The following is a 140,952-nucleotide window of genomic DNA, read 5'->3' on the forward strand; positions in this document are numbered from 1 at the left end:
CTTTGTTAAACACACATGAATATAATAAAAACACAAAAACAAGCGTGATGTTGTGAACTTGCGCTCAACCAGAGCACACCGGATTCTAACCGTTTAAAGAAAACTCATACATGACAAAACCTGCAACATGGAATAATTCAAATGCATAATGGTGTCCATAGCAACTGTGTAATCATATCTGAACAACACAGGAGCTGTCAGAGTTACAAGTTGTCAGCATAGTTGTCAACAAAGTGAAAACAGTATACTTACATCCTCCGTGTCCTTTACTCGTAGAATCTGTTCTCTCAGGTCTTGGAGGTCGTTGAAGGTGGACTGTGCTGTGATGGAGTATACCAGGGCAAAGCCTTGGCCATTCTTCATGTACAAGTCCCTCATTGCTGTGAACTGTTCCTAAATTGGGGGAGGGAACCAGAGCACAGGCCATGAGCTCCGGCATACACTTCTGCCACCTTAGATATGGTCTGCACTCAAATAATTCACATTTGTGAAACTCACTCCACATAAATAAGCTGAACGAATCGATCAATAGGCAAAAGTGAAATATTTGATGACTCCATGTTTGCAGCTTCTGATCGTCTTTCTGTACAAAAAAGGTTATGGACTTTATGTAGAGTTTGTCACATTAAAAAAAACCCACAATGGGTCAGACGAGGCTCTCTGAAACTAAGTTTTAACCAGTGAGGGATATTTTACAAACTGCACCGATTACTCAAGGAAAAGTTACTGGTTGACTTCGATCATTAAGTCAATGGTTTTTTTTCCCTTTAATAAATAAAAACATGTGTGATCAACAAACACGTACATATTAATAATAACAGTTCTAAACAGGAGCCCTTTATTCGGATCCCTGTAGGATAAAACATATACAGTGGAGGTATGAGTTGGGCATTTATTGCCACATGAATGCATCATGGTGTCAGGTCATGAAATTCAGATGGTTAAAAAAAAAAAATGAATGCAACTTCAGCTCATCTTTGTATGATAAAAATGGTTTTATCGCTCACATTTTATATCTAATGTAAGTTCAGTAAATGAATATAGGAGCACTTAAAGCAAAGCAGGATATTGCTACAGCTTTTAATGACAAAGTTCACTTACTGTGCCGGCTGTGTCGAGAATTTCAAGCATACATTGCTGCCCATCTACTTCCACTTGCTGTAAAAAGCACACGAAAACAGGGTGAAGCTTAATTTCATTCAGCCCCTTCATTGTTTATGCACTCATGTGCTTCATCCACTCTAAAAAATATTTCAGAGGCAGAGCTGAGGAGGGGTTAAACTGGAAAGTTCACAAGGACATTATCATGATGCGAACCTGCAGCTGCAAACAATCAGCTAGTTTCAAAGCCGGCCATCTGCCTCCTCCCTTCTCATGAGACACTCACCTTTCTGTATGAGTCTTCTATTGTAGGGTCATATTTTTCCACAAAGATTCCCTGTACAAACTGAACTGTCTGAAAGAGAAATCCCACACACAAAAATCACATTTCAAATCAATGTGCAAGGATGTTCATGAAGGTGAAAGGCATTCAAGCCGAGATGGTGGCCGAAAACTAAATTCCAGTACTTTCATTTTACAGATGAGCGACTGCATGACTAAGTGAACTGTGCTATATAAAGCTCTGTGCTTAGTGGAAGGTTTACATCTGGGGTTGAACAGGTTAACCTGATAACATCTTAATCCTTCCAGTTCAAGGTATTAACCCGACTGACACCTGGTCCATGTTGGCCAGCAACATTTCATCAACATGCATGATCCCTGAGAACCTTGTAATGACAAGAAGATACAGTAACATTCGAATTCAGTCTCTGTTCTACACCACAAAAGCGATAATCAGTGCAAATCTTGCATTTTTGAGTGTTTACTTAAGGATTTAAAAAGGATTTCTTTAGCTGGAACCGCAGACTGAGGCCAAGAGCTTAAAATTGGCACAGCTGTCCAATATTACCCAATAGTAGACACAATCACGCATCTTCTCTATATAAAACCAGCAAAGAGGAAGAACAGTATGTGCACATGTCAGTAAACACAAGCGAAAATAAATTTACAAAAATCTTTGCTCTTGCAGGTTCTTATAATAAACAGAATTTCCCCTGAATTTTACCACTTAGTTCCTTCAAATGTTGCCAAAGTGTCTTGCTGTTTCATTGGTAATTATCTACAAAGTCCTCAGGAGACGCTCTGCGGGGGTGTTAAAGGCAGGGCGGACAGGAAGGGGATCAGGAGGGTATACTCACCAGAGCTGACTTGCCCACACCTCCAGAGCCTAACACCACTAGCTTGTATTCACGCATGGCGGGATTGCTTCAACTGGACAGCCCAACAGTCTGCTCTGGATGAAAAGAGAGTAGCAAAAATAGGACAAAGAGAAAGAGAATAAGTACTAAAAAAAGTGAAAAGAAACTAATTCTGCACAGAGAAACTTTTTCAAAGGCAAAATAAAGGTCTGGTCTCTGAGTTTCTCCACTCCAGAAAGGAGGGATTCTAGTCATTCCTGGAGGTTTTGGACAAAAAGGAGCACAACAATGGAGGGAACACCCATAAGTGGAGCTGCTTCAGGGTGGAGGAGGTGAAGAGTATGTGACCCTTCTCTAACACAAACCAGCTGTGGTGAAATTGAGTGAAGGAGGATCCAAAGGGGAGATGATACATGAATCTGGCAGATATTCCTCCAAAATGACACAATCTTCTGGCGTTCACACACCAAAACACACCCTGCTGTCAGAAATGCTAGCCGCTCACTCATTTTTGGAGTTCGTAATGGAACAATATGGTGCCTGTCTCCATGTCGATTGACAGAAAACAGCTGAGGGAAGTGGAAACGGAGGTGAGAGGAAACTGAGAAATTACTGGAATACCCCTTTAAGGGATGTGGAGGATTCAACTCACTGGCACACTGCAGTGTAGAGTCAGTTGGACTCGCCAACTGGGTCACTACTAGCTAGAGTCAGAGAAAGGCTGGGATCAAATGGATGCTTCAAGCATAGAAACCTTTTTCCAACTGTTTTAGCTCCATGTGCATCATCATGCAACACCACACTTTTCCTTGCTACCAACACTTACTTGAGCCACCATCGTGCTGAGATCTCAGGACTGCTAGCTTATGTTTTAATGAACCGCAGCGCTGAAAATAGAGATTAACACTTTTGGATGATGAGTTGAAAAGGGTAGTTCACTTGGATCTTATGATGAAATCAGGTTCCAATGACGACAGTGTAGCCTCACCTGATAATCAACCCTTTTTGTGAACAATCAGAAGCTAGTTATCAGCTATTCTGGGAAGAAGATGATCCCGTCCTTTTTACAGATCACTCCATTGAAATTCTCAGGGGGCGTGCAAACAGCTAAGGACCTCCATCTTCAATCACAAGCAGCGACCATGAAGCCCGGACTGTGAATAATTCATTTCCCCAAATCTGCACACACAAAGAGAAGTTCTCTTTGCACAATTAAGGAGGAGTCAGTGAACAAAGACGAAAAAGAACAGGACTCCACGAGTGCTGCCGTTCTCTCATGTAAACTTTCGAGCTCCGAGTCAAGTGTGTGCACAGCGTCACATAAACAAATGTCACACAGACAATGTCACTCTTAGACTTAGGCTAGGATTCACTTGTCAGCTAGCAGCACATCACGTTTATTGTATGAAGGCTGTGGCCTGACCCTTGTTAAGGCAGATGATGTCAGATGGCTGTTCTGTGACAGAGAAAGTTAGATTATAACGTGACTGCCTCAGAGGTTGTCACAGAGGACGTCTTCTGCTCCAAAAAGTACACTGTCAAACTCCAGCTGTTCACCTCCTTCATTAAACATCCTTGAAGAAGGAGCAACTGTGAGATACATCTAAGTAAATGCAAACATAAGAACCACGGTTTGTGACCCCTGCATATCGTCCACTTGTGACTCACATATACATACTTTTCTCTGCCAAATACTTGTGGATTTTAAATTTGTAGTCCAATATTTGCTAATTGGACATTACCTTTTAAAAAGAGAAAATTTCTATTTGTTCTTTTCAATGCAAAAAAATATATAAGCCCGTACATTTCTCCTGGTTTCAGGATTTATGTGCAATGCAACAACTACAACTGAGCAGTCATTTTCATTTCCAGTTCTGACTTATAAAGTATGTAAACAAGAGGACTGAGTGATGGTCTCAGCTTTGCACTGATTCTGAAGTTTTGTCTTATATTAAAGATCCAGAGGATAAAAATTCCTTTTCCGTAGTGCACTTTCCTCTCTAAAAAGCACAAAGTTGCACAAAAGTAGTCGGAAGTGCATTCTCGTTTATGTCTGGCTTTGCTCTGTCTCACGCCCCGTCAAATGTTTCATAAATAAAAATATTTTTTTTCCATAATTGCACTGTCCAAACTAAAGAGAGAACTGATATTTATATGGTGTTCTCTTATGCAACTGTTAGTGCTTATCCCAGCAAAAATAACTGCTATTAAAAAAAAAAAAAAAAAAGAAACACATGGCACATGACTGTGGCCCAACTAGCAGAAACCACCTCTTCCTCTCTTATTTTTCTGCGTTTGCTTTCTCATGACAGTCCCCGCATTTCTCACACTGCATGAAGATTGTCGGGTGGTTTGGGAGTAAACTGATGAAGATGAACTTTTGCTTATGGATGAAACTCCATCAGTGAGCATAAAACCACTGAAAAAGGGAACAATTGTGGATAAAAGTGTCACGCTAAGCTCAAGCAAAGGAGAGGGTTGACACTGCTTATCCTTAGTGTGTTAATTCATGTTCAAGAATGTTAAAGTGGTTGAGCTTGTTGCCTGCCAAGACACAAATGCCACCTTCCAACTAAAATGGCCTTATTGATTACGGCTAAAATAAACTCTACTTGATATTCAATTAACCAGGAATGCTTCATCTCCTTTCTTATTGAGTTTCCATGCATAACGTAAGCCTGTTTTACAGATGAGTAAAACAAAATGAGTGAACAGGATGCCCTTGTTTTGACATCTCATATGCATATAGACGTTTACAGCAGAAATACCACACACACAACTCTGTGCTTTCTCATTCCCTGCCAACACACCGCACGCAAACACACACAAGGCCATTTAAGGACATCAGCCTTTAAAATTAAAACCTCTCTCTGCACTGCCCTCAACTACACGCTGTCATTTCCAACTAAACAAATACACTGCTGCCGTTCCTCTCGTAGTAACGGCAGCAAATAAGGAGCGAGGGAAAGCCACATGCCACAGAAAACATGCTCCACCATGACATCACTGCATCACTCACCCACTAAAGCCGAAGGTATGTATCCATCTAAGGATGGAAATTGGATAAGGTGGCGCTGGAGGCAAATACATGCAGCAAATGTGAGTCTGAATAAAGTGCAGATCTGATTTAAGGGGAAAGGAGGTTTCGCAAATAAACTCCAACAACCAGGATCCACTATTTCCTGGTCTACTGAGGCTAATCTGACAGCAGCAACGCTGTCACAGCAACTGACTCAGCAGGATGGGATGATCGACAGCCGTCCTCTGTATCTTCCACCAAGTGCGGATGGTGAAAATGCACACATCCGCTGGTTACACTAGCAGCAATGATACCAGCTCTGATGGGTATCTGCTTACTTGCTCAGCCACATGTGACTAACAGCAGTGTTGCTGTGAAGAAATACCTCCATTTGTGGTTAAGTGGTAAAAAAGAAAAAACAGGGCGAGATAGTTGTAGCGACAGAGTTGTTGTTCAAGTTGCGCTGATGCAAAAAAAAAAAAAAAGCACCTAACTTAAAAGGGAATAACTTGGAGGCTACTGAGAGCAGAAAACCTGTCACGGACAAAGTTGTAATAAAGATGAGAGAGCAGTAACAAAATTGTACAGCAATAATATTTCCTACTAATATCCTAGTAAATAATTCAAAATGCCAGGAGAGAACCGTGTTATTGGACACCAACTGTACAGAAATGTATCTCCCCAAAACTGTCCCACTTTAAGACAAACAACATGTCTTTCTTCATGTGTCAAATCTTAATCTAAACACGTTGAATTACAAAATGTGGTTTATAAAGATCTGCTGTCTAAAAGTCTGACCAGCCGAGTCGTTAACTAGATTAATTAGTTTGTAGTCTGTTAACTGAACCCTGTCTCTGATTTACTGTAATTACTTTCATGGTTTTCCCTTATAAACTTTCAGAGGAAATTAGGAATTTACTAGCCTATAAAATAAGCCATTACCACCACAGCAAGCTCAGAAAAGAAGTGTTATGCATTCATGGTGTTAACTACTGATGGGAGAGGATATTTACGTGTGATAGCTACAGCTGCATTGACGTCATTCCAGAAATCAAGGCTTCTGAGAAAAAGTGTTACTGATATCAACCTCAGGTGGAGAAGAAAAGTTAACTGACATTTGTTAGATTATCTGAAGCCAGTGTACTTATGTCATCATCAAAATTACTCATACATGTGATATAAAACTTTAAAGAACCAAATGACCCCTTTCACTATCTGTCAAATCTTTTTCAGATACTCCACCATCCTGAATGCCCCCCCATGAGTCAGAGCAAAACTGCAAATAAGCACCAAAGCTTTGCTGTGACTGAATTGTGACAAAATAACGGTAACTGTCAAATGCTGTCAGCTGAATGCATCTGTGTGACAGAAGCCTTGACCTGTAACCACATCCTCTTTCCAAAGAGCAAGACGGCTTCATGCTGATAGGATGGAAAAGGAGTAGCTACCAACTAAAATAACCCCTTCCAGCCTCTGTTCCTGTTCAGAACTCCAGACAGCAGGCTGGCTAGCTAAAAGGAGGGGGTATGGGGATTTAACAGCATATTTTTTAACCTTTCAAATCTGGCTGCAGTAAAATATAAGGCAGAGAATGAGGAAAATGTGCAACATCAGTTAACACTGAATCAAATCCTGCATCTTACATACAACTAGCCTCTTTCCAAAAAGGTCTACTTTACAAGGAAGTTTTGATGTCCGTCGCTAATACACCTGACCTGCTGTGTGTTTATAAAATTGAGGATAAAGTACACACTTTTGCTGTTTCACATCACTGTTCTTGTAGCAGAAATGATCTACAATAGGCTGACATAAAGCTAGGACCCAGACAAGAGAAAGTTTCGGGTTATCTCACTATGATTCTACCTAATTTGCTTACGGCAGTGGCATATGCTGATCACTTCAGGTCATGCTAAATCCCTGCAATCTGTGGCTCCGACTACACCACAGAGCACAGCGTCGATGTGTAATCATCACAACATTTTTCCGCAACATTAATCAAGTTCTGTTTAAATCTTAAGCCTACTTACAGATAAATCCTTACGATAACAGCCTATAATCCAGGCAATCGAGGACAACATCTGTCCACAAACAATCTAAATTCAACCCGGCAACTACCCCCAAGTCCCGTTATCAAGCTAGTTAGCAAATTGCCGCTAACTAGCTAGCTTAACTGCCTGCTACGGGCCGCCGACACTTCTCACACCGTTAGCTGCGGCTCGTTAGCAGGCAAGCTAACTAGCCAACACATTCCTTTCCCCTGCGCCTTATCCAAACACAGCTAGCCTGTCAGAAACGTACTGCAACCAAGCTCGTTTCATTATTCAAACACCGACCAAACGTGGCAGGCTTTAAATCAAGCCGCCTTACGATGTATTTTCTCGGGAAAGGCAAAGCTGAAAGCTAACGTTACCTGCCCTTCCGCCTGGCCTTGACTAAAATGGGAGTGCACACTCCGGTTTTTTACTTGAAGACAAATCTTCTCATTTGCCCGACAAATAAAGCACACACCGCGCACTCCGTCGTGCGTGCTCACTGCCTCGCGAGTGTCGACGCCACGCTCTCCCACGCAAATGACTTATTTGACCGCGTTTAGCATGTAGTAAAGTTTGGCATTGCACTCACCGTCTCTGGCTTGCTGTCTTTCGCCGCTCCGCAAGTGTCAGTTCGTCAGTTCGCCTCCGGCAGCGTCTGTGCGCAGCGGACGTCACTCCGACTGTTTCTCGTTTTTCTTAAAAGGGCATGACACATGGACCGCTCGTCCCGCATCATTTGCATGATAACGGACTGCACAGTAATGATGAGTGTCATCGGCACCACACTCACACACGTACACATACACGGAGGGGATTTATTCATCGTTGCATATTGCAAAGCAGCTTCGCGTTTCCTCCAGTACTAAATTGAACATTACTGATATTTCGGAGAGGAGTTCTTTTCTGGGTGTAAAATCTGCAAGAAGCAAAGAGTGCAGGCAAAAGCGAGAAGTATGTAAAACAGTCGTGGAGAGTAATTAATACATTTTCTCAAATACTTTACATTTCCACTCTATTACAGTATAAAAGGATATACCGTTAACATAACAGGTTTAGTAATTCGTTCATAGATTTTGGACAGCGGTGTTAAAATGAAATATTGAAGCACTGGTTTCCAACTTTTTGGGGGATTCTGAAGCAGTGTGTTTGCTGGGTCATATTTAAGATGGGAATGTTCAATTTCATTCAAATAAATGTTCAAATCATATCAAATTTCACCAAAAATCAAAGTTTGGACCAATAAATAAGCGCCAAAACTGAAAACAGACTTGACCATCAGAATATTCTTCTCCTTTTGATCATGTAAGGACTCTAAAGACTTATCTTTAAGTCATGAGCACATAGAGTAGTTCAGACTGGCTGCATCTCCAGCTGCTAAAGCAGAAACATGATGCTTGTACACTGAAGCCTTAGCACCAACAATCTAACGTCCTTTTCAATAACATGGAAGGATCAAACATGCCCTCATAATGAATTATTTTTACACTGCTATTTTAAGACTTTTGCTTGTAAGTACATGATCAAAACACTTCTTCCACCTCGAGTAGAAGATCTCTTGTCATCCAGTTGAGAAACTATTTAAGTTGCAGCTGCACTGTCTTTTGGGAAAAGTATAAAGTCCTCGGAGGGGGCACACATCAGCTGAATGTTTTTTTACTTGAAATACTCTCATTTGTTCTAAGAATGAACACTGATGGTATCTATAAATAGCCAAGTCTTTAGTCCACAGTCAACTAAATTTGTATCAATCTAAACTTATCAACTGATGCATTTTGGATAAATCCTGAAACATTACAGCCCTAAAGTTATTTAACTACTGCTGTTTTCACAAGATATAACAGTCTGAATATTGACACATTATAGCTACTAAACACCCAACGGTTTCAGCTTCTCAATTCTGAATTTTTCCTCATTTTTTTGTTTTTTCACATATTTATATTTGCATAAACCTTTTACTGTCACTAGTCTTCATTTCATTCATTTGACTTAATGGCAGATGAAACCATTTCCACTCTGATAAACATTGTTCTCATTTAAAGAAATCTCAAAAGCATGTTCCAGCTTCTAAAATGCAAATGTGTATCTTTTATGAAAGCATGCTGAATATCTCGAGGGTAGGACTGTATGTTTAAAGAGCATGTGATGGTGTTTTACAGTATTTTCTGATGATTCTTAGACCAAAGGAGCGATAAAACACGAGCAACTATTTATTGTTAACTGTTTCTGACACTTTATCAGGTAAAGAAAAAAGAGCAGGCCTGGCTAACTTGAGTGGTTCGAGTCTTCATCACGGAGCTTTACCAGGAACACACGGATGCTGCTCCCTACCACGTAAACAGCCGACATGCCACAGCAGTTGCCTCACAGTCCTTGTACGTGCACCTTTCATCCGGTGTCCTCCACGTGTAAAATGCTCGTTTTAAAGCGAAAACAGGTGTGTGACACAAGCAACCAAGAATGTGAGAGGAAAGTACTCCTCCATGTGTATTTTGTACATATTAAAAGGGGAAGATGCACAGTTTCGGGCACTCGTCTGGATGTTTTTGCAAGGAGTTCCCTCTAGTGGGGAAAACACAATCCTGCTCAGGCAGCACAAATTAACTGCCTTACTGGATAAATATTACACTTAATATGAAAGTTATTTTCACTCAGTGTCCATTATTTTAACAATTTTGACTGGTGGTACAACTGTATCAAACAGCTCCAGCAGACACACTTTAAAACTTATGTCTTTATTGTACCATAGTACAATCTGTTATACAGATTTTATACAATATGCATCGATCCCTTGCTTAAATGTTTTTACATTAGTTTGAACTGCCTGTGCCATCCTTTGTCATTAGCAGTCTCTTCCACAGCCGTGTGCTGAATGTAAAAGTCAACGTCACATAAAATAGCACAATCTGATAAGTCTTTACAATCTAAAATAAATAATTCACCTTAAAACAAACTAATATTCCAGGAATGGCATTGTGTCCGACAGAGGTTTGCCTTCATAACTGCTAATAAAATAGAATAAAAAGGGAGAGCCAGATGTTGCCGGCCAACTCAAGCATGTGACATATCAATGGCAAATGAAGACTAACATAAGTGTATACAAGCGGAAAGCCTTTACTGTGTATTCACATAATAATTCACTATGTTCCATATGTGACGTGTTCTCTGAGATTCACACACTGTATGTGAACAAAACAAAAGCACATCTCGTCCCCACAAGCCCACAACTGACAAACAACTCTCACCACGTCTGAACTGAACCCGTGTTGGGTGAAAGAGATGCACATGAAAAGGCTGAGAATGGCAAAAGGCAGATCTGTACATGGCTCTTGAAAGGAGGAAAATGAAGTTGAATTCTGTCCTTCACTTCTCTGACACAGTCCATAAAGTTGAGCAGAGTTTCTACTGTGTGATGTGATGGTATTCTGCACCTCCATTTCTTCTTCCTAACTTCAGCAAGGAATTCAAAAAGGCCTAGTGGATAAAGAAGTAGGGGAGTCCTCTCACTGATACTGTCTGTAGTCTCCGAAGGGAGGGCTGGGCATGGAAGCTGGGGCAGGTTCCTCAGCAAACTGAGGCCCTGGAGGAAGAAAGGAAAAGAAAAACAACATCAGAATGAGATAAAAGCCAAACAGCAAATCAGCCAGTATACTGAACTGGAAGTTCGATTCTAAGCAGAGTATGTGGTGCAGGTCTGCACCAAACTCAAACGTAACACTGCCTGTTGACTTACTTTCACTGTTTAGAAAAATCACAAAACGGTCAACAACTCAGTGAACATTTCAGAAGAGGTTAAACATGTGACTGCATCTCAAACCTGGAACGTCATCAGGGTTGTTAGTGTTCTGAAGCAGGAAAAAGGTTGTTTCTCTTATTGTTTAAAATCAGGACAAAGCCAAATAACCTCCAAAACTCATCACAGTTTCAACAAAGGAGGAGAAATAAGGGTCTATGGGACCCTTTCTTTTACTTACAGTCAGATTATTGCACCATAGACTTTTGATTTCTTTTCAGATACAACGTTCAACAGTCTTGCCACTCACTTCAATGATACAAACTACTGGTACTTAAAGTATCACTCACCAGTTGGGAACTGTGAAGAGGCAAACCTAGTAAGCAGGATTCCAGCACCTTCTATCAATGCTAGCAGAATACCTCCCATGGCTGCAGAGCCAAACATGGCGACTGGTCCATCTACAGAGGAACACACAAATAAAGAGCATCAGTGCCCATATTTTTCATCATCGGATTTAGAGCGAAGAGATGTTACTATTGGTTAAACATCTGCAACTGTTCTTCATAAACATTCTGCACATAGGGGGGGTATAATCAAGCCTTAGTCGCAGACATTCAGGAATATTCTCAGTTGATTCACAAATGTCGAAAGACTTTGTCTGTGTGAACTGATAAAGTAATGATGTAATGCAAAAGCCGACAGTCTATAAGCGTCCACATGATGCCTCAGTAAAAAAAAAAAGCTAACTTATGGAAGCACTTTGGCTTTAACTAAGATATTTTGGATACACAAAAAACAACATTACATGTTTCTATTTGTTAAAGAGAGCAGGTGGGATAGCTCAGACATGAAGGCTACGTCACCATAACTGCACGTTTCATCACAGATGATTGCCAAATAGTGTGTCATGTGCCTCAAACAAGAGCAATGAATGAGTGATTACGTTGCTGATTGCACATAAAAGGAGGATGTTGGTTAGAATTCTCTTTTTTTTTTTTGCAAGTGACTCAGAATATACTGACATCTGTATTAATATATCACAAGTATGCAGCTGCAGGGCTGCTTTTCTGTTCCTGTTGTCTTTCAATGTTTTCTTAATAAAAGATATTCTAAGTAAATTAATTATGGATTGTTACAAACGCTTTGTGATCAATCTAACAGGTAGTCACACAGTAGAGAAAAAAAGATACACTGAGATGCATCAATAATCATTTTCTAATTGCATTGCAGCCCTGTGAATTGTAACTGAATCGAAAGGTGGTCAGAGATTCCCACCGTGACATTCCAGTGAATTTGGCAACTACAGATAGAAGGATGCAGGCACTGGATCAACTAATCAAGTGAGGGGACAGATCCACACAGACAGGTTTGGCACCCTCTGTTTACAACATTCACATCATACGTACACAACAGTTGGCAAGAATGACATCAGTCCCTGAAGTCTGCATGCTAATAATCTGAGATTTCTCAGCGTTATACGAGAACAAAATGAAACGGAAGAAGAAAAAAAATGTGGCCAGACAACTTGCTTCTCACTCATCGCTTCACTTTTAAAAAGAACAAGACAAACTGATGCTGACCATGAGGTTTCAGGACGTGACTTTGCACGCCAGCTGTGGGCCACATTAGTGTTTAACAATTAGAAATATGGAACAGAATAGAAGTTTCAATTAAACTGACGTTAAATGGAATTCTGTAACACACATCTGCTGTTTGTGCATGAGGCATGCATGGGATTTCCAACAGAAAGCACATGCACAGCTGGTTCTACCACGAGTACTCACTTCTTGCAGCGAGGATAGCTCCTGTCATGGCCCCACTTGTTATTGAATTCCAAGGATCTTCCTTCCCTCGCACTTTTACTAAACCACAGTCAATCATGGAGAAGAGGCCTCCCCACACAGCGAAGCTACCTTCAATACACACACAAATTCAGATTCAGGTTGTAGCAAAAAAGTGTACACAGTCACCATGTTCTCCAAAATAAAAAAATGTCAGGTAGGATTCATGTCTATATCTTCCAGTTCAAATGATGTTTTAACAGAAGAAAGAAAAATATAAAAAGACCTTCATAGATAATGCCTGTACTACAAGAAGGGCTTCAGAACTGGTATTTTTTCACAATGGTGATTGATTGTAATGAGAAAAAAGGAAGGTAGTTGACAATAACATCCCACTGCAAGCTGATCAGAGCCAGTATTCTTTAAAATGCAGCAAAACAGTGGAAGTCAAGGTTTTCTGCATTTGCTCTTACCTCCGAGTTGTGGGGCTCTGGTCTTAATGGCAGTCAGACTACCCCTCATTCTGTGGCTCATTCCCTAAAAATGAGAGCAATAAAAGCACAACTCAGTGGAAATTCATCATCAGTTCAGAGTGTCCTTGAGCAAGATGTTGACCTACAAGGTCAGACCTTGCATGGCAGCTCTGCCATGTGTGTGTATGTGTGTGTGTGTGTGTGAACAACATTTAAAACACATGTAAAAACCCTGTGCCTGTTAAATACATTAATAACACTACATCAGTACAGCCTATTTAATACTCAATGATCCCACACTAATTAAAAAAAAAAAAAACATGATACAACTTATTTTCTCTGCTGATGTGAAATAAGTTTTGTGTTGTTTATAGTACAATTTGTATCAAGATGTCATAACCTTCTGATACTGTTGCATAAGTATTCACCCACGTGACTGAACTTACTGAGGGTGCATTTCTGAAGCCCTTCACTGCCTGAAATATTCCTCCTCCGATCGCCCCCATGGTGAAAGCTCCACCACAGTCGTCCACGATCCTCCAGGGGCTAAAAGTAGAATAAATCGTTCAATAAAGCGTAATCTCACATTATATTCATAAGCTGCATTAGCTGTCATGAAGCTGCATTACACGACCCAATAGGATAACTGAGATCTCAGGTTGCGATTATCAATGGCCAAGATACCAAGGATGATTTACAAGGAACAAGCACCTTCTCATTACTGATAATGTGGCAATAACATTAAGCTAATCTCAACATTAATGTTATTAAATTTCACATTTAAAGAATAGACACAATGTTGTAGAACACTGAAAAATTAATCGAACTTTGGACTAAAACTTCTCTGCCATATGCAACCTCTAACTCTTGAATTAATATCAGTAGCAGAAAGCCTGGACAAAGAGCACAGGTACAATGATGATGTAGGTTTTATAACAACTATTATTAAATCTATGTGCTCCTGGAAGTTCTAATAAAAGGTCTCTAAGCCTTTGAAAGTCTTGTGATTCAAGTACACCATCATTTAAACGTTGGACCTATTTGAATCGCACTTACATTTAACTTTAATCAACATGAAATATTTTTAAACCTATGTCTGCACAACTACTAAATTTTTGCTGCACACAAAGCACACTTACTAGTCGGTTACGTCATTTCCTAGCACTGTTGATATAAGGCAAATAAACCATTTTACCTAGTTAAAAGGTTAGTTAAACCAAGAATAGGCCTGGGAAGAATATCCAATTTGTTTATTACACTGTGTTCGGCAATAACAAATACACGTGATTCAACTGTTAAACTACATGACAACGTACCATAAATGGCAAACATATGTCAACTACTGACGGACAATGTTTTTTTTTTGTTTGTTTTGTTTTCTTTGTCAAACATATTTGGGGGATATTTGTCTCCGGGTACACATGTCGATATGTTGTGAAACCTACATGCTGCTGAAACAGATGGAGGTTGCTAATAGAGCTAGCGGCTAAATTATCATAATTCTGTATAACGAGACGCTTCTCCCTGAGAGTAACAACGTTCATGTTAGCAATTAGTCTTAAATGTAGCTCATCTTCCATTATGAACAGAATCGGATACTGTATTCAGAAAACTCAACGTAATGACATGTGGGCGAGAAAGCCGACAAGGTCACCAAAAACGTGATTAGCCAGGACGGTCTGCTGTTAGCACACACCGCCTATACATTTGCAATGTAACGTTAGCATTTTGGCTAACATCAGCTAACTAGCCGGTGTTAATTGAGGTGTTTCGAGGTGTGCCACATACTGTAACATAAAATTAATCACACAAGATAGTTGTCTTAAATTAAATCAAACGCATAACTTATTGAAACAATTCGTACAAGTAACACTTTTCCCCAGTTTTAAGACTCACCACGGCTCTCTGGCATATTCCTCCATTTTGTTCTTTCACTGTTCCCCCTGACGTAACGCCTATCTACCATGTGACGTAAATTGCTCCTTCTTCTTCGTGTCTTTTGGCGGATCACAAACCAATATCAAAACGGAATATTGCCTCCAAACAAGCCAAGGTGGAATTACACCCTTGCTGAAGATGATTCACCAACAAACCCTGACTTTTAAAACGATGCTCTGTGATTGTCGGCAGTTATGTCATTGTCCCTATCATTTGAAACAGTATGTGATGTTTTCTACATTTTCGGGCCTTTTAAAACCCTTTACACAACTTTGACGGCCTGTTTCTATTATACAGTTGTGATATTACTTTAGCTGATCTCATCACTCATTTGTGTAAGCTTTCTTTGACATTTTGCTTTCCTACAGTATGACCCAACAAAACATTTCTATATGGCCATCCTTTGAAATCCAAGAATATGAATTCTTTGTGTCCGATCTAAATTTTGTTCTATGTTTATCAATGTTAATTCATCCATTAACAAACTTCATTGCAGTTGGATGTTCACAAGTGGAATAAATGATGTTTCACTTCCAATAAGTGGATCTAGAAAGCCACGACAGTGACCCTGCATGCACATCATAAATACATCAGTTTTCTCTGGTTTGAGAAATCCCAGCGAGGAAGGTCTGTTGCAGGAGGATGGGACTTTACAGTTAACTAGTGATATAATTAATGCTATAGTCACCATGCTAGTAAGCAGTTTTATGAAGCAGAAAGAGAAGAAGTTGTAAAGGCAAAAAAAGAGAGAGCAACTTAGGAGAAACGTTACCAAACTCACAATAATACCATAGTAGCATTAACAATAATACTCTGAAGAAAATTCAACAAAGTCTACGGTGGAGCAGAGAGTGAGATTCATGTAACATTTTGGTTTACAGAGGTAAATGGGTGTGTGATGGGTGATTTTTCTGCTCTCGCATTTAGCTGTTTCCCCACCTCATCACCTGTGTTAATTTAGAAAGAAGTTTGTTTGCATCATATGAGATTCAAAAAGACTATGAGTACTTTTCTGCATTTAAAATATGACTGTGGTCTCTTGGAAGCCGTTTTTTTCTTCCACCAGAGAACTTCTCTGCTGGCTGGGGAGCAACTACAACCCAGAGACAGACAGCTGGCACGCAGCCCATTATTAGAAAGGGGAAAGGAATGAATTGCAGAGCAAGCCCTCATTGAGAAATGACCAAATATGGGCATTTCATGGATGCAAAGACTGAGGCATAGTTTGGAGAGATAAACTGTTCTGCAGCTTCTTTCTTCTTCTTCTCTGAGCACAAAAGATGACGGTTACCATTTCAGCAGGTGTGTAGACAATAAGCAGCTCCAACAGTTTTTATCCAGCTAAAGCTATGATAAAGTACCTTTCAGACGAGTTCTGACATTTGAAAAGGGTCCAGTGACATCATTCTCATTAGACCTGCTCCTTCATAAGAAATCGAGAGCCAAAATTTATGCAATCATTGTTCATTTTACAAATCAAACCACGAGATCTCCTGCTTTACAGGAAAGTCGGCATGCCATTGGAGGTTCAAGTTTCCACATCACATTTATGAAGTTAGGGTGTCCTGCTTCAGAGGATGAAGGTGAAAACCAGGTTCATCTCTGCAAGACGCCACTTTCCACACTGGAGTTTCAAGAAAAGCACATTTTAGAGTTTAAAATAAGTCAGGATTCACATGCAGAATTGCAAGTCCTTCAGATATTATCCATGCTGCATATCAGTTGTTTGCTGTGAGTGCAAGTCTAAATATGGCTGTGTAACTATTATGCTTTCCTAGCAACAGCTCGATCTAAAGTGGAAAGTACAAAGTGAAAACTGTTATTCGTTGTGTGATTTCATGGAGACCATAAATCAGCTCACCACATACTGAGAGGTACATAAGTTGATTTATCAAACTTCATTCATGTGTAATTGTACAATCACCTAAATGCTATCAGCCACGCATTGCACTATACTTGCAAACACACCAGGATCTTTTATTAAAGACGTACAGGCTCTGTCAGAGAGTGTGTATAACAAGACTTGTGAGTCCTTTTTTATATCGCTGTGGTTTTTGTTCATCACACCAAAGCTCCCCTCAGCATAGCGTTCACTTAAAAGAACAGCAATAATACACAGGAGATAAACAGGAGGACTGAACTAATCCCGTAATAGTTGTCCAAATCCCCCCGGTAAAGTTAAGACATGTAGCTGTATTACATAAAAGTTATGTAAGATAATCAAACACCCAGGCTAGAATGACTCTGTATAAAATACAACTTCAGATACTGAATGACAGACGTTTAATCTTCCTGATAAACTGCATTATGTAATTATTTCTAAACTAAAAATCCTTCATTGTGTGCTGAGATTCCACTGGGCCGCTTTCCAAAACTGCCTGAGATGTCTTGAGAGTTGATATTGTGACACAATCGAAGGTTACCTTTCTTTTTTTTTTAAATACCCAGGTTTTCTTCCATCAGATCACCATGTTTGTTGAATCCCTGATATTTTCACCCAGTCTGAACAGACTTACAGCCGACTGGTTTGATGTGGATTCCCTCTCCACTAATAAATAAATGGTCAAATTAACGTTCACTTCACGAATGACAGACTTTTGTAAAAGAGACTTTTATAGAGTTATTTCAATCTAAGCATGTCACAAGCTCTCACCATGCTCACAGTCAGACGCATATACAAGCAAACAAGTTATATGACCGGCTTCATATTATTTAGTGCAAAACAAAAAGCGTCAATATGAACTGAAGACAGACGGCCACCAACTCAGCGCTCTCTGCACTCGGTTTATAAAGAGCACTGCATCACTCTTTCTCCATGGAGTCCTTTTGGTCCAGTGTTTGAGGGGCGAACTCATACTGAGGGCGAGTCGTTCAACCATCTCGTGTTTCTCCATCCGTCCCACTGCACAGCTTTTCAACCAGCCATGGGAATGTTGAGATTGTCTCCTAAAAACCCTGTGGTGGGATGTCCCTTCTCCTGCGCATCTTGTCCACTTCGCTCTTTTTCCCACCAGGAAGCGTTACTGCAGCCACTTTGGCACCGGCACCTGTGGGGAATAAAGGATGGGAGCAAATCTGAAAGCATTCTGGGAGCATATCTGAAAGCATTCTGGGAGCATATCTGAAAGCATTCTGACTGAGCTAACATTTCCAAAACTCTGCTGCACCTACCTTCTTCAGTTGTTTCTTATTACTTCCTCGGATTGAGGCGAGCAGTTGGTCCCTTGAGTTCCTGCTGCCGCCTGAGCGGTCACCATCCGGCATAGGGGGTGGAGGGGGTGGAGGAGGTCCACCCCCAGGAGGAGGTGGAGGGGGTGGTGGAGCCGGACCCGCTGCTCCTTTTCTAGGAGTAAGCTTAGGTGAAGGCATAGGAGAAGGAATGGGAGACGGTTTGGGGGAGGACTTGGGCGAGTTCCTCAGAGACCCTCCACCTCCGGGCTTGGGCACCGCCAGCGTCCCCTTCTTCTCCCCGTTGGCCTGCGCTTGCTTCTGTTCCTGCAGGCGCCTCTGTCTCTGTCTGTCCATGTTGCGGCTCAGTATGTTTGTCGTGGTCATCCTGGGCCCTGCCAACTCAAAGTGGTAGCCCAGCTTGAGCAGGGTGGTGTTTTCTTTCAGGATCTTGACCATCTCCATCTCGGTCTTCCCTCCACAGATGTGGCGCTGGTTCTGAAAGCGAAGCTCGGTCAGCGTGGAGTTGTGCTGCAAAGACTGGATAAGCGACAAGATGCCCTTGCCAGTGAGATGGTTGGAGTCTAGGTTGATGCTGGTGATGGCCTTGTTGCTGCGGAGCGTGCCAGCGATGGCATAAGCCACGTGGTCGTCCGCACGGCAGTTAGCCAGAGCAAATGCCTTAATATGGGTGTTGTTGTGCAAAGCCTCGGCGAACTCCATGAGTGTTTTGGTCTTGATGACCTCCGAGTTGTTGACATTGAGCTCGGCGAGGGAGGGGTCATTGCTTCGAACCTGCTGCATCAGATCGTCAAACATGCTCGAGTCTTCATCCTCCTCCTCCTCCTGCTTCGCCTTGCTGCTTGGGCTGTTTTTGGCCACACAGTTGCCAAGTTTCTGAGTTTTCTCAGCTTTTACGAGTTTTCCTTTGCAATCCTCCCTTTCCTTCTTCTCCTCCGTGCTGATCTGTGCATCTTTCTCTCTCGCGTGGTCACTGTGGTTAAACAGCTCGTCCCTGTCGGTTCTGTTTTCGGCCTTGTCCCATTTCACCTGCACCCCTCCCTTCTCAGATGGTTGACGCTGGAGTTTGGTGTCGGCTCTGTTTTTGTCCTCTGCTTTTGGCTTCTTCTGTTCTGTTTTACTCTCTGGAGTCTGACCTTCAGGGGCTTTGCTCTGCTTCTCAACCATTTTAGAGACGAGCCCTTGTGTCCTGACGCTCTCGGCTTTTCTCTCCCTTTCCTTTCCTGCGTCCCTATCGCTCTTCTCCCGCAGCTTTGAGATAATGTCTTTAGTTTTGCTGTCATCTCTTTTCTTGTAGTCGTCTTTCCTTTCCTTCTCTTTGCTGTCATCCTTTTTTTCCTGTAACTTGGAGATCATATCTTTTGTTTTATTACCTGTGCTCTCTCTGTTTTCTCTTCTTAACCTGTTGTCCTCATGTTTCTCTTTCCCATTGCTCTCCTCCTTCAGATCACTTTCTCTGACCTCCTGTTTCTTGTTTCTACTTGACAGCCAACTTCGCTCCTCTTTTAAATCTCCAGGGCCTTTGCTGTTTCTAGCTTCCGCCTTGATATCGCTTTCTCTGGAGACACTCGGCTGTCTCTTCACTCCCACATTCATGTCGTCATTGCCCTCCTGGCTGAGTCCCATCTTCCTCAGGTATTCTTGCTTCCGGCTCTCTTTCTTCGGCTCATCCTGCAGGAGGATGAACACATGTGTAACACGGAAATTAATACGTGAAAGGGACAAGACCAAAAAGGAAATTAAATCACGGCAGATACAGACCAGAGCCGTCATTTGGCATTTTTTAACTCTCATTACTGACAAGATTTATTGGCTCAACACTGCAAAGGCTGATCTTATGTTTATGCTACTTGATGTGCGCTGTGTGAATGATGCCTGATATACTATAAACACACTCTTTTAGACACAATATGGCATTTGTGTGTTTACAGTCCGCCAAAGGACAACAAACCGTTTTTTTTTTTTTAACCAGGATACATTTGCAGTGAGTAGCTTGCTAAGTGTTTGATTTGTGAGCCTTCATCTGTTTTGCTGCGCGAGGCCGTGGGCCTGGCAGATGTATCCTTAAAAGGCAGTGAGTGTGGAGGCAATCAAGCAAGGAATTCCATCAGGCCAGGATTAAGAAGCTCCGCAGGGCCGCCACTCTATCAACTGGAGTGCCTGTCTTTTAAGCACACAAACTGCCAGAAATCTGACTCTCAAACTAAAAAACATTACAGCTCGTCGTGGAATCATGAAAAACCCCTTTGTGTGCTTCTGAGAGGATGCGCCTCGATTAAGGAGTGGATGTAAGTCAGCCTCAGTGGGGAAACAATGTTTTTCCTGGCACAGAAGTCAACTCTGGGGACTGCTATTTTTGAACTGATGGACTCTGGGTTGAGGAGGTCGAGTCGCTTCGAGCTACGTGAAAAGCAGCAACACTTAGATCAGATGGAAGAATATCATGTGCTCTGTCAGTCGTGCATTTTGAATTCATCCATTGGTGAATTTCACCAAACTTCAGGTTATTTATTAAAGACTAATGGAAGGAGCTCAAAAATCAACATAGGAGTGCCATGCGTCTTGGAAACACACTTTAAGCACACCACAAAACCTTCATGGGCGTTTCCTCACTCACCTCAAGCGACGGCTGCCTCTGACTGAGCCTCGCTTTGGTGTCACTTCGGGTTGTCGTGTCCCCTTGGGCGATAATCTTTCCATCCTCTGGGTTGATGTCTGGCACACTCATCAAATCCTTATCCAGCTCCTCCATCTCCTCTGGGGAGAGGGTGGACAGCAGGTTGTCCAGGTCAGGGTCCTCGCTGACCTGACGACCCGTGCGGGTCAGGCCCCTTACCTTTCGTCTGGACATGACTGGGTTGGATTCTTCTGTGGAGGTAAGGATGTCAGAAGGCACATTAATTCATCTTGAATAAAAAAAAATACCTCATATGGAGATAAGCTTTGTATTCCTAAGTGCCAAAGCTTGTGTCTTGCTGTCCTGTTTTGTCCTCCTCACCAAAAAGCCACCAGAGGCATCGATCCCGGTGCAGACGGGCTCCACTCACAGTCTTGCAGTGAGGGGTACCAGAGATGAACAGCAAGAGGCTCGCATCATCGGAGCGGGCTGTGAGGCTGGGACATTCTTTGAAATCCTGGTAAAGTGCATGTCCATATTTAGTTCAGGGTACACACTCCTTTAAAGGTAATGGGAAGGGCTGAAGTTTACAGAGCAGACTCACCCAGACCTCCTATTACATGGTTTGTGTTTATAGAGGAGTAGTTCACTAACGTTTCTGCCAAAGTTTAATTCAAGACTTTTTCCGAATAGATTTTCTTAGTGTTTCAGGGGCACGAACACTTACAAGTTGAAACGACTGCTTCATCTTAAAAAGAGTTCAGTTTATAACCAGCGGGACAGATCAACGATGAAGTGACTCTTAAAAGAGTCCAAACTGCTGTGCAGTTAATCTCAAGTACTGCCGTCCATCACTGCTGATCTAAAACAGCCCACATCTATCACAACACAGCTTGGACAATTCTAAACATGTTTGGGATGCTGTGCAACGCCTAAACACAAGGCAACGATTCATTCAAATGAAAGTGGTGCAGAGACGACGTGTAAAATGATCAAATCAATTAATTTTACCTAAATTATAGATTTTCAGTTTTACAGCATTACAGCTTTCAACAATGGCCAAACATTATCCAAATGTCTTGCTCGCATCACCTTTAAAGTGGGCTTTGAAAGCCAAATTTGTGTTGTTTTAGCATTTCATGTAATCTTTGTTGAATTATCTAATAAATTCAGAGTTTAAGAGACTTTCATTTATTAATCATCTAAATGTTAAAGTGTCCCCACCTTCCTGTGAACGGGGCTAAAAACAACTGGCAGAAATCATCTAGAAGATGTTTAAAAATGTCCATTTGACGTGGGAAGAAAATAGATTAAGCGCAGTTTTTGGTTTGTGAGGCGAAACAGAAGAACAGAAACAAAAATGTCGGCTCATTTTTCTGCTGAGTAAGTTCGGTGAGACGTTCTGCTCCAGCCAACATGCGTAGAGAAGTCTTTTTACGTTACAGTGTTTTCTGCTGCAGTTTGGTTGCAAATGTTACGATTTACCATGGAAAAAAAACACAAATCGTTATTTATCATCAGACTGAGGAACATACAAAACACAATAAACATTTAATGGAGGAATAATAATAGAAGAACATACTGATTTAGTGCATTTTTACAGAATGACGTAACGCTGAGTGTAATATTAGGCATCCTGAGATGCTGCTGGACGCTGGTTGTGATGAAATAACTTCAAACATCTGAACTGTGATGGGAGGTTAATATGGACATCTAGTGGTCAAACTGAAATAAACACAAACCGGTTTCACACAGAGCCTTGAAGAAAGAAAGACGCAACAGGCAATAAAATGTTACATTCCAAAGTTAAATTTTATGTTATTAGAAATATTTTCTTTCCACTTACTTTATATTACAACGTCATACCATCCATATGACAACAGACAAAAGCCATATCTCTTTCCCACCTGATGTCAGTTTCATTAAAACACACTCATGGAGTTGGTTTAGAAACACGAATGAGCAGAAACATCATTGAGCAAACGTTATATTAATTACATATGAAAGCATCGTACCAAGAAAATCCCAGCGTTCTCCTTGTGCTGTAAAAAGTCTCAACAGATCTGTACAAATGGACGTCGCCGTGGGAGGGAGATAAATCAGTGGTTTCCGTCTGATGCACTGCAGTGAGGTTAGATGGTGGAGGTGAGATGGAGCAGTCGGTCTCAGGCCAAGGTTTTTAAACACTGTGACAATCTGGGAGCTCAAATTTCATAGAATAGTTTGACATTTTGAGAAATCCACCCACATGCTTTCTTGTTGACTCGAGTGTCGATGAGAGGACTGCGCCGTCAAGCAGCCAGCCGACGGCTGGGTTAATACAGATGTTAAACAACTGGTTTGGGTGAAGGAAAGCATCAGCGAGACTAATCAGATCGGGGTGGTGACATGTTGTAATGAGTCGGAATCTAAGCTGGGGCTACTGCGATGCTCCGGGCCCTTCTGCTGGTGCATCGTCTCCATCTCTCTTTATGCATCAAACTTTCAGTTGTTGTCTGTTTGTTGGAGTGAAAGCAACAAACTGACTGGTTAGGTTGAGGAAAAGATCAGGGTTCATAAGGATAGCCACGACACAGCTCACATACGGTATCTGGTGTCTTCACACACTGTTTTGCCTTTCAGTTTGAGAACAAATTAAACATTATTTAAGCTTCTGATCAGAGTTTCTTTACCTTCAAACAGAGCCAGGCTTGGTGTTTTCACTGTTTCACTCTTTACGATAAACTTGACATTTGTCCCTGTTTATCATACAAGTGGTAGCAGGTGGTCAAGTGCTCAGATCTCGAGTACAAATACCATCTGCATTTAGTCCCACGTTCTACAAACCTAACTTTTTTTTTTACTTTTAAAGCTACTTTAGACTTCTGGATCTCTATCCTGCACACATTAGTTTACCAGCTTAAGATACAGATTCTCACGCACTGTATTTTAAGCTATTCAGCTGTAAAAAGTACTTAGAATTAGCAACGTGTAGATGTATAGCTCTTTTACAGCACGAGTAAAAGAGTTCAGTGCTTCTTCCGCTGTAGCACACAGATATGAGAGCAGCATCAATCCTCTCATCCAACTTTCAGCTCGAGGGCGAGTGAATTTCCAAGAATGTCAAACAGAATGTCAGCAGGAGGCTTCGTAGCTTAGTCCACACGGTGAGAAGCCGTTCACAGTAAGAGGTAACCGCAGTGACAATAAATATTAAATGGAAGGATGTCAAAGCATCATATTACATCTCAGGTTACGATAACAGTACACGGTTTTAAAACAACATGTTACAATATCATAAAACATTAAACTGAAAAACAGATTTACAAAATATGCATTTAAATAGTTAATCTCTTCTTTTTCACGGTTAGTTATTGTAAGGCGGGGCGTTTTGTTTTAATCAAGTCCCTGCAACTCCCCAGACTTGATATGTTTCAAGACATGATCACTTAACATGAGTTTCCATGTGGGCCTCCAACCTGGCAGTGTGGCTCTAATCTGAAGACAGCAGCAGCAGAGGAGGAGGACGGGCGGACGACTCCCACTGGGTAACGTGCTGAGATGCGTAAAATAAATACCTAAATACCAAAAAGTAACCGAGTCTACTACCAAAAAAAGTGGAGACCAAGGTAAACCTAAAGGGTACAATAAGAGGATTCTTACACAAAACTGGGAGTTCCATAAAATAAGTCGATCCAAACAATGAAAGCCGCAGCTCTTATTTCCAATTTGTTCTCCACCTGAGCGTCGACCACAATGTGAGAGAAACATCAACACAAATATAAAGACGTCGCACGATCATAGCTACAGAATTAGTTTCAGCGTCAGAGATTAGCCCGGAAAAAAAGCCACAAGCAGTCGTCAGTTTCTTTAATTTTAACAAACTTGAAGAAGTAAAGCATTCTTTCCTTCAGCAAATAAGAGTTCATTATTGTTTTTGTACGTCCCTTCAGATCCCTAATGAGCCCCCGTGTTTAGAGAACACCCTGTCATTGAGGCGAGTGTAGCCGTGGGAGTGGAAGCGTCTACACGTAGAAGGATGACGTGACGCCTGCTGTGAAACCCGCCCGGAGTCAGGTTGCAGGACAGAGTTTGATTTACGTTAGTGCTGCAGGAAAGTAGGACAAAGCTGTAAATAAACAACAACCAAAAAAAAACTTAAAGTGCCTTCTGTTCTCCTTCCCAGGACAACCACTGTTAGTCGAGGTGTAGTTTTTATCTGTGTGTGTGTGTGTGTGTGTGTGTGTGTGTGTGGGACTGCGTGGGTGGTAGAGAGTGTTGCTGCCTTCTCCTTTTGAAACAGTCCTCTCTCCTCTCTCTTGGTCTCGGTTGTTTCCCCACGGACTGAGCATGAAGGTGAGCACCTCAGTGACCAGGATACTGAGGTGGAGAGTAAGGTGGTGGGGCTGGAAAATGAGAGGACAAAAACAAAAATTACATCGCCTTAAAAAAAAAAAGAAAGAAAATCATTCATTTGTGCTGCAGTGGTTTTCTGGTCAAAACACACGGACATTTTTAAAGGGGAATCCCTTGTAGAACAGACCAGGAGCACCACATTGATCAGCCACAGCATTAAAGCGAACCATTGATCATCATCATTGATCTAATCATTGATCATCTAACCAAACCTCAAGGTTATTGCAGACCAAGCCCACAGCAACAGAGGGTGCCAGCAGCACAAGGAACTGGGCTGTGTTCATGGTTTCCATCTCCATGTAAGCCAACTCTCTGGGCCTTTGCAGTCGTGCACAGGATGCTGCACAAACTACCAGCAGGGTCAGCTGTAGAATTTACTTCTCACAAGTTCACCCGAGAAGTATCTCCACAAAAGGGTGAAAGGGTCGGCAGCCACTGAGTCAGCTATCTTTCTGCCACTCTGGGTATCAGTGCATGTAACTTAAGTACGGTCACATGTCTGATGACATCACGTGTATTCCCTCTTATTTGATCATTTTTGCTTTTGTTTGTTCTGATATACATGTACAAGTCAAAATGTGTAAATAGTATCATGGCCGGGAAACTCCACAGCCCAGATTCTACCTTCATTCGGAGAAATGTTCTGCTGCTCTTACCCTGGCTGTATGCAGGATCCATCGGGTGTGGTGGGTAAGGTCCTGGCTGCATCAGGTACTGCGGGGGCATGCCAGGATACTGAGGTGCCATAGGATATCCTGCATGTGCATACTCTGTGGGTCCAAGTGGTTTTCCATAAGCATCATACATGGGCTCCACCGGGTAGCTGGCCATGGGAATCTGCTGGGCTATGGGTCAAAAAAGTACCGGGCTGTAACTGGAAACATAAACTCTGTAGTAGCATGAACAAACTTGGACTTAAAGTGTGGAGGTCTCACCATCATAAAGTGTCCTGCCCCTCTGCTGCCTTCTCTGATAGAGGTAACAGCAGGAGCACATGAAGCAGCAGACCATCGTCGCAATAATGGCTACAAACAGGAGGATGGAGGATGCAATGCCAGCCAAAGTGGTCGGGCTGCGAAGAGAAGCAATGGGAGTGCAGATGGGTTAACTTACAAAAGAATTCTCCTTCTCACTTTGATCATCTCGCCTCATGCTGTTCCTGCTCCTTCATCCGGCTAATTACAACTCACTTCGCAGAGAATTAACATGGAGACTGCTGAGATGAGAAGCTTTTGATTCAGACAAATGCTTCACCAACAAATGTGCCTATATCACATTCCACTAAATGAAGTGCACCCTCATTTTCTCTGTCTCAACCAGATTCCATCGCCTCTTGATCTCAGTGGAGCAAAAGAAAGCCTCCATTTCATCTCAGCCTCTGACGCCCGCTGATCTGATCTCCCACTGGGCTTAATGAGCTGCAGGATGTCTGCTCTCTGCTGGATAGTGATGGATGAGTTCCAGCGTTGTGGAGGAAAGCTGCCATGTTGCAGCCCCTCAGGTACGAGCTTGCTTATTCTAGCATTATTACAGTCTCTCTTATGGGACTCTGGCATGAGACACCAGTGGATGTACAGTTAGCTGATGTGACAGAGCCATTAATGGGAACTTATTAGACTAATTCAATCATCTGCAACCACTGTTCTATGGGCACTGGAGTGTGGATGAGCATCTTGATGTAATTTCATATTTTTACACAGTATGTTTCAATACAGTGCTACTTTTTAAATGGTTTTTATTTAATACAAAAGAAAAATGACCACGTCTCTTGCTCTGAAGTACTGATTTCACTTTATTTCTGAGCATAACATGCATCTTTTACGCAGGAGCTCTGACAGACATTTTTTATCTTTCTGAGAAGAGATTTTCACAAAAAATGTTCTCCTCAAGGACAACAGAGATGAGTCTGCTTGAAGAATATGCAACTGGATCACAAAAGGTTGAGTGAATTGATAAATAAGTTGCTTCTTTTTTTTTTTATTTGTCCCTACCTGAACTGGAAGAGCATGCAGCGTTTCTGCTCCCTCTCTGTGATCATCTTGAAGGCGTCCAGACAGCAGTAACGCCGGTGGCAGTTCCCGCAGCAAAAAGTGATGAGAGGGCAGTCGAAGCCGTTGTGCCAGGTGCCGTTTTTATCCACATACCACAGACAGTCCTCGTTCCCACTGACTGCAAAACAACAGCCATGCAAAGTAATGAGGCATTAAGAAACAAAGAAACAAATACAAGTTGGAAAAATAAAACCTGTTGTTTTTATCACAGTCGGAGAAGTCTTGACATGTCACTTACAGATTCAGTTTTGTTCTGCCTTCAGGAAAATAAATGTCTTTCAAATATACGCCGACGCTTGTTTCTTACATCTTTCATATTCCAGACCAGCCAGAGCTGCGATGCATTATTCAACAACTCCCCGTGGCAGAGGGTTAAAAAGCTGAAGCACCAGAAGTTCCCGAGGAGATTTAGAGGACTTCTGCAACCACGACTTATGATTGTGTGTCACAATCTGATTTATTTTATATGCATGTGTATGAAGAACTGAAATAATCAGCCCCCCAAAAAAGTGAAATAATGTCTCTTACAATTTCCAGTGACCCAAAAAATGTTGACAGCTTTGTATTTTGTGTTACACGCTGTCTAAAAACGGAATTAAAGTACATCATAACATGTTACGATCATTTATTCTATTTGAGGACCAAAAATGATAACATAATCTGCACTTTTGCTTAGTTTTTGACAATGTAGAAGAAAATCTGTACACAGTATCTGCATCTGTATTAAAAAAAAAAACTTTCTGTGGGCTTGATTTTCTAAATACTGACGAAAAAAAATCTCTTAAACCCTTAACTGATGTTAAAAGACCTCACGTCATTACAAGATGACATGAAATTACAGCCCCAAGACTGCTAAAAAAACCACACTGCTTTGTATGTCGGCTGCACATTTTCCTCTGAAGTGTGACACAAACCAACACACAACCTGAAGTATCTTCAACCTGGGTATATGCTGTAAGCAACAACATATTTATCCTCAGGGAGCTGTTGATGTTTTAGGACCTGCGCAGCTTTGGTTCCTTGCTTTGCGGAGTCTAAATTTGGATGATGACCTTTAAGTGCTGGCATGTACAATGAAACATTCTGCACTTTGATAAAAGCTTCAATTTTAACAAGCTACATTAGCCTGTTGGATACAGCCTGGACTTTATGCAATGCTTCACAGGGTGTGCTCTTTGCCAAACCCCCTTTACTTCTTCATTGACAGAAACTACAACAAATCTTACCAAAATGAAGATTAGATCCAGTTTAATGCACCAAACTGGCATTTATTATGTTGTCAACACCACCTCTAATATAAATCAGGGAAGTTTGGATGACCAAAACAACACTCAGTTAAGTTGATGCAACAGAACAAAAGTGAACCTATTGGTTTTCATGAAGCAGGGATTTAATACAGGGCTGTGTGGTTAGTGCACAAACTAAAACATTGTTGCATACAACACACGCCTCCTATGAACTGGATGTTGGTTATAGTTTTGGTAAAAACTATTACAAGAAACTAATTGTACAGCGAGTAGCTGCCATATTATATATGGAGCGTGAAAATTATGGGTAAGCTTCAGTGAATAAACCACAGCTAGTAAAAGAAAATACACAAACCCAAGTAGGACTAGCTCAGACAAGACTCCACTCAGAGATACAAACTGTAAACTAGACCGAGCAGTGTGGGTTTTAATCACCCAGGCCTAAAATTAACATCGAGTTCAAGCGCCTGAAGGCAACATAAGATCATGTCGACTGCTGCGGGGGACTAGGGGAGTACACGTTAACGGTTTGATGTGAACGGCTGGGATAAATGACGGTCACGAGGAGCAAAACTGTAGCGGAGTTCTTCCGTTGAACCGTTAGCTAGCGGCGCGGCCTGGATCTTAAGCCGTAATCTTACCGGGAGAAGTGCAGAGGACGACGGCGAGCAGCGCCAAACTCAGCGACAGAGGGGGCATGTTGCCCGTCGGAAAAATTACTTCCATCCTGAATTTGGATCGAGCTTGAGGGTTTTGGGAAGCAGGTGTTTTCATTTATGTAAACCCACAAAAGCAGTAGGCTAGCGGTCGCTCTCAGGCATTATCCTGGCTTCGGAACGGCATGGGAGACGGGACAGGCTTGAGCGGTGATAATTTATCCGTTGAAATGACACATCGCGACTGTGACGCCGTTCAGCCAGGATGAGGAGGATGCTGCCTTCACGTAGTGCACATAAGATCGGAATTCTCAAGCATTTACTATAGCCAATTAGAGTAAGATATATTTAAGTTATTAATAAGCGCCATATTGCAACAAGCAAATGCGCTCATTTAGCACAATTGAAAATTCTGCATTTTATTTGATATTAATACCTGATGTATTTTGTGTACGTCGATTCATTCACTTAATGAGTGGAAATGTTCGAGTAGCCTTGAATGCATCTCCCCCTTCAGCCCCGCCCGCATAGAGAAAGAAGGATTTATGAGTCTGGATGTTACCACAAGCTACAACAACAAAACACTAACTATTAATGTCAATCTATGAATAGAATACTGCAAACCAAGACCTAATCATAAACTAAACAATATTTAGGATTTACTCACGTTAAACCGTATAATAAAACCACAAATAACAAAAAGCCATTCTGATTTGGTATATACTGAATTCAGTCAAGTCTAACACAGAGCTGATGTGCACAAGTCAGTTCATCTTTGCATTGGCTTGTTGCAAATCGCTCCCTCTTGTGGAAAATCTGAAACTTCTCAAATCTAAGAACGAAACGCACTAATCAGCCATAAGATTATAACCACTGGCTGGTAATGTACAGTAAACACTGCTTATTTTGTTACAATGCAATGTTCTGCTGGGAAATCCTGTGTCCTGGCATTCACGTGGATGTTCCTTTGAGCCACCTACCTAACCAACTTTGCAGACCAGTCACAAACTATCCAGATGGCAACAGCGGTCCTCTACAAAAGTAGCCTCCCCCAACTGGATACAGTGGGCCCTGTAAAAGAAAAATACTTACGGCAGGCCTAAAGAAGTTTAAGGTGTTCACCCAGCCTCCAGATTGTTTTGGAGACTAATAAATATTCTTTTTAAAAGACAATAACTTCATCTGTTCCACAATGAACACAAAAATATATATCTGAAAGATATGACAAATATAAAACAATTTTACATGTCAAATTGTATTGTTTTCAATGTATTAATTGAATATATTAAAAAAAAGTACAAATATCTCTTTAAGTGTTAAGACTTTGCAGTTTAGCCTCAATATTTCAAAACCAGCAGGGAAATTCAGCACCAGTCATTTGCATTTTTGCAGTTTTCATTTTTCCAAAATGGATATAAAATGCATTTAGTTGTTAAGAAGCCAGTCTGAACCAGAACGAGCAATAATCATATCGAAAACACACATTGTTACATATAGCACCTTCTGAATTGATTGAAAACAACTGCATATATATAGTTCAGCATCTCATCCCAAACTGATGCTGAAAAACCTGTCCATGCATTTGTCGCACGTAGGTTTGAATACTGCAGTATTATTTTAGTCGGCTGTCCAAGTAATTCCCTGGAGATCTTTCAGTTGATCCAAAAAGCTGTGGCCGGAGCACTGACTGGGACTGCCAAGAGAGATCACATCTCTCTGACTTTCTGTTTGTCTTTTACATACCTTCAACCATCTATTATGATCTTTTTCTACCTTTGGCTTTCATTACCGCTTTAACTGCTTTCTTAAATCGTCTTAATTTCTTTTTCTCATCTTATTGCCTTTGCTATTTGTCTAAATTTTGCTTTTGCTCGTTAAAGCACTTTGTGTTTGAAAGACACTATGTGAATAGAGTTGAGTTCAAGGACAAACACACAAAAGAAATCTGGAAATAACGTCCTTTTTAGGACTTTTATTTAGAAATTTTCATTCTAAATTTTAATGAGTACAAGGAAATGACAAGGCTGTGAATCACCATGGCAACAGTGAATTCCCAAAAACCCACCGTATCCCGAGATATGACAGCTGGTCTCAAGAGCTTTTCATTTCCTTTCAGAGACAGTCATTGTTTTCTGGACTATAAGGCCGCCGATGACTCTCTCCACCTCAAACATCATGTTGGTTTCTTTTTTTTTTTTCCTTCAATCAACATTTAAAGTCTCTTGGAATCATTTTCCATGTTGCATTTTACTGTTTATACAGAAACACAAAAATGACGAGCTAAATTACAAACAGGGCGTGGCGAAACAGACCGTTCATTTGTCACGATTCACCCGTCCCCCTTCAGTGAAGAGATTTTAATCCTCCCGTCCGATCTGAAGCTACTCCAGAACGGAAAGATGTCCGACCTCCCTCGGGAAGAGACCTGCGCGGTCTCTTACTTTTTCATCCTCTTCACTTCAACATCTGCCAAGCACTTTATCCCGTCTCACATCTGACGAAACATGGGAATCATGGGTAAGTGCGTGAGTCTCTTCCCACTCTGTTCCCCTCCTGTCACTTTTCTTCCTCTGTCCTTTAAAGTATTTTGTAAATTCATCATGAGAGTAAAGTGACAGGGCGATAAGAGGAACGTTTCAGGGTGTTGTCGATGGAAGATGACGGCGTGTTGGAGTGGCGGGGCTAGAGTCCTATAGACTGCAGGGTTTGTCTCTCAGTGTTGTTGAGGTGACCTGAGAACACGCTGTAACATGGCTGCTGGGCAAACTGCGTCAGGAAGTCCGTCAGGTAAGCCTGAGGAGCAAAGACGAGATAAATTAGTTTATCATTTCAGTTGTACGACGTGAGAAATCCTCAACAATCAGAGTTCAGATTCTATAACCGACGCAAACTGTGTCGATCACATCCAGCAAACACCATGTACATGAAACTGGATCATATGTGTGAACATGTACATGAAATTGATATGTGCAGAACATAAGCAGGATCCTAACCAGGATGTTACTGAGCATTTTGTTCAAGGAGGTTTGGAGCAATGTTTTAGAACAGCACATATACATTAAATAAAAATAAAATGGTTTTAATTTAACACTATTACAGATCATTAGCACTCCTCTCATCAGCAGTGCTCATCTGTGCTAAGCCTGATCTGTCAGAACAGTGGAGGTGAGGATGTGGTCGCCCCCCAATCATCTTTTACAAAAAGATGTAAAAAAGTGGAACTTTGGAGCACGTTCAGCGCGTTTACATGCAGGGTGCAGAGTGAGCCCATCCACGAATGCGTGTGTTAGTCCATTCTGACATGTTTACATGCATTTTAAGTCCGGTAAGTGTCATGTGAACGTGCCTAATGTCAGAACAACTGATCAAAAATAATGTTTCTATGTTAAGCTTTTATCAAAACCAGCATTAAAACAAAACATTGTGTGGCAGAGCTGCTGTATTGAATTCAATTAACTGTACAGTTATCCCCAATAATGTGTTACTAAATGCATGTTTTCATAATTAACACCTCAGTAATTAGTGAGTGACTGCAAGGAGTCCAATTATCCTTTGATTAAAATTTGTGTTTGTACCGTTTACCCGTCTGTGTGTGTGTGTCCTGTGCGATAATGAGAAGGACAGACCAGCTGCATAACAGGGCTTTTATAATTAGCATAGACATTAAACATCTCAGCATCATCGTCGTGGACTCGCCAAGCTTTAAATGGCACATGGCAGATAATCCACTCAGTACAGGATCACAGTACTGACTGCAAACACGGGACTTCTCCATTTCACTGTGGAGTTGCCAGTTTCAGGCAACCTGGGTGTGTTTGACACCAAACTGTCACCAACCTGGCAACACTGCTGTATGATGGAGTTGCGAGTTAAAACCAGCGTGTAGTTAAGGTGACACGAATGGACTGATTTCTAATCAGAGTCATCGACAAGACATAGTGAAACAAGAACAAAACCCGTCAGCACACTGCTGATGGTGAGTAAATAAGATAAAACGTATAAGCCTGGGAAGCTGATGGATGAATCACACAATTCAACCTGCTCTGGATTTACACACACTGTTTGGGAAAAACGTCTTCTGTAGGCAGAGATCCCAGGTAAAAAACACACAAGAACAATCCTACAGATGAAGAATTGTTGACCCTCCTGGACATAAGAAGTGTTTACCTGCAGATCGATCAGATATATGGGGTCTTTCAAGGCATCTGGATCATCCTCATCATCATCCTCGTAATAATCATCATCTATAGAGAGAAAAGAAAAAAAAAATTGGGTGAGGCTCATTGTTCTACAGTAAATACTAAAACAAGTACTGAGGAGGTACTGGTACCGTATTTGTTCGAGGCAATGAGATCAGAGAGTAGCTGTCCCGCCAGCCCTTCATCCTCATCGTCATCCTCCCCCTCGTCCTCCTCTTGGTCATCCCACATGCCGCTGGAATCTGAGCCGAACACGGACAGCAACTGGTTACAACAGACATCTGCTGTCCAATTCTCTGTTTTACAGGTCATCCCCTGAGCAGCTTCAAGACAAAATACAACAAGTCTACCATCTTTCAGCAAATCAGAGGGCTTCTCCTGCCCAGTCAATGCACCCCGAAGAAAGAGCAGTGTCCCCGTATGTTGACTCAACCCTCAAACTACACATTTCTGCATGAATGGTTCTTTGTGGTTCGTGGAATTAAAACACAACAGAGGAGAATCCACCTTATTGGGCATCGAGTTGTGTTTGAGGGTAAGGTTAGTTGTTTTGGACTCAACAGCATCCTGAACAGGCCTCTATGGCAAATTCCAGATGTCAAAACAGGCAACAATGGCTGCTCCTGCCAGTTAAGATGGATGCTGCTGTGGCATCAGTTACAGTATAAGAGGAGAGCATTAACAGATAACAGAGCTAAGAACACGGGTTTCCTCTGTATAAAAGATGGTTTTGCCACCTCACTTTGGCGACAGTTTGATCTGACTTCATGTAGCGTGTGACAGGTTCATCTAATTAGCCCTTTTCAACCAACTTGAGGCAGGTGCTCGAGCCAGTCTGGATGCGGTTCATTAGGAAAACCTTCTGAGAACCAGTTTGCTTTATCACACACACGAGAGCCACATCATTAAACCAGTGAATACATTTGTTCCAGTGCCAGCTTATTCTAATTTGAGCCTCCCTCCAGTTTATCCCCAATCTGTGTAGCATCACACCACAGAGGGTTGGAGGATATGGTTCCCTCCACAAACCATTTGTACCTTATATCCTTACTATCTACCGTGACTGGTGTTTGCAACTTCGACTATTCATATGCAGCTGCAGAAATCCAGCTTATAAACAATTATTCCAAACCGGTTTTAAAAACAGCAGCTGAGGATATCAAAACAACGATCAGCTGTCATAAACACAGTTGAAACCCTCCGAACAGCTGCTGCAGCTTTTCTAAATGACAAGTGGTGGTATTAAAACAAATCAGCAGGGAAAACGAGGATGAAAACTAAACCCATGTGGTGGAAAGCAGTAAAAAGTTTGAACTGTTCACATGAGTCAGCGTGAACACTTTTTTCCAGTTTTTTTTACTCACCCTGGCTCCAGTCGGCTGCGCTCGCCCTGCTGGCGTTTGCCTCCACCACAGTCGACAGTTCGTTGATGATTAGTTTGAAGATCTTAACGAGCAGGGGAATGTTGGTCCAGCGCTCTGGGTCTGGTGAAATGAAACAGTCATGAGCTTAAAAACAGACCACATGGTTCCACAAACACATTTCACACCGTCGCTCATCTCAAAAGTCTAAATCTATTCATTTACAATATGAAATTAGAAATGAGGAGGCTCTCGTGTCTTACTCTTGGCAGATTTGGAGCGAGTGCGGATGCCGTCGTCGGGGTTGTAGAGTTCCTCTCCTTTCACCATGATGTCTTGGAGACGTTTGTCATCAGTGTTGAGACCATGTTGCAGCAGCTTACACAGAGCCACAGTGCTGCAGGTGGAAAAAGACAAAAAACAAAGATGAATAATGTTTGAGATGTGAGCCAGGATCAAATAATACAAACAATAACACAATATCTATGATGCTCATGTAAACAATACTCAAATTCAACTACTAGAGCCGCAGTTTCAGATAAAGAGCTAGGCTACGCTAGGTAGAATAGAATAGACTTTATTGTCATTGCACAACAGGGTACAACCAAATTGTGGAAGCGCTTGGGTTTAATTGACTTCTGAGGGACGGGAGGGGGGCTGGGGGGCCGGTGTGAGGAGCAGAGAGAGATGGACTGATTATCCAAAGTGGGGGAGGGGTGTCTCTCTGTCCTATGACGTGTCTTATTCCCCCTGGTAGGACACCTGACATGCTGGTGTAATTACAGCCGGAATGTCTAATGCAAATTGTTCATTCGGGCTCTTATTCACAAAACCAAGGACATGTGGAGATGGCAGACCCTGCTGCTGCATCTCCTCATGTCGGCAGTGCTGGGGAAAAAAAAAAATGCTCCTGGACACTCTGCAAAGACGCAAACTGTAGGTGTGTGCAACAGAATGTAACTTTGTCAGAACGGAGCACAAGTCTATGAAGTCAGCTCATTCTTAGTTTATATTATCCAACATGGTTGTTGCTCTGTTGTTTTCTGCCATTTGATTGTGTTTAGACTCAAAAACCTGCATTTGAATTTATACTAACACACATAAGGATTGTTTTGCACATGCGTGTTGTTATTAAGCTTCATGCACTGAAAAATAACTGCTAAAGTCTCATTAATCTACTGCCGAGTTCATTCACTAAGCTGAACGACCCCGACGGGTCTGACAGAATTACCGCAGAGAGTTACTGTAAAGATGAAACAGACAGATGGCCACAAACGTCCGTCCCTGATGCCCAAATGTTGGCTTTCAGTTTAAAGGACCTTATCGAGGAGAGAGAAGATACTTTAACTGTTTAAACATGGGAATGGAGGTGCAAATACTCCACTTGCAGGTTTGGAAAACGCTGTTTGCTCACCAATAAAAATGGACAGATTTTTATCAAATTACATTTTCCTTATTTGAAATAAAGCCTGCAGACAATATAAAAATCGCCTGCATGAGGCAGAACTGATCTACCACAGTCCAAACTGCTGCTGCTGCTGACTTTCTCCTTCAGTGGCAGAGGTTACCAACATGCTACCCCTGGCCTGTAAACCACCTTTGGCTGCAGGAGATTATGGTGAGGAGAAAAGGAGTCTTCTGACCTGACTTTGCCCTCGTACTGTCCGTAGAAAAGATGCTGCCTGCTCATCCACTCCGTCATAACAAACTCTAGGGCGGGTTTCCCTGTCGGCCCCGGCAGACTGCACAAAAACTCCAACAGAGGCTCCAACTGAGAGTGAACCAGGTGGGCAAACACCATGATCAGCGACTACAGAGGGGGAAGGAGAGAAGGTGAGGCGATGGAGGCATCAAACATCTGCATCAACACGTGAGACATATCATCATCTTCCCCTCCTACCTGCATGACACTTAGAGTCTCGGCTTGCTGCATTTTGCTCAGAATCGCTCGGAGGATCTGATCCAGCTGTTCCCCGAGCTCCGTTCCCGCCCGAGAGATCAGAGTGGACACCAGCCTGCCCACGAAGGCAGCTGTGAACTCAGAGGTCCGGGGGTCCAGCAGCTGGTTGACCACCTGCATGACGTACCAGAGGCCACTGTTTCCTTGGTCGTCCCTCCACTGTGCAATCTGTTCCAGAGCCACGGAGACGTACGCTCGCAGACACTCGCCTCCGTTCTGCAGAGCAGGAGAGCCATTCACAAAGGTTTTTTAACCACCCGAGTTTTCAGCAACAATGCAATATTTGTTCCATTTAAGAGAATTCAGTTGCGTTTACCTGCATTATTGTGTTGTCGTCAGTGCGTAACGTGCACTGTGCCACCACAGGAAACGCCTGACACACCAGTATCTCTGACAGAGGGGGCTTTGTGTTTCGGACCACGGTAGTTAGGATGTCTATGGACGTCTGGACAGAAGCACAAAGAGATCAATGAAAGCTCGCATTAACAAATATAGACTTTAACAGGTCTTCTGAAACTTTCTCCAAAAAGACAACCTGGGGTGTCATTTATTGTGATTGAAGAGGATGTTAAGATGAGACAGATCCAATTTTCTTGGGCCAGTGTCGGTTTTTCTGTGACTGGTTGCTAACTGAAGTGATCCTTAAACTCCCAACAGCACAAAGATCTTACCTAACCTTCAGTATGAAGTGTGTGTTAATTGCCCTCAATCGACACACAAGGTGTCCCAATCATGAGGGTTTTATACATCGATGGAAAAATATGCACTGGGTGCCTCCTTCTCAAATGTCAATGCATAGTCATGGCAGATTTACGTGTTTTTATCCATAGAGAGTCTGAAATTAACTTAATTCTTGTCTGTTCCACACAGAGCTTTTTACTGGCTGTGGCTTTACACCATGAGCGTCCTCTCACAGCGCCACACACTTTACTGAAGCTTTCTTCTGCTTTACCGCCACCCTGTGGTGGCTGTGACACATTACAACCAAGTGCTTGAACGAATCATCCAACTTTCAGCCTTTTTATTTTGTAAAAAATTAAAACAAAGCAAAGATATGAGACAAAATAAAGGCATGTTGTTTCCTGTTGGAAACTGTTGGTTTTAGAAATGCGTAGTGTTTCTTACATTTTATTTTTTACTAAATAAAAAAGCTGAATGAACATCCTACCTTCAATCCCTGCTGTATATTAGCTAGTTAAGTGTAAGTAACAGTAACGTCCCCCAGTTTAGGTTTGTAGTTTGTAGTCTACCTTCTGCTATGGGATGTAGTCACATAAGCAATTACATTTCTTGTAATTTGACTATTTGAAAATCACTACCCATACTGACTAAAAACACCTTTAGAAATATTTTGTTTTCAAAGTTAAAATTTGAGCTTAAGACTGACAAAAACAAACAAAAAAATATATATACTTTTGTGTCCAAGTGAAGCTGATTTCTTCCCCCTTACCTGATTTCCAAATTACTGATTAGACTCCTCTATTTGTGCTTTAGTTGAATGAGCAGAGGAAAGGACAGTCCAGAGGAGAGGGCTGCATCCTCTAACCGCCTTTCAATCGTGCCACATGAGCATTAAAACCTTTGTGATGAATTGCATATTCACTTTTATTGTAAATTACAAGGTGCTTCACTCCTTTTCAGCTCCTGCAAGCCTCCACGTTCGGAATTGAGACATCCTGAAATATTTATTTGTCAACGAACTGCAAGTCAAAGGCAGGAAGTCACAGGACAGAGGAGATAAACTGACAATAAAAGTTAGATGAGTCTTTTATGTTTGGGATTGTGTTTGTTATGGGAGAAATTCAGGGGGAAGGTTTGACCTAATTCTTGAGCAGAGGATCAGCAGGTTCCCAAAAATCGTTTAGGGGAAAACAAAGGGATGCGACTATTAAGTCTTATAGCAGGACAACATATTCAGATTTGTCACCGCAAACATTTCATCTGAATAATGACCTCTTTGAGGCGCGTCCTACTTACAGCACAAAGTCCAGTGGGGATTTTGTCAGAGGGAGCCTGCATGATGCTGACCAGCGTGGGGATGAGACGCATCTGCATGGGGCCCTGACAGCCTTCGATTTGTGCTAGTTCCTTAAAGATGTCCTGAGCCAGGGAGGCAACCACAGGGTCTGAGGAGAAGAGAGGAGACGGGGCCTGAGAAAAGACAAGAGACGGATCAAATCTGTCTTTCTATCTGTCAAGGTTCTTCTGGGAAGCACCCCGAGACCCTGTTTTATCCAGATGCCAGTCTTGCTAAAGGACTGGTGGTAGAGCCTGTTTTAGGATAGTTCTAGCTTTGATTTTCCACAGCAAAAGAACCACGTCATTAAGTCGCTTTAAATGCGTCTTCTAACATGTTTGACTCTTCCTGCAGAGGAGCACAGTGCAGGGAGACTGCTCATCTTCCCAAAACAACAGATCACAGTGTATGTCGTTCTCCCAGGAGAGGGACGTCTAAATACCATTAGTCTAGTTCTGCTTTACACTAAAAGCTCTTTGTGAATACCCTCTGCAACGCCGACCGATGCTTCCAAACGTTAACCGGTATTCAGGAACGGATGACTTCACAGTGATAGTAGAAGTAGCGGCAAACATGGGAAATGTAGAACAAAATTCTGAGCGAAGATACAGTTTGAGGAGCTGCAAAAATACCATTGTTATATTTCAGGAAAATAGCAATGGTGAGGGGGCAGATCTTGTTCTCCGCGCTGGTGGTGAAGGCTGGGTCCATGGTGCAGACGATGCACAGCGTCTCCATCACCAGCGTGAGCACCTCTGAGCTGAACTGGGCAGCCAGTTGGACCAGTCCCTCAAGGATGCTGGGCAGGAAGGGCTGGAGAACATGTGTACTGTCTGACAGCTTTAACTGATCACAGTACCTGAAATGAGACAAGGCAAAGTATTCATAGATTTTTTTACCTCATTATGATCAGTTAAAGATCATAAAATCTACAAGTAAATACTTCATGTCTAAGTTGAGGAGGAGAGATGGACTTTCAGCAGACAACACCAAGGCTAAATGGATTTTTTTTTTCTTTAAAGTTGCAGAAAGTGTCGGCAGACATCCAAATTCAGGTATCGGAATCAGACTGGATCCCAAAAAAAAAAGCAGATCGGTGCATCTCTAATTTGTGACGCAGATACAAAAAAACGAAAAAGCGCAGCCAGCTCACCCCCAGATGGCTCTGACAGCAGAGATGCGGACGGACGGCGGCTGGCTGTCGTGGAGGCCGCTGACGGTGGCCTGGAGGAACTGCTGGATGAGCTCAGGAGACATGGCTGCAGTGAAGCGACTGGCCGCCCACAGAGCCCGACCGAGGAGGAACGGGGATGCCGCTAGGAACGACAAAATGATTAAAAAAAAAATAAAAATTTACGAACAAGAGAACTTTTATGGACTAATTTTCTGTCTCTGTTCTGTTACTTTGTTCAAAGTAAATGGAAATAAGGTGACATGAAACTAGACTCATTTAAACTGTATGCTGTTACTTAGACAATTATAAATATATAATAAAAACTTAGACATTTTTTGGGGGGGGGGGGTTCATGGCTCAGTTAGACACTGTGAGATGAATGATACAAATAAATTTACAAAGAGATACAAAGAGATTATCGCTAAAATGATGTAAAGTCTATGACTTTGCAGGTTCTCGGAAACATTTTAGGGCATCTTCTGGAGTTTTAGCTCAGCATTTCTACACCGGCCCGACATCAAATCTTACCTGCCAGGTTGAGATCAGCCAGGATGACGCTGGCCAGAAAGCCGTGCATGTCGAACTGGATACGACCGTTCTTCACATTCTCTGTAATGATGGTCTTAACTGAACCGAGGGCCAACATGCAGGCCTCATGGACCTTCCACCTGGTTAGAAATGCAAAAAACACATAACACATTAACTGGAGATTTTCCTTATGCTGCCTCATAAAGTGTGACAGACAAAAAAAACCAAAACAATCCAAATCCAGATGTTCAACAGCTCGAAGCCAGAGCTCGGAGTCTGTAGTGTCTCCTCACCAGTGCTCGTTGCCGCTGTTTTTGGCCTGCTCCGCCTCCTGGAGGTGTCTCGTAGCCGCCGCCGCCAGCGCCGCCGCACTCTCGTTCTGGAACTCTGCCGCCACAGCCTGCAACCGGAGGGAAGTGGTTAACATCATTACACACACACCCCCCCACTGTCGGGCCGAAAAATAAGCCCATGATCACGTTTTACTTTCAAACCCAAACAAGGCTATGAAATCTGTACAGTTTGATTCCAGCTTTACATCTGACTGCACTGCTTAGGGCTCGTCTTGTTGTTTTATAAAACATTGTTTTGGTGTCTAAAGTCTGCAGCAGGAGAAGCAGAGAAAAAGATAGCAAGGTCCAAGTATAAATGTAGCTGCCAAGCAAACATGAAACCTCTCATCCTGAAGGGGAAAAATTTGTTTGCTATTTTTAATGCAACCGTGAAGGATAAACGGGGAACTTAACTGTGCTCATAATTATGCTTTCATTTGTGCTTAACCACCTGTAATTATGAGTCATTTTGCTTAAAAGAGAGAATCCTCTTCCGTAGAGGCTGTTGTGTTTCCGCAGTCAGTAGCTCAGAGCGGACCAGCAAACGCAGACTCCAGAAAGAGCATTTTACTTTCTCAGATGACATTATGTTTTATAAAATGGCTCTTTAAGTCCCACATGGCAAGCAATACTTTTAAATAAACTTTATGTGTAGCCATTAAGCCCTGAGGCTCACTATAAAAAGGGTATTAAAAGGGTTGTGGGACGTTAAACCTTCAACACATAACTACAACTACTTTTACCGGAGGAGACATACTTTAATAAGCTCAAATTTGCCCTTTAAGTATTCACTCGGCACTGTTGTGGGTTTCCACTTCTACGTTTTCATCTCACCAGCAGCAGGTCCTGAGCGGAGATCCTGACAGAGTAGGAGAAGGTGTCGTCATCCTCGTCCTCCACAAACTGCTGCGGGTTTGCTGTCCACACTTTGATCTGACGACACAGTCCCACAGTCAAATACAAACAGCACCTACACCCGGCTGCAGCTACGCCGCTCTCTCAGTCATTTCTCACCTGGTCCTCGGTGATCTGCATGTACAGGATTATGTAGTAGATGAGTTCAGGAAGCGCTTTCTTCACTGTGCTCTTAAACTTGTTGTTCTCCAGCAGCGTGTGCACAAACTCGAAGATGCTGAACACCAGATTCTCAAAGCCCAAAACCTCACCTGAAATATAAAAATAAAAAAAGCTCAGGGTATGACCACCGAAGCCTGACATGTCGTAGTGAATTAGTAGTGGCGGTTTGGTGTATTCTGCTCACCGTCTGAGTCTACAGGGTCCTCCACTTCCTCTGTGTAGTTGACTTCTGTTCTTACATAAGTAAAAAACTGGCTAAGGAATAACAATCATTGTTTTAAAAAAGCTGGTTTTTTTATCTACATTTCTGTCGGTTAGAAGATGCACAACTAATCTGGGAAAAACTGCACGAATACGAGACATGAATCCCCAACCTGCAGCAACAGGTTTCATATCTACACACGTCACAGTGCTTTGATCTTGCTGAGTAAGCGGGCTGAGCTGCTGTAGCGATGTGGATTAGCTGCTGCAGAAGCTACAAACCTAAACTGGGGGACGTTACTGTTACTTACACTTAACTAGCTAATATACAGCAGGGATTGAAAGGATATAAAGCTGCACTCTCTGTCAGTGTATTCCATACGATGGGTAGTATCTGCTGCATGGAGGACACCATGGGTTTGGGGAAGTTCTTCACCAACGCCGTTACTGCCTGTGAGAGGAAGAACAAGAAGTGCAGATTTTAACCTCAATCGGTAGCAATTACACAAATGAAAAAGGAGAAAGAGTCTCCAAATACATGCAAATATGAAAACTTTTCTAAGAAGTCTTCTGCACATCCTAACGAATCAGCCACTGCTCGGGATTTGAGACTTCTGTGGGTCTCGCTCATCAACTCCTCTCACCTTGAGGACTTCCATTTTGAGACCGCTGTCGGATGAGGGTCCATCAGGCATCTGCAGAGCCTGCACGAATGCCTCAGTAAATTGCTGCACCACCGGGAAGATCAGTGCTTTGGCTGCACCCTGTAATCACAAATGATCACATTTAATATTTTAAAACGAACGTACTGTGGTATTGACAAGCAGCTCCTCGCTGCCTCTAATGTAAAGATATGAATAAGACGGCAGTACGCAGCACAACATAAGGACAGTTTATCTAAGTCAATAAGATGTAAGGTTTCAGGAAACGTAAAGTTATATAATTTGAGTTTGCATATGTTAAAGAAAATCATCCCATATGTTGCTGTTCACGCTTCACCTTTTCCAGCTCTTCAATAGCACAGATGAGGTTGGCACAGGTGGTGAATATCTCCACTGCTCTGGAGCGGGTACGAATACTGTAAACCTGCAGCAGCGGAAGAACATCAGGGAGAAATAAGGTTGTAATACAGAAAGAAGGTCAAAGGTCGCATCGAGCAGAGGATAGAATTCTTCAAATAGGTGTCCCTCTACTTCATTTTCATGTGGTTCATATTCGAAAGCTGCACTGAGCAATGAATGAGGATTAATTGAACACAAGGATTGTGGCAGTACCTCGGCCATGGTAAAGATCTTGTACATCTCAGGTAAGATGACCGGAGCCACCAGCGGCATCTGTGTATCAGTCACCTCTCGAGTAAACTCTGGAAACAACAAGTTGTTACATGAGCAAGAGCCTCAACACACAACCAGTGTAAAAAACAAACAAAAAAAAGGTTTCTTAACGTCTCAATTAAATGCAAAAACCAGACCCAACTCAAACTTGGTTGCTATATCCTCTGACAACAAGACATTGCTCCCAGCGATCCATCCTTCATATGGAGGATGATCGCCGGCACTGAGAAGTGCCAAGAAGGCATGTCAGGAGCAGGGCCAACAGAGTATCCGCTGGGTGGAAGACTTTGTCCTTTTGGTTTACAATGACTGTATTTAAGGCATCTGAGGCACTGAAAATGCACATGCCTCTTAGCCAGAGCAGTGCACTACTGACCAAACATGCCACCCTGCTACTTGCTTGTTTCATTAAACACATAAACACAGTTTTTAGGCTGTGCAGATTTAATTTATGCTGGATTGGAAAGTTATCAAGCAGATTCCCATCCAGTTAAATTACATCCAGCATCAGATTAATGGGACCGTACTAACACTACCTCTGCTTATGAAGAGTGTGTTTGTTTAGGTTCACATACCTGTGAGGACCCTCATGGCCCCATGCACAGCATTAACATCTCCACTGACCAGCATCTCCATCAGCAGCGTGAAGAGCTGGGGCCACGCCTCAGGCCAGTCCCAGTGAGCAATAGCCGACACCGCATAAGCAACGCTGGAGCGAACTTTGCTGATCGACTCCCGCAAACCGCTCGGCAGCAGCTCCCTGATGGCAGCTTTAGCCTGAAGGAGAACAACAGGAGTTTGAAATAATCCGCTTTCAAGTCCTTCAGGGACCAGATTAAAATCTTGCGTGAAAATATTTCTTCAAAAATAAAAAATTTAATCCCTACTTTCAATATTCCGATCTTTACTTCAAAGCTTCCCTTTTGGTAAAGTATCCTCAAGTTTTACAGTTTAGCTAAGTCTTTTATTTAGAAAGGTTTGTAACTCGCTGCTCTAAGATAAGGTGTTTTCAGAAAACCATTTAACATAAATTAAGGAGCTTCCTCAACCTGAGGGGAAACTTCTGTGATGTACATTGACTGTACGGGTGTTAAAATTAAACTAAACACAGAGGAGTAGACTGACAGTGAAAGCCAGCATTTATCGAGCCGATGTGCAACGGAGGAATTATAACAGTTCGGTCTGAGTGCTGCAGAGATGAACCGAGACCTTCCTGAAAAGTAACTCAGTCTGGCTGGATGGTGGACTCCATAAAGAGTTTAAAACCTTCTGCCTTTTGCACTTTTTGAGTACTGTAACCCAGGAAAAGAATCAGAAACTTAGTTACGGGTTTACATCCTGATCTAAGCCACCTTTATCACATTCCCCATTTGCCACAGATGGAAGTTCTGGACACAAGTCAAGGATGATGAAGGAAAGACGAGATTAATACTTCTGTATTAAAGAAGAGAGACTGCAGTCTTGGATTGTAGATGAAGAGAAAACTTCTAAGCTTTCACAAAGAATTATAAAAGATTTTCAGTTTTTAATTATTTCAAAAACATGTGCAAAATATGCTTTCACATTGTCTTTAGTAGTTATTGGTTTAGACTGGCAGTGGCCCTTTTAACCATTAAAAATTGCTCATACAATAAGTTGTGTAAAGAGTGAACTGAGCTGTTGTATCCAGTGGAGATGATATACCTGATCTGTGGTTTCAGGAGGTCTGAACTTCTCTGACTGGGAACACCAGTGAGTCTCCACATACTGCTTCAGGATGACGGACGCCAGCTGCAAACACGGGCAATCAGAGACGTGTTAAGACATGGAGTCACAGTCATCAGAGGACTGCGATCAACAACAGCACGCAGAAGGGACTTCCTGTTTCGTCCATAAATATCTGCTTTACTTCATTTCAGCTTACCTGACGAATGGCGAGAGCTCCCTGAGGGTCGACTGTGAGTTCTGCCAGGTGGACGCCAAACTCTATTACAGAGTAAAACAGCAAGGAAGACGCAATATAAATTCACCAATAAAGCAAAATTTTGTAGTCTTATGGCATACAGTATAAAACAAAAGCAGGGTCTGAGCATGGCAAGAGAGAATTTAGCACACGGAGGAAGGAACCATCATAAGGTAATGAGGGATATTGTTGCTCACAACACTGGATGCAACAGAAAATAAGTTATTTTTTAGTGTTCAGTGTCCTTCTACACAACTGATAGCACAGGTTTGACTCAATCGGATCTCGTTGTGAGTGTTTTTGTGTGTCCCTGGTTACCGAAAAGACTAAAAACAGCCCCGAAAGCTACCAGGCAGGGTTTTTTCTTTTTTTTTTTTTAAGTCTGGTGAGTGCGAGATAAACCAAACAATTCAGGATCAGCATGAACCTCAGCGCTGGCCTTCTAACTGGGTTTTACCGAGAGTGACATCAGGCGCCAGAGGACAATGTTAGTGCTGACAATCTAACAGAACGGCTGCCTTAGAGAGGGGCCAGCAGAAAGGGTTGACCTCGCTGTGACGTTGCCGCACAGCCGAGAGGCTGTGCACACAATTAGCCTTTCACCACCGGCGACAATGGAAAGTCTGGTGGAGAGCATAAACTGTAGCCGATGTATGCTTTTACCCCCCATCTTAGCGCTTCGTCAAAATTAAAGCGAAAGGTGTAATATGGAAATGACTTCTGCAGAACTTAAAGGGTATTGAAAGAGTTTGCAAAGTTGATCAACTATATCTTCTGATCAGCAAATGAAACAATTATGTTGCAGAGAATTAAAAAGTTATCATTGAAATGTAAATTCCCTTACATGATGTGACGCTTAATGTAGTTATCAAGCAAGAGACAGTGTTAAATGTTCAATTTAGCTGTTGTATTAATAAAGTACTATTCAAAGCCAAATAAATGTCATATCACAGCACTGAGGACCGTTTTAGGCTTTGAATGATATAATCTAACTTTTATCCAGCATGCACATCAAACAGTGCCGCATCTTTATGTCCTGAAATTTGATGCAGACCAATCTGAAACATCATGTGCCACTTTGCCTCCATCCTTCAATATCAGGTTCGCGCTTTTATACAAAATCATTCACGGACTGTAACGTGGGAAGGCCGGAACAACAGGAGCTCCATCTGGGCTGTCAAGAAACAGTTTTATTAACTAAAAGCACTGAGTCTTGTTGTTTCACTTAGCTCTGTTTTAATTCATTCAACAATATTGGCATGGGTAACATCGACAAAATGCTCATTCGGAGAAGAAAAATTAATCTTATTTCGGTTAAAACTGTTCAACCCAGCCCGTATATCAAGTGCATACAGCCAAAAGAAAGCCCTATAATTGTATGGAGACGTGTTTCGTGTATTTTTATATCTTTATATTTTTAAAGTGGCACTCCTTCTCGTTTCCCTCGCGGGGGTTAAATCCTGATGATGCGGAAAGCTGGCAGCTTGTAAGGCGAGACCAGTGGGTGAAGTCCCCTGGAAGACCACTTAGCGGGAAAATCTGTCAATTGGGAGTTCGGCGGTTGCCATAGCGACGACCGAATCGATCTTTACGAGTCTTTGACGGTAATATTACTAACAAACAAGAAAACCAAAGTACCAACTTTGAAGACAAATCAGCTGAAACTTCAGTTAGTCCGGGCGACCGTTGATGTCGACATTCCATCGTTACCACCGAGTGACGTTGTTGGATTCCGATGCGTCTCGAGACCAGACACAGTATGAACTGGGCACGGTAGCAAACGTCGCCTCTTTACAGCAGCACTGTGGCTAAATACATGCGGGATTTTACGGCACACACGAAAGACTAGGTTACGCATCTGTGTATCTGAAGTGAAACAGAAGGAGTTCACCCTGCCGCTGCGCCACTGAGGCCGGGGTCCACACAGTTCCCATGTGCCGAATATAACTTCCAAGCTAGGTTAACGCTAATGATTACGCTTCATGCACCGCTCGTTGCGACTTGCTGGAACACGTCACTTTTAAGCAACGAACCCATTTGACAGCCGGGAAGAAAACTGCGCTTTCCCACAATCTTTTAAGCTAATTTCGTCATTAATAACTTCTGAAATTATGGCCTAACGTTAGACACGGGGAGTCAGTGCGGTCCCTTGCTAACGTTAGCTTAATCAACACATTTACAGTCCTGAAGAAAGCAGCTGTCTATATGCTGCTCATCTGTGCAGAGGCCCGGCTCGTTAATAAGTGACAGCACAGTGTTTCTAATCATCGATAACTCCTCAAAGTATCGTTCAGGAACAGGCTACCACTCACCCTCAGTCACTTCCAGCACTTTGATCTGCTCCTCCGCGGCGGCGCGCACTTCTTGAACCGGGGACAGGATGGCCGTCAGCGTCTCGATCAGAGCCTCTTTCAGTCCTTGTTGGACGGGGCCGGCGGCCGAACCGGGCTGAGCATTACCCGCCGCACTCATGCCTGCTGTGTGTTCTCTCGCAGCCCGCTACAGTGAATCCACCACCCGGGGAGGAGCAGAGAGCCACAGCCACAGAGCGGCGAAGCGCGCCAATGCATGGAAAAGCGGAGGCGGGGTTTGCTGGAGGAAACACGTTCAGTCGTCCGGCCCGTGGCCACGTGCTTTGTTTTTCTTTTTTCCATGTTTTTGTTGCCAAACTCTGGCTCCCTCTTGTGGAGCGGGGGAAAATAACTACAACCGCCGCCTCAGTTAAAGGACAATGTGCACTCAGCAGATGTAGATTTTGTGAGAAAAATTTCAGTTTTTGATGGTGCATCATTTCAATAAATGTTTAAAGAAACGACAGGTATTTAGCAATGTGTTTCTCTCTCTCTCCCCCCCCCCCCCCTCCCCGTCTGAATAAGGCTACAAGTCACAACAAACAGACTCAATAAAAGCATTTACCCCAAAGGCCAAATGTGCTGCTAAACTGTTTTAGCGGTAAATCAATTTCGACACCAAATGGTCAGTTGTGATTGATACTAGCATCGAATCTCGACTTGGCTTTAACATCCATTAAGTTATTTACTAAAGAGTCTAGCAATATTGTCAATAATACTCAGGTAAAGCACCTTATATTGCATTTTAAAGCTGTTGGAGATAAATTGAGGTGTGGGTAAATGACTGGCCAAACGTTGTCCAGCTCTGGCCTCAACCAGACAATTTGTATGTTTTGTCTTTAGCGAGTGTACAAAATAGATGCTTCCATGTCTTTGAGTAGATAGTGGAAATTAGTTTGTATGAATTATATGGCTAATCATCTTTATATCCCTGTCTGTTAGAAGGTTTTTTCATTGTTTTATCCCCAGCTGCTTAATGAGCAGTCGAGCACAAACATGATACTTTGGATGAAATTCTGGCTATACTTGTGTTTTATCATTGTGATGGTCCCATGTACAAAGAGAGATGACAAAAGAAATGAATGGTCTTCATTCAGTAGCAGAGGTCAGCTGCTTCTTGCAGAAATCCCACCCGGAGGGTGAGACTGAAGATTTTAGAAGCCTTTCATCAATCATAGATGTTTGTAATGTTACACTGTCGCCATATTTTCAATCAGAAGTTGGGTTTGAAAGTATAAATCAACAGGAAGAGGCATCTCTTGTGCATAAATCCTGGTTCACCATCCGGCCTCAGTTAGACGCTTTTCCCTTCAAACGTCTACACGCAGCAGATGGTGCGATTGTGCAGCTCCCTGCGTCTTCCAACAGATGCAGTCTCACCTGGGTTTTCAGCAGGGCTTGAACCTTGATTTTATATGCATAGGCAAGAGTAACATTAGACTGGCATAGAGTGAAACCACTGTAATTCTTCATGAGGCCTGCCCACGCCATCGCCATGCAGTTACTGAACTACAAGGTTCACCTCATTATCCTCTAACAAGAAAACTTGCTCTTGATACACTCTTTGCGTCCCTCACGTCATTTGTAGACGTGCTCCAATTCTATCTGGCTTCTCAGTTTCCAGATAGCCTTTACTAAATCATTACCTCGTGGTGTGATTTGGACCTTTCTGCAACTCCTTATGCGATTTCCTCTGATATGTCAATAAGCAGGGCGTGTACAGGCTGGTTTTTGTTTGTTTGACATCTTTAACACATTTGACAAATGACCAAAAAGTATCTATTGAAGTGAGCAGACTCTAGGGACCTCGGGTACACTGGCCCAATTCTTGGTCATACAAAACATGAAAAATAAATATTAAATAGAAATCAAACAAATGCTGAAAACACTTGCTGCCAAAGCAGAAATAAGCCAGATTGGGCTGAGCTAAAATTAAACTTGCTTACCGATGCAGCCGGTGAGAATTAAGAACACAGGTGAGGATTTGCTGACATAAAAACAGCAAATGTAATCTTTTTCACACAATATCACAGCAGCAGATCTGAAGGATTAAGCCACAAACATAACCCAGAGGGCCTTGTTTGCTCTGAAAAATAATTAAAAACGGGAATTTTACATTTCCAATGTGCATCAAAAAAGCAAGTTAGTTTGCTGTGTATCACACTCTGTGTCAGTTGTCAAGAGGAACTCAAATACTTGCTCTCGCTCTTTGCTTTTTAGAGTGTATCACACTTAACCGGAGAGAAACCAGAGATAAACCTGGTTTTGTTTTCATAGAAAACATGGAGGTCATAACTTGTGACACGGACAGCTATCACAATAAATTGCTTGAGGAACGTGAGAATCATCAGTGCACGGCGGATGTTGCTGCCTGAACTGCTTCAGTTTGCCCAGTGTGCAGTGATTTACTGTGCAGGATGAAACCTGTGATTGACAAGCGTCAAAACAGAGTAGTTGAGACTTGGTTGCCTGTTTATATTCACCTTGTTAAACCTGGTGCAGTCTAATACATCAGCCTTGTAGGAAAATCCTGCGAAGGTTAAAAATGTTTTTTTAATCAGGTTTACTTCAGATTGTAGCGCGAATGAGAATGTGTCATCAAAGGCTTCACTACCTTATTTAACTTAAGTCAATATTAACATGATTTATTTATTTATTAATTCATGTAATGCTCAAGTTGTAGTCATGTGAAAAAGAAAGTAAGTTTCACATATCAGAACATTAGAGGTAAAAGCAGCCTAAATTTAACAATACACGACACGTGGAGTAAAAGAAATGCAGAAACAGTGTGTGGAAAACTAAGTACACCTCACGATTAATAGTTTATAGAATCAGCTTCAGCAGAAGAAATCATTTCTGTATAATTTCTTCAGTGTGTTTGCAGGTATCAGTGTATACGGAGCTCCCCTGAGGTACCGCCACAGTATTTCAGTTGCGTTTCAACTCGGGCCCTCGACTGGGTCACTGAAACACCTCGATTGTTTTTATTTTCAGACATTCTGTTGTAGATTTGCTGCTGTGTTTGGGATCATTGTCCTGTTGATGAGCCAGTTTCAGCCAAGCTTTAGCTGTCGGACAGATGGCCTCACATTTGACTCTAGAATGCTTTGGTATCCAGAGGAGTTCATGGTGGACTGAGTGACTGCAAGGTGTCCAGGTCCTGTGGCTGCAGATCAAGCCCAAATCATCAGCCCTCCACCACCGTGCTTGACAGTTGGTATGAGGTGTTTCTGCTGATATGCTGTTTGGTTTTCTCCAAACGTGCTGCTGTGCATTATGACCAAACATCTCCACTTTGGTCTGGTCTGTCCAAAGGACATTGTTCCAGACGTCTTGAGGTTTGTTCAGATGTAACTTTACAAACCTAAACTGTGCTGCCATGTTGTTTTCAGAGAGAAGAGGCTCCTGGCCATCTTTTTCTAATAGTACTGTCACAAACTTTTCACAACATTTAATATGCCAACTGAGGCCCAAAGGGTCTGAGATGTAGCTCTTGGCAATTTCTCTGAGCATTGCACGGTCCGACCTTGGGGTGGAGCTGCTGAGACGTCACAGTGGAATGATGGACTCCATGAAATAGTTTGAAAATGGCTTTCTAACCCTTCTCAGACTGATGGGCAGCAACAACTGCTTCTCTAAGATCACTGCTGATGTCTTTCCTCCTTGGTGCTGAGTTAAAACACACCTGAACACTCCAGACCAGCAAAGGGACTAAACTTCTGCTTTTACAGAGGTGCTCACACCTGTTGACCATCAGTTACTCAAGTGCATCTGATGAGCAGCACCTGGCTGCCACTTACCCTCTTAATTCCTGTGGGAGCATTAAAGGTGGACTTTCACACAAAGCTTCTGCATTTTGGTTTAGTTTTTAGTGAAATAAATAATGACAACATGTAATATGCCAAGTGTTGTTGTTGTTGGTCTGAAGTTGTATTTACCTCGCTTTAGGAGGTAGTAATGACAAGGCGATTTTCTTTTATCATATACCATCTTGAAATTGAAAGATGCACTTTCTTTTTCACAATTGTAATTATATGTGACCCTTTCTTTTCTTTTTACTCATCTTGTTAAGTCCTGACTGCTGATATTGACCATGTCTATACAGATGCTATTACTAAAATCAAAATACTTAAGCCTGGCCTCATCAGTACGAACAGGATGTACAAGCTACAAAAGACGGCTAAGCATTAAACATTATAACCTTCACAAAGGCAGGATTTATTGCAGAACTGTTGTGTTAGACTGCATTCACTTGAGTATCCCTGATAAACCGACATTTGACGTGAACTTCACATGAGGATCTAATGAGCCTGGAAATGAACCAAACACTAATACAACCGTTTCCTCTTGTTTAAGCAAAAAAAAAGAATTTTGGTTTATGTAGAAACAAGCAATGTTGCAACGGGATATTTTCCTCTCCTTCAAAGGAGTTAAAGCTAAAATTTTAAAAGAAAAAAAAAGAAAAAATTAACACCCACCGCTTTGCACCCAGAATGTTTTGCAGGTGTTGCTGACATAAAGCAAAGGAAACCTGGCTGATGGCAGCTCATAAGATAGATATATATGGAAAGTACATACATAAAATATTAGATCTGATCATTCATTCGTTCACCCATATATACATATATATATATATATATATATATATATGGGTCTGTGTGTGTGTGTGTGTGTATAAAATGATGTTAGGGTTCATTATCTTTCACTACACAGCATTAAGGTGGTGTGTCAGATTTTTTTCCTTCATTTTTTCAATTCCTATTATATAAACCAGAGGAGAGTCAAAGCAAAACAAATGAATCAATGAACAAACAAATGTGAAAAAAAAGGTATATAAGCAACAGACGAAAGGCCTCCGCCCCGACCCTTCCCAGCCCGTGGCGGAGGGGTGAGCCAGCCCGGACGAGATGGGACAGACCCCGTCCAGCTGTACAGCGCAGTGAAACATAACTTACATTTTAGCTCATTTTTACATGTACAGTCGTGATCAAGGCACAGGGATCTTCTACAAGTTTTTTTTTTTTCTTCAATAAAGTTGTACAAAATAATACATTTTACAGTCTGTACAAGAATAATAGTCCAGCAGTAAAATAAAGACAGATGCACTTAAAGCCAGGGAGGAAGAGGTGGGAACGGGACAGGTGAGAGAACAAGACGAAAGGTAAGAAAGGGGAGGGGACGGGATTGTTGTGTGGACAAGGAAGGGACAAATGAGGGCTGGAGCATATGTGTGTGTGTGTGTGTGGGCGTGTGTGTGTGTGTGCTCTTATTTAAAATGTTGCATCCAGTCTCTGAAAGTCTTTAACTTCATGCTTTCCTTTTGCTTAGGTTTTTTTTTTCTCCTTATTAAATAAAAACACTCCTTTATTCTCCACATATTGAATAGTTGTCAAATAGCAGCAGGAGCAAGTATGTATAGTTATATATCTGTGTGCGCGCGTGTTTGTGTGTGTGCAGAGAGGGTTTAAATGGCACGCAAAGGCAGATCTCACACACACAGTGTACACCAACACACAACATGGGGTAAAAACTAACAAAAACTTTAAACTTGAATTGTGTTATTACAGGAATATATAATATATATATATACATACATACATATAGATATATCTATATATATCTATATATATACACATACATACATCATACATACATATATATAGATATATATATATATATACATACATATATAAATATCTATCTATATATAGATATATATATCTATATATATATATAGCTTGGATTTTTTTGCACTGCATGAAGTTCATTGGTATGCATGGATCTATGCACTGTATTGTATTTTTGTTGTTTTCTGCCTTCCTTCCTCAACTGCTTCTTGAAGAGCAGGTCATGTGGGCTGTGGGACTTTATCTGAGAGTCACGCTCTTGTCTGCAGGTCACCATTAGTCAGTCTGTTTGCACGTGCCCGAGCATGAAAAAGCCGACAGCCGTCCTCTGTATCAGTCCACCACCCTCCGTGTCCATTGTTCTCTTCCTCTCTTCCTTTTCAGCACGCGGTGAATAATTTCTTCAACTCCCTCTGACTCGGTTTTAAAATGATTGTGTGTGTAACTGCAATATTAAAATCTATCCAAAGGTCTGACAGTCTTTTTCTGTAGTGTGCGTGTGTGTACCTGCGAGTGTGTGTTCATATAGCTGAGAGAAAGCGAACAGGAGAGATCGCCCACGCCGAGGGATTCCAGGCTCGACCCTCCTCCCTGGGTCAAACTGTCAGTCCAGGCTGGTTTTTGTTGTTTTGTGGGTTTTTTTGAAGAGAGAAAAATTCTGTCCACTTTTCTCTTTTTCTGACGTTGTGTTAGTAGGAGAAGTTGTACGAGGTTTGAGGGAAGGGGCAGGCGGTCCGCCGCTCGCTTGGCTGTTAGGTGAAGTTGGTGGAAGTGGATGGGTGATTGGTTAACTGGGGGTGGTGGTGGGGTGTTTAGGTAGGTTGGTAGGTAGATAAGTAGACCTGATGCCACTGCACATCACAAGAGCTCGTACTGCCGTAGGTGCATCCTCTGTATGATGTCACGACAGTCACTGAAGACGCGGCGGATGTTTTCTGTGTCGACCGCGCAGGTGAAGTGGGGGTAACAGTAATGTCTTCCGTCCCCGCTGGCTGTGCTGATCCTCTGAAGGAGACACACAGGTACAGACAGGTTGGTGCTACAGACACTGGTGTCTAATCAACCCACAGAGAGAAAGGCTGGTTTTTAACTGGTCTTACCACTAATAATTGTACAGAAAGGACTGCTGTCACAACCGTTTCTTACAGCTTCGTCTGATCAAAGTTTGTTTACCTGGAGACGCAGAAGCTTCACATTTCAGCCATTTTTCTACAATTTCCAGCAACCATTGTAACTACAACGCCTAACAAAAAAATATGTTGAGCTCTTAAATAAGGTTATTTTGTCCTCTGTGGGATTTATTTGTGTAAGTCTGATGATTCCCAACTATTTGCCAAAGGTTGTATCGTTATACTGTAACTCTTCCACTGTTTATCCATCACATTTACCTACCGATTCTACCTTTCTCGGGACTTTTAGGTCACAATTTAAACTATTTATCCCCCTATTTTTAACCAAACCTGTCCACTCGTTATTTCTCTGCCAGGGTGGTGGTGTTTGTTTTTCACCAAATAGGAGAGATAAAGTAGGAGTAATGTCACATAAGTTCAGTTATGGCTGAGTAATGTGCGTAACCCTCAGTGAATTGAGGATAAACATGCAACTACTGGCAGTGGGAGAGGATTTAATCGCATTGTTTGAATGCGGGTGGGAATAAAACATATCTAACAGCTCCTCCATGAATAAAACTGAAATCTGCAGCACCGGTTGTGCTCCTCTGTTATCACAACCTTCTGCACCCGTTTTTATTTGCAATAGGGAACTTGAAAACAAGTGTTGGTTCTGTTATCTGGTGCAGTTTAAAGCTCTGAGATCACAAAAAGAGAAAAAGGTTAACAGCCTTTAATCTGATCCAGAGCAGAGGATATGCTGTAATTCCTTTTTTAGATAATTTTATTTTTAACAAATATCTCCACCCAGGAACTTGTAGCAATTTTTTTTAAAAATAATTAATACTTAGTGGGGTTTTTTATGATCACATTGCTGAATCTGAGAGAAAATCTGAACTGTCAGGCCAAAAGAATTGGAATCGAACAAAACTTGGTCAGCTTATCAAAGCTCGTCGACCACACTGTTGTGTGGATCTGACAGCTAAAATGAGGTTTGTACACACCAAAAACTCATCCCGTATGAAGTACTTTGCTCTGGTCACACGTGGATCTTCTCCTGGTTCCGGTATTGCTGGTGGATAAGAAGAAATCTGGTCAACTTTATGCAAAAAAAGCAGCACAGCTGTTTACAAGAAGTGGCTTTTTTCCCCAGATGTAACGTGTTAAGCATGAAAATGTTTACAATTCAGAGCAACAGTTGGTTATGCTCCTAAGTGATAACTCACATTGTAACATGGAAAGAGACCCTCAGATAACGCAGCCGCACTCAGAGCATTATTTTTGTACATCACGATAAAAAAAGACAGAGATTAGGGCCCTAAGTTTTGTTTCAGGTCTTTTTTTTTTTTAGAAACACACAATCTGATAATGATGGGACACTTTTGTCTGGGACTGGGTCAGTCTTACCATCGTCAGGTGTGGTGTAGCGTGCAAACTCAGGGAAATAGTCCTCAATTTTAGATTTCCCTGCCAAAACCTTCTCAGCGAGTAGGTCCTGCTTGTTCAGGAAGAGGATTACTGAAATGGTCCGTAACCATCTGTGGAAAGAAATTAATGAGTTCTGTCACAAGTCTTTCATCTTTCAAATACTCAACAAGTCTGTAGTCCCTCGATTTCAGGTGGCATCAGGTTATGATGGACCTTGGCTGAAGAAAAGAAGATGTAGACGAACAATACATTTTTATATACATCTTGTTTGAATTTTTTTCTAGCAGAACAAAGGCAACAGCATCTTGAATTTCAGCGTAAGCCTCTGGTTAAGTGATGATAAAGGACTTAATCCGGATTCCTGAGATGGAGAAACGAGTCAAAAGATGAGTAAGGCCAGGAATCTACTTGTTTTTCACTACAGATACGTGTGTTTAGCATGGCTGCCTCGCGTATCCTGCATTTGTTTGGAGCGTCGTTTGTGCACATCCTCATAAACTGAGGTTATGCATTCACAAGCTGCAATATGCAGGTGACCAGTAGGGGCAGTATAGGGCCAAACATGGCTGGATGTCATGATTTATAGTGTCAGCGGCAGGAAAAGAGGCAGTTTTGAAGACAAGCTTGTAGAGCAAGTCCACAATGACCGGCATCTTTACAATGTGCCTTTGCCACTGCATGGAGACAAAGATGCTTTTCAAAATTTCAGGCAAGAGACCATTTTGGAAACGTCCGTGCATGGAGAAAAATGCTGGAGAAACGAAGTGGGGACAATGCTGATGGCGTGCTTTTTCCTTCCTGAGTCACCAGGTGTGCACTCTGGTTGAATCCTCCATTAACAGGCAAGTACGTGAACAATCACGCTCATAGTGGAGCATGCTGCTCACGTGAATGTGTGATCAAAAAGCAGGTATATTCCTGGCCTAAGAATTCAGTCGGTGTTTACTCTCACATAAGGAGGAACTATACCTTTACAACCCCAATGATTAGCATATCTCATAAACCAATAATTTATCCACAGAAAACATCAAATGTTGAAGATGAGACATTCTACTATTTCATGAAAAATATCAACTCATCTTGAATTTCATCTTAATGACTTTGATTTGAGCTCATTTTTCATTAAATAGTGAAATGTCTGACTTTCAACATTTCATATGTTTTCTATGGTTCTATTGTTTATGAGATTTGCAAATCAGCGCATCGGGATTTTATTGATGTTTTACACACAGCGTTTTTAGAACAACTGGGCTGTACTACATTTTCAGAAAAAATTCATGCACTTCCCCAGAGCTCGCTCTTTACCCTTAAGTGCCTCTATCTTTTTATCATTTTGTCTTGCTTTTGTAAAGCTCATTTAACTGCCTTTACACTACACAGAAATACCGGGCAAACAAGAGAAAGTGATATTGAATTATGTGTCCACTGTCATGATGCCCCTAAACGTTACTTTTACTATGTTCAGTCAGAGAACATAGAATTCAAAAAGGCTGAATGGTGCAACATAAGCCCAAAACACTTCCACAGCAGTGTAGAGGTGCACTGAATGTCACATGTAGGAAGTGCAGCTGTGTCGTTCATCAACAACATCTCTCCACAGCGTGGCACAGTGACCGGACTGTACCACTTCTATTATTTCTCTGTTTCAGCAATGACTTCCTCTACATTTATTAAAAGAGAAAGAAGGAAGACAACCTGAGAAGATGCTGTGGTAAATGTATCTACTAAAAGTCAGATAAATGTAGACACTTTATAATAACAAATAATAACAATAATTCTATATTTTACCATCTTTAGTGGACACAGAACACATTTTTGTGCATCAAATAAGAACCAAAAAGATGGAGGATTTTATATAATTTGGCGCCAGACTCGTGATCAAAGTACTAATCTGTGTATAAACTGTAAACAGTTACTCTTATGGTACATTTACTCTAACTTTCCACCTTAAAATCAACAAAAAACAAAAAATAGAAATGTGAAACCATAGCAACAGACACCCTGACCTGTTGTTCCAGATGTTCTTGAAAAGATTGAGGGCTTCCTGTAGTCTATTAGTCTGATTGTCTTCTCGGATCACCATGTTGTAGCTGCTACTCGCCACCACAAAGATGATAGCTGTCACGTCTGTGCAACACACACACACACACACACACACACACACACGCAGAGCAGGAAGGGATTACCAGACCAAACAGGAACAAGAAAAACATCAAAAACATGGGCCTGCTCTTTGATTTTTAAATAGACACATCAGACAGGACTTAGTATTATTTCTTGCACAGAATATCAATAAAAAATGTTAACTAACATTACTCATTAGGTTAAATAACACAAAAATTTTAAATAATTCACGAGTAATCCATAATCCTTTCATCACAATAGTAAAGCAACATCCAACCGTTAAAACACTGGATCCATTTCCGACGTTCATCCCTCTGACCTCCAACATCGAACATACTGTGAGACACAGGCAGTGTATGAATTTACACAGTCAAAGCAGAATAAATCAAAAATAAGAAAATAAAGGGCTCAACATTTTGGGATTACTAAACAGCATCCATAATCTTCTGTGTAATTCTGTGTAATCCGTTGCCTATTTCTGTTGTGACAATTACTTTAATCACCTATTGGGACAAATTAGGTTTGCAACTCACTGGAAATTGACTTTGTCTATTTGAAATCTTGTCTCGGAGATCCCAGATGTCAGTACTCTGCATCTCAAGAGGTCCTGAAACAGAGAAGGAAAGTGAACAAGTGGAGAAAAAACGTGACCAAACAGAAAAGTTAGAAGACAATCGACGCATTTTCATTTAGGCCAAAGTTAACAGTTAGTTATTGAGTATTGCTACTATATAAACTGATTTATTGTAATACTTCAACTCTGTGGGTACACAGACTGTCCTCCACAGCACCTACATGTACTGCACGTGCTCACTTTGTGCACTATATGTATTCCACGCCACGCACAACTAAAAGATGAGCAGCTGTAAGTTGTCTGAGGAAGATTTTAGACTCCTGTGTGCCAACAGAGAAGATTCAGTGTACCTCTGTATTATTTTCTGCTAGTCAGGAAATGATGGTGCTGCAGAGCGCTGTCTGGTTAGACATCTCCCGCAGGTGTTCAAGCAGACTGTGAAGGACTCGGGTGCTGTGATTCAGGATCTTTCCAATATTTTGTCACCCGTCCGTATGCATTATATTGTGCATCCTCTGTCCCTGTATGTAGTGGGTATACTCTGAATTTGTGCCTCAATTTTTTCAAAGATGGGGCCAGAGTCAGTTAACTTCAGCTGTTTGACATGTGAGAGAACATCATTATGAAAAAAGGTGCCTCCACCTGACAAACCCTCATGACCCACCTCAATGAGCTACAGTAGAAGTAGCCAATGAGAGGCAGCCAAGAATGGATCATGCCTTTCGCAACTGAAACAAATAATTAACTTGTTGCTTACAACAGAGCACGATGCACAGCAGAGAGGATGTAGAAGCTGTGTATACGGTGCACTACACCAATGCGTGGCCCTATTCTGGGTGAGCAGTGTCACAAAGTGTTGTTCATGTTCGGCAGTCTCAAAAAACTAATCTAAAAAGCTCTTTTTCAGTTTTTAAGACCAATATTTGGACTTGTCATAGTATGGAAAGCAGGGGAAGAAAATGTGTTACTAATAGACATTGAAAACTAAGTGAGTCATGAGGGCGAGCCAGCGTGCACAATGGCGAGACCCTGAAACCGAGGCATTTTCCTGGAATCCTTTCATTATTAAGTCTATTTATATTTTCCATCTCATCTCATTTACAGGGTGCCTTTTGCACTTGCTGAGTTCTGTGAAAAAGGCCTATGTTTTGTTAAAGCGTCACCACGTGTTGATTGTGTGTTGAATATCTCACCTGATCAGTAGGTGTGTAGTCATTCTGCCTGACCACATCAATCCTGTCTAAGAAGCTGCAAAGAGAACAGAAAAACACCCTCAAATCTCAGCCCCTGTTACAGGAACATGGGAATAATACAACAGGATGTTCTTTTTCACCAGAACAAGTCAAAGGTTATTGATCACCAGAATTAAAGCTAATGGGCTACATTCACCAACTGTGCATGCAACTTATTTACTTATACAATGCGCTACCGTGCGAGCATTAAATATGTGCACAGTCAGTTGTGAAAGCATGAGAAAGATGGAGGACAGCTGTCTCTGAACGGCCACAAGGGGGCGTGCGTTTTCATTTACAGTGAGATCTGAGGCGGCCAGTCTGAGTCACCAGCAGCCGTTTGCTCCGTTAGACCAGAGAAGCCTCGTCAATGGAGCTGCTGTAGTAGCACTTGCACAGGAGGGGAAGTGTGCATCTGTGTGTGTGTGTGTGTGTGTGTGTGTGTCGGTGGGTATGCAGGCCGACAGTGCGGATTTTCAGAGCTTGCCCACCCAAAGCCATGTTAATTGTTATGGTGAACCGGCTGATATTGCTGCTGTTTTTCAAGGTGTACGAGACGCTCCAGTGTTTTCAGGATGACTGTTTCAGTCTGCTGCTCAAAGAGGGAATGAGGAGTGAACTACGGTCAGCTCGGCTACACTGAGAGGAATTTTTAGTCATCATCCTGAAGCTGGCATCCAAAAAAAAGTCCCACTCGTCTGCATCGATTCTTCACGATGGTGATTTAAAAAAGCCCGTCTGTGTTTTAAAAGGGTCGCGTCCAGACACAGTAAATATATCTTTATAAACCCCACAACTTTATCATGACGCATACTAAGAATGGCAGCGATACAGTCAGTAGTTTGAACTTGCCCTTCAAAATCTGCATGGAAAACTTTAGCAGAGTGAAGCCTGGTGAAGCCATCTCTAATACTGTGTCGTTAATAAAAAACATCAAACAGCAAAATATTAATCAGCTCACCTGGAGCTCTGCGTAAATAATCTCATCGATTCCCAACATTAAACACTGGCAATGCCTCACTGACATATCTTGAGTGCCAATGAGAATATTTCTGGTGATAAACGAAAACATTTAAGAGTCTGTGTTTTGCTTTTTGGGCTTTGTCTTTTCCTGCAGTGAGTTACGTGGCTTTATATCCATGTAAAGAGTCTGTGAAGTTGTAAAACCCAAAGTGCCCTCCAAAAGGAGGGGATCCGTCCCACAGAACACTCTGCTCCAGAATTCCCTGAAATGCCTCGTTTGTAGTCGAGCTTTTTCTTCCCACACTGATCAAACTCATCAGGAAACACATCAAACTCCACCATTTCTGACCAATCGGCTTACCAATAAAAGCACGCTGGACCATTCGGGCGAAGCGTCTTAAATAAACAGGAACTAAAATAGAGGATATCGAAAAGAAAAGTCCTGCAGACGTGCTGCGGTAACGTAGAGCGTGAGAACATCAACGTATATTTTCAACCTATTCTAGCTGGTTACCAAACAAAATTATGAACATCTGAATAAGTCCATAATACGAGCTCTTTGAACAAAAGAACTTCCTAAACTATAAAAACGTGGTTCTCATGAGTCTTTCCTTTCAAACCGACACCTTAATCAGCCTTCACAACATGTCATAATAAAACCAAAGGTTGAGCGGGTCTCAACAGGTAGATGCGTGCAGCTGGTAAAAATAGAGCAAATTGTTTAATTTTTCTATGCCAACATAGCTTAGATTACCGTAAAATAAACAACAACAACAACAACAAAAAAAGCAAGGATATGTGAATTTAAAAAGTCTGGATCATCTGCTTTAAAGGGGTTACTTGCTAAAACAGGCTGCTCACACAGACAAATGTACTCATGTCCGAATCTGCCTTTTTGGCCCGTTCGGTTGTCTGCTCTGACTGACCGTCTGCCCTCTGTTCTTATAACTAGAAAGGCAGGACGCCCCGCTTGTAGCTGCCTCTCAGAGAACAGGTATGTTGCCCCCTCTGAGATAACAGGAATGTGGCAGGCAGGGGTGAAAAGTGACAGGAGGGCTGCAGGTATCACACTGAGAGAAGCAGGGGGAAGCTACGGCACTGGATAGACCGAGGGACCGGCGGCCACACCGGAGTCAGGAAGAAGACGTGTACGTATCAGACCGAAAGGGAAACAGAGGCAGACACACACTCTCACATATATTCATATTAATTACACAGAGGCTGTTAGGCAGCCAGCCAGTTAGGTACCATCGGCTCTCTTCAGGGGCCAAGTGGCTCAGCTGTTCCCACACCACAGAGGCTCTGCTGTGCCAGCACACCCACAGTCCTGTGTGGAGAGCTGCCCAGAGCCAAGCCGCCTCACATCCTGCTTACAGCCTCCGTCCTCACATAACATTCCCCCACTGAGCTCCCAAAAACATAAATAATCTGGGAGTGACAGAACCTGAAAGCTGCTGCTCTAATGATGACAGAGTTAACATGGCTGCCGCCGACATCTGCCGAGGCCAAACTCGTGTTTATCTACAGCTCTGGTCTAAGGCGGCGACACGCCCAGCACAAACACACTGCTCAATTTTTAGCAGTTCTCCCTATTAATAGGAGAAGAGCCAATAATAACCGTGCCTAGTAAGTTGAACTAAATAATAGTGGCTGCCCCAGTAACAGAGAGGTCTGCGGTGTTATGTTTAACCTGCCAGGGTTATTCTGGGGCAGCAGACGGGCCCACTTAAACCCTGGAAACACACACAGGACACTTGTCTGCCGAGTGAAAATAGCAAGAGTATTTATAAGAAAAGATAAAGTACATCTTTTTATCACTTTTGCTGATTTATGGGTGCAGCAACCATAAGCGGGGAATTTTTGAACGACTAAAAATAAATGTAAGTATTTACGTTACTTTCAAATGTTTCATTTATCACTTTTCTTTGTTTCACTCCAACAAAAACTTTTTAATCATATAATTGCAAATTTAAAGACATGTCAATTAAACTTCATTTAAAAAAAAAAATTCCACTCAAACTTCTTGTGTAACAATTGTTTTAAAAAAAATAAATAAAAGAACTACAAAAATTAACTGAAGAAAATCTTCCTCCTTTTAATTTCTTTCCTCACTTCAGCTGCTATGAAAATATCTCCTGCACCATGCAGCCATGTGCTTTTTAAACATTTTTTTTTTTACCTTGTTCAAAAACCAACCCTGAGACCTCTGTCCCAAATCACTGGCTGAGATTTTTCCTTTCAGACTTCCCCTTCTCTCCATAATCTCACAGACTTTCATGTTCTGGAGAGACTTAAGTGGCAACACCTTCGACAGCAGCATGCGATCCCAACAAAGCTGATAACACCACCATAATGCATTTATCTTTTCAAAGTGGCAGCATCAGCACAAAGGATTACTCAGATTACAAGCTTGTGCACATCCTCGGCGCTACACGGGATTAGGCCACTCTGAGTTACACAACCGTGTCGACGCGTCTGGTTTGAACTCAAACAGCTGGACAGCAAATAACCACATTTTTTCTTAATTTGCTTAATTAACAAAAAACATCTTCATAAGATGATTAAATTGTTTTAATTCACAGCGTCATTATTCAGCAGAACTTATTAAAAGCTTTTAATAACAGCCGTCAGAAGTTTTATCTCCAGAGAAAGCTTTAACAAACAAATCCAACAACTCTTTATCAAGTGTGTTTTTTGACTTGCAAATGACTTTGTTTGACTCTTTTATGATCAAATGTGATACAAACGCAAAACATCTGCTCTGCATCCCCGGCCGCTCGGCCGTGTGACACACAGGCGGACGCACATGCGAGCAGGATTGTGTCCCTAAAAGGCGCCTCTTCCTATGGCTGCTCAAATCCACTTACATCCTCGAGGGTTTTAGGAAAAAAGACTTTACTTTAGTGTAGATGAGTAATTATTCGTATTTGTTAAATAGAGGAGGTAATTATTGTCTGTTTTATTGGATGTTAATGGGAAAGAAAGCCAACTCTGGCAACCCAGTTAAAGAGGTTAAATGATGGGGGGAAAAAAGTAAAATTGCTTGTGTTTTTTTAATTTTTTAAAATAAAGTTAAGCATTATAAAGGATAAGTTAAAAACTGAATTTAATGGTTTAGTAACTAGCATCATAAGAACAATTCTTTCTGTTTATGTTACATTAAAATCCTTTTAACTTAAAATGGGGACAAATAATCTATTTATTTTACACAATAAAAAAAGACAAAACTGAAAATCTGCTCGATTACAGGAAATTAAAATGTGTCATTAAACTGAGCTGCAAATTTCCAGTTTTCAGAGCTGTGACGACCGAGAGAAAACGCCCGAATTTGTCCTTTCAGGACACTGAAATTAATCTCTGCACAAGACAAAAGTGCAGCTTCACAAGCCTCCGAAGCACCAAGTCCAGTCAGAAAATGGTCTTAGAGCTTCCTCGAGGCGGGGAAGAGATCGTGAATGGGCCCGCTGAGCGGAGAGATTCCAGAGGCTTTACTGCCTCTTTGTACGTTAACGCTTCGACCTGCGAGCCGACCAAACCGAAAGGCTTCACCAGCCGGTCCTTATTCAAACACACACACACCACATCCAGGGAGAGAAAGAGGAGGAAAGAAAAGAGAGGGAAGGCTGTGTCTGACAGTATAGCGCTGCTCCAAAAATAGCTCCCTGGCGCCCTGGCCTCCAGCTTGGTTGTCATGGCGACAGAACCACAGGCGCTAAAAATAGACAATCGGCTTCAAATCTTGTGCCACTGGAGAGGGGCCAGAAAGAGGGAGAGACAGACAGAAAGAGAGGAGGAAAAGAAAGAATGACAAGAAAAAAGGGAAAGAGAGCGTTAAAGGAGGGGCAGAGAAACACAGCGAGCAACAAAGAGATACAGAGGGAGCAATGCGGGGAATGGAGTGGGTTAGAGTGGAGAAAAGAATGCAAGCCAGCATGGAAAAGAGGAAGAAATACAGCAAAAAACAGAGAACAAAAACATATTATAACTGGAAGAAGTACCAGTGGAAGGGCTGGATGAGAGGAGAAGAAACAAAGGTATAAAAGAGATGAAGAGAGACAAAAAAAAAGGCCAAACAGAAGTTAGACGAAGACGGATTCAGAACACAAACACCGTGAAAGATCTGCAGAAGATGAAACCAGAAAGAACCGGGCGGAAAAAGAAACCCAACGAAAGAACCCACTCAGTCAAAAGAGGGAAAAAATGTCAAATGAAAGACAGAAAGTGTGGGGACAAAATTAATGAATTTATGTCGGACCAAGAGAAATTCTTTAAGAAAAGGACGGACAAGCAGAGACAGATAATAACGAAACAAAAGAAGAAAGAGGAAAAGGAGCAAGTTCAGGTCACAGACCTGTTAAAACAGCAGCTGAACAGTGAGCGGTGCAACACAGCGTTCAGAAGATCCCAATATACACAGAGACGGCTGCAGCATCCCAAAGCCGTCTGCAAAATGAGCTCACCTTAAAAACCCACCACACTCATGCTGCACATTTACCTGCTGCTTAAAGCTCAAACACGTTGAAACATATTCACAACACCAAACTAAGTTCGTCTTCGCCCATCCCTCACATGTCATCCCCTCCCTCCTCACGATGAGTCACAGACTCAATCCTCGATCCCAGCCATTTTCTGTCCCTGCAGAAACCCCACCACATGTTAAAAAAGAAAATTAAAAAATGGTGTGGGGGGGGGGGGGGTAATTCAGGGGGACTCCAGCAGCAGATGCAGGTACAAGAGTCCAAAGAACCAACAGATAGTGAACGCAGCAGGAGTGCTCGGCACACACATTTCTACCTGCACTTTTTCTCCACACATCTGGCTTTTATTCACCCCAACATGCAGGATTTTAACCAACTTAATCAAGTAAACGTTAATAAAAACTTGATTCATCGCACAATGACTCAGTCGCGCAGTTTTAGAAAATTAAAAACACACAAAAACACAGTACAAGTCAACAGTTTGGACACACCCGCTCTTTCAAAATGAACGGAAGCTTTTGACCGGTGCTAACCGGTCTAACTATCAGTTAATATATGTTTAAACATGAATTGCAGTCAAATACAGAAAGCGACTTGAGAGGATCCATTTGGAAAAAGTCACTGTTTTTTTTTTTTTTTGGGGGGGGGGGGGTTGTGCTGTTATTTTTTTTTTTTTAAGTATTTGAAAATAAAAATAGATGTTTTAGAAGTTGAAAATTTGCTTTAAATGCAAAACTGTGACGATGAACAGCACAGCGATGTTGGAGGGGGAAATTAATCAATTCAAACTAAAAATTAACAACTGAAATATGTCACATTCTTTTCTTCACGGCCATCACTAATTTTACTGTATTTACGTTGCACGTCAGAGATACGGATTCACCCAAAGATCAGATTGAACAAAGTTCTGCTGCAGATTAACTTCTGAAGATTACAGGTGTGTTACAGGTGAATGTAGCTTAGGGTCAATTGTCAAAAATATAACAGCCATTTTGTGCCACTATTATATCAGCTTAATAATAATCTAATATTCAAAAAACAAAAACACCAGTAATTTATTGAAAATGAACAACAAAACATGAATAAAAAACAAAAACTGTCCCACATCAAAAGTGCCACATTCCACCCAAACCTGTCCTTCCTCTCCTCATTTAAGAATTTGGGAAAGCTTGCTGGTTTAAAGATGGCCGAGAAGATCAATGCCGCCGCACGATGGATAAGAAGCCGTTTAACTCGCACCTAAATCAGAGGGAGCTGCATGATCGGCTCTGTCCGGAAGGAACAAAGTCTGCAGACTGGCCCGTCGTGCTCACCAGTTAACACATTATTGGATCGAGCTTGTTTCATTCTGACCAAAAGTCCATTTTTTGTGTTTAAAAGGACAAGACTAAAGGAATTGAATGTATTTCTGATTAAGTTCACAGTTTTTTATACAAAATCCAGCGTGATAAGAGCTCTTTTATCATTGCTGAGCATTTCTTATGCATGAATTTTTTTAAAGCCATCCATACTACAGCACAACTTAATATCTGTGTTTGCCTTCCCTGCCTGAAGACGAGGAGGGGGCAAATGTCCACGCATTTTTAACTCGCACGTTTTAAAATCTTTAATATGATTGTGTGGAAGTTTGAAGAATCTTTTCTCAATGACGTTTCCTGAATAACAAAACTTAACAAACCGTCCTTGTTTGGACCGTCAGTGTGTGACAGCCAGTGAACTCAACACATCCTGATGAAATCAAGGACAACAACATCCTCAAATAAAGCCACGTCCATATAAAGCATCAGGAAGCATACGAAATAAACAAACAACAACAGAAACACCTCACAAAGGGGGCATGACTGAGCAGAAACGCAGCCAGGGAAGCGTCAGTGACTTCCTCTCATCGCACAGAAACAACAAAGCATCATCGCCTCGTCAACTTCTACTTTCCTCTTTTGATTTATATCATAGCATGAATTTGGATGAGGTAATTCACTCTTTTTGGAAAGGGAAAAAAAAAAAAGAAAAAGAGATAGGTGGGTGATGTGTGTGTGTGTGTGTGTGTGTGGCGGGACAGACCCCCCCACCCCCCCTTCTGATCCAGGGTTGACATTTTCATTTAATGCTAACAACCTTCATCAATAATGCTGAAGTTGTCTCTCTGCGAACACACTCGCTCATTCTTTCTCCTTCTGCAGCCTGCCTGGGTTAAAAATAGCTCTCCCCTCTCTTTTTCTCTGCTTCTCCGTTTACATAAGCACTCAGAGGGGGGAGGGGAGAGCTTCCGGTCTGGCCACCCAGCCCAGCATCTGATCCATAACACTGGGGCTGCTGGGTGGGGTGGGGTGAGGAGGAGAGGAGAGGAGAGGAGAGGAGAGGAGAGGAGAGGAGAGGAGAGGAGAGGAGAGGAGAGGAGAGGAGAGGAGAGGAGAGGAGAGGAGAGGAGAGGAGAGGAGAGGAGAGGAGAGGAGAGGAGAGGAGAGGAGAGGAGAGGAGAGGAGAGGAGAGGAGAGGAGAGGAGAGGAGAGGAGAGGAGAGGAGAGGAGAGGAGAGGAGAGGAGAGGAGAGGAGAGGAGAGGAGAGGAGAGGAGAGGAGAGGAGAGGAGAGGAGAGGAGAGGAGAGGAGAGGAGAGGAGAGGAGAGACCTGTCTTCATTTCAATCTTTTCCTTCAGTCATTTCCCTTTTTCAGTCCTTATGTCACCTCTGTTCCTCTTAACTCCACATTGACAATCACATGTCTCTCCACAAAGGTTTTCATTATCATCGTCAGTTCCACAAGCTAAAAAAACCTGTGGCCGTACATGCAGCAAGTCAGTGACTCGCATGAACTCCCATGATTACATTCACACACTTAACTAGTAAATTAACACAATAAGAGCATTCTCTATCACAATTTGGTAAATGTTTTGAGCTACTTTTTCTTTGCACATTTCTCGTCTCGTCTTCATTCCTCTACGACGTTTACAATGGTTTAGAATGAGATCTCACGTCTAGAAATCACTCAAAGGAGGGAACAACGGAAAAAAAAAATGTGGAGCGTCGGCGGCAACGCAGCAGATCTGAAAACTCAACTGGTTCTCTACTCACTACTACAGAAAAATTATTATCCACACATATATACATGTTAAAGAAATGCAAAACTTTCCATTCGTCCACTCTTCAGTATTAAATCAGATGGACTTGACTGGACTCACTTTTAGTACCAGGATACTTTTTTCTACTTCCTGTGCTCACAGTACCCCAACCGAACATCCCAGGAGTGATACATGAAACTGCCACGACAGAGAGAGAGGACACAAAAGGACAATGCACGGTAGAGGCTGCAGATACAACAGTTTTGGACGTCTTTTTGAGGCGAGCTGAAAAACTATGTGCTACAACTATGCGCTGACTCAGGTCAGCTTAGACAAAAGCCACGTGAATATCCATACTTCAGCTCATAAACCCTGCTCCCAGGTTTGCACACCACGCCTGGAGGGTGTGGAAACGGCTTCCTCAGAGAACAAGAAATGCTGCTCACCTCAATTCTCTCTGATCAGTTCATTTTAATTATGCAGAAAACAAAAAAGAAACAGGTATTTCAGTCCTCAGCTCAGCTGGAACCTTATCTAAGGCGGTGATTAAAATGAAAAAGTGCTGGGTACTATCTACAATGAAAAAGAGAAATTAAATCAAAGAAAGAGGAGAGTCAAGTACAGCTAAGCTGTATCATGCAGCAGAAAGACACCGTTTCAGACTAAAAGTAGGATTTTTTTTCAATATCACATACTATTGATGCAGCTTTGCTAGTTTGACTCAAACATGGGATCCTAACACTTCTTTCACCAACGTATATATGTCACACATTCAGAAAATAAAAGAATAACTCATCCATGCTTTGAGCTGTGAGTCTTTTCGGAACACTCTGATCATCTGTTAAAGATTAAAAGCATCTAAAGATGCACATAAAAAAAAAAATATATAAAAAGCATAGTCAGCTACTGAATCAGTCCATAAATCCTTAGCTTTAGCAGCTAGATTTGGGCACTCCCCTCCCCCTCTCTGAGAGAACAAATTTGAATTTTAATACTTTTTTAAATCATGGCTGATAACCCAGCAGACATGACTTCATTGTTGCATCTAAGCGTAGCCCTTATTTAGCCACGAATGTCTCCAGCTACATTTAAATCCCTTTTAGATTGAGCAGTTTAGTCTTTATTGCTTAAAATATATATCACACAAGCAGCTGAAAACGTGCACGATGGACAACAGAGGTCTGCAAATCAGGCCAACATCTCAGAGAGCACAAACTCTGTCATTTCAGCAACGAAATTGGTTTGAAAACAGGCTGATTTGCCGTCTGAAAGTCTTAGAACTTTTTTTCCCTTGCAATCACAGTCACTACAGATGCGGCCCTAATGCCAACGTGTCAGAAACACAATCACTTTGTTCAGTTGCAAGTTGAAAGAGAGCTGAGAGCTTATAATATAAAGATTCCTAACTCACATTTTACGTCATTTCAACACATCGAAGGTTTCAGATTAAATGTTTGTTTCCAGCACGATGCTTCCTGGTCATCGTAAAGGGGGATAATTGAATAAATCAATGTAAAAATGGTAATCATTTCGGATGATTTAGGAATTACAACTTTGAATACAGTGCAGATTGTATGTTTCCCGTCAAACGGCAATTAAAAACTGTCTTGCTTTTACTCTCAAAGATTGTTCAGCTCAGCAGTTTGCGTGAATGCTTGAATGCAGAAGCTCTCCAAAATGTCTATAAAACTTTTTTTAAAACTCATTTTAAATCAAATTCAGCCCAATATCAGCCTAGAAGTCAATGGATCTCTTTAAGGTTACAGACGATGTAGTTCCTCATATTACAGTACCGGGTGGGTCTATTGCGTGTATTGATACACTGCACCCAAACACACACATGTGTACATCTGGATGAGTGTCAGCAAGCCTTTCATTTCCAATACTCTGCTCTGCTTGATTTATACAAAGAAAGGCTTTACCAAGACCAGAAGACCAGTGACACGTTCGGGGCGGAGAGTCGGGCAGAAGAACTCGTGGAAGTTGAAGCTGAAATGTCTCAGCATTTGTGACAAATAATTTTGATACGTAACACATTCAAGAGGGAGCTGTCAACAACCACAAACAGACACCGTCCACCACAAATTAGCCAGCTACCAGACAAAATGCAACCGGTCAACACACAGCTAGTCACCCTGCACTGAAGCAACACAAACTCTCAAGGGATGTGTCCAAGTTGGCAAAGTCTCCCATGACCAATGACCAAAACATTTTCTTCTTGTCACAGAGTTCTGTTGTTTACGGCCATGCCAGCTGCACTGTGAGTCGAAACTGATGACATCCTGCTGAACAAGTTTAAATTTGTTACAGGTCATCCTGAGAGCGGCTCCAGACGAATTTAATTAAAAAACCCACCCAAAAGTTGTTCGGTCCTTTTAATCAAAGCCCCGCATGTGAACATCATGGTGGCGCAGCTGTGACGGCAGAGCTGGGGACTCGGACTCAAGTTGCACTTAAGTCTCACTAAACTGGGACTTCAGACTAGACTTCGACTCGAGGCTCTCGAACAACCTTTATTTATCAGTGTCATGATCTGTCTGTCATTCATCTTTTTGTATGATCTCTGGCTCTGAGCTAGATGTAAACGCCAACGTAACGTCACGCGCATGCGCCATGTGTGAAGCACACATCTTCAGCATCAAACATTTGATGCATTGCTTCAGTATCAGACAGTGGCGAGCCGAACCCTAACCCTCACCAGGAGTGCCTCGAATCATAATGCATGTATGGATAGAATGCCTTCACACAGACAGCCAACAAACGGACAGCAATGTGCAAAGAGTGCAGCAAAAAAATCCAAGATTGTGGTTCAACTACATCAAACTTCATCCGGCATCTGAAAACCCACCCAAACCAGTTAACGTGAAAGATGTTAAAATTAGCAATTAGCCATCAAACTAGCCACAACAAACTGTGTGTGCTAATGCTGTGAACAGGCAGATGCATATTTGCTGTTGGCATATGATGTGACAGACTTTGGGTTAACAACATTGTTATATTTTACAACACTGTTCAAATAATTATTTTTTGTTGAAGAAAATTCAGTTATGGAATAGAAATAATTCATAGTGTGTGTTTCTTCACATCATATTGCAGTAGATTCTCTACAGTGAACCTACAATTGATACATTTTCATACAATTTTCATACCCTATATCAAGGTCAATGTAACTTTATTAATACCCAAAGGCAGATTTGGTAACAGTTTCAGGAGACGGCATCTCAAAATACATGCAAACTTCAGTCACAGCAGACAGTTAAAACACCACAAAAACAGACATGGCCAGGTGCTCACAAGGCTAACTGATCGGGATGAAGGATTTTTACAGCTCTACGGTCAGAATTTGAATTTGATTTAGTGTTGGCGAGAGACAAAAAAAACTGCTGCTGGTCATGAAAGTCAGCGCAACGTTTCAGAGCAACGCATCAGATAGCTGGTTCAATATGCAGGTCAAGAGCAAAAAGATGGACCCACCAACAGATTAATCTATTTTACAGCCATTTATAAAGAAACAAAACATATATACATTTAACATCGTCTTGAAAAAGCTAAGTTAAACTAAGTTCAACTCGTAAATTTAGAAGCGTGCCATCCACCTTTTACTAGTCAGAATAAAGGCACTTTGTGACTTTAACGCACAAACAAACATCCCACAGTGCGCACAATGAACATTTTATACAGAACTGATCAAAGATACAGCAATAATGCGCCGGCGAGCCTCTGCATGTGTGAATATGCGTATGTTTGATAAACGTGCGTTTGCTTGAAGGTGAAAAATAAAACAAAACACAGACTTACTACTGCGCACAGTCGATGAGTTGATATTCATTAGACCTTTCCCAGCACGCCCGCACACCGTCATCATGCCACAGGATCTTTGTGTGGTCATAAAACTCCTGGGAAGACAGAGATCGATCTTAATCAACAACACACCACATGCAGAAATGACAATGTAAGGAAAATAAGGATCTTAAAAGTGATGGAAGCTTTGAAAACACGAAGGCCTGTAATTCTTAGCCTTTCCATTCCCCCCCCCCCCCCCCCCCCCCAAGAGGAGAATTTGAGCTGCAACAACTGTTTGATTTGAATGATGAACAGAAAATTAGCATCAACCCAATATCACTCAGCAACTACTTTCATAAATGCAGACATTTCGAAAAAAACATTTGTTTGCTCAAGGTTCTATGTTCAATGTGACGATTTGTCGCTTTTTGTGGTCATAACGCGATTTTGCTTTTAGACTGTTGATAAGACGAAACAAGAAATTTGAACAGGTCACATGGAGCTGTGGGAAGTTGCAACATTACATGCAAAAGGATGAAAACAGATAATACAATTAAGAGTCTGCCCCATTTCCAACGGGAAAAAACTTTATTGTAGCCCAGAGGAGGAGTCGGATGGGTTATTTTCTATAAATAAGCAGGTTTGTATATGCTCACAGAGCCCAGGTTACAACTGTATTTTTTGTCTGCATCTTAATCTGTGAAGGAGTTTACAGACAGATGGCAGGAGGCAGTGATACTCCCTTTGCCTAGTTTGGAGTTTAGGGTCGGCTCAGAGAGGAGCAGCAGATGAACAAGCTCTGGCAGAGGCCGGAAACAGAGCAGTTCACCGAGTTCATGAAGAAACGGAGAGCTTTGTACTGACACAAGGCTTGGCTGTCGCTACGCAGCCCCCTATCTCTACGATCTCCTGTTGATCAGTCAAGCAAACATAAGCCATTATGAGGACAAGTGTTAATCTGTATACTCTTCAAAATACTTCATTCAACTGAGAGCAAGCTGGAGTTTGCAAGAATCGGCATTTAAGTGACAAACAAGTTCAGGACAGGACCCCCTGAGTTTTTAAGCCGAGAGTAAGATTGTAAATGGTAAATGGACTTGTAAAGCACTTTTCTAGTCTAACTGACCACTCAAAGCACTTCTAACACTACATGCCACATTCACCCACTCACACACACTCATACAGCACGTCTTAAGTCTACACATAACTACGTGCTTTCTAACCATTCTAACCATAGGCAACGTGGGGTTCAGGGTCTTGCCCAAGGACGCTTCGACATGTAGCCCGGAGTCGAACTACCGACCTTCCGATTGCTGGGCGACTGCTCTTCCAGCCGCTCCTGTAGCTCAGGAGGTGGCTGTAATGCTAATCATCATCCGACAGTATTAAGGACTTTATTTCTTTACAGTAATATGGAGATATTGCAATATGCTTTGTCAAAAGTCAAACAGGGGGATTGAAATAGGATTTGAAAGCAGTTTTGAAGAAACTCCTCTAATATGTAAATCTACTTTCAATATATTTCCACAACCAAGCTGTTAGTTAAAGTCATTTCATTCGTGCGCAATCCGACAAAATGTGCATCTCAATGTAGATTAAACCAAACAAACCTTCAGGAGGGACTAACATTCCTCCCTAATTGTTAGAAATGAAGCGATAACAGCAGTGAAATAAGCCTTGTGATGTGTGCTCAATTAAAAAAAAATTAAATTAAATAAAAATCGACTTTTTTTCGATTAGTCGACTAATCGGATCATACGTATATTGAATGTAAAACATACAGCTTATCGCACCAGGATGCAGCTGCTCTTATATAACCATCATTAGCTTTCAGCTTGGAGTGTTTAAGGTATACGCTAACTAAAAAAAAAAGACTAATATCATAGTTCATTAACCCTTGGATGAAATATGAAGCTTGTTGCAACAAACAATTATTTAACTGTGTAGCAAACACACAAAAATAAATACTTTTTTTTTTTTAGGTTTTTCTTTCCTTCATTTGTTTCTGGCATCAAACATAACTGCATTTAAATCAAATGAGGTAGGCACCTGAAACCAAGGAATTATTCACAAAAAGTTTTGGTCTCACTGACTCAAATATAACACCAACATGTTCAGTATGGACTCAGTCAGGACATTTGCTTGCTGATGTGTGCGAGTAACTAGCTTTGTAACAAAGCCGTCCATTGAAGATAAACATACTTTTTTAGCACTGAAACATAATGTTAGAAAACATTAGCATTCCTATTCAAACCCATCACTGTTTTAATGTTACAGAATACACATGAAATATGTGTGCCAAGGCTAATTAATCAAATTGTCATTGCTAATGTTAACGTTTACAGCTATCAATATGAGTAAGTAGCAAGTTAACTCTGTTTACGTTAATTTTAGCAGCTAACTAGCCAGTTAGCTTACCAAGATGATGGTCCCTCTTCACAATCAGCCACAACCACATGCTTCCTTTTAAGGTGCTCGTGCATCGTCGTTGTGCTGCCATGGAAAGCAAATTCTGCCTTACAGAGATTGCATTGCACACATTTGTGTTTAGTTTTCTTAAAATGCTCCCACACTTTTGAGCTCCGTTGCCGGGTAGCCATGATACCAGAGCCCGTCTGGTTTAACTTCCTGTGACATTACGGCTGAGCCCCAGTAACTACTACTGCGTGTCAAGAGATGGCTTTAGCTAAAGTCCTCATGTCAGATGCACGTTATGGCCACAGTTGCCTTTGTATTTTAAGGCTCTTATACACCACGACATCAAGAAGCAGCTGCAAACAAAAGGGCCCCTTGTTGGATCTTTTTGCATCGTGAGCGTCTGGGCAGGCGAAAAACCCTCGAACACACCACAAAAACCACATCCAACAGCCAACTAGGACTTTGCATCTATGGCTGTGCAACAGGACATAACTGTCCAGTGCAGAAGGATGCGATAGTCCATCTGCAGCATCCAAAAAGAGGAACCGGAAAGACCTTGAAGATGAAGAACATGAACAAAGCAGTGCACCACTGCCGTTTGCTCATCGTAGAAGTTCGTGTGTGGTTTGAGGATGTGGCTGGTGAGAACTTTGTTCAGGGAGTGGTACTGACAACACTTGGCCTGTTGATTATGATGAAAAAAGGAAGAGGCAGAGATGAAAAATGAGGGAGAAAAAAAAAAAGCAGCTTGGACTCATCACTGTGGGTTTAAAATGTTTTCTTTGACAATTATTGATATTTTCTTGAATGAATTGTCAATAAAAAAAAAATAGCTGAGGCTTCATTATTTTTAAGAGCAGCATTTTAAATAATTACAACCACACATTTAACTCCCCGTCCATTAACACAGCCGACAACCGTTCAGGTGTGACGACCCGTGAAAACAACTTCAGGGATAACCTTAATAAGCCCTAAACCTTTTATCATGCGTGAACACAAAATCCCAAACAAAATGTTAAAGCAGCAACAGATGCTTCATTTCTCTACTGTCCAAGCTGTGTATCACACAGTCTGTCCAGCCAACACGTCACAACACAAATATATATATAGTTTATGCTGAAAAAGCAGGTTCAACTATTTTATTTATTGACTCCATTTAAGACAAACATTTCCGTGTTAAATTCAAGCTTGGCTGCGCATGAAAATCTAAAGAGCATGATGGAGTGAGCTCTCATACTCTTACAGTACAGTAGTTATGCAGCTGTGCGCAGAATGTGAAGAACGAGGATGGCTGTAACCTGAGAGGAGGCCTACTTTTAGATGTTGTGTTGACTTCTGCAAAGAATTTATTTAGAATTAATTACATTTATAGAGTTAGACAGGGCAAAAACATCCAGAGTAATCTACCAGCGGACATCACAGAGCTATGATATCACTTATAATGCACTTTTTTTTTTTTAAACTCAACAAGAATTGCTGCATTCAGTCATTTAAATGTTAAAGATCATGCTCCAGTATGTGGGGGATTTATGGAGCAACAACTGAAAAAAAGGGACTGTCTCTGCTGCTTTTTCTTTACTAATCAGATCCATTGAATCAAAGTTTTTCTTTTTTTTTTTGTCAAATGGAGGATTTTTAAGGATAGCTTGTCTTGTATAAACCGATGAAGTTTTAGCCGTGGAGGTGGCAGCCAGAAGGCTGAGGCTGAAAAGTCAGCAACAATCAGGAAAAGAATAAGAAGGTCTGACTGAAATAATCTCATAACCAACCGAGCTCAGAGCTGCATAAAAACCATGGAGCATTTTAATCTGAACATCTTAGAAACTAGAACTACTTCAGGTGAACAACAACCACAAGGATGATCTATTAAACATAAAGACCCAAAAGGAAATCACGAAGAGACGACAGATATTTAACACAGTTTCCCTGTCTTCCTCCCCTGCTGAAGGCAGAGCCAACCAGTTCAACTGGTTTCCAGTATGCCCTCAGGCCAGGCAAGGGAGAGCGGGAAGAGGAGGAGCAGACAGTTGAGGAGGTGGAGAAGCCAGGCCTATCGGATAGTTTTCTAATCCATTCTCTGTTCTCAAAAACCACACAGTCATCACAGCCGAGTGGAGCTTTTTGATGCTTCTTAAAGGCCGCCATTGTACAACATTTCACCTTTTATACGTCCAAACCCCACATACTGCTGTTGACCCACAGGTCTGCAGTGGAAGTCCAGTGGCAGACTCACAACTTACGGGCAGGGTCAGCCCGAGACGGGCCAACATAATAAATTTACCATGACGTAACAGAGGCAATATCAGGAAACTTCCTTTTGCTTACACACAAATAGACTCACTCTTCACTGGAGGCTCAGCTGTAAACGACAAAATGTACAAGAAAGAAATAAGCCATTCAAACAGTGAGTCCATTATGCAGGGAGAAAAAAGGAAAAAAAAGGAAAAGAAAAGAAAAACGGGAACACAGAGTTCTCCCCCAACGTAACCGATTCCCTGTCTGAAAACAACTGGAATAATAATACACCGTTTCATATATCTTTCCACTTACAAATAAACATCAACACTTATCCCACTGCGAGACAAAAATATCACTCAAATTTCAGCCACCGAATAAGTTTATGAACAAAAGACTTTCAGAGATTATGCAAAATTGATCAAAACCGGGATTTGAACCAAAGGAGAGACAGATCTCATCAAAGATAGGAACAGTTGAACGTATCAAAAAGCATCTGTTTCACATCTGTTTAAGAACTAAAACAAAAGCAGGAGCGCTGAGAATAACAGCATCTTCGAAAAAAGAAAACCACGACTAATTGTCTAAGTCATTATCCCGTTATCTTCTCTCAGGAAAAAAGTAAAAAAAATAAAATAAAATCAATTTAAGTGCTCCCTTTTGGCCTAAAAAGCCATCCACAAAAATCTAAAACGATTCCGTTTACATCTGTAAACGGAACGTTTTAGGAGGCAGAAGCTTCGGAGCACTTTTGCTTAAACACAGTAAATGAATCACGGATCTTTGCTCAGGCGATCGTCCCAACTTTCACAGCAAGGACGTGAGCCTCAGTCGTGGTCTTACTACCATTTTTTATTTAAGTGAATGCCGTATGTGACGGGGAATTCTTTGATGAACCTATCTGTGCGGCTTATGTATGTATCGTGTACAAAACCCCTAAATCTTCTGAGCATACTCTGCTCACTTACATACACACAATCTCCACGAGTAGAGATTTATAAACACTTTAAATCAGAATCCAGCAGCCACGTACCTGCAGATTAGTCTCTGAAAGGAAACTGGACTCAGTGGCCAAAGATTGTAGACAGAAATATAAAAAGGAAGGTGAGAAGTGCTTGATAAACTACTTTTTATAATCCACTGATCTGTGTTATATACGTTTTAGACATTAGAAAATGAATCAATTAATATCTGGTCTAGCAGTGGGACCTACAGGCCACAGAGAGCTGCTCTGGGGGGGGGGGGGGGGGGGGAGATCCCTGAACTACACTGTGTTTCTGAATGACACGTCCCTCTGGACACATTTAGGTTTATTACGGATAATCAGTGTTAATAGGCGGTGTGAATCTCTCAGGTGAGAGGCTCATTCGATTGAAAGGCTCCCAAGCGACAGCACACCTGCTAATTACTGAAGCACCATGCAAACACAAGGTGTGAGGCACAACTAGCACCTGCAGGATTCACCAGGTAAATATGGCACAATAACAAAGAGAAAAATCAATATTCACTGAGATATAAGGCAATAAATCTGCAAGAAAGCTTGGAACTTGGAAAAGACTAACCACGTTCTTCACAGTGGATTCTTCAACTCTGTTGGAGCCAACATCATCCCAGCAAACCTGTCGATGCCACCAGTAAATAAGAAAATGCAACATGCGCATGTTAGTGAGGAGTTTCAAACCTTTGAAACATGGCTGCAACATCATCTCAACTAAGAACAAATTGCTTTCCTTTGTCGGATGAGTGAAACTGCAGAAAAGTCCAGACGCTTATACTTTGTCAGCCACAATTATTTCCATAGCAAAGTCAAACTCGATTACGGCGTCCGCTGCAGATGTAATGCACATGTGATGTGATGCCGTTTATCCAACCACGCATGGTGAGGCAACGTGGTTCTCTGAGCAAACACACATTTGTTTTCTTGAATTTTACTTGAATTTTGGAAAAACTGACAGCCCAACCAAGTCTTTGTCCAAATTAAGCAACAAGACATACATTTGTATGTGGACATGTTCGGTTGCTTTCCAAAAAATGACTCCATGAGTTCACAAAAATGTTGCTTTCTTTGCCTCCCCAGACTTGTCATTAACCTCTTTCACATGCCTTAATGAGTCAGCACCTTCGTCGGGCACCACGTCACGTCTGAAAGCGCGGGGGTCAAAGTTGATCTGCCACTGGTGCACTTCTGAGCCCACAATGGAGGTGGCAAATACACCCGCCTTCTACGTCCTTACAAACATCAGGCCAACATCATGGAGCTCGCCACATTACGAGGAGTAACAGCAGCACATTCTAACCCGTCTCACACACAGACAGCAGAGAAGGCTGAGGGCACGTTACTCTACTTTTCTAGTTGAAGTTACACACGCAAACGGCATATTTTAGTTTTCGGAATTCCTCGTGTGACTGTTTGAAAGCCAGTTTGGGCTCAGAGAGAATACGAGAAAGATTAGGTACAGCTGCCAGCTCCCTAATCATACAACAGCAGTTGGTGGAAACATATACAAAAGCTTTTATTTTTAGCTAAAAGCTTTCTTGAAGTGGACTGTCAGAACCTTTTCAATGACAAAAGAAAAGATAAAACAGGTTTTTCCAGGAAAACGTCGACCTGTGGGACTTCGAAGAAGCTTTAAAGGTGAATCAACATCAAGAGAATCTTTCCAACATGACGTCACATGTACAACCGTTTATACAAAGCAAACTGTTTAACAGCGGAGATGAACATCATCGTTCCAGTGTGCACGCCACGCACCGAGGTCGAGAGCTGGTGAAACTGCAAGATAAACGTGTGTCACAGAAATGCTTCTGGCGAAGAAGTAAAATCTTCCCACAAAAAGTTCCCACTGAAACAGAACCGCGGCTAAAAGTGCCGAAGCGTGAGCAGGGATCGACTTACTGAAGGAAAGTCAAAATCCTTCTGGCTGACTATGTTCATGACATACTCGATCCGGGCCTGGTTTGCAGGACAGGCTAACGAGCACGGAGGTGTGAGTGTGCTCATGGCAGCCACGATCGTCTGGATGAACAGAAGAAGAAGAAGAAGAAGTAAACACAGAGTTATCGATAAATAGGTGTGCATAGGCTGCAAAAAGGAGCTCAAATATCAGTCTTACCTCTATAGCTTCTTTAATGTTGTTTTTAATATAATGAATTTTCTGTTTTTTCTCCCTGTGAGGAATAGAGAAGAAGAATACATGTGCGTTTAGATATTTTTCTACACAAAAAGCAAAGAAGCAAAGAAAGAAAAAAAAAACAACGAAGAATCCAACTTTTAATACAAATGAGGACATTGCAGCTCTACAGGATGGTCCTTTTTCAATAGAAACAGCTTGAAAATGGGAATAATTATTCTAAAGAACAGTAAAAAGGTCAACATTTATTAAACATAAAAGCAGAAAGTAGGTTGTGAATGAATTATACCTCATTTTTGGGGGGATTTTCTATCACTTTTTTAAGTATTTTTCCAATATTAAAGGACAAAATGGAACCGAAATTTTAGTAAAAGCCCTATATTTTGTCCTTTTGTTGCGGTGTGAACAAAAAGCCTCTCACCAAACAATAGTTTATTCAAGGATGTTTTTTAAGTCGTTTTTTCGCTCCCGTTTCAATAACAGGACGCGAGCATTTGGACGCAAATAACAACGAGAATTAGAGCATGAGAATCTGGGAAATTATTTCTTCAATGAGTAGCTGCGTCCAATTTGAGACACAGGGTGAGAAAATTTAACTGGTGGTCTCATTAGCAAATAGTTAAGAGAAGAAAAGATGTTCAGCTCACGAAGATCAACACTTTTGATTCTGCGCAAAACAAGCAAACCGATGACAATCCCTCTGGGCCTTCTGCAATAAATTAGGTTTCATGGAGCAGATGAAACTACAGAAGCACGTTTCTATTTAGAGTCGAGCATGAGAAGTTAGGAGAGTAGAAAGCATCGATTCTCTGGATTCAAAGCAAATGGAACAAGTTGTATTATTTGTTTTTTTTCCCCTAACAAAGCCCATTCATTTCTTGTTGTTCAGTCCATCTTTTTGTTTGCTTTTCCCGAGGATTTCATGACTCCACTTTAAATGAGATATTTATATATTATTTATATATTTATATTCAAATCCCACTACTTCCTCAAGGAGTAGATTGTTTTAAGTGTCTCTGTTTCAACCTCAGAATCTCTTTATTTCACTAATGCTGACCTGGAAACAGCCACGGAGTGATGCTGCATTACTCACTCGGGACCATTAAAAAAAATATCAAATAAACAAAGAAAAAAAACACATATACCAGTGTCTTCTCACCTCAACCGTACTACACCGCTCCCTCGTCCCTCGTGTCCTCCCTTCCTCTCATTCCTACATTACTGTGCACCTCCACTGACTGGCACCCAAGGGGGAGCCCCAAAGAGTGGAACAAACCCTGGAACTAAACACAACAGTCGAGTCGCAGCCGATTTGTCAGCGCGCCGCGGCATCTGCTTCTGAGAGGAGCATCTGTTTAGACGTGACCCAAAAATAAGCACATGACGGCGCTCCCACCCCAAAAACCCTTTCTAGGAAACGGAGAGATGATCAAGAATAGAAAAATGTGACTTTGGTTTCCATTGCATCAACTTGGGATGGATGGAGCTTAAAGACATTCACAAGACGGGGGGGTGGGGGGGGGGTGGCTGTCACACCCAGGGGGACGTTTCCATGAGAGCCTCATGTGTGTAAAACATGCTGAGCGTTCGCTCCGTAATGTCACAGGAAATCTTTCCAAGTATTGCTCTTATTGGAAAGTGGAGGCAGCGATAACAAGAATATGTAATCCAGCCCATGACGGGAACTCTTGGGTCGTTTTACAGAGACTTTTCACTTTTAATCAGAACATAAAGTGGGTTTAGTGTCGCGTTACAAGTCGTAACATGAAAGCAACGCTACTCTCCTTCCTGGTTGAGTCGGACATTTTCACATTCTACCAGTTGACCATTTGGTGCTTTAAGCTGCAACCTCTTTTATAAGAAGAAAAAAGCTCAAAACCTTTGATTGAAAGAAAATAAAAAGGCCACCAGGTTAAAGACCACCAGCATCTAAAGATGGCTCACAAGAGGTTTCAAACATGTTAGGTTTCAAACATCCTAAAGTCCAGACACTTTCAAACACATTTATTTAGTTCATTTAGTTCATTAATCCACTGGATGTGGCTGATATGTCAGCAGCATGTATGGTCCATGTACGGTCTGTTTCAAACACCTAAACTGTGGCAGGTGTTAGAGGAGGTGCTGTGTCACGTTATTCAGGAATGCCATGAATATGAAGCTAAAATATCACCTACTGCTTGATTATTATTATTATTATGATAAAGCTTTCACTGCTGGTTAGCGTGCTAATAAACGTACAGTAAAAAGCTAATTGCAAGCGTTCTGAGTCCAAATTCAGAAGGTGAAATGTTTTTGTCCGGCCAGCTGTCAAAAAAGTCTAAATATTCAGTTTACTGTGATATAAATCCAATGAACAGTTGAGGAACAAACTTAAAACGATCACTTTTTACATTTGAGCTGCAGAAATCTGTGTATTGTCTTTTTTTTATTTCTTTTTTTAATCTCCAGTGGATTTTATCATTGTTCTAATGTAGATTAAATAAGGATTATCCTTATGCTGCATAACAAACAAAGCTTTACCTGCATGTCATCAGTGTTAAGAGAGGTCTCTTAGGCATCATCATTATTAATTAGGTGAGAAATAGCTCAATGTCCGAACCCGTCACCATCACCCAGTGTTAACTAGATCCATTTAAATCTTCACCTGTATTCTAAAAGTAAAACTTTTTTGTACTCTTTTGTGTCGAGTGAAATGTGCTGCAGGCGTGTAGGGAAAGCAGAATAAAACTCAAGAGAGGAGTGACACTTACTCTGCGTTGAAGCCATTAACGTGCAATATTCGCATCTGTTTGACTATCGTACTTTTCCCGGATTCACCGGCGCCTGAAAGCAGAGAAAACACAGCAGAAGTGGTATAAAAAAAAAACAAGCCTACATCAAAAGGCAACAACGAACAAATCCACGATGGATCGGTGAAGGATGGAGGTTCAAGAGTTTTGCCGGAAGCTCAGATTCAGCACTGGTGCTTAAGATTTCCTCCTCAAGTGATCTGAATTTCGGGGCTTTGTTTTGCTGCACAGAGGCCCTGTCTCATGCAAGCAGACACGGTTTCTGTCACTAAAATCTCCTTTTTCAGCAGCACCAGAAGGAAGTTGCAGGCTGAATTTCTCTGTTAATGCTGTGTTTTGCTTTCTACATTAAGACATTTAAGACACTTTTCACTCCACCTTAACGATCAAACCACTGCCAGTTAGTCTGTAGATTATTCTGTTTTATACTAATAAAAAAGGACGTGGTCTGCTCATCATGCACTAAACAACATGCTGTTAAAGGTTTAACCTGTAGTTCCCACTCTGTCTGGTTTGTGACCTCTCATAAATTCACTTCCTCCTGTGAGACATTTCCCCTAAAAACTTCTCATTTAGAGAACAATTTCAAACCGCCTCTTCCACAAACAATGTGGTACAGGTTTGTGTTTTTCTTCCTAAGCAGTTCACGACACCTCGGATTTCTCTAATGTCTCTCTCTGGATGGCTTGACCCCCCACTCCCGCCCCAGCTTGGTAACCACTGGACTTAATTACCTAAAATTAGGTCAGACTCCACCTCAACCAGTGGAAAAAGGAGAAAAGGGGCCTCGATGCATCACTTTAAACATCAATAAATACACTTGCTTTTCTGAAAAATGCAGATTTTTCAGCATTTTACAGCATGACAGACACTTTTGAATAATTTCACTTTTTATGTCAAGCGCTGCTTCCAGATGTAATGAGGATCATCAGCACCAAGAGACGAGAAAAGTTAAGAGTCGATCCAACGTGGAGATAAATGTACCTTTCTTCTTAATTTAAGCAGCTTGCTCTGAACAAATGTAAAAACCTGTAAGAACGTGATAAGTAGTAAGAATCGAGCCATTTTTAATAAATCTGGCATGATAAATAGTCCTAAATTTCTCTCAGCAAGAAAATTGTAAAAAGGCCGTAACATCTTGAAACATCAAGAGCTAGCTGCGCTACATTCCCACTATTCAGAGGCGGAGTGTGTGCAGGCACACCTCAGATCAGTGTCAGATTAGAGTGAGCCAGACAGGCGTTCAAGGGAAGCTAGTAATCTTAATGATAATCCTAATTTGCTATCCGGGGTTTAGCAGGATACTGGCCTTAGCATGTGTGGAGCAGCGGGACACGAAGGGCCACATGTTAAAGTTGAAAATGGCAAAGGTTTCTATGGCTGTTTGGGAAATATTTGCTCCCAGGGTGGATAGTGGGTGGGTGGTCTGCAGAGGTGAGTGTGGAGTCTGATACATAAGTCACAGCGAAGGCATCCAGGATTCACGCTGTGAACACACAAACACACCAGATCACAAGTGGTGTGTGGATGGAGGAACAGCCATGCAAAACACCTATGAGTGGCCTCCCGGCCTCTGCATGGTGCCGGAGGGTGCTGCTCTCACACAGAGGGTGGTGTGTGTGTGTGTGTGCTGTCTGTCTGTCTGCTTAAACCCCCCCCAAAAACACACACACACTTCTCTCTCTTTATCACATGTTCTGCAATCAAGCTCCATTAATGACCCCTGAATGCAGACAGTCCATCTTTTCTTCGTAGTGACATCATGTCATTGCATCATTTGTTGATGCCTCACCGTCACAGGCGGCAGAAGTGGTCATGGAGCTTTTTTTCCCCCTGCTACACCCCTGGAACAATGGCTGCACAAAATGGTCCACAGACGCATGTTAATAATAAAAATTTAAAAAAACACCTACCTAATAGTAGTAGCCGGTGAGTCGCCCGATATAACTGTTTGTCTCTTTGGAGCTGCTTCTCTATCTTTTTGTTGGCCTCCCTCTGTGCCTTCTCCTCATTTCGTTGGTCTTCAGTCTTACTATTGCCAAGACAGCCCATCTTCCCAAAAACCCAGTGACAGGTTAAGGGGGAGGGAGGAGGAGGTGGGGGTAGCAGGGTGGTTGGATGGTTTGGGCGCAGGAAGGGAGGAAGGAGGGAGGGTGGTGATGAGAAGAAAAATCAATCAGTCCTAAATTCCTGAACTGACCCAGCAGAGGAACACCTGGCTCAAAATGGGTGACATTTATGTCGCCAGATGTAACAGATGTCAGCTAGTAGACGGTGGGCTCCGCCAGGCTTTGGCACAACGTGTAAATGTGGATGGAGGTGGATATTTACTGGCGATTTATCAGCAAGAGATCAGGAGCAGAGGAACGATGCCGCCCTCTCAAAGGCTTGATTCCTGTGTTTTTCACTGTAAATCCGCAATGAAGTCATCAACACTGATATGAGAGTGGATGTGAAATTTCCAGCTTCTCGCTGCACATGAATGAGCGTCGGTGGTCCAGTGTCCTTAGAGGTGTTTTAATTTTAAACACCGGCTTTTCAACATATAAATATTTTCCCGCTTTAACGTTGGGTTTTTCTCATCAAATGTCTCCTCCTGAGCCCATCTTCGGCAGATATCTCACATTGCCATTCAATCCATTTTCCCCACACACACAACCAAAGCCCTATTTTCTCCGACCGCCTATTTATTCCCCTTTAAATATGTATATTTCAGGGTTTTTTTTAAGGGGTGTTTGCAATCCACTCTCCACCTAACCAAAGCACATTAGAGGGCGGCTGGGACAAAAATTAAAAAATTAATATTTCCTCTTTAAATGACGGCATGTGAATCATCAGGCTACACCGGGGCTTCTTTCTCTGTCACTAATGTCTTTCCAGATTCCTCACATCTTATTTTCTTAAGGAAGGTTGTCGTTAGATGTCAGCGACCTAATCAATAATATCCCGTTTTTAACCTATGTCAAAATTACGTCCAGTCCGCCGTCTATAGATGCTGGTGCCTGCTTTTTCGGAGGGGTTTGACCAGACCCCCCCAAAAAAGGCCCCTTCTCCGTCCTTTTTCTCTCCGTAACGTTAATTTGTATTTCTCCTCACATCTGAAACCTTCTCCGGGCGAAGCTGAGGCGGCTCTCGGCAGCTGGGTGTCCTTGAGTTAAATGCAGTTTCCAGGTGATAGCCGCGGAAATCCTCCGTTATTTTCCCGTTTGGCGCAGGTACAGTCCGCTGTCAAGTCTCTGGGCTTTTTGTATTCCCTTTGAATCCGTATGGTAGATTATGGTTACATGTGCCTGATACATGAACATACCGCGGTGTTTTCAGTCACTCATCCCGCGAGGAGACAGTTGTTTTCGGCGCTGATAAGCCGCGGCTGCTGCGATGAGCCGGTCGGTGAGGTGAGACTCGTTCCTTTGCAGTATTTCTCTGAATTATTTTTGCCCCCTTTTTTCTCAGAGAATTGTACATTGAGATAGATAGCGTTGAAGAGGTGGGGTGGGGCAAACGGCTCTCACGGAACCCTGGGAACGAAGAGCAGCGGTCAAGTTTCCGGGACGACCAGTCCTTCTTCCGGTTGTAACTTTCAAAATAAAGCTAAAATTAGCGCTTCAAACCAGATTATACAGCACGTATGGGTGTGTATTTTTCCGTTTTCTCCGAGAAAAGAAGCAGTAAAAGGACCACAAAGGATACAATGGCGACAAAAATGCAAAACAACCATAAAGGAGAAGTAAAACAGCCGAAATGAAAGCCAAAAATAACTAAAGAAACACAAAATGACAAAGACTAGAACAAGCAGATAAGCGCTCAAGATATTTCAAACCTTACACAAAACAGATGCAAGGAAACTAAAATAACCCAAATCATAGAAAAAATATCATTAATAATAGAATGTGACACATAACAGCTCAAATTAAATGCAAATGACCACAAAGCATTTTAGCTGTAGCTAAATACTATTGGCAGTATTAATTAATAAATTCATTATTTTGTCAATTAATTACAGCCTATTGATTAATTAATTACTTATAAATAGCCATTTTACTATCAGAGTCTGTGATTAGATAGTGTTGTTGCATGCTCCAAAAGAATCCCACTTAATTCTTGAAAATTACAGAAAAATTCAATCATGAAAAAAAAAGATTCTGCAATTTTTATTCCAAATTTGACAAAAAAGAAAATACCATAAATCAATTATAGAAGCAATTATCCATTAATCATCAAATTGGTTAATCCAATAATAATTTCCACTCCAGTCTGAGTCCACTTTATGGGTTTCCTGAGAAATAAATGCATGTAGCAAGAGTTGGTCAAGAGCCTCCAAATGGCTTCAAAGGTAAATCTCAATCTTCACAGAATGATTGATGAAATAAAGAAAAATATATATTTTTGTCATGCTGAATTAAACAATTTTTCTTCTACTTTTTTACTTTTTTAAAAGCATCTTCAAGACGTATTTGGTTGATCTGCACAAGAGGACTCTACATATGTAATCAAGTCTCAAGATCTCAGACTAATTTGAGCCAGAACCCTGAAAGACTGGAAACAGCTCTGACAGAGAGCATACCCCAACACAAAGCTTTTGTTATAAACTACACAATATTAATTAATGCAGTGTCTATACCTGTGTTCTCTCAAAATTTATATCTATTTAATATACATTGTCACCACAGCTGATTTTGTAATATAAAACAAGTCAAATTGACACCACAAGTACAATGATCTGCAAAAACAATTTTTCATTCACTGGTTAAATGTTTTGTTGTTGATTCTGATGAAAAGGGACACTGCTAATCTGTTAATTTCTCATCAATATAAAATGCAAATTAATGTACAACTCGACAATGAATAAATTTTTATTATTTTTATAGATATAGTGTAATATGTCTATAAACACATTAAACTTGTCTCATTTAGAAAAGGAAAAAACACATTTTAATAACAACTCTGGGATTTGATAATTCTTCATCTCATGCTATTTAAGAGATTAAATTTGGAGCAATTATAGCTATTACTAGCTATATGTATATACATATTGTGTGTGTATATCTGTGCATGTTTTACCTGGGAAGTTTCAACTACAGCTTCTCCATCTCTACAGATTTGAAAGAAACACGCATCATTATCACTGTAATTAGATAAGACGAATCCACAAGAAGACGAATCTGTACATTTGACCTTAAAGTAAAGTAAAGTAGGTAAAGTAGATTCGTGCTTTTAATTTGAAGCGAAGGTTAGCTTGCACCTGGCTTCCGCCTTGGTGCTGCTTGACAAAGAAGGGTCGGATCACATGACTGCCCGGAGCGTCATGAAGCAAAGGTACAGAAGGGGAGAGGCGCCCTCTTTGAAGCAGAAATTATTATCATTTTACCCACCCAAAAAAACTCTTAATCAATGACTCTGAAAGCCTGTTGATCACGTTATTAGAAATGATCTACACACATAAACAAAGGGTGAATACATTTCAAGAAACACTCATTCTAATCTAATACAACTAATAACTCCACAATATACAAGTATAAGTCAAAGAAAGTCAGTGTTTCGTGTTTTAAACTTTACATAAATAATTATGTTTAAGTTTATTACAACAATAAATAATTTAAGTAGGTTGAAATCTTGAAAACACTGACCATGCAACACTTTGCCAGTGGTTCAATGGCATTTTCTCAAATCTGTATTTTATTTTGTTAAAAATCCTGTTGATATTTGAATCAAAAGGTAAAAATGCTTCATACCAGGTAAGGAAAGAGCTGACCACTCTCACAGAGTTATGTGTTAGTTATCCCTTGTTGTACATGCATGATTGTGTAGTTATTGAGAGCTTAGAAAAAGCCCAGCTGGGATATCTTGGAATCCTATTTTTAAAACTGAAGAAAACATAACTAAAGGAAGATGTAAAATGTAACAATTGACATGTTCCCAGGAAAAAGTCACAGGGAGCTGAATATTGTGTATTATTTTCTTTGCTCTTCACAGAAGATTTCAAAGCAACATTAAAAAGCCCCACATCAGCAAACGTTATACGCTTGCTTGTCAGTCCTCTGGTAGAGCTCAGACACTTGGAGAATCCTTTAATTTGGTGCCCTTCTGTTGATAGATTACACCTCCAAAAGAGGTCAAGAGTAATTGCTTAGGCGTGGCTGACTGGGCAACGGGAGCCTGAACAGTCCTTGAAAAGACTGGCACACTTTAACATCACAGGACAGAAGCAAGGAATGTGCAACATGTATGACAAACTGCAGTGATACTACAGTTTCCATCTTATAACAACAAAAGTATTTTATCACTGCAACTTGTGTGAGCAGAGCTACTTATTACAGAGCCATCTCCATGACAACCAAGTACTATTTAATTAATTGAATTACCCGTGGAATGTCATGAGATGTGGATATTTGTTGTTCATTGTGGCACCTCCAACTACATGAGATAAAGCTCACTGCACTTGTTTCTGTTCTTGTTCTGTTGTTTATGTTTATGCATCTGGCAGATGCTTTTATCCAAAGCAATTTACAGGTAGGCAGATAGGGTAAAGGGGTCTTACCCCAGGACCCCTACTGGAGGGGATTTGAACCCAGGTCTCCCACATCATATCACTACACTATCCAGTCCTGGTAGTCTGAAAGTACTACTCATGTATTGTTTTATATACTTAATGCGTATTTAAATATCACAATAAGAATTACTGATAACAGTTTGGATAATACAGTTTGGGAAACATTTCTGAATGAGAGCCAGATGTCTCATCACTTTCACTCACCTGATAGTGATCTGGATATTTAAATGTCTCTTTGCCCTTTCACTCTGACTTGCATGCATGTAAACACTGTGTGCATCACAAATCATACATAGCAGACAAACTGGCACGCACACACACACACACACACACACATACACCTCCCTCCATAAATGCGTCAAACGGCAAGCGCTAGAGGCTCAGGGCAAAACACATAAAGGTCATCAATGACAACTAAATGCTACTGTGGTTCTCTAATGAACCCCAACCGACAACAGAAGGAAGAACTAATGACTGAAATCACAGAAACAAGTCAAAGGCTGAATTCCAGATTTTCAAAACAACATTCTTCCCACTTCTGCTGTTTCTTTGTTACAAACTTTGTTTACTCGTTTCAGGAAGTAAATCTCTTTTTCCTCCTCTAAAGGCCACAGCTTTTGGTGAATACCCAAACAGTTTCGCTGGTATACTGGTATACACAGTGTAGAAGGGGCTTTTGTTCCATGATCTTCCTGACTGCCAAATCAGGTGCCAGCGGAAAATATTACAGAGATCACAATGACAAATCATTTGACTAAGTGTGACATTTCTGTGTGCATGCACGGCACTTTAGATCTCTTGTCATTATCACTGTCCTCAGAACCAGGTGCGTGAATATGTCAAGTTTAACTGGAGGCCACTCTGAACTGAGCCTCATATTGGTTTATTCAGTCTGTGCACACGCTGAGGAGAGAAATGTAACCTGAAAAATCTACAGGTAAATGATCATATTCATTCTCTTTAAACAAATGCTCCCACGTTAAGTGTTTTACACTCTGTGGTGTCATTTGGTCTCAGAGGTGGACGACTCTGGGTTTGGCGGTTGCCAGGAGAACGGTACTTATCTGACTGTTTTGTGCCAAGTGTAAAGTTTGGTAGAAGTTGGATTATGGTGTGGGGTTGTTTTTCAGGAGCTGGGCTTGGCCCCTGAGTTCCAGTGAAAGGAACTCTGAATGCTTCAGCATACCAAGAGATTTTGGACAATTTCATGCTCCCAACTTTGTGGAAACACTTTGGGAATGGCCCCTTCCTGTTCCAACATGACTGCGCACAAAGCAAGGTCCATAAAGCTGCAAAGGGTGGGCCGACATCATAATAAACCTTATGGATTAAGAATGGGATATCACTGAAGTTCATGTGCATGTAAAGGCAGATACGCGTATACTCTGTGGTGTCACTTGGTCTCAAAGCAGATAATCATTGATAAACACCCTCACTTATCATGTCAGTTTATGATCAAACTACAGACAGTCCAAAAAATAGTTGTAGGAAAACACATTTATATAGTACGACTGCAAATGAGAAAACGTTTGCACAGTAACAGTAATAATAAATGCTGTGATTCTTACTTTTGCTGTGACTTCTATGTCACAGCAGACTGGCTGAAAACCAAAAGTGTTCATGTTTTGTCTCGTCAACCTCATTTAGATTTGTGTAATATGCATCGATTTCTGTTTTTCAGTCTGCATCACATCCCAAAAACAGTTGGGACTTTGGAAATTTAAACATGTGATGTCAGCAGGTGTTTGTGCCATAATTAAGTGCAGTATCAATAAAAGCCAGAGTTTGCCGGTTTGTCAACAAATGCGTGAGAATATTTACTCTCAAAGTCCTTCAAAGAAAAATTGGAAAAGATTTGCATATTTCTCCGTCCACAGGACGAAGGAAGGAAGGAAAAAGTAGGAAAAAGAAAATATAAGCTATATTTAACAGAGGAAAACATAGGGGAAAAAAGGAAATAGCTTTCTATTTGTGTCAGTTGGATCCCACTTTAAAATGCCCAAACAAAGTTCATATCTTCATTTATCTGAAATAACAAGTTCTTTAGATCCAAAGAAAACTATTTCAGTTACATCTCTTACATGTCAATTATCATATTGAAATCTATTCAATTATCTTTTCAATTCAGTTGTATATATGTATTCAGTTCAGTTGTATATATTTATATGTCACCAATTCACAGCATTTCAAGGCATTTTAAAGATAAGTCCAATTCATTACAATTTATCCCCCCAAAAAGAAAGGCTTTTCTTGGAGACACAAAGATCCGTCATATTCTACTTTTGTATTCAGGTATAACTGAGGTCATTGTTTTTGGCTCAAAAAATCTCAGAGATTCACAATCTAAACATACAGTTATTCTGGATGGCATAACCTCGGTCTCAGTTCCTGTGCGAGGAACCTCTGAGTACATTTTTAATTAGGATTTCTCTTTTAATAAACATATCAAACAGAGTCTCTTGGTCTCTAGAGCGGCCTTCTTTCATCTGTGTCACATTGCTGCAATCAGGAGAATCCCATCTAAAAGTGATACTAAAAACAGAGCCATGAGTTTATCCCATCTACTACTACTGCAGTGCTATTTTAGCAAAGTAACCATATAATTCCCTTAAAATCTTTCAATGTGCCCTAAAAGCCTCATCCAGAGTATCAACTAGTATTGCTAAGAGATATGACATGCTTTGTCCCTGTTTTAGTCAATTTTTCTTATCAACTTACAAAACCCTCAATGGCAAAGCTCTGTCTTATCTTAAAAATCTCATTGTCCCCTGCCACCCCAGAAGAATTCATGTCTCTCTGAATGAAGGCCTTCTTGTTGCTCCGAGACTTGAACTTTTAGCTCTCGGTGGTCTTCTCTGGGACCACCTTCAAGTGTGCATATAGGACACGGACACCTTATTTGTTTTTAAGACAAAGCTTAAAACATATCTCTCTGATATTAGCCTATATTTATCACGTCTGTTTTGACATTTAATTTTAATCGTTATTTCTGTTAATATTTTACTGCCATTACGATTATTACCAAGTGTTTTTAATCTTTTAAACATTTACATTTTGCTTTATTTCCACTGCTGAGTCTATTTTACGTTTTGCTTTTGCTATGGAAAGCGATTTGTGTTGTATTTGTGCTTGAAAATGTTGAGTAAATAATTCTGAGTTGAGAAATACATTTAAAATTAATTTGTCCTCGTCTTAGACTGAATCGTCAAATTCACTTTATTTCTCCTCGGTGGGTGTTTAGAAGTCGTTTGTAAAAGGAAGATTATATATTTATATGTATAAAAGTCTTTTATAAAGAGTAACATTTTCTTGTGGAACTGCATCTCACCTGGATGTGTTTTAAACCCTTAAAACCTATGCCACTCTAAAATAAAATTCAGTCAGTAACAGCTGTCAGTTCAAAATTAACGACTTTGGGCTCTTTGAATTTTTAAATGCAGCAAGTCTCTCTCAATCAACAGGTATGCGTGTGATTTGACATTTTTACTTTTTACTTTTACCTATATAAAGTTGTAAATGTGAGTAAAAAGCAACCTTATGATAATGAGGCAGAAAATACTGAACATTTTAAATAACTTTGACCCAACTTTAACAAACTGATTGCAGCACAGATAAAGTCGAGTACAACAATGCTAAACAGATTTAAGCAAAGTAGCACTGGACTGTCACTTCAGTAAAACCGCAGTATGGAACTGTTAAGGCCTGAAACAGTCCTAATCAAGGGAATGAACAAACAACAGATGTGGCCGTTCTGGTTGGAGGACTTTTGGGACATTTTGAACAACATGGATGAGTTTGTTTGATCAGCCCTTTTAAAGAAGACCTGATAAAACATGTTAAAATGTACACATCAAACATTAAACCACAAAGACAATCACATGTATCATGTTATTCCTGCATTCATCCTCTAGAGGGTAGCATCCCTCATTGTCCATTTTGTGCCATTAACTGTGCCACAAACATTGAGTAACTCAACATGGGAAACATGCTGACCCTGTGGGCATTTCGAACATGCAAAATGAGGCAGCATATTATCATATAACAACCCTTTAAACCTTGTAAGTACATCACATTGAATGGACATGCTCGAAGTGCAGGCCTGTCTGATTGTCGTAATGCGGTTACTGAAATGGTTGTTATCTTCCATTGAGAAACACACAGCTTCCATCCATCTTCAGCACTCTTCCTTCCTGTTTCAGCTCAGTTGTACAGCTCACGGATATCTTTTATAAAACCAGTACAACGATGTTGTTGATGCAGTTAATGCACTCATTTAAGACGCTAACAGAGAAGTGAACCATCAACTCACAGTAGAGGTTATTTCATCAAGTTTCTAATGAATAAAAATGTAGAATTTATTTAAGTCCAGTATGTATAATCCATACACTTTACAAACGAAGGTACAACAAAAAGAATAAAAATGTAATGTAGAGAAAACAATAATAAAAATATAAATATTAATAATAATGCTAATGATGACCTAGGCGGCATGTAATCCTCTCAGAGTTTTCATTTAGTTTTTTTAGTTCTTCTCATCTTTTTCACTGGGGTGACTCCCCTCCATCACTGATGACATCACTTCTCGTCCCATATATAAGACGGATGAGAGCACTGGGGACTATCTCAGACCCTCAGCTGCTGTGCGGACTGTCGCCCATTCATCATGCGTGAAATTGTGCATCTGCAAATTGGACAATGTGGCAACCAGATCGGCTCAAAGGTAATAAAACCAAAAGCTTCTCCACTGTTAAAATTTTCATATGCATTAAAACTGACTGAAAAATGTCTCCGTGGCCCACATCAAAACTACGTGGGTCATTTTGGGAAATGTGTTTTGACACATCTGTTGGGATATAAACTACTTTTAACATGTCTTGGTGAAGACATGTTCAGCTTACGCCTCCAGTGTATTTTTTTGCTGTATTTCATTGTAGTGGACATGTTTGTGGACTTGTTTGTTTGCTGTGTCACTCATCGTGAGTGGCACAGGGTGTTCCCTGTCAAGCACTCAGAGAAAAGATAAGAACCCCAGCAAGACTGACAGGGGTGGGACATTTTTATCGTGGTTAACACAAAACAAGAGAGGGGAACAACACGATAAAGCTTAAGCAACACATGGTGCTTTTTGACATTAGATTAAGTCGAGAAATCTTTTTTGGGGGTATAAAAGTGTTTTTGTTTGTTTTTCTACAATTTGAATACATCAGTGGTTAAATTTATGTGGAGGGACATAAAAATACCTCCACAGCAGTGCGCACTGAGAAGCAATTGGAACCTAAAGATGATAACTGTAAAATGGACACAATATTGGTCAACTTTTAGCTAGTGAAATAACAAACAAATTGAGTTCTGTTGAAGTTACAATGATTATTTCCTTCTCTGCAGTTTTGGGAAGTGATCACTGAAGAACATGGGATCGATGCAACAGGCATCTACGAAGGAGACAGCGACCTCCAGCTGGAGAGGATCAACGTCTACTTCAATGAAGCCCATGGTACAACAGAAGAAAATTGCTTGTTAAGATGCTTTCTCATTCATTTTATTTCACGAGTCAAAAATAACTCATGCTATTCCTATCAAGTGCTGCCCTTAAACTTTGACAGAAAGTACAGACATGTTTACGCTCAGAATTCATTAATTCATTCATTTTATCCTGGTAATACATGTCCACTATGTTTGTAGGAGGTAAATATGTCCCCAGGGCTCTGCTTGTGGACCTGGAGCCTGGCACTATGGACAGTGTGAGAGGAAGTCGTATCGGGGCCCTTTTCAGACCGGACAACTTCATCCACGGTGAGACAGATAAAGTATTGGTAATATGAAATACCTCATCGGGTCAACTTACATTTGTTGACTGTCATTATTTTTAAAGGAAACATATTTGTTCAAATACAAAACATTTTGCATTTATCCCTGTATAATGGAAAAATAATCTGTCAGCAAGATTCTATATGAACTATATGAACAACTGAAAATTTTGGTGCAGATCACTTTAATTTAATTCACAAATATGACAATGACTTAAATTAAAATATCCGATTTCTTGATTTTACGTATTTAATGTGTTTGGCTGACTTCCGTCACTTTGATGTGATGTTACAGGAAACTCAGGAGCTGGGAACAACTGGGCGAAGGGCCACTACACAGAGGGAGCAGAGATGGTGGAGCAGGTTATTGACAGGGTGCGGAACGAGAGTGAAAGCTGTGATTGCCTGCAGGGCTTCCAGTTGGTTCACTCCCTTGGGGGCGGCACTGGCTCTGGCATGGGGACCCTCATCATAAATAAGATCCGAGAGGAGTACCCCGACCGCATCCTGAACAGCTTCAGCATCATGCCATCACCTAAAGTCTCTGACACAGTGGTAGAGCCTTACAATGCCACACTGTCAATCCACCAGCTCCTTGAGAACACGGATGAGACTTTCTGCATTGACAACGAGGCCCTGTATGACATCTGTTTCCGCACGTTAAAACTGACCACACCGACTTACGGAGACCTCAACCATTTGGTCTCCTTAACCATGAGCGGGGTCACGACCTCTCTGAGATTCCCAGGACAGCTCAATGCTGACTTGAGGAAGCTAGCAGTCAACATGGTGCCTTTCCCTCGCCTCCACTTCTTCATGCCAGGCTTCGCTCCTCTGACAGCACGTGGCAGCCAACAGTACAGAGCTCTCACCGTGCCAGAGCTCACGCAACAGATGTTTGATGCCCGAAACATGATGACTGCATGCGACCCAAGACGAGGGCGCTACCTCACAGTTGCCGGTATCTTCCGTGGCAAAATGTCCACCAAAGAGGTAGACGAACAGATGCTTGCAATCCAGCAAAAAAACAGCAACTACTTTGTCGACTGGATCCCCCACAATGTCAAGGTTGCTGTGTGTGACATCCCGCCTCGAGGCCTAAGAATGGCCTCCACGTTCATTGGCAATAACACAGCCATTCAGGAGATATTCCGCAGAGTGGGCGAACAGTTCTCCCTGATGTTCAGGAGGAAGGCTTTCCTCCACTGGTACACAGGGGAAGGTATGGATGAATTGGAGTTCACTGAGGCAGAGAGCAACCTCAACGACCTAGTGTCGGAGTACCAGCAGTACCAAGATGCTACCGCTGATCTAGATTGGGAAGAAGAAGAGGAAGGGGAGGGACCCTCATCAGCAGCAACAACATCAGTTCAGTCCCGGACGGAAGTCAAATTGGAAACCGTGATAGAAACAAGCAAAGAAACTGTAGATGAGTAGAATGCACAGGGTGTATGGTGGGGCATGGAGGGACACTTTGTGGCAAAAATGTAGACAAATTATTCGGGTTTGTTCATCTGAAAAGAACTATCATTTAGCTGTTTAACTTTTAACTGTGGTTTCTTTTGATACCCTTAATTGGATACAAGTAGGACTTTCCCAGGTGCCGTTTTTGGAATACCAAGCTTCAACTTGAAGGTAGACGGAAAAAGCTGACAGATGTACCTACTTAAACATGACAATTAGCCACGGTTGGTAACCTAATGTTAAACCTTGTTATCATGCATGACACATGCTCTGGAGGTTTTTAGGCCATTTGCCAAACAAGTTATACATGTGTAGATATCTTTACCTTTTTAGTATCGTCATTGCAAAGTTTGAAGTTATTTCATGAGATAAGCTGTATCCAGACGCTTTTTCGCGACTTTTTCGCCAACTTACTAGCACATAGTGGTTGAAACTTATAAAGCTTAATTCATGCTTATACGTTAGATCAATGCCAGATCAAAAAGACCTATGCTGGGAGCCTTTACACCTGTGTGCCTGCTAGTTTTTATATGTAAATGTGCTAAATATCCTGGCTATTTTTTGTGACGACACCATCTTTACTTGTAAGAGGCATGCACTGTATACCTCTTTTGTAAAGATGCTGATCTACAGTTATGCATAAACTACAACGTCTTATTTCCACATTTGTGCGTTTCATCTGTAATCCTGTCGTAAAATCAGATTTTGCCCCTTGGTGTTCAGTGTAAAGAATGCATTTCTTTTCCAGTGGAAAAACTTACATACAGCAATGGGAGAAGATCCTTTTTACCGTTTATTTTTCCATTTGGTTTCAAGGAAAACACTAACAAAATTACCTAGACAGAACCACACTGATAATAGAGACGGAAAGATATGTTAAAAGAGGTTGGTCTGCCTGATAATTTTTCTGACTGACATAATAAAAGGATATATGAACTGCTTTGAATGCATTCCATATGTCCAACAGCTTCAGTACCAAAGCAGTTTCTCAACAAAATTCCTGGCAAAAAAATTTAAATATTCAAATACACAAGGTGGAAAAACAAAGGAAGGCACTCCACCTTCCATTTTCCATACATCCACGAGAGATTACAGATACTCCCATAGGAACGAATGGACTTCCGGTTTGCTCATATATGAACATACACAGATGTGGAAACAAGGCCTTATCTGACCACATACATTTCTGTAAGGAGCCAAAGCTGCTCGCATCTACAGACATGCCAAATATAAATCGCCTTTTAAATTTTACTTTAGTAGATGTATCTTCCATTAGGTAAGTGCATAGCAAATATTTCATCTTTTAAATGTTGAATTATGACTACATTTACTGATATTAGTGTTTTTGTGGTGGCACTATGAACAACTCATACATATTACAGCCATTTACAGCCATACATTTGACTATGTTCGGGCAAAGCATGCTTTGCCATCTGAAACATACCACACCAAGTGCACTATTCACTATGTTAGCAGTATCCTTTGCTGTTTCATCCTAATATATGTCTGTAGAGTTGCATTAAATGAAGAACCATAAATCGAGCTTAGTTCAGTCATATGGTCATTTGTCACTGTCTCCGTTTTGGTGCTAAAATTGTTTGATAAGAGCTGTGATGTTGTCAGATTCAAACTATTTATATTCTTCCATATTTGTTTTAGGTATATGAATTGTTTTTTTCTATTGAACATAGGATGTACATATTTGCAGGCTTGTAAGGAAACATGATATTTTCCCATTTCTATATAATCCACAGCTATAAAAACATAATTGTGATGTTTGAACTTGACAATATTTTTTGTATTTTGTATGATGATCAATAAAACCAGTGATCATGTTTAACAACCGATGGAACAGAAAATGTTTTCCCTTTTCATAAAATTTTTCATTGGAACTTGAACTGTACCAAACTGTTCTATTTGACAGTGCTCTGATAGCGCACTACTATGATACCGTTTAAGGCTGTCACACAGTTTCCTCCTACTTGAACAAGTCTGTGGCATAGTGATTACACATAACTTGGGCAGAGCATGGTCACTTCATTTTAAGATAAGCACACATGATGTGGAGATGCCTCTGCACAGTGCATAAAAGCTGAATGGACTCGTGAACTGGGAAAGATGTGAGCTAATCACTTGTGAATATAGGTTACTGCAACACGAGAAGTATTACCTCACAGGGTACAATGTCAGGTTCAGGTTACAAGGTGATAGTGAAGCCAATCGGGTGTAGGCCCTTAATTCTACCCAGAGGCTGGTGAAAGGCTGTGATAGATGCCATTTAAATAGTTCAAGAATCCATATTAATTTGCGTGACCTTGAAAAAGATTGGATTAAAATTTCATAGCACATGCATTAATAACCTGCCGCACAGGTTGGGTAATGTCTCTTGAACTATAGATAACAAAAAAATGTGTATGTGCTAGGAAAAATCATCTGATAAATTAACATTATTAGCAGATTTTTTTTTTCTTTCAGCTTTTCTATTGTGTCTATTATCTTACCACTCTTCAGAATCACAAAGGCTGGTTTCTGCAACTTAATAACCGCAAAAACAGAAATAAAACAATGCATCAAATATTACTCTGCAGAGAGATAATTGTAGCAAAGGTTCCGACATCATGTGAGGTGTATGGTTTACTGTGAGGATTTGACTTTGATCGTGTTGGACCAGCTGAAGATATTCTGCAACCTTGATTGAGCTGAATTGTGTAACATCAGAGGTTAAATGTCCGCTGCATCGGAAAGTTACTCAGTCTGACAGAAAACGTACTACACGTTGAACTGAAGCGCTGTAATCCTGTGAAAATCAAGATTACAATACGTCGGAGGCCAATTCAGTAGCTTAAATAAAGAAAAGATGTTACATATTTCGCTGTTCCTAGGTCTGCAGCCTCACGTGTAATAAGTTACACAAGCGGAAGTGCGTAACGGACTCATGTGACTGCTCCGGTATGAGAGGGGAGGATTTGCTGCTGTCTCTGAATGCGGTTCACTGATATTTGTCAGTGTGACTGTCTACCTACCGGCTTACCCACACTCTGAGCTGAGCTAACTCCTGCATCGGTCACGCCGGTACAACCATGAAAATCTGGACCTCAGAGCACATATTCAAGTGAGTATCTTATCTATAAGACATGTATTTTTACAAGCAGTCCGTCTGTCTGGTTCTTTGGATCAAGCCGATAACTAACACCGCCTGGCTTTTCATTTGTTTCGGAGACCAGCATATGCAGTTATAACAGCAAGCATTGTACTGAAAAGACTGCTAACTGAAACTTTAATGCCACCAGCTTGTGTACTTGTAGTCGAGGCTATAGCCTACTATAGTTATTATAGTAACATAGTCCTATTCCTTCCGCAAAATATTCACCGGTGCCTTTTGTTTTTGACCACATATCACACCGTAAGAAGGCACACGAACACTTCATAAAATCCTTGAAGGCTGACCACAAGACTGTCAGGTTGCAGAATTTCTTTTGAATTGCGTAACGACGTAGTCAGGTTCAGCCCAGAGCTCCCTCTGTTCCAGCCCGCTCCGCGCAACCTTTCCCCTACATTTTGCCGTAACTGACTACGTCACAACGTCGGCGCGTTACCACGTCTCCGTGGCAACCATTCAGCGCTTTCAGCAGTACGTTCGACGACATTACTACTCAAAAAGAAAAGCCGTAATTATTCAGCAATATTAAGTTCCTAATACACTGGATATCCTTACAGATATTCCCACATAAAGCTTTTTTTTTAAAAAAAAGTTACCAACCGATTTATTTGATTAATCCACCAAAACTTGAAGCATAGATGTTTTACTGTTATTGTAGGTACTTTAACTTTTGTTAAATTGGGAATGTCATCTAATCAATGTTAGAAGACAAGCAGTTAGAATAACTAAGAAGGAAGCAAGGCGGTGGAAGACGTATAGCTAAAATGGTTAGTTTGCATCTTGCATAGTAAATCTGTGCTTTTTACAGTGCTCCGTAAATCAAAAACAATATTCAAATTTGTATGTGTTTTTAACTTATGGTAAAATGGGAATTTGTGAAGCTGTGGATACATAGTCAACAGATAAATGTAGAATGGAGGACAGAAGAACAGTTTATTGATGTTGCAGAGAACATCTTTAAAGTTGTATGAAATTAACAAGAGAGAATAGTAGCTCAAAAGTGCTTTTTGAGTACTATATTATACATGAGCTGGTTTGGATATCCATCGCCTTTTTAAATTGATTCCATATACTTTATGGCCCTTCTTTGACAGCCATCCATGGGAGACGGTGACCAATGCTGCTATGCAGAAGTACCCCAACCCCATGAACCCCAGTGTGATCGGAGTGGATGTCCTGGACAGAAGCGTCGACAAACAGGGCCGCCTCCATAGTCAAAGACTGCTCAGCACGGAGTGGGGTCTTCCATCAATAGTGAAATCTGTGAGTGTCAAAACCCAGCGTATGAGCCTCTTTGTTTCATTGTGGTGGGAAAACAGATGGAAAATTCCTTGAAAGTCAGACCAAAAAAAAACAAAGCATCTTAAAAAGCCAGATATAGCCAGTGAGAGGGGGATGCTTTCCATTCAGCAAACCTGACCTTAACATGCAAGGCTATTTCTGTCCGGGGACAGCAGCAGACCTGGTTGCTGGCTGAGTCCCAGGCGGGTTCATGGCTGTGTGCCATGGCTCGTGATGTACAGGACATGGTAGTACCATTTCTCACATTGCTCAGATGTAATCCATGACACCATGTGTCGTAACTTTCCATATGTGTGTCAGGTTAGTTAGAACTGGAGGCGAGTTCAGCACAGAGCAGTGACGGAGGCCTCTGGACTTGCATAACATGTCATATGATCTCGTTCCATGTATCCGTGACTTTCTGAACTCTGTAATGATAAGGCGAGAGAAGGCTAATGCGTGCTACTTGTGTGGTATTTTCTTTGTAAAGAGTTGCCAGTCAGCTGGTGTTCTTTAGCCCTGACCCTCGCATAGATGTCTGAGGATGGGGTTGTAGTCGGTGATAACATCATGGCTAGCCCCTTTTAATCCAAGGACAGTCTATGACACAGACTAACCCACTGACTGATTGCATATTAACACAGCCGTTAATCGGATTGTCTCAAAGTCAATCACTCCTGAGCCTCAGGGTTTGTGTATAAACTGGATGTGTCATGAAGACATCTTCCCCTCTCTTCTCTTTACTTCTGAATTTCGTTTCTGAGACAAAGGGGTGTCGTTCTGTCCTTGTGAGGACTGAAGCTGAAAATCCAAGAATAATTTTATTGGTCAAGCTAGTGGACCAAAAAGTTTATGTAATGTTTAAATGAGCATTTCAAGATATCAAATAAAACAATGTGAGACTTTGTTAAACTCAGAAGCACTTCATGATACAAAGTCAACAGATGGTTTTGCTGACTGCTATATGAAGAATAAGCAGTTGTGTTCTTAGTGTCTTCAAGAGAAAGAAATGAATGCATTGCAGGTTACTTAAGCTGGTATTAAAGTGTCTCCTTCTTTGCCTTCAGCTCATTGGAAATGCACGGACATACACGTATGTGCAGGAGCATTCGGTTGTTGATCCCAAAGAGAAATCATTGGAACTTCAATCCACAAATGTGAGTACCAATAACGCCCTACCCTTGAGTCTATGTTGAGAACTATGGTACAGTTTGTACTATCGAGAGTGCCTCTTAAAATCAGCCTGGGATCTATAGATAGCTGCCTGAAGGTATGATAGAACATAGTACTGGGTCACCTTGTTGTGCTACCAGTTTCATGACTTGACATTTGCAAGCAGAGATACAACTCGGCTTTAATTTCTGCTTCCTGTTTCAATAAGATTTTCATTTTGAAGTAAATTATTCTTAGATTCTGTTGACAAAACATTGTCTGTTTGAAATGTGTCAACCCCAAGCATCCACACCCAGTTTAGATCTGCTCTCTGCGACGTACATTTTACTTTACCCATGTTCTCAGAGTGCTACGAAGGGAGTTATTCTCAGAATGAAGTCTAACTTGTTATGTAGTTTGGTAGCTTAAATGTCAACCCTGTTCAGTTATTTTTTTGCCAGATATCCAACAGCTGATAAGTTAGATATATCCTCAGTGTTGGTGGTGTTGTAACCCTGGATCTGTACATATAGAACCTTTTATTTGCTCACTAATCATTTTGTAATTTTCCTCTTCAGATCACTTTCACAAACATGGTGTCTGTGGATGAAAAGTTAACTTACAAACCACACCCCGAAGATCCGGAGAAGTAAGTTCTCACACGACATGGCATTTTTAAGCACTCAGAGTTGTTGTCTGGTAACTATTGGCTTTAATTTATTTTAAACCACTGTCCACTCTAGAACAATATTGACCCAAGAAGCGATCATCTCTGTGAAAGGGGTCAGTCTCAGCAGTTACCTCGAAGGAGTTATGGCCAGCACCATCTCTACTAATGCTGGAAAGGTGAGATTCTGATTAAAACCAAACTTTCCTCGGGTCATGCACATAAGAAGCATAATCACTGGTTTAGCCTGAACATGATATGTAAAGTTTGCCACCCAACTGTTAAATTTGAATTATGGAATAGCTTATTTTTTTTAAATAAATGATTATCCCACCCTTCCTCAGCTAGTACATAAAACATGCAGAAGGTTCTTATTATTAGATCAGATTTTTAGAAGGAAAACTGGTCTGTATTTCAAAAGAAAAAATCTTGAAGAGTTTGAAAAGAGTCTTGTAATTTAAATCATGAAGCCACATGAAAGCAATAGTGATCACAGCTGTTTGTAATGGTCACAAAAAAAGCTGCTATCATCGCAGAAGAGGAGAAAAGACCACGATGCGCATAACATCTAAATTTAGGATTTGTCTTCTGTGGTTACCTTGTTTGGATATTTCGCAGTCCACAAAAGCTCTTAAAATCAAATGGTGTTTGCAACTTTTGCTACACCTTTTCTGACATAAGCTACTCTTCTGCGAGTCTTAATAATGTTAATGTTGCAGATGAACTACAGGGTTTGTGACTGAGCATTCTGTGCTGTTCATGTGCACAGTAAAAATAAAATGATCAGCTCTCCTTCAAATTGTCCTCATCTGAAAATGAGGAACCAGTATAGACGGAAGACGTTGAATTAGTTCGACCCCCCCCCATTCTGAAACATTGCAGTAAATGACTGCAGTAAAGTTCGATGGCTTGGGCTAGACTGCTCCTCTAGTTTTCATAAGAACAGTATGCCCCATAAAAATGTTTCTTATTCTAAAGTTAAATTGGTACTTGTCTGAATGGAAATGGCTGGATGAAGTGTTGGAATGTCCCTGTAGCTGAACTTTCAGATGTTGATGTACTGGATTTCCTTTTTCAGCCTCCAACAATCAACATTTTGGACATGGCCCCATTCATTTTTGTGTTGCGTTCAGTTAGAACAGGCGTTTTGTGGCACACCTAATCTGTACTGAGAATGTGCCCAAAGTAATCATGTGAGAAGAGAGTCAAAATCTTTTCTTTGTCTTCTCTGTACATCTGGGCAGTCTCTGCATTAAATGGATGCTTTGTACATAATCAGACAAATTCTTTGTGTGATGCAAACCCCCTTTTTTTTATTAAACTCACAGCTTATTTTTAATGAGTAATGACAAGTATCTTTTATTTATTGTTATGCTGCAAAAATGTGTCCTAAAAAAAAATATATTAGTCGTAGTAGAATTATTATTCCAGTGATATCGTTCATCCTAATTTTCTTCTTGTTGCAGTTAAATTCCTTGACTAATATTTAATTTTTTTTTCTTGATCAGGGCCGTGAAGCCTTGGAGTGGGTGATCAGGCGATTGAATGCAGAAATCGAGGAGCTGGCAGCCACAGCGTGTGGAACCATACGCACTCCGATGGCCGCAGCCGTCACTGAGAAATGACACCTACCTCCTCTGTTCAGCAGAGTCTGAGAGAAATCACACATCAGTACAACCAGCCTCCCTTTATGATGCTCTGGTGCTGTTTTGGTGCTCTGGGTTTTCTGTATTATTTAAGGGTACTCTTGCACACTTTACTATCTACATTAGATATATTTTAAGCAGCAGGCTGCGGCATAAAGGGGTTCTGATGAATGTTTTCAGTGACTCTGGGGTGAAAAGTGGGCGGCACACTCAGGGACAAGTTTAAACACCGCTGTCATTTGTGTGTTCGGAGGCATGTAGCGTTGACAAAAAGGCATCCGAGGCACTGGATGAACCAGAAACACAAGAAAAGTGCCAAAGCAGAAGCTGCCTTTTGTCCAGCCTCTTAGACACAACTTTTCCAGCTGCGCATTTATATTGAAAAAGACCTCATCATATCAGCAGGTCTCCTCTGGTACGAGCTCTGTGTACAGCAACAGAGTCTGAAGAGGAGTAGTTTGTGGTAAGAAATGTAGAAATTACTGTGAATGCTTACACTGAGATATGATGAGAAGAAAACTACTTAAGAAGGGTACCAAATGCAGTGCATGTCACGTATACATGCAAGTCGGTTGACATAAATGGGTGGTTTAACATGTCAAACAAAAGTTTCGCACTTGGGGTTCATTTGTGTCTGAGAGCCAAGTCACATTTTCCTGTGGGACCTCGGTGATACCAAGACTCTGTCCAGGCAACATGTGTTAGCCTGACTCTAGCTTGATGTTGTATAACTTGTTGTTTGGATGTTTAAGTTTAATGAAGGGATCAATGTTTTTGCCATATTTATGTTTTGGAAGTAATGCAGGACCTTCTCAAATACTGCGTTTCTGTTGTGTAGATGTAAATCCGTCTGTTCAGAGCTCTCAGCTCAGCAAGAACTTGTTCGCTGACCTCCAGCAGTTTTATGAGAACACACATGATATCGTCTTTGTTTCTGTGTAAAGGCTGAGACCTTCATCATGACTTACAAACTGACACATTTTAATTAATAAACAAAAAGCTGCTATAAATACTGTGGAACCTGTAGAACTGCTTTAGTGGTTACACTCGGTATTTGAGAGGATCTACCATAAAGTGGATGCACTAGTTTCTTTAATGTATATTTTAAACTATAATATTTATTAGGGAGTGAATTCCATGTTTTTTTTTTTTTTCATGTTGTATCATAAGCTATTTATGAATTGTAATTTGTGCAGTTTTGACTGGTTGCCTGTGGAAAAACTTCTCTGACCGGATGCAGAATGTGGAAATAAAATCAGAATGTTTTAACCTCTTAAATTGCAGTGCTCTCTGTTCTTTTTTGGAAAGTTAGAAATCCTTATTACTCTGTTGAAATAATGGCCCGTTTTCTTTTTGAATGTTTAGAGAAGAGACAGTAGCTACTTTTATAATTTAAAACAATCTTGTCCAGTGGAAAGTTAAAAACAAGCTTTGACATTACCACAAAGCAAACCACTTCCCATTTTTTTTTACCTCATGGTGTCTTAAAAGGTAAATTTTCAGATGTCTGTGAGCTCATCAAATAATGATATTACTTCCTTTAGACTTCTCGCATCCAGTAAATGTTCAAATTATTTAAAAATTTGTGAAAAATGAGAGAAAAAGGTCAAAGATTGAAAACTCACCTGTTGGTAAATAAAATGCTCCTGTGCTGAAAGTCTCTCAGCCCTCCAGCAGCCATAAATAAAAAGTCAGTTTAACTGATGTATATCAGTATTAATAATATAGCAAATCATATTCAGTATCAGTCAAATCAAAGCAACACTTTTGCCTTCAGGCTTAAACTACACTTTAAGGCAGGGATCTCAAACTCCAGTCCTCAAGGGCTGCCGTCCTGCAGATTTTAGATGTTTCCCTGCTTCAACACACCTGATTCAGATTCAAGAAAATTGTTAAATTCTGCACAAACCAGCTAAAGAGGCATCGATCTGAATCAGGTGTGTTGGAGCAGGGAAACATCTAAAATCTGCAGGACAGCGACCCTTGAGGACCTCAGTTTGAGATCCCCGCTTTAAGGCAAACACTGATTTATTTCTAATGAAGTATAAGGTTTTCACTCGGATGCAGAGGCTAAATAGTGCCACATAAGGGCCAAATGTAAAACTGAACATGTCACCTTAACAAGAGGTGAATTGTGTACCGCTGATAAAAGGATTTATAAGTTAACAAACAGAGGGGCTGTTAAGCATATTTAATAAATTACATTTTGGCTGTTGTAGTTGGATCAGAAACTATGCAATAATGTCGAGTATTTTTCCTTTTTTTCAGCGAAAGGTGAAAAAGACTCAATCATATTAGGGGTCTTATCATAGGAAGATCAACAGGAAACATACCACGTTGAAAAAGTTGCACCGCGTAGTAACTCTATTTAAATGCATATTAGTATGCTGAATGAAAGCAAACAATTATATAAATATGTAAATATGTTGTATTGTATATCTACTAATATGATTGAGTAGCTCAAATTGTTGGATACGGTGCGCGCTGCCCTCTACTGCTTTGGAGGATACCCTCTGACGTCAAGCTGCTTCCGTTTTGCATAGAGTCTCAGCCAATAGAGAACAAGTACAGGGCATTCCCTCAGCCAATCGGATCCCCTAGTTTGTTTAAAGGTTTTAAACTGAGGGACATTTGAAATCAAACAAGAAGAGTTTAAGGAAAGCGATGTCCGGTCACACGTATAGAGAGAACACGCACGTCTGTTTAGCCTTGATTAACTTTTAATAACCCGAAAATTACTGATACTTCGACAGAGTTTTTAAAATTGAACTGTATCGTGACATTTCCGTGGGTATCATTTGTGCATGTAGCTAACCACAAACACCAGCTTTCGTCAACTGGTCGACGTAGCTGCGAGAAAGCCTGCGGAGCGTTACCGGCTCGAGAACTCATTCAGTTCTGGATAAATTCAACGGATAGTGGTTCCTCACCGTCATTGTGCAATCATATATTTAGGTAAGTCGCGCTAACCTGTAACTAGAAACTTATCGAGTATTGCTTTAGCATTGCCTTATTGAGATTTGATGCTTTAGCTCCTGAGCTAACACAAGCCGTAGTCTTTAATCGTTAGCTACGTTAGGATGATGGCTGTTATAAATGATCAATTATTAAATGATTTTTAATAATCACCTTTCAGCACATATCAATCACTTTTTGATTGAGTATTTGTGGTATTTATTATTTTGTTTGAGTTGTACTTAAACAACTATTTGTTCCCTCTATACCTCGACTTTTCCATCACAGTATGGACTCCACCACACTCAAAGTGACAAACAGCACAAAACTTCAAAGGCCTGATATGAAGGTAATGTATATTGCGATATTACTGTAACCACTTGTTGATAAATACACCAGATCTGTTTGTTGGTGGGCTTTCTTTTCTCACCTGCCTCACTGGACAAAATGGAGGTCTTTGGTTTTTACCCCTGTGTATTTGCAATTATGTATTTTTTGGGAATTCTACATGTAAAGCACATGACTTAGAGCCAAAGCCCTAAAATGTGCCTTAGAAAAACTGAGGTTAAGAAGAGAGACAACCATTATAGAAAACTGTGGATCAAGTTCTCAAAAGAAAACCAAAGCAATTTGTGTCCGAAGAGCAAGCGTACACACTACACTATAAAACAAAAAATAAAGGATGATTGCATCACTGAACTATTAAAATCCATTAAGTTTCTCACACATTATGGTCATATCAGTGTACATAAGTTTTGAGTATTCTGTGATTTCTTTTGCTTGTAGTCAAATGGTGAGGGACCCAAACGGATTCCCGTGTCACAGCAGTCACACGTGCCCCAGAAGGCTGTAGTCACACCAACTCAGCGGGTCCTTAGTGTGCCGAATGGTCCTCAACGTATCCAGCGACCTGTCAGCCATCAGAAATCAGTATCTCACGTTTCTGTTGCTGTCAAGTCCAAACACCCTGCTGACCAGAATGTAAACCCCGCTACTCTGAATGTGAATCCTGCACCGCAACCCAAACCTGGCTGCCAGCAAAACCAGCAAGAGACGCGTGTTCCCAGTGCAAACCCCGATTCAGCCAAACCACCATCGGAATCGGCAAAGCAGGAGAAACCACAGCGTAAGCATACTAAACTAGACAAACTAATCATTAGTGTTTGCATTTTGGATGCTAAAACATATCCTCTTTTTTTTTATTATTCTCTTTGTTAGACAAACCTGCCAAAAATGATGATCCCTCTGCATCAAAGTATGTCAAGTGTGACTTCTTCATGCTACTCTTATAATCTTCTGTGAGCTTATAGATCGTATTGTTGTAACTGTGCACTGCTGTGCTCACACAGGAAGCGGTGGAGCCTGGAAAACTTTGACATTGGCCGGCCATTAGGAAAGGGGAAGTTTGGCAATGTCTACCTGGCCAGAGAGCGACAAACTAAGTTCATCTTGGCCCTGAAGGTGCTCTTCAAGAAGCAGCTGGAGAAGGCTGGGGTGGAGCACCAGCTGAGGAGAGAGGTGGAGATCCAGTCTCATCTCAGGTAAATTGTTGTCAAAACTATATCAGTTTATATGAGTTGGGGATATTGTGAATAACAAATGCTTTTCTAACTTACCAGCACCAAGTATATCATCTTGAATTTGAATGAGCAACTTACTAAAATGGTTTAAGGAATTATTGCCTTCATGAAGGTGGGATTAATTTAAAGTCTGTTGAAATAGCCTGTAGGCAAAGTAGCACAGATGTCAGTTTGTAACTAACAAACTGACAAATTGAGTGAGTGACAAAACCACAGAGGAGATGAAGCTAAACTCTGGGGGGAAAAGGAAATGCCTGAAAGCTAACTTTGTTTGTATCAGAACAACCACTGCCGAATGCTTGAAGAATAAAAAATTGTCCAGGGCGTGAAAGGAAAGCTGATGTTTGTCTTTTCAGAAAGTGGCCAAAGAAACAAGCTGGCAAACGACTTGTAATCTACTTTATCCTCCCGAACAATTTGCTTTGGATTTCATATTTGTTGTTTGGGTCCAGTGTGAATGGATTGCCTAATTTTGTACAGCTTTTTGAACTCATGAAATTGAAAACCAGATCAATCAGTGTTGGTTTATTTTTTTGGTTTTTGATGTAACTGCTCCGTCAGGTTTGAAAGTGTTTAATTTTGCTTTAGACTATTTAATTGTTGGCATGAACTCCTTGTTTGTAAGAACCTAATGAGGCTTTGGCTAACAGGAATCTTCATATAGTTTTTTTGCTCTATTGAACTATCATTTGGGCATGTTGAGAAAATGTCAAAGAATAATCGTCTGCATTGGTGTTTTACAGACATCCCAATATCCTGCGCCTCTATGGCTACTTCCACGATGCATCACGTGTTTATCTCATCCTTGAGTTTGCACCCAGGGGGGAGCTGTACAGCGAGCTGCAGCGCTGTGGAAGTTTTCCTGAGAACAGAAGTGCCACAGTAAGTGTGCCAGTAAAGCGTAGGTTATGCTTCTCCGTCATTTCAATGGCGTAGCTTGGACCCCTGCGCCGTAGCCTGACGTGCACCTCCGTGTTGATGCGGACCACAAGGGCTGTGATTGGTCCACTCAGAACGTAGTTTCCAGCCTTAATGGCGGTACACGACGAAGAAGCTCGTCAAATCGGCCCTTTGACATTCGAAAGTATCAAACATGCATTTGTTCATCCAGGTCCCTCAGTGGGTGGACCGGTATTGTAAATTCACCCGTTCCAAGCCTCGACCGGTCGTACAGACCACCTCCGCAAATGTTTTCTGTTGCCTGCGCTTCAGCATTTGCAATATAAGCATTTGTTCTTCAATATCGATGAGCTCCAACTGCAAATACAGCTGCTCCACCTCAGTTGCCATTGGTTACTGTTGTTAAGTGTGACCGGAAGAAAAAGCAAGGATTCGGCTATAACCCCTGTAACCACACAGCCACACACCCCTAGCAGCATGGTGAATTGCAGAGCAACGCGTTCCCTCGACGCAGAACTTCGAATGCTCAATGACGGCGTCTCGACTACGCCCTCGATGTGACGGAGAAGCATAAACTAGGCCTAAGTTCTGAACTTCACGATGCCATCAAGTTAAATGGTAACCTCACAAGTTTAAACGCATGTAGAATTTAGACAGTCCAAAAAAATAGTTTATTGAACTATTTCTACAAAAAAGACTCCTCTGCGTCTCTGATTTGATTTTTTTAAAAAGATGTGGAATATGCATTCATAAAACTGATTTATCTGCTATACTAGTACATTATGGAGCTGGCAGATGCCCTCAACTATTGCCACACGAAGAAGGTGATCCACAGAGACATCAAGCCTGAGAACCTGTTACTGGGAGCCAACGGAGAGCTAAAGATTGCAGATTTTGGCTGGTCTGTTCACACGCCGTCTTCCAGGTACTCGCCTATGTTCAATACATGACCTCTGATTTTGCAGTGATTATCTCTGTCAGTCACATTCGATATGGTTTCATACAGCTGTTTGCTCAGATTTTACTATGTCGCTTTCACTCCCTGTCCAGGAGATCCACATTGTGTGGGACACTCGACTACTTGCCTCCTGAGATGATTGAGGGGAAAACTCACGATGAAAAGGTGGACCTGTGGAGTCTGGGAGTCCTGTGCTACGAGTTCCTGGTTGGAAAACCCCCATTTGAAGCAAAGACTCACGATGAGACCTACCGCAAAATTTCAAGGGTATGACACCTGACTTACAGGCACTTTCCACTGTGGCTTCTTTAGGCCAGGAGCCAGGCTTTATAAACCCCTCACAGAATGCTCAGTTAAGATGGAAACAAAACAAGAAGACCTCTCCCAGAGAGGCAGATCATAAGTAACCTGAGATGTGATGGAATGAAGTTGAATAAGCTTTCTAAATAGTTAGTCTAACATCCTTTATTAACTTTCATGTTCCTAACCAACAGCTCCCGCTCTGACACAGCAGAGTTGGTCTGTTTCTTTTTTGTTTCTATGACATCATCATGGTAACACATCTCCAGTTTCACTGTTTCAGCATTATACAGCCTGGCCCTTTTCCCTATTGTATGTTAAGCCTGTTGCCTAAACACGCTTTATTAAACATTGTTTACTTTGCCATGAGCGGCAAACGGAGGCCTTTTGCCCTCAGACTGAGTTGAGACAAGCTCATTTAGTTGTCAGTCTGACAGCTGCGGTGCAGAGAGAGGTTTGTGTCTGACACAATCCATCTGAGACATCAGTTCAGTGAAAATCAGTCGTGACTAGGAGCTCGACTACAGGCCTAATTTAGGATGATTAAGAAACCATTTTAAGTGGAACGCCTTTCAGGTGGCCATTCAGAGAAACTATCGGCGTCTCTGCTGTCACTTGCGAAACAGGCTGTAGGTCATTTTCATTTTAACAGACTGTTTCAGCATCGTTTCTGTCACATTATTAATAGGCTCCTTTCACCATCAACATTCAGTGTCTGCCCCCACAAATGGGCTTTTCTTTGTTTTGATATTTGTGTCTGACACGTCAAAGCCTCAAACAGTTTTATCTTCCATCTTTTTTCTGTTTACCAGGGTGACGGTTTCTACCCATATGTTTGGTTTTCTGAGAAACCTGAAAGTTGTTCATGTCTAAATCTGTAATCATATGGTTCAGGTGTGTCCAGGTGGTCACGCTCGCCATTCAATACCAGGCGTAAACCGGTGCACTTGGATCAGTCTGTTTGTCATTGGACTACTCGAAGCACTTGTAAAACTACCTGTTAGTTACACACAGTTACACTCATTTAATTTTTAAACTTGATTAGAAGTCAGTTTAGCTGTTTAAAAATGTGGAAATCACGCAGATATTTGACCAAAATATAGCACATTTGTATGGATTGAATATTCTCTGATGTATAGGCCTTGACTGATTAGTTTTCTACTGTGAATATTAGCACTTTTTTAATTGGGATGACCTTAAAACGCTGCCTTCATCAACTGAACGCATAGTTCCTATAATGATGTGACACGCCTATATTTGATTTTACTGTGATTGCAAAGCTTCTTTGGTGGCATAATGTCTGGTGCAGCATATTTAAATTATTGCTTCAGGTGAGAATCTGCTCCGTGAGTTGTTAAATAACAGCGAGTTCTGGTCAAAAAGGCCAGATATTTAGTGTCCATGGTGGATCAAATGTTTGAGAGATTAGATATTGAAAAGATTCATTGAGACAACAATTTATCGGTGTTCGAATCTATGCCTAAATTATCATATTTGACCAACATCTGAATGAGTGACACTGGTTGACTTTTAAGATGATAATTTATTTTTCTTGTATCTGACAATCCGTCGTTTATTTAAACTTAACACAAACTACTGCGGAACGTGTTATGAGCTCAGCCAAAAGTAACCATAGTTACCCATCTCAGTTACCATAGTGAGCTGAAAGTTTTCGGTCGGCTTTGTGGCGTGCAAAACGCGACTCTCAGCTCAACATGGCTGACGAAGCCATTATTCCTGTTTTAGAGTTACACCCATCAGGTCTTAATGTGCCAAATATGTGGAACAAATGCAGCAGTTGGCTCTCAAAGCTGTTGTAGTTACTCTGCTAATTGTGACCTGGTCTAGCCTGTATTTGTTTAAAAGACATTTTTTCGCGATGCTGTAACATGTTAGCGCCCAGTTTAGGATTTAATGAGGTCCACCTGTTGACAGTTTTGTAGGTTGTACAAAACAGTGTTTCTCGCCCTGCATTTGTTTCATGTTTCCCTGCTCCAGCACACCTGATTCAAACGAATTGGTCGTCCTCAGCCTTCTGCAGAGCTTAAAGACACATTCATTTTACTGGAGCAGGGAAACATGGAAAACATGCAGGGCGGGGTGCTTGGACCAGGATTGAGAAACACTGGTATAACAGCAGTTAAGATCAGATTTATTGTCATACATGCACACGAAATTTGTCCTCCGCTTTTAACCCATCCAGGTTGGCACCTGTTGACATGCACATGCACAGGGTCACACACTCGTATAGACAGACGGGGGTACGGGGCCTTGCTCAAAGGCACCTCAGCCGTGACAAGGAGGTGAACTCTCCAGCTCACCAATCATTTTGAGCAGTGAGTGGGGATCGAACCGCCAACCTTCAGGTTATTGGACGACCCACTCTCACCACCAAATAAACGAGCAACCGTTTGGATCCAACTAACACCATGTGGTGGGAAAGTGACAGCTCATACATCGTTGTTTCAAAGTGAGAGCGGGTTTAAGATGTAGAGAAGTTCGGATTGTTGATGTTGGGATAACACTTTTATTTAGAGCGGCGGTGTCCCTAAATCCGATCTTAACCCTGATTGACTTGGTTACCAGTTAAAACGAGATCTGTAAGCGAGGAAGTTTATTTATCCGGTGTGCTGCTCGAATCCCAGCTAATATCGCGCATTACATCTGTTCTCCGTTTTGTTCCCTGCAGGTGGAGTACACTTACCCCGCACAGCCCACTATTGGCGATGGCGCAAAAGACTTGGTTGCCAGGCTGCTGAAACACAACCCCATGCGCAGATTGCCCATCGAGGGAGTCATGTCCCACCCCTGGGTAGTCGAGTACTCCTCCAAGAAGCCCACGACCCTAAATAATGACGAGTCCAGCCCATGACTCCTCTCCAAACATTTGCCAGTATGCACATGAGGCTCGAAGGCCACAGAACACCAACAGTTCAAAGTTTTGGAGCGCCACCGCGCGGCTGAATTTTCTGAACTATGACAACAGAATGATGTCACGTAGATGTTCTGACTGCAGACATCTTGAGCCACTCGGTTTTATGTTTCCTTTTGTCATCTTATGTTTCGATTTCTTTCCTTTCCTTTTTTTTTTTTTTTTTTTTTTTTTTTCCTTTTTTCTTTTGCTTCACAAACAGCATTTATGTGTAAATATTTTACTGTTTTTTCGTAATTATGAACATTTTAATGCCTATACTTGAAATGGCCAATAAATTATCATTCTTTGAATGTGACTTTGGAATTGACCACAATGCGTTTATCAGTGATGGTTGTTTTGTATATGTTGTTTGCTTTTCAGTCCTTTGAACTCAACCAGTGAAAGTATTGTGTTTTCAGGAGGTATTGGTGCTCTGAGCCCAGCAGAGGGTGCTACGAGACCTTTAAACCAGGGAGATTGTTATAGATTTTATCAAAGAGGAATTCATACTTATTTTCTTTAACTTTTTTTCATGCTTCTATAATAAAATGTTGGACTTTAAGTTAGGCTTCTGGTCAGTTGGTGTCTGTGTCAACTTCCCGCATAATTTATTTGAATTGAATGCATTTTATCCTGGACTTGGACTAACCTGTGTTGGGTGTAATTAGCTTCCCTGTCCACTGGGGGGCTCCCCACGGTAATATGTAAAACTGTAAGGGAGATAATTGTAGAATGAAATTCGTATTATTGCTCTCGTGTTTATTCCAAAATGCTATTACTGTCCTCACTCTGTGAGTATGTGGTTTGAATGAACAGATAAACGTCCACACAATGTTATCTTTCTGTGGATTGTTGCTTGAAAATACTGCCTAGATTTGATTTAGCATGTTTTCCTAAACCAAATAATTGTAGATGTTTTTAAAGTAAAGGTGGTCATCTTAAAATAACCTGCTTAGAAACATTGGATCTATACACTGCTGTTTGCGTATAGCCCAGGATCGGACTGCAGAATCTGTAAAGGTGGCCTCCAAGCTTCAAGTTGAATTAATTTGCTGCGTCCAGCTGTTGCCTTGGTGCGCAGGAGGAAATCATCAGCGCGGATGAACAGGAGGTCTGGTGCGTGCCTGCAGCATAAATTCTATACCGGAAACGCTTATTTTGTGCGAAAATGCCGGAATGTGCATCTGAAAGTCTTTAGAGACGGTGTGGGATGCCCCGGATTTATTGTAAGATGAATATGAACCGATACACCCCCCCCCCCCCCCCCCCCCCCCCATTCATTCAAAAACAACAAACACATGTAGTATGATTGTTTTGTTTGTCAAAGTGAAGGCCTGTGCAGACTAGCCTGCGTCATTAACCGTAACTTCGATTTTTCTTATTTTATAGAAAAAACGTGACTGCCACTGACCATCATTTTTTGTCTTTTATTATAGAGAAGAAAAAAAATACATGTTCTGACCGATTTTTAGTTTTACATAAAACCACACACAGTTTTACAATAGAATTTCACTTATTTCTTTATTCTTCAATATTAATTTCACGATATATGATAACGACTTTGAGATATACATTCCTTCTTTTTGAAACCACAACAACACACTACACATACGGGTTTATAACATTTCCACAGGACCCATTGGATTGCACAGAATGAAAAATGTCTGTATGCACATTTTCCTCTTTAATGATCTCACTTTTATTTATTCATTTTTATTTTTCTCAAATTCATTTCAGACACCTAATTTTAAAGACGGGAGTCTTTCACGTTGATTTCAACAACAGGCTGTGTGGTCCTAAATGCTTTGTGTTAAAACTGAGTGTGCCGTATTTGATTCAAGGGCCCCATCTACAGAGAATTTGGGTCAAGATGAGGGGCGGTGGATGGATCTTGTTCCTGCCGATTTGAAAGCTCATTTAAAATATAATCGAGGAATATTTTTTGAGGGGGGGCAGGCAAAGAAAAAGGCCTAAAAGGTATAACACGTTCACGCAGAGGAACCGAAATGTATTTCTATATATATCTTTTAATGTTCTACTTTCCAGTTTCATTATGTGTGTGTGTCAGAAATAGGTTATCATACATTCAATGCATAGTTTGTATAGCTGCTGTGTTCTATCTGGTATTTTGCATTGACAGGGGAACGTCCAAATTTTGTGAAATGTTTCAAGATGCAGTCATGTTTCCCAACTTATTATTGCCACTGCGTTATCATGTATACATTTTTTTTTATTTTGTCTTGTTGATCCACAGGCTCATCCTGGCTTTAACACCACACCCAAAAGCCCGCAGTTACGTTGTGAATCATCTAGATGAGACTGACATTTCTTTATCAATATTAAGTCCCTCTGAAATAAATCTTATCGTCGATAAATCACATTGTGTCCAACCATCACAAACTCGAGTGTTAGATGAAGTGAAGTCTCGTGGCGACGCACCACAAGAGCGACGAAAAAGGCAATGTACCCTTTTTGCAACTTTGTTTCAGGTCAGTACTGTAAACGTTCCACTGGATAATGTTTTGAGTTCCTGTGTTCGTGTATTTATACAACGTGTGTGGGTATTCTATTTTTTTTTTCCTGTGTAGTGTTTTCTGGATGCTTTAGGTTCCCTCATGTCCACGACTTTATTTGTGGTTGCTTGTTTACGAGAGTGAATTGATGGAAGTGGTGCATGTGTGCGAAAATGTCCATGTGTGCTCTGTGCGCTTTTACGCATGAATCAAGCGGAGGGGCAGCGCTCGCCGCGGAGTCGTGTGTTTTATGTTTTCACTAAATGGGGATTCGCAGTTAACATCTAGTTCCAGCGATGGCTTGCGTCTATTCTTGTATGTTATATCTGAAGGCCTCTATGAGCCCCTCCATCGAATGAATGAAACCAGATATGCTGCATATACCTCCTATTACAAAGATGGCGACATCAAAGAAAACCTGGTGCCATTGCAGCTTTCTCCATAAAAGCTTGAGGTGGAAGATACTGGGTAGCAGAAAGCAGAGGCCTGCGCCCGTCAGGCTGCCAGTGAGACCCATGAGGAGGGCGAAATGTGGCACATAGATCGCCATGAGCAAGGTGAACACAACAAGGCTACATCGGAGAGTCAGTCCCCAGGATTTTAGGCGTCCATCGCCTCCGTAGCAATCTGGAAAGTACGCACGATCCCCATCCTGGAAAAACGATTTCTCTAATACCTCGACAGCAGCGAAAAAGGGCAGCGGATAGGACAGCAAAGCTTTGGCCACGAGAAAGAGGTTGACGACAGCTCGGATGCCTGGTGGCAGGTTGTCTGTGATGACTTCCTTGGTTTCGTCAGCCCAGGTCAAGTAGGCCACTAGGGCGAACAGGCCCTTGAGGATGCAGGCAGCGATGTGAGTCCATTTCATCATGCAGTGGAACTCGCTTGGTTTATGCATGTTCCCCTCTAGAGACGGCAGGAAGATCTGCGAGGTGTAGCTGAACACGATAATCCCAATGGAGATGGGGAACTTCTTGACATCGATGTAAAACTTGACCTTGTCCCAGGCCCAGTCCCTTGCTCTTGAGAGGCAGTAGGCTATCACCAGGACGTTGATGACAAAGTGGGCCATCGTGCACAGCAAGCTGAACTTGGAGACGGCTTTTAGGTTCTTGAGGAAGGCGCAGGGGAGGAGAGCGGCTGTGGCGATTATGGCCCACGACTTCTGGGAAATTGGCATGTCTGGGAAGCTGTTGTACATGAGATTACCACTGACCACCACATACAGGATGCAAGTCATCACTAGCTCTATGATTTGGGCTACATTCACGACATGGCCACCTAAAGAAGGGAACCTGGGCGCGCAGCAGGCGTTGGCAATGTCCACATAGGAGTCCCTAACACGGACGAGCTGCCCATCTTCGTCCTCCTCGTACAGGCAGGAAATAAGGATTTTTCCCGTGTAACAGCACACCACGGCGGCGAAAATAATGAGAAACAGTCCGAGGTATCCTCCGTGCAGGATGGCGTAGGGCAACCCGAGAACAAACATCCCCTACAAACAGAAAGAAAAAGAAACATTGTGAATGTCACGCAGTTAAATTGTCATTAAGATGCCTATTAATAATTGCTGTTTCTCTGGACAGGCTGTAATGTATTTTTTAACTGAAATAGCCAGATCATATTTAAAGTGGGCCTTGCTATTGCTCGGCGTGACTCTTCAAAAGATCGCATGTTGTGGGTTTTCCACTTCGCTTTGAGCGCATCCGCCCGCTTCTGACGTCATTACGAGCTGGTGGAGACACACGGTGACGTCAGGGTGACTGGCGTGACCGCAGCCCGATGGCATAAAAAAGAATGCATCCATGGATTTTTGTCGCATAGCCTCCACTCACTGACATCAAAAAGAGCAACGCGCTCACATGCTTCTCTGTGCGTAATTGGATGCGTTTCTACAGTTTTCTTCTGTCTTCAGGACAGATTTCCAAAATATGTGACTTATTGGACTTTGTGCCGCGTAAATGCCTGCGTGTCCTGCTTAACACATTTACCTATATGTCTCATAAAACTCTAATTAATTTATGGACTTTAAATTTTGAAATATAACCTCCAAAATAATAGATGGCATGGTCGTGAACGGATTGGAAAAACCCAAAGCCTGCAAAATATTGTTCCTATTCATAATGCAAAGTAAAATAGTTATGAGGGAGGGGACACTGGACATCACAGACAAAGAATGTGTTTGCTGAGGGGAGTAGGTGGAGGAGGGAGCACACGGCAACAACAACTACCTCCCTTTTTTTAAACGTTCAAAACAAAAAAGAAAATATCTGCAATCTTCTGACTCGGAGTTGAATATTGCAAGCCAATAATTCATTTAAAAGGTGATTCAAAATGTCTTCCATTATTCTAATAAAAAATAAATGCGCTGCTTTAAATAATAGCAGCAAGGTGAAACTGCTGCAAAACCACTTGGTCATTTCTGGTTTATCCAAGAACATTTTAACAAACATCTCAAAAGGACTCAGGTGTGCGTTTATTTAAAATTTTGCAGTTGCTCAACCAATTAGAACCGAGCACCGGAGCCGCCCGTCTGTTCTACATGCTGTGAGTCTTTACCTGGATTGCGTTCGTGACGTTCCAACCCGCCTCCCAAGCGGTGATTTTTGGTCTGACTTCACTCAACTCGTCGGTAGGACCACCGTCCTTTGAGGCAGAGCGCGGTGGACCGGTGCCGTCCCTCTGGTAGTGGCTGTCTCCATCCAGCTCGCCTCCGTCTCCGCTCCCCTCTCCTCCAATCTCATCAGATGTCAAAATGTCCATCTGCATGCCTTGCCGGTGGTCGTAGTCCAGGTCATCGCAGGCGGCGAAGCCCAGAGCCTCCTCGTTGGTGGCGGCCTGGAACCCCATCCTGGCGAACATCCCGCTCACCTTTGCCTGGGATTTGTTGGACACCGACGTGGCTGCATTTGACAATTTATTAGAGAGCTTGCCTCTGATTAACGTCGCCATTTTCACTCCTTGGGACTCTCAAACGTTTGCTGCTTAATTGATATTTTTTCTTCCTCCAATCGGTTACACAAAGTCAGGCTACTCTGGATTGCAGCTCCTTATTCTGTGCATGAGATAAAGCCACGAGGAAAAAAACGCAAGTTTGGTTTCAAGACACCGACGGTTTTCAGTTGCTATCTCCACTTCTTGTTCAGTGTGCGGCTTATGCTCTTGGTTATCCCCAGGTTCATGTCACCTTCAGACGTCGCAGCTCCGTTTCTGCATCTTGGCACTGTGCTCTGATGCTCGACGGGTAGCGCACCTTTTCACACTCCGAGGCGGTTCAGCGGTGTGCGCAAAAGCTTTACGCGCAAGAAAAAGCGAGCCACAGGTTTCCTGCCGGGCCTGTATGATCGCTTTCTTTTGGGTGATAAGGTGGCAGGCAGCTTTTCCTGGAGTTGCTTGTCGGCGTTCAGGTGCCTTTACTGATGCCAATGCGGTACCGTGGAGTCCGGGGGGTGGGGGAGACAGGGAGGAGACACGTGTCTTCATCAGTCTGCCAATGCGAAGCACGTCTCCAGCCCTCCCAGTGCCCCACCAGGAGAAAACGGGAGAGATTTGCTGCATTTCTAGAGGAGGTGCTTGCTGTACCCCCACCACCTCTTCCCCAACCCATAATCTATAATACCTTATCCTAACATCCAATGGTATTCCGGGGGCCTCAAATCTTGCATAACTTTACGCGTATAAAAGGAGACTGAAACTTGACGAAACCCGAAGCTCTTTGGACCAGATTATATAACATCCAAATTCAAGGATTTGCTTTTTAAAATATCTAATGCTGCCATTGCTTTAAAAGAGAAGAGGACGCGGAGCATCACACTAGTAACCTAAATTGCTTCTGGGATTACGGATCTGGTTTAATAGTGTCGCCGTGTTCGTTCACGACCAGGAAAAGAACATTTTCGTGCGTTTTGTTTTTACTAAATTGCGGCAAGACCTAGAACTCGAGATAGCACCCATTACACTTTGCAAAATTCAGTTTATTGTTCAGTATGTACCCAATCGAAACTTTGATCTTTATCCAATACACCGACTCGTTTTTCCATTCAGGACGCTCATTCATTCACATTCATTCATGACTTGTCGGCTATCCGTGGAAATGATGCAGCACTCTGAGCCACGGTGGCGTTCCCGTTGAGGAAAAAAAGACGTAAGAGAGTTCTTAAAAACTTACAATGGTGATAAATTTGACAGAAGATTTCTGTTTACATGATATATTTTGAATCTAGAAGGCCTAATTAACTTATTTTCGTTCTTTGGAAGTCGAGAGTAAACCTTAACCTTAATAGGCTACAGTAAGTAGTATTTTTTCTTCTTCTTTTTGCTTCACAGAAAACAGTTCAAAGTCGAGTTTAGATAGAGAAATACTTTCACAAATTTAAGTGATATTGTATCAACGTTTATGTTGACACAATCGGATCTACGATTGTTTTCTTGAAACAAATCTGTTGATTTGGGTTAAATGGGTCAATAACAAAGACCCACGCTGTTGTGAACAGTTTGTTGGCATTGCCTTGTCAGTAGTAGTTTGTGTTCACCATGTTCCGTTTCCTCAGGCTGTAGGATCATCGCAGCTCTTCAGCAGGATACAAAGCTGCGGCCTAGTCGGTTTGACACACTAAAATAGCCTGAATTTACATACAGTGACGGAATGATCTGTTTGTTTTGAAGCTGAGGGGGAAAAATACTGTTTTTTAAATTTTTTTATTTTTTAAAAAAGCTGTCAGTCTGTTTAAAAAAAAATTCATGACCCCGTAATGAATGGTATAACAACACAGACTCACCTCACTAAATAAAAGTCTTAATGATATTAACTACCATTTCTTCCCTCAGTCATTTATATTAGTCTCGGCTGGTCAGACTATGAAACCCTACCCCTTTAGTTTCGCATTAAAATGTTGCTGCTTCAGCAAACCATCAACGGAAAGGTTTGCTTGTTGTACAGAATTGAATGATCTCAAGATAAATCCACCTCAAAGCCAAACTGCAACACGGTGATCTCACTGACTCACGCTCGGATGGCCGCGCAGGCCGAGCTGTATCAGGCCTGTGCATCACCGGTAAAACCTCGAAATACGAGGCCAATAAATTGCTCACTCTGATGCGTCCCTGCTTTGTGAGTCTTTTGTGTTCCTTCTCTTTTTTCCACCCAAACGCACAGTTGTAGGAACGAAAATGCTGCTTTCTGCGCCCTGAATTAAAGAGTTAATGACAGAGGCTGTTATCAGCGGGCTGCAGACATCCTCTGATCTGCGCTCTGCGCTGTCTGATGGAGTATGCTGCAAGATGAAAAGAGCAGCCCTGACACTAACAGGTTACATCGGCTGCAGATCTTTTCACGACCTGCTGTAATAATAATAATAATGATAATACTACTACTAATAATTATTGTAAATGTATTGTGATCAATGTATAGGCGACTTGCAATAACATTTAATTTATTATATATAATAATTATATTATTAATTATAATAGCGCATATGCAAGCCTCTGACACTTAAGCACGCGGACTACACGTCTCACGAAAGACATCCATGAAAGATTATCTAAGGTCATACCATTGTGAAAAGAAATTGTGAAAATACTCAAAAGTGCATGGAAGAATTCACAATTTTTTAGTTTTCAAACCTTTTAATGGCCCAAGGTGACAGTGAGGATATTTGTAGGCTTCGTTTGTTATGGCTGCACGGGAGCTGCATCCTTATTTTTGCAAAGAGGTGTGTAGCGATGATCCCAGTTTATCACCCACCCCGAGAGTCATCAGAAGGTCAGGGTGCCACGTCCCAGGAGCATCCCCCTCTCCGTCGATACAGACATGGCCAATCATAGTTCTTTATCGGTGTTATCAGAGTGCTTTTGTGTTTGACCCACATGTCCGATGTCCACCTTTTCTTTCTTTTTTCTTTTTTGGTTACAGAAGACAAATTCAAAATGGCATTGTGTGATCTCAGTTTGCCCTCAAATCCATTTCCTCCAGTGCCCTCCTCTCCCTCTGCACACTTTCCCTCCTCCCCTTTCTCCTCTTTTCAGCCTCAGGCTCTCCTTTTTCGCATTACACACATGGGTGAACTGGCACAAGGTTCTCCGCCTTCGTGTAAACCCAATACACCCCCACTCACCCCATCCTCCATATGAGTCCTATACGCCAACACCAATCCCAGTCCCCCCACCCACCAGTATTTTACACAATTCACAAAACAATTTACTTCTGATTAATGACATGAAATGACATAAAACGGAAAAACCTAAAAAAAAATATATACAAAATGAAGGCCTTCTTTATGTCTTTGAGTTGCTGCAGTGTCAAACTGGGGTTTGTTTCCATGGCATCGCTGACACAAAAGTAAATACTAATAAAAAAAATCACAACTCTTTCGGCTGTTCGCTTTACCTTGCCCATTAAATGTTTTCAGTCAGACGAGGCAATGACAAAGTGCGCTTTGTGTGTCCGTATGCGTGTGTATGTGTGCAACATGAACTATTTTACGCACGACCCAGATTGAGCCAATATTAGAGGGAATCTGAACCAGAGAATTCAGAGCAAATCAAACTCACAAATAGTGCGACGCTATCGGTTAAGAAATGGTTAAGATTGTAAACTGAAGCGATCATCCCGTGCCACATTACCTGCCATTTAACTCATGATCGTCTGGTTGCTGAGTCTATCCGTCAGTCCAGCGAGGCAGAAAATACCATCAACACTCCTCAATTCATAGGGAACAGTGAAAAGGCACTCTGCGCTCTCTGGGGACTGTAGAGGAGGGGAATTAGACCCCATCAGGCTAATCAGAGGACCTCAGAGTCCATTAACATTTGCATCACAATCACAGGTAGCATACTGTCTGTGTTACCAACTGGATTGTGTGCTGTTTGCGCTGAGCTGTTTTGTGCAAATAGGTTTTCAGTGTTGACCCGATTTCAGCACCATGGACAGAGTTTTGCTGCATCTAAAGCATCTTCGGAGAACAATTCACCCGAAGCAACATTTGGGTTAATTGGAAGGATATATTTTTTTCATAAGACAAAAACAAAGTCCTCTTTTTCTTTTGTAAAGCAGTGAGTTTCTCAGTAGGCGTTAGTCGCGCTGTTCCAGTGGTTTAGAGCTTTACAGGAAGTCAGACAGGCATGGATACTTTGGTAACGATTGTTCAGATGAGGCTTGGAGTAGTAGACTCGTTGTAGTCCTTTTAAAAAAGAGAATCAGAACACTGCACACTATCATATTCTTATAGTTTAAACTAGATATTTCGTTGTGTTCTATGTGTTGCTGCAGGATTTCCAAGAATAAATAACATAAAAGTCACACACTTTAAAATCATACAAAAAAGTTGTAAAATGAACCTAAAAGGGACTTTTTTTTTGGTGAGATCACTCAAGAAACATTTCTTTAGGGATACTCGTAAAACGGTCAATACATTGTGTTGTCAGTGTGTGTGTATGTGTTTAAAATGATAACTTAAAGCAGCTTGTGGTGCAGAAATGACCAAATTTTCTTCTCATCACCATGCTGTAGCAGAGCCACGAAGCAATCACAGCCACCGTCCACTTCCTCAGAGACAAATCCAGGTGGTCCACAGTGGTAAACCACTAAGAGCCTTTTCATTACTCCTAATGCGCCTGTTTAATGGCTTATTATGGGCTCCCAAGAGACATTCTCAGAGAGAGTTTGTATTAGTCCTGCATGGTGGCCTCTGCCTGCACGAGGACAATGACAAATAGCACGATAAATTCTATCTATCTATCTATCTATCTATCTATCTATCTATCTATCTATCTATCTATCTATCTATCTATCTATCTATCTATCTATCTATCTATCTATCTATCTATCTATCTATCTATCTATCTATCTATCTATCTGTCTGTCTGTCTGTCTGTCTGTCTGTCTGTCTGTCTGTCTGTCTGTCTGTCTGTCTGTCTGTCTGTCTGTCTGTCTGTCTGTCTATCTATCTGTCTGTCTGTCTGTCTGTCTGTCTGTCTCTCTCTGTCTGTTTCTCTGTCTGTCTGTCTCTCTGTCTGTCTCTCTGTCTGTCTGTCTATGTACCTACGTACCTACGTACGTACGACCAAAGTGAGTCTGTAAAAGAGCATAAACCACATTTTTCCTCCATGGTTCTCGGTTTATGATATAAAACGCTCCCCAGACGCCGTTTTCTGTTAACCCACGGTGACTCCGCTCTCTCCATCAACCTTTGACGTTCTCCTTCCCGGCGCGGGTCGAGTTCACTCTCCTGCTGCGACACATTAACATTGTAATTGCCTTTTTTTGAGCACAATAAACGGAGCCAGTCCGTGGGGATCTGCACGGCCCGGGGCTGGCACAAAGCTTTGCCATCGATTTTTCACACACTGCCAACGTTTTTAAGAAAAATCAGCCATCAGCAAACGTAGACCTGACCTGGACATGCATGTTTTTTTTTTTTTTTTGGTATGTGGTGAACATCTGGCGCCTATCTTGAGGCAATACAAATTAATGATCGAATAAAAGAGCTGATTATTGTTTTTAAATGGCCAATTAATGACTGAAAACGTAGTCATTATCATCAGTTGCTACTAATTTGGCAGACATGTTAAAATGCATATGAGTTGCAAAGCAAGAAGCATGTCTCCTGATCCTGACTTATATTATCATCAATATCTGTCACTCTTAATCTACTACACCTGCATAGTAAAAAAACCTATTTGTATGAATACATATGTGCAGATTCTTCACATCTAACAGAGTGCATGTGAGTGTGTGTTCATTTCAGAGCATATATAATTGAGTGTGCGTGTGTACAGAGGTGTAACTGTGTGACAGTGTAGCTACATGTGTGTGTGCTTGTCACCTGGAGTTAAATTCAATACGCAGAGCAGACCTCAGTGGCTGCTTAACTGATGTGTAACAGTTTTGTTCTCATTAAAGTTTTATGTCATGAAAGCAGCGACATCTTGTCGGCTCTCACAGGGATTCCCACACTTGAATCAGGCTGAAAGGTTCCCAGTGTTTCATCCTGCAGGACAAAGACACACATGCTGAGCTGGGCTGCCTGATGAGCTCAATTCATGCTGTTGTACCATCAAGCTCTCAGTCAATATCATCCTGCATGGATTTGCATTTTTCCACAGACTCACCAAAATATAAACAAAGCTAGAAGCAGCCTAAACTCAAATAGGCCACGTTCAGGCTCTTATTTATTACCTGGAATTCAATTGTAGAGTAGTTCTACAATATTCACAACGGCAATTAATTTTTGTCATGGCCTGCTTCCCATTATAAAGTCCTGCATATAAGCCTCTGCCTGAAACAGGTAATATTAACTTTGAAGACTGTACTTTTTTAGTACTCTGATTACAAGCCATAATTAAAAAATATCTAAATTTTCCTGTGTTGATAGTACTTATCAAACTCGTGGGTACAGATGGGGATTCACATGACCACTGCGCTGTACAAAAGAGCAGGCAATAAAAAATGTTTTCAGCTCCCAGAATTTGTGATATAGCTTTCTGGGTATGAGGACAAATCTTCATTTGACACATTTTCCTCTTAGACTGGACGGGTCCAACCACATGTAGCTGCTTAAATTCATTGTATGCAACATTTGACTGTCATGTCAGACTAATCAGGATACTGTATATCTACTGTATTTCACTTTCAGGCTCATCTAAATCATACATGTGACACTCTTTGCACAAGAAGCTCTCCTGAAAGAAACAAATTAAAAGAAACATCTTCATCTTTCACTTTCTTCCACTGGAGACAATCTTTTTTGGGATATGAAATAATTTGTAATATCTGGACCTTTAAGCTCACAAATGAGTAAATTAGCCTCAAACACGTCATCTAGATGCACATTTAATGCTTTGAGTAGCTGTAATTGATACTTTAGTTCATTATTAAATGTCATAAAATCAACTTAAACCATGGCTCCCTAGGTGTTAAAGGGCAAAAGGAAACTGCATTTCGTAGGATATTGATTGAAGCTATCTATTTTTTAATGTTTTTCATACATTTTAAAAGCTTATGTGTATTCTCCTCAAGTTGCATGCTTTCATCACACTTAAGAAATATGACAAGCGTCTCTTTTTCTGGTAAAAATCATTCTGTTTCTTTTAAGCAAACGTTGGATCAAAGGACAGGATGAATGAAATATAACTGAGTGATACAGGGAATCCCTTTTTCAAATTATCGGTGATGCTTTGTTTATTCTAACGCATCACTGTGTTTTTATTAGTGTAACCCCTCCATTTCCTCTCCCCATCCAGACTGAATGATTAATTGAAATGCACATCTTGTTTGCAATTGACTACATTCACAACCTGCTGAAAGCTTTTTGTTCTGTTCCTGTGATGTCGGCAGGCCTTCAAACAGCTCTGATTTAATTGAAAGTCGCAGCACTCGTGGAGAGTGCTTGGAGCTTAATAAAGGCAACCGCTGGCCATGTTGCATACAGGTTTATGAATAAAAACCACGTATGCTTTTGAAAATGGGTTTTTCCCTCAGAGTCTGCCCATCCCCCACTGTCGAACCATGCAGCCACTCTGGGCTGTCATTAACTGCTATTGTCAGCAGCACAATCAAGAGCAGGATGGAAAAAAATACTCCGACACTTATCATGAGCTCAGCCACAGCACCCACATACACACTAACACATGTAGAGACACACAAAAATGCACAACACACACCAGCAGAATAGATGTTACTATTGATTTCTGGGTTGATGTGTGAGATGCTGAACAAATACAGAAGCCTGGCCACAAAAGGTGTTTTTGTCTTTGGAGAGCTATAATCATTTGGCGTCACTAGGCCAGTGGTTCTGTGTGTAGACATATGGTCAATACAGCTGTGCGACAGAAACACTTCCTCGCTGCAACCTCCAGTGTTATTTCAGCTACTCCTGCCCTCCTCTAGAGCTGGTCCAAATTTTCTTGTGAAAAAAATGTTGTAAAGCGTTTTAAAAAAGAATATGTCTTAAACTCTTTGATCCTTTTTAGGTTTTAGTTTTCTGTGAAAACCTTCTAGTAATTGTCTGATGATATTTAATTGGTTTGTTATTGTCAACAAATTCCATAAAAAAAAACAATAAATTGGTCCGATAAAGAAACAAAACACATTTCCTGTGCAGCAGAAGGCCTACAGAAAGTCACTGATCTACAGACATAGAAATTACTCATCTAGCCTGCAAAATCAGTGTCTAAGTTCATTTCACATTGAAGATTTCTGCAAAATATCTAAATCTGAACCGCAATGTTTTTTTTACCAACACCTCCACCTACAGTAGACATGCTGGGCTTCCTGGTGATGTGAAAAGGTAGACTGTACTTCTGTAACACATTCATAGTCTAGTTGACCACTCAAAGAGTGTTTACACAACACATTCACTCATTCATACACACGCTCTTGCAAGCACGTCTTAGTCTGTACAATGTTACAGGCTACATAAAGATTTATTTCCCCTCTATCACACACGTTCACAAACCGATGGACAGCTCGGTTAACAACATGGGATTCAGTGTCCTGCCCAAAATGGTTCAACTTCTGGCTTCCCCAGACAATATGTCGAAGTGTCCTTGGGTAAGACACTAAAACCCATTTTGCCCACTGATGCAGTGTGTGACAGTGTGTGATAGAGAGAAAAAAACACTGGGCTGCATTAACACTGTATAGACTAAGACATGCTGTTTGAGTGTGTCAACTAGACTAGAAAAACACTTTATAAGTACACTCCACGTCCCATTTACCATATACTCTCATTACACTATCAGGTCATGTGGCATTGGTATCTTAAATGGTTTACACAGGTAGAACTATGATGTACAGCTTTACAACTTTGATCAGAATAGACCAAGTTTTTTGCTAATTAAAGTGTCTCTGACTCTGAGAATGTTTAGGTGTCAAATGTCCATAAAAGAGACTTGTTTCGTTGGATGATTTAGAAACACAAACCCCCCATACACTAACTGACACAGTAAAGCACCAAATATGTGTTAATTTTCAGGTGAAGATAGCCACAAACAAAAACATGATAAACTCCCTAGAAGCTAAAAACTTCAGTGTTTTAATAAACTGAGAAATTGTATTTAAAGATTTGCTCTTATATAATAACATTTCGGAAGGTTTCGGAGTCTTTTTCTAGGAAGAAAAGCCTTATTTTGTTCCAGTGTCATCTACAATGTCATTGGAAACTTTGCGTCTCTAACTCAATTTTGAGAATTTGTAATAACTGTTAATTTGAGGTTGGCAGAATTAAGAGGTTAAAAATCACCCTAAAACGGGTTTTTAATTTTTTTTTACAGTATTCTCGCCTTTATAAAGTTACAAGAAGCAATGTAAAGACTTACTTTGACTATTTTGGAACATGTAGTATATGTTCATAATGCATGTTTATTTTTAAAAGTTTATAGTATCATCTTTGTTTTATTATTTCTTTTAAGCCCTTAAAACCTGGTTTAAGATTGGGAGCATTTATCTAAAAATCTAAGCAAATATGAGTAAAAAAAACAAGAATTTTAGTTAAGGATGAAGATCACCAGGTTAATTAATCAAAATTCATCAAAAACTTTTTTGGTTTAGGTTCAATCAGATATGTTTGATGTTTATTGAAAAATTGACTCTTTCACTCACATTCACTGACACATTAGAGGTTAGTCTGTCCTGTTGGTTTCTGCCTCAGTTGTTTTGTGGTGAGCTGCGTCCCTGAGGGCGACTGCAGTAACAGCTCACATACAAACCTGTCAATAAGATCAACTTCTCAGTCTCCCGTCGACACCGGCCCTCAGGCCTCCTCCTCGTGTGTCTACAATCCAGCGCTGATTGCTTTCACGTCTCCCTCTTGTACAATTTACGCAGAACAATGAGGAACACATGCATGGCTGCAGAGGGCAAGCTTGACACACAAGCAACTCACACACAGATACAGATTTTCACATATTCAAAGCCGAAAAAATATCTTTTTCAGGTCATATTTACAGCTAACTATGTTATATCACAGGGCATTCTTAACGGAAGACGTTCATTTTGTCTGGGATTTAGTTTTTTTATGTTATGAGCTCAAAATAACTTGTGACATGCAAAGCAGGAGGTCAACATTCCCATCACTAATTTTATTCAGGCTGTCTATGTTTGAGGTTTGATAGAAACACAAGTAAGGAGTCCTTGGGTCCATGTCTGAGCCGTTCATTTTGATGGTTGAAGTGTACTCAAATTCATTGACTGTGAGTATTGCTTCTACAGTGCTGCATCTTCTCTTTTACATACGTCCAACTATCAGATCAAACCTCCATCTAATTCAATCTTCAATGCAGCATATCACGTTTCCCCCGTGTTCTGAAATGTGTCTCACCCTGTGTTGGGGAAGATAACATCTCTATTGTGTACTTCTGTTTAGTTGAGATAAACAGCAAACAATATTAAAGATCTCCATATCTGCTCCTTACCCTTCCTGTTCTTGCACACAAGCTAGCTATTACCGTCTCTGCTGCCGTTTGAATTTCAATCCAGCGCCTCTCTTTATTCTCCTGTTATATCACCCCTCCTCCATGTATATAAAGGTGCCACCCGCTCCTCTCTGCGTTCCCAGCTCTTGTTTTTGGTCTGCAGAAGATGATGTTTAGTTAATGTATTAGTGCATTACTTTGATTCAGACTGAACTAACATTCATGTCAACTTTACCCAGACAAATACTTGAGCTGTTCGATTGACTTTTCCTTTACCTGTACCATAAGGCAGAAATGAGTCCTTCTGCAAATTAGGGTTCTGCACAATACTTGACCGCATAACAAAAAATGTCATTGTTTAAGTTAAGATGGTAATGGATTGATCGAATCTTGCAGTGACTTAGTCCCATGACACACAACAGGTTCCAGTTATAGCATCTTTCGAACTGCTGAAAATATGGTGGCAGCGACCAATTCAATTATGATGGCTATCTCATGCTTGGAAAAGCCTGGAAATGAAAGAAAAATAAACATCTTGGATTGGTCCACAAGTTGAACCAAGAGGACAGAATGGTTTGTCATTTAATCACGCAATCAGCTCAGATGTTAGTTTATTTTTTTGGCATCTTGTATGCCAGTGACTGCAGTGTTATGCCCAACAATGACAAAAAGTACTGTAAAGCTCTTTTACAGTGGTCAAAACACCCGCTTACGTTTGCTAACATCTGGCTCTTGAGAAATTTGTGAAAATGTTTGATCACAATTTAAATTTCACTGCAGTAGGCACAGGTTTTAATTGACTCCAGCTCGGCTAACCCACATCAAGGGAAACTCAACAACCCGAAATATATGCCTACCAATCGCTACATTTCACACAAAGGCACTGAAACTTTTTTTTCCCTTTTTAATCCATTGTTAAGACAGCTAGGTGTTAATTCTCAGTGTTGCTGTGTGGGGCTGATCCAGCTGATCAGTGGTTCAGTCAAACATTGTAAACTGCCTGGGAAGATAATTCTTCTGTATCAAAATAGCTACCATCAAAAATGTCTTACTTCTTCTACCTCCTGGGCCTGCACACCAGAGCTCAGAGTCTGTCTTTGAGCCACAAAGTGAAACATTCTTTAGTTTTTCTGACTGCAAAGTAAACTTAATATCTTTATCTACATTTAAAGATACCGTTGTAAGACATGTGGAGACCTCTCTATGCGATTAGTCGTAAAACAGTATTGATCAAATTCATTGGCAGAAGATCTGCACCGTTTAATGACCTTCCTCACTGTTTTTTTTTCACTTTCAGGTATCTATGACATCATTGGTAGGAATAAACAATTCTACCTCTTTATTCTTTTTGTCTCCTTTATTTATCCTCTTTCCTTCACACCGTCCTTCCTTCTTCCATTGTTTTATTATTTCAACCTCATCCTCCTTTTCCCTCCCAATTGCTTTTTTGTCCTCTTCTCCTCTCCCTCTCTCCCTGTTTCTCTGTCTCGCTGCCCTGTTGTGATCAAACCTCCATCCAGGCACCTGACTGCAGATAATCACCCCAGAAAAAAAAGAAAGAGCTCAGTTTTTATCTGCAGCCACAGCTGCAATTCATTGTAAACTGCTGAATGACTGAGACAGATTAATAGCACCCCACTCTCCATCTCTTCTCTTTTTTTTGCTTTTCCTCCACTTTTCTGACAGTGCTCTCTTCTACAGCTGGTGCTTTCTGAAGGGTGAAAAGCTCCATTTGAAATCCCCATTTTGATTTTGGTGAACAGCCGCTGTAAATTATGGGCTGTTGTCGGAGAAGATGATCATGTCACAGACTGGGTTTCACGATGGTAACTGCAGACTGAATAAGTGTCCACCTTTAATTTTTACACAGAATTTTACAAATTTATTTAGTCAGGAAATGGACTTCAGAGTGCTTCGATTCAACAGCATCCCTAAAAATTACATTTATTTTGTTTACAGAAAAATGTAAGTGCTGTCTCTTCAAAGCTACTTTAGTTGTTGAGTGGTGAGGTGCTATTGGAATAATCATTTGCTCTTATGATTACAAACGGCACAGTTTTGACCAGAGGCAGCACAGCTCATAGCGTGATTTAAAAGCCAGGGGGAGGAGTGGTTTGCAGGGATGTGTGTAAATGGCACACTGGCAGGTTGAAACAAAACAAAACACAGAGCTGATCTGCTTTACAACCTGGGCTGACTCCCTATGCTTTCCTACAAACATCAGACTGGAACAACAAGCACTTCTTTTTGATTTCTTTTACTTTTAACAGCACTTCAAAGTCAGTCAGATTGAGGAAAATCATCTTTAAAATCATTCAAAGAAGTGCGATTTGTCAGAGGAATCGCAGCTTTGGGTTCAGCTTTTCAACTGTCCCTCCTCGTCCAGCAGCAGTGGGTTTAGATTACAGCACTGATGCTTCTGTATGCAGTCAGAGGGAAAAATGACAGATGACTCACTGATGTGAGATGATTACACAACTGTTTTGGGATTTTCTTCTGCTCCTGGCTGAGTGTGCGTGTGTCTGATGGTTGAATTCCCGCTCATGGGAATCCAGTCCTCCCCCCCATAATGCACCTGCACCCCTTAGCGGGAGAACAGGAGGTGTGAATGAAGTTTGTTTGCAGTGTGTTGCTCTGTGTAGAGTCATGTATGCACATCACCATTTCTTCCAACCCAACAGTCACAGAAACTTGGTGGGGGTAGATTTTTTTCCCAGTTTGTGCACACATATTTATGAGAACGACTTTTTACAAGGTGAAGTAAAGTTGGGTGTCAAATACGGTGATGAAAAGGGAGGTAGTAGCTTTCTCTTTTATGCAAAACTCAATATTTTCATACTCTAACCATTAATAAACAAATTATTACATTTTTTCCCATGAATTTAGAATGTTTAGTTCAATTTAGTTCATTTCCAAACACTGACAAAAAGTACTTTTGGATAATACATGCTGTCTAAAATTGCTCTATTTCTTGTAGCCAAACATTTAGCTTCTGTTTAAATAACATTTTCTCTTCCACAGAATTTATTTTGTAATAGTAAAGTAAGCTATTACTTATATCAAATTGAATTACACTGAATTATCAGCTGTTTTCAGAGGTTAAATTCCCAAACTAACACAAAAAATATCGGATTAAAACATAAACGAAAGCTGACAACTGAGATGGAGATTATTATCAGTATCATTATCTCAGATCCATGGTCGCGTCACAATTGAAATGATCTTAGATTTTTTCTGTTCTCAAGTACTCTGATATTACTTCCGCTCAAGAAGAGGGATGGCTCTGCTGTCCGCTGTGTGAAGGGGTGTCTGGGGACGTGGACAAGGGGTCGCAGGCAGCGCCACATCAGGGCATCAAGCTCCAGCCGAGTGGGAATTCATGTTGATTTTCATGCTTGGCTAAGCCTGTTTTGCCAGCTGCCATTTATGCTCAGACATTCATTCTGTCTGAGCGATTGTGTGTGCGTGTGTCTGAGTATGTCTGTGTGTGTCCTATTTTGGCTGTAATGTGGCATCCAGCTTAAAATAGAAACACTGTCATTGTAGCAGAATGTTAGCATCTAAACCTCCGCGTCCACCAACAAAACTCACTTTTTCCATGTAAAACAGCTGCAGTAAACACACACGCTGTAGTGTGTTCTCATTCCTGAGACTTCAAAAGAAGAGCTGAGAGCTTTTTCTTTCCCTACAACATAATTCAGCCTGCCGTCTAATTTGTATTATTACTGAAATTGCCTCAAATTTGTTGCCATGGTTATTTTTCTCTCCCCTCTCTTTTAAGCTCTGTGCCTCCTCGGTGGCTGATGATTAGAGCCGACAGAGGCTAGAAGGAGTCTGGGTGTGGGGAGACCGTGAGTGTGTGTGTAGATGTGTTCATATGTTCATGTGTGTGTGTGTCAATGGGAGGACAGATAGGCTGCAAGGCAATGACCTGGTAATAGTGAACGTATCCACAGGCCATATTCCAAGATAGTTGCCATGGTCACAAACATTGTGAGGGAGAAAAATAAGAAAGGAGGTGTGCCTTTGTGTGTGTGTATGTTTGACGTTGTCTCATGTCTAGAGACAGAATGAGAAACAAAGAAAATATCAGAGAGAGGGAATGATTGACTTTGAGAGAAGGAGGCTTGAGGTAACACTGCAGACTAGCAGCAGGCAACAGTACTACACCACCAGCCGCTGGCGTGTGTTCACCACCCACAAAGACACATTGTACAAAAAAGATTAACAAAAAGCAACGGGAGCAGCTTGTTGTTATGTCGTATTTCAAGTGAACAGCAGCACAAATTTAAAACTACCACAAAACATAAATCACAAGCTTTTAATAGTGTCATTACATTGTTAGGTGTTTGTGCACTGCAGCCCCAGTGTTATCGTGTCATTTTTCTGCTTTCTGTCTCTTTTAATTCAAGTTACATGTATCTAAGTTTGTAGGTGATTGATACATAATAACTGACATTTCTTGTGTCTGTAGCAGGATGTGCATACTGAGCGTTTTCAGAGCTTTCCCTTCAATAACATTTCCTTGCTTTGGTTGAAATGACACTATGAGAGTTCACATTCAGAGTGAAACAAAGAAGAATGAGCCAAAAGCCAAACTAAATGTTTACAACCGATAAACATGGTTAAGTTTATATGTTTAGCTATTCATGGATCGCTGTTCCTATTATGTCATGTTGACCCTGCCCCATACAAGACACCAGTCTACGAAGAAGTTGCCATCCTTCACTCTCCTGCTATACATTTTGACATTGCTACACTTGACATGTGAAAAAATGGGCCACTTACATGTTTTCTTGTGAAGCTGGACTTACCACAGTTATTAGGAAAATTGATTTAATTTCAATCATGAATGAAAAGGATTTAGTTTGTTTTTCAAATAAATATAAAAGTGTGCTGAATTATAAGAAAACTAAATGAATTCATCCTGTCGCACTCTGCACCACAGCAAGATGAACCTTCAACTGTTAACATTTTTTTTTAAATTTTGATTGTGTCTGTCCTGTTTTATTCACAATATATTAACTGTAAGGATTTCATCGAGTGGGAGTCCAGCTAACTTCCGCTGGTGTTTCATTTCCCCTTTGTTGAGTTTTTTGGAACAGAGAAATGTTGCAGAATCAATCTGAGACAATGTTTTTTGCGTTGACGATGTAGATAACTATTTACTTATTGTTTCAGTGGCATCATCAGTATGATTTCTCTGATTCTGACTCTGTTTAAAGTCATATTCTTATTATTCGAAATTGTTCTGAAATGAGTTACTGAAAAAATTAAGCATGCTTTATGGCTTCATCTTTCAGCATTGTGGGGTAAGCCTCTCTGTCTGTCTGCTTTCAGCTCTGTCACAGTCAGTCTGCAGCTGAATAAAGCTCTCTGCTGTCCCGTCTCTCTGTCACAACAGTGCAGCAGCAACATCACCATGGGGGTGTCCCCCACCCTGACTCACACGCAGATCTGAGACTGCCTCGCTAACCTCCGGCATCCCTCTCTGTCATCATTACTCCTGACCCTCCGCATCTCCCGTTCTCTCGTGCACCATCATGCTGTTGTCAGGAAAAGCCCCCTTGAGGGAGCGTTGCAGCATGGGTATTTATCTACGCCACTCAAACTTGAACCGTAAGCTTAAAAGACAGCAGAGACAATGAGGTGGTGACGTGAAGGGTGGGTGCCGAGGTTGGGGTTCTTCATTGGATGTTGGATTTGTGTGTGCATGATCCCGACTGTTGGACATTTGAGAGCAACACGAAGGACAGAGCCTTTTCTTTTCCTTTCCTTTCTTTTCCTTGCTTGTTCTGTTTTTTCACTGTGGAATAAAACACCTAGAATAAAACAAATGTGAACTCATGCAGTCGTGTACAGTATTTGGAGTGTGACTGCATTCTAGTGTGTTGAGTGTGTGATGGAGTTGTGGGCTTGTAGGAGCTGTGTTTGCAATGTCGCATTCTTTATGCATGATTGTGTGTGTGTGTACGTGGGGGTGTGTGGGTGCAGTGGTCCTGAGTCATGTTGAGGAGGGAAAGCACAGCCGTCCTCCCTCCCTCAGTGGGGCTTTTGAAATGAAGAACGCTGAATCAACATCCCGCTTTAGGCTAAAAGCCTTCCATTGTCACTGTGTTGTAGTGATAAGGTTTGTGTGAGTGTGTGTGTGTGTCTGTCAGCATGTGCACAAAGACACGAAGAAACACACCCCCTTTCTTCTTTGAAGTGTGAAGGCATCAGTTTGTGTCTACATACAGTCAGATTCATTCAGTGTGAGACATGCTGTCAGTCTGAAGTGTCACTGTTTGTCTCTATGTGTGTGTGTTTGACCCAGGGGATAAAGCATCTGTCTGTGTGAGTGTCAGCAGTGCTAACAGCAGTGTGTGTTTGTTTGATTTCTGCTGCAAACATTAACAGCCACAAGACATCTAAAAGTCTTTAACTTTCAGATTAGATTTATGTGCCTTTAACCTCCAGTAATTCAGTTCATCTGGTTAAAAAATAAACTGTTGTTTCAGGGACTGAATGAGTGACACCTACCATCAGCTGATGGATTAGTTTTACTCTTCAGTTTTTAATTCTCTTAAGTTTTGTTTAAATATTACTTACTTTTTCAATTATCCCTTCCAGATTTTCACATGCAGTAACAAAGATTAAACTTAAGGTGCTCCCGTTTCTGCCAATAAAACTCTTTTTAAAACTCTATTTATTTATGACCCTTAGTTGGAGTAATTTTATAGCTCAAATCAGCTTGAAAACTCTATGTTGAAACAACAACACAAAAACGTTTTTTTACAAAAAAACATGAAGATCAAATTATAACTACTGCTTAGAAGGCTTTTTTTGTTGGATTTTTGTACGGTTACATGACTCATGCACAACTGAGTTGTTTAACTTGAAAACTGTTCCATTATACATTATACTTAAGTACATTCTCCGTAGAGATCATTATACATGTATGTATAGTTGAATTTATTGCACAGATGTCGTTTTTATGTTTACTGAATAATGATGATTGTCAGATGATTCTACGGTTAAAATCAGGGCTTTATTAAAGCAGAATGACGGCCAGGTAATACTTTAAGTGACTGTAAATTAGCACATAGTCCTAACAGGCTGATTTTCAATCACAGGCTCAGTTTCAGTTTAGACATCTGACAAAAGTTAGCATTGTATAAATAAATCTAGTGGATGAATTAGGAATCAATGTTAAGCTACTTTATCCATGAGTTTTGAGTTTAACTTCTAAGAAACACTAAAGATATCTAAATGACAAGATCTAAATGAGAATTCAGTATGAATTCGACAAAAAGGGAAAGATTCATACGACGATGTCAATACGTGTCCAGAAAATTTAAGTATGTAACTTCAGTGTAGATAGCGAGTCTATTTTAAAATGATAGCTCAGTTTCCTGTTCACAGAGAATATGACTAGATTGAATTTTGGGCAACTGGATTTGTCGACACGTCATTATTGTAAAACTGTTTCATGGACACACTTCTTCAGTATTTATTCATCCAAGAACTGAGTACAATGTATGGCAAGCTGTTGATGTGAATCCTGAACATACAGGCAAAGGAGCACTTAATGAAAGTGAAACAGGACTTCTTCCAACAAAACAAAGAGCAGGAACATCAGAAGTGGCCCGAGTAAGAGTTTGGTACAGTGGTTACGCAGAACCCACTGGTGAGCTCTGCAACGTTAAAAGGTCTGGAGGACAAGAGTGTTGGATGATCACATGATCCTTTCAAGAGTAAAGAGAAACCCCATCACAGCATCCAACAAAGTGAAGAGCAGTCTCCAGCATGTAGATAATCCAGGTCTACCATCAAGGGAAGATTTTACAAAAGCAACTGAGAGTCCACCACAAGGTGAAAATCATTCAAAAATACAAAGGTCGAAATACACAAAACTTATTAAACTGGCAGATGAGCCTATTCCAGCTGTCTGAAATAGTAAAATTTGAATGTGAAATCCTAAAATGTTCATATGAATGGATTCACATTTTTATCCTTTTTATCCTTACTTTTTGTTACCTTTTGTTATTTTCTGTCTCCCTGTCACAATATTGATATCATGGTTTTAATATTTTTAAAGGGTTGATTTGTAAGAGAAAGATAGACTTGAATATTTGAAATGAGCTCTGATTCCAGGCTGCTCCCCCTGTAAATCACTCAGGACTATCACACTGGAAGCAGCCTCCTTTTAACAGATTTACACTGATGAATATTGAAAGATAAAAACGTCTTTTCCATGCAATCATTGTATCTTTAATTATGTGTCTTATTAATGGCCCTTTTATATGGAAATGTGAATGCATTAAAACTACACACATATTGTGGGTTTATTTAAAGGCGCTCTGTTTTTAATTTGGCACATTTCCTACAAAAAATATGGGCCGAAGTGGCTATTTGAATATCTGTGATGTTCCTTTCAGGGTGTCTTCCTGACGCAGATTCACAATCAGCTCTCTGCCTGTCTGTCGGCTTTCTGCAGGAGAGATAGCGCTCTCTTCATTACGCGCTTCATTAATTTAAATGCTAATTGATTCTGCGAGGGCCTTTCAGACCGAGGGCCAAGTCTCGTCTTCCCCCACTGACAGTGTGTGTGAGTCAGTGTGTGCGTGTGCACCTGCTGGATCCTGGAGAAACACGTCCTGACAGAAAAGCCTCTCCTGCCTGTCTATCTGCCTCAAGTGTGGCACTGATATGGTTTGAGAGCTGCAAGCCTGGGAGACGAGTAGTCCTACACAAACACCAACAACCAGGCTTGGATGAGAGTTAAAGGCCTCGTGAGGGGGAAAGAAAAGCACTGAACACACGAATAAAGGCAGTTGGCGTATTGTATGTAACAGCCGGCTGGATAAGACAGAGGATGCAGGGGCAGTTAAATGATCCATGTTCTGTTGCTAGGAGACACCGGGGCTGGATGGTGGAGATAAACGCTGGGATCCACCCCTGGCAGTGAGCAGAGAGTGGGTAAGAGTCAGGGGGAGGCAGAGGGTAAGAAAGGGAGAGTGGAGATAGGAAGGGAGGGGCTGAGTCACATAACAATGATAGAGGTATCCACCTCCACTGCAGATAAGCCCCCCCATTACATTATCCTTCTTTTCTTTTGAATTATTTATCAAAGTTAGATGGTCATTTTACCCGTTCAGTCACTTCAGAGGGTGTGGACATAAAAAAAAGTCAATGAGGAACCAGCAGGTCGTATAAAGACCAAGAATAAGCAGGAAGTGAGAATCTCAAACAGAGGACACAGAAGATTGGTTTTTAGTCCTTTATTCCATCATTATTGTTAGATGTAGCTGCTTCATTATTGAGTGTTTTCTTGTTTTATGCTATTGTTGCTTTTGTTAAGTGACAAAAACACTTGGTCAGGCCTGGGAAATGGGTTTAATGTTTGAGGCAGCCAGACCTCAGTAAAGGAGGGAGAAACATGAACATGAGGTCATGTTCTTCATATTTTCACTGACTTTTTGCTTTGAGGCTTTTTGTGGGTTGTATGGTGCTGTACAGTTTATGAACATGGATGACAATATTACGAATGGACTTTACAGTTTCATGTTTCACACCAGCAAACATCCAGGGAATCACGCGTGTCTGCAGTCATCCTTTCATACACACACACCAGACAACAGGAGATGCTCTGTGCGTGATGATGGTGAGGGATGTTTTGGTGGAGTGTACAGCAAGCAGGACATAAAGTGACATTTACTGTGTGGAAATCGCAGTGTTCTTTTTTAACAGAACATCAAGGATAGTGGATCAGACTGCTGAATGATCCAAAATGATGGCTGTTATTGTCTTGACATCTATATTAGATGGGTTCAGTATGGGATTGTGGGGAGTGCTAGCTTCCAGCTGCAGCAGGGGGGTTATGTTTTCATCATTTTTGTGAGAACAGATTGTCTCAGGGTGATAGCATCACAACTCAGTTCCACTTCCCTGCTGTATGTTCTGAGATTGTCCTTTTCTTCTTCCTTGTATTTCTTTTAGACTGAAGTTACACCATGTATCACGGTTTAATGAAACGGTTTTCTGTGTTTGTACAAATAAACATAAAGTAAAGAATTTATAAAGGGCTAAAATCTGTCAAACTCTACCATGAATATTGTGTGAGATAAAATGGGATGTCCACCCTCATCAAAGCCCCCACATTACCCAAGATAATGCAGCAGTACTTAAGACTCTGACTCACACAGTGAGTAACACTTTGACATGATTGTATCACAACCAGTTTGAACCTGATAATCAGGCCATGAAGCTTCTCTTCTTGCAAAAACTCTGGTTCTATCAACACAGACTGCGGTCCTGAAAATGTATTAAATGGAGAGCCGTACTGTTTCCTGCCTCACGTCAACTCATCTTGAACAGAGAGTCTAAATTTGAAAGTAAAACTTTACTTTCATGCCCCCTTAACAGCTGGTGCCAGGTCTGCCACTTTGTAAGCCCAGGAAAGAGCTTCTTCTCACTTCGTCATCCTTCATCAATCCGGTCACCTCGACACAAACAGACAAAAGGAAGAGAAGAGCGCTTCCTCCCTCAAATGTGAGGGAAGTGGTGAGTTCTGAGTGCATGGTGTGATTAGTTGTGAATAGGACGCAGAGGTCTGATTGGTGGAGAGAGCTGGGGGTCAGGCGTTCTGCCAGTAGTTCATACAAGGCTGCTGATTGCTATTCATCCACTGATTACAGTAATTTAGATCTGCAGCAGGCCAATGAGGCCTGCGGCTGGATGCTGCTCTGACTGGGGGTGCAGCTTGGATTGCTTTGTGATTTTTAATTTTTTTTTGTCAGAAATGAGTGAATGAGGCTGAAAAAGGACACAACATACAGCAGATTCTCAGGTCTCTGTGAGTATTTTTTGTCAAAATTCAACATAGTCATTTTACATACATTACATCCTAAAAAAAGA

The 140,952-nt window shown here is 41.3% G+C and overlaps 10 protein-coding genes across 17 annotated transcripts in view; 3 read left to right on the top strand and 7 right to left on the bottom strand.

Moving 5' to 3' along the window:
* LOC140303154 (ras-related protein Rap-1A-like) overlaps positions 1-7,989 on the bottom strand; it is an 18,286-nt gene extending 10,297 nt beyond the window's left edge. The window contains exons 1-5 of one of the 5 annotated variants that reach the window (XM_072381790.1): positions 7,882-7,989; positions 2,241-2,330; positions 1,388-1,456; positions 1,102-1,158; positions 253-393 (exon numbers count right to left, since the gene is read on the bottom strand). In XM_072381790.1, the coding sequence (XP_072237891.1) occupies positions 253-393; positions 1,102-1,158; positions 1,388-1,456; positions 2,241-2,297 (324 nt within the window). In that variant the 5' untranslated portion in view covers positions 2,298-2,330; positions 7,882-7,989. Of the gene's footprint in view, positions 1-252; positions 394-1,101; positions 1,159-1,387; positions 1,457-2,240; positions 2,336-3,228; positions 3,485-5,597; positions 5,667-7,881 lie in introns of those variants that run through there. The other 4 variants (XM_072381791.1, XM_072381792.1, XM_072381795.1 and 1 more) reach the window with 4 other exon arrangements.
* A 2,019-nt stretch (positions 7,990-10,008) lies between these two features.
* On the bottom strand, positions 10,009-15,260 carry timm17a (translocase of inner mitochondrial membrane 17 homolog A (yeast)). Its single transcript, XM_072381796.1, has 6 exons — positions 15,176-15,260; positions 13,726-13,825; positions 13,280-13,343; positions 12,810-12,938; positions 11,373-11,483; positions 10,009-10,869 (listed from the first exon to the last, which is right to left on the bottom strand). The coding sequence occupies exons 1-6, from the start codon at positions 15,199-15,201 to the stop codon at positions 10,793-10,795; spliced, it is 507 nt and encodes a 168-aa protein (XP_072237897.1). The 5' UTR covers positions 15,202-15,260; the 3' UTR covers positions 10,009-10,792.
* Positions 15,261-17,168: 1,908 nt separating this feature from the next.
* On the bottom strand, positions 17,169-21,484 carry lmod1b (leiomodin 1b (smooth muscle)). The gene is made up of 4 exons (XM_072381797.1): positions 21,405-21,484; positions 21,024-21,274; positions 18,389-20,077; positions 17,169-18,264 (listed from the first exon to the last, which is right to left on the bottom strand). The coding sequence occupies exons 2-4, from the start codon at positions 21,255-21,257 to the stop codon at positions 18,238-18,240; spliced, it is 1,950 nt and encodes a 649-aa protein (XP_072237898.1). The 5' UTR covers positions 21,258-21,274; positions 21,405-21,484; the 3' UTR covers positions 17,169-18,237.
* Positions 21,485-22,816: 1,332 nt separating this feature from the next.
* On the bottom strand, positions 22,817-29,638 carry shisa4 (shisa family member 4). The gene is made up of 5 exons (XM_072381798.1): positions 29,358-29,638; positions 27,410-27,587; positions 26,354-26,490; positions 26,075-26,263; positions 22,817-25,408 (listed from the first exon to the last, which is right to left on the bottom strand). The coding sequence occupies exons 1-5, from the start codon at positions 29,488-29,490 to the stop codon at positions 25,368-25,370; spliced, it is 678 nt and encodes a 225-aa protein (XP_072237899.1). The 5' UTR covers positions 29,491-29,638; the 3' UTR covers positions 22,817-25,367.
* A 1,916-nt stretch (positions 29,639-31,554) lies between these two features.
* Positions 31,555-48,096, bottom strand: ipo9 (importin 9). Of its 2 annotated transcripts, none has more exons than XM_072381799.1 (24): positions 47,810-48,096; positions 45,459-45,520; positions 45,239-45,325; positions 44,131-44,332; positions 43,496-43,584; positions 43,221-43,307; positions 42,866-42,985; positions 42,572-42,672; positions 42,205-42,263; positions 41,958-42,109; positions 41,778-41,876; positions 40,905-41,011; positions 40,612-40,751; positions 40,063-40,225; positions 39,542-39,768; positions 38,870-39,018; positions 37,209-37,337; positions 36,833-37,108; positions 36,576-36,742; positions 35,196-35,329; positions 34,936-35,055; positions 33,703-33,894; positions 33,540-33,616; positions 31,555-32,165 (listed from the first exon to the last, which is right to left on the bottom strand). In XM_072381799.1, exons 1-24 carry the CDS (start codon positions 47,967-47,969, stop codon positions 32,055-32,057), a joined length of 3,210 nt encoding a protein of 1,069 aa, XP_072237900.1. In that variant the 5' UTR covers positions 47,970-48,096; the 3' UTR covers positions 31,555-32,054. The 2 variants fall into 2 exon arrangements, with proteins under 2 accessions (XP_072237900.1, XP_072237901.1); XM_072381800.1 differs by having other exon boundaries at positions 33,703-33,813; positions 47,810-48,095.
* A 3,939-nt stretch (positions 48,097-52,035) lies between these two features.
* Positions 52,036-86,354, bottom strand: LOC140303160 (guanine nucleotide-binding protein G(s) subunit alpha). 3 transcript variants are annotated; one of them, XM_072381801.1, is made up of 13 exons: positions 84,710-86,354; positions 82,758-82,830; positions 79,990-80,044; positions 79,773-79,892; positions 78,439-78,495; positions 72,239-72,336; positions 59,904-59,958; positions 58,670-58,743; positions 58,414-58,472; positions 58,019-58,139; positions 55,992-56,122; positions 55,589-55,656; positions 52,036-54,480 (listed from the first exon to the last, which is right to left on the bottom strand). In XM_072381801.1, the coding sequence occupies exons 1-13, from the start codon at positions 84,846-84,848 to the stop codon at positions 54,334-54,336; spliced, it is 1,197 nt and encodes a 398-aa protein (XP_072237902.1). In that variant the 5' UTR covers positions 84,849-86,354; the 3' UTR covers positions 52,036-54,333. The 3 variants fall into 3 exon arrangements, with proteins under 3 accessions (XP_072237902.1, XP_072237903.1, XP_072237904.1); XM_072381802.1 differs by lacking the exon at positions 78,439-78,495 and having other exon boundaries at positions 84,710-86,351; XM_072381803.1 differs by lacking the exons at positions 72,239-72,336; positions 78,439-78,495; positions 79,773-79,892; ... (1 more) ...; positions 82,758-82,830; positions 84,710-86,354 and adding an exon at positions 62,350-62,368.
* A 7,609-nt stretch (positions 86,355-93,963) lies between these two features.
* tubb1 (tubulin, beta 1 class VI) lies at positions 93,964-97,529 on the top strand. The gene is made up of 4 exons (XM_072381804.1): positions 93,964-94,066; positions 94,732-94,840; positions 95,029-95,139; positions 95,449-97,529. The coding sequence occupies exons 1-4, from the start codon at positions 94,010-94,012 to the stop codon at positions 96,588-96,590; spliced, it is 1,419 nt and encodes a 472-aa protein (XP_072237905.1). The 5' UTR covers positions 93,964-94,009; the 3' UTR covers positions 96,591-97,529.
* A 2,018-nt stretch (positions 97,530-99,547) lies between these two features.
* On the top strand, positions 99,548-105,546 carry LOC140303163 (PRELI domain containing protein 3B-like). The gene is made up of 6 exons (XM_072381805.1): positions 99,548-99,729; positions 100,872-101,040; positions 102,126-102,215; positions 102,789-102,859; positions 102,954-103,056; positions 104,386-105,546. Exons 1-6 carry the CDS (start codon positions 99,698-99,700, stop codon positions 104,500-104,502), a joined length of 582 nt encoding a protein of 193 aa, XP_072237906.1. The 5' UTR covers positions 99,548-99,697; the 3' UTR covers positions 104,503-105,546.
* A 1,586-nt stretch (positions 105,547-107,132) lies between these two features.
* aurka (aurora kinase A) lies at positions 107,133-114,303 on the top strand. Its single transcript, XM_072383114.1, has 9 exons — positions 107,133-107,478; positions 107,767-107,827; positions 108,265-108,604; positions 108,697-108,733; positions 108,828-109,019; positions 109,802-109,940; positions 110,735-110,883; positions 111,009-111,183; positions 113,906-114,303. The coding sequence occupies exons 2-9, from the start codon at positions 107,768-107,770 to the stop codon at positions 114,086-114,088; spliced, it is 1,275 nt and encodes a 424-aa protein (XP_072239215.1). The 5' UTR covers positions 107,133-107,478; position 107,767; the 3' UTR covers positions 114,089-114,303.
* Positions 114,304-115,555: 1,252 nt separating this feature from the next.
* Positions 115,556-120,145, bottom strand: slc32a1 (solute carrier family 32 member 1). The gene is made up of 2 exons (XM_072383115.1): positions 119,203-120,145; positions 115,556-118,138 (listed from the first exon to the last, which is right to left on the bottom strand). The coding sequence occupies exons 1-2, from the start codon at positions 119,593-119,595 to the stop codon at positions 116,951-116,953; spliced, it is 1,581 nt and encodes a 526-aa protein (XP_072239216.1). The 5' UTR covers positions 119,596-120,145; the 3' UTR covers positions 115,556-116,950.
* Positions 120,146-140,952: the final 20,807 nt, after the last annotated feature.

This window comes from Leuresthes tenuis, unplaced genomic scaffold (genome assembly GCF_036924035.1).
Source record: "Leuresthes tenuis unplaced genomic scaffold, fLeuTen1.0.hap1 SCAF_3, whole genome shotgun sequence".
NCBI classification, from domain to species: Eukaryota; Metazoa; Chordata; class Actinopteri; order Atheriniformes; family Atherinopsidae; genus Leuresthes; species Leuresthes tenuis.

What these genes read in the sequence shown, in the direction of transcription:
- slc32a1 (XM_072383115.1), bottom strand. Translation starts at nt 119,595, where the DNA reads ATGGCGACGTTAATCAGAGGCAAGCTCTCTAATAAATTGTCAAATGCA. An exon ending in ACGTCACGAACGCAATCCAG is followed by an intron (nt 118,139 to 119,202) that starts GTAAAGACTCAC and finishes TTCTGTTTGTAG; the next exon opens with GGGATGTTTGTTCTCGGGTT.
- shisa4 (XM_072381798.1), bottom strand. Translation starts at nt 29,490, where the DNA reads ATGAAAACACCTGCTTCCCAAAACCCTCAAGCTCGATCCAAATTCAGG. An exon ending in CGTCCTCTGCACTTCTCCCG is followed by an intron (nt 27,588 to 29,357) that starts GTAAGATTACGG and finishes GTTGTTTTGCAG; the next exon opens with TCAGTGGGAACGAGGACTGT. An exon ending in GGGCAGGACACTTTATGATG is followed by an intron (nt 26,264 to 26,353) that starts GTGAGACCTCCA and finishes TTTGACCCATAG; the next exon opens with CCCAGCAGATTCCCATGGCC.
- LOC140303163 (XM_072381805.1), top strand. Translation starts at nt 99,698, where the DNA reads ATGAAAATCTGGACCTCAGAGCACATATTCAA. An exon ending in TTCCATCAATAGTGAAATCT is followed by an intron (nt 101,041 to 102,125) that starts GTGAGTGTCAAA and finishes CTTTGCCTTCAG; the next exon opens with CTCATTGGAAATGCACGGAC. An exon ending in CACCCCGAAGATCCGGAGAA is followed by an intron (nt 102,860 to 102,953) that starts GTAAGTTCTCAC and finishes TGTCCACTCTAG; the next exon opens with AACAATATTGACCCAAGAAG.
- tubb1 (XM_072381804.1), top strand. Translation starts at nt 94,010, where the DNA reads ATGCGTGAAATTGTGCATCTGCAAATTGGACAATGTGGCAACCAGATC. An exon ending in GCAACCAGATCGGCTCAAAG is followed by an intron (nt 94,067 to 94,731) that starts GTAATAAAACCA and finishes CCTTCTCTGCAG; the next exon opens with TTTTGGGAAGTGATCACTGA. An exon ending in CTACTTCAATGAAGCCCATG is followed by an intron (nt 94,841 to 95,028) that starts GTACAACAGAAG and finishes CTATGTTTGTAG; the next exon opens with GAGGTAAATATGTCCCCAGG.
- ipo9 (XM_072381799.1), bottom strand. Translation starts at nt 47,969, where the DNA reads ATGAGTGCGGCGGGTAATGCTCAGCCCGGTTCGGCCGCCGGCCCCGTC. An exon ending in CTCCTGAAACCACAGATCAG is followed by an intron (nt 44,333 to 45,238) that starts GTATATCATCTC and finishes GTTCTCCTTCAG; the next exon opens with GCTAAAGCTGCCATCAGGGA. An exon ending in AACAGCGGCAACGAGCACTG is followed by an intron (nt 40,752 to 40,904) that starts GTGAGGAGACAC and finishes ATTTCTAACCAG; the next exon opens with GTGGAAGGTCCATGAGGCCT.
- aurka (XM_072383114.1), top strand. Translation starts at nt 107,768, where the DNA reads ATGGACTCCACCACACTCAAAGTGACAAACAGCACAAAACTTCAAAGG. An exon ending in AAAGCAGGAGAAACCACAGC is followed by an intron (nt 108,605 to 108,696) that starts GTAAGCATACTA and finishes TCTCTTTGTTAG; the next exon opens with ACAAACCTGCCAAAAATGAT. An exon ending in CCTACCGCAAAATTTCAAGG is followed by an intron (nt 111,184 to 113,905) that starts GTATGACACCTG and finishes TGTTCCCTGCAG; the next exon opens with GTGGAGTACACTTACCCCGC.
- lmod1b (XM_072381797.1), bottom strand. Translation starts at nt 21,257, where the DNA reads ATGTCCAGACGAAAGGTAAGGGGCCTGACCCGCACGGGTCGTCAGGTC. An exon ending in AGAGGCAGCCGTCGCTTGAG is followed by an intron (nt 20,078 to 21,023) that starts GTGAGTGAGGAA and finishes ATCCTCCTGCAG; the next exon opens with GATGAGCCGAAGAAAGAGAG. An exon ending in ATAAGAAACAACTGAAGAAG is followed by an intron (nt 18,265 to 18,388) that starts GTAGGTGCAGCA and finishes TATTCCCCACAG; the next exon opens with GTGCCGGTGCCAAAGTGGCT.
- LOC140303160 (XM_072381801.1), bottom strand. Translation starts at nt 84,848, where the DNA reads ATGGGCTGTCTTGGCAATAGTAAGACTGAAGACCAACGAAATGAGGAG. An exon ending in AATCCACTGTGAAGAACGTG is followed by an intron (nt 72,337 to 78,438) that starts GTTAGTCTTTTC and finishes CTGTCTTCCCAG; the next exon opens with GAGTTTTATGACCACACAAA. An exon ending in ATAGACAAAGTCAATTTCCA is followed by an intron (nt 58,473 to 58,669) that starts GTGAGTTGCAAA and finishes TGTGTCTCACAG; the next exon opens with TATGTTCGATGTTGGAGGTC.
- timm17a (XM_072381796.1), bottom strand. Translation starts at nt 15,201, where the DNA reads ATGGAGGAATATGCCAGAGAGCCGTG. An exon ending in GAATATGCCAGAGAGCCGTG is followed by an intron (nt 13,826 to 15,175) that starts GTGAGTCTTAAA and finishes TTCTACTTTTAG; the next exon opens with CCCCTGGAGGATCGTGGACG. An exon ending in GCTTCAGAAATGCACCCTCA is followed by an intron (nt 13,344 to 13,725) that starts GTAAGTTCAGTC and finishes TCTCATTTTTAG; the next exon opens with GGAATGAGCCACAGAATGAG.